The 144179-nt window shown below is 40.0% G+C and overlaps 1 protein-coding gene and 1 pseudogene across 8 annotated transcripts; both read right to left on the reverse strand.

Moving 5' to 3' along the window:
* Positions 1-11110: 11110 nt before the first annotated feature.
* On the reverse strand, positions 11111-55320 carry Slc22a2 (solute carrier family 22 member 2). Of its 8 annotated transcripts, none has more exons than XM_087188155.1 (11): positions 54594-55317; positions 53100-53203; positions 45717-45871; positions 43461-43629; positions 38656-38770; positions 37170-37276; positions 35463-35677; positions 34056-34164; positions 33085-33197; positions 29722-29821; positions 11124-11505 (listed from the first exon to the last, which is right to left on the reverse strand). In XM_087188155.1, exons 1-11 carry the CDS (start codon positions 55002-55004, stop codon positions 11325-11327), a joined length of 1779 nt encoding a protein of 592 aa, XP_087044281.1. In that variant the 5' UTR covers positions 55005-55317; the 3' UTR covers positions 11124-11324. The 8 variants fall into 8 exon arrangements, with proteins under 8 accessions (XP_087044285.1, XP_087044283.1, XP_087044281.1 ...); XM_004869005.4 differs by lacking the exon at positions 11124-11505 and adding an exon at positions 17127-19562 and having other exon boundaries at positions 54594-55312; XM_087188159.1 differs by lacking the exon at positions 53100-53203 and having other exon boundaries at positions 11111-11505; positions 54594-54805.
* A 32545-nt stretch (positions 55321-87865) lies between these two features.
* On the reverse strand, positions 87866-89660 carry LOC101705280 (zinc finger protein 354A-like; annotated as a pseudogene).
* Positions 89661-144179: the final 54519 nt, after the last annotated feature.

The following is a 144179-nucleotide window of genomic DNA, read 5'->3' on the forward strand; positions in this document are numbered from 1 at the left end:
CAAAGATGCCTATATATGGCGGGTTCCCAAAGGACAAGCAGGGACAATTTCTACATCAAAAAAACAGTGATTATGGTCAATTGGAACAGCTTGAACTTATAAAAAGAATCACAAGTCCACAACACTCAAATGGTACAAATAATAGGACATATGCCAAGGAAAAATACTCATGAATTTTCAATAAAGTTTATAAGCCTCTCAGCTAATTCAACAGAACTAATGTGAATTCTCCTTTCTTGAAGGTAAATTAACACCAAAGTTAATAATCCTAAATTTGAAACAGATGAAGAAAAGAAATAACCAAAGCATGCTTAAAATATAATTGTCTTATGGGTTTGTCATTTTATATTAAAATATGTTGGTCACCTAGAATTAGGGACTCAATCTGAATCAAAGATGATGCTTTTAGAGTAGAGCATGTAGACCTGCTTGGTCCACTTGTAAAGATGGGCTGTGGAGTGGGGGTCAGGTACAGACAGAGGGACTCCTGGGGCCCCAGGCATCATTCTAACTGTGACTCAGTGCTCACGTGCAGTGGCACAGAGTTGTGCCTTGAGCAGAAATAGTGATAGAGATGTATACCTCATCTAAAGGTTAAAAAATAAATAAAAATTGTATTTTTAAATGGCACAATTTCTTAGGTCATTTTGAAATGCTTGAAATTACCAGACAGCTTCTTCTACCTTCTCTGTCACACTCTTAACAGTTGGTGCAGTCACCCTGCAATACTCACAGAGGGTTGGATCCAGGACCTCTCTCATCTTGGATACCAGAATCTACCAGGTGCTCAAGTTCCTTATATGAAGTGGCATAGTATTAGCTGGGCATGGTGGTGCATGCCTGTATACCCAGCACTCTGGGAAGCTGAGGCAAGAGGATTGCAAGTTCAAATCCAGCCCAGGCAATTTTGTGATTCTGTCTTAAAACTAAGAAAAAAAAGGACTGGGGATGTAGCTCAGTTTGAAGGCCCTGGGTTCAATCCCCAGTACTGCATTAAATTTTTAAAAAGGCATAGTATTTGCATAGAAACTATGCACATTCTCCTATACACTTTAAATCTCTATTGCTTATAATATCTAATACTATGTAAGTGTTTTGTAAGTAGTTATACTGTGGCAGGGCCCCTCCAAAGGAATGTGGTGAGGGCCTCTTAGAACAAAAAAAAGCATCATGGCACAATTAGTTCCTAGATATGCACATATAGCTCTAGTACAGCTCTGTGACATAGACTGTACCCAATCAGGCTTTAATATGTTAGTGTGCTACCATTTAAGGGAGACAAAGACACAAAAATTGGATAAAAGGCAAAACACCATGAATGGGGCTCAGCCTTTTGGGTATTAGCCCACTGAGCCGGTGCTGGCATGAATACAGTTGCTTCCTGGAAAGATAAGCCTTGGTGTCCCATCTCTCTTCAAGAATCCTGCTACAATACTGTACAGTAATACTGTACAGTAATACTGTACTGTACAATACCGTACTATGACAAGGAAAAAAGTCTACCCATGTTCAGTACAAGGGCAACCAAAAGCCTAACTACATAGCACACAGCAGCAACAATGCAACGTTTCCCACTGGGTGCTGGTTGAATCCACAGACGGAGCAGATACAGAGGGTTGACACTAGAGTCAAGCCTTCAAATAACACTACGACTCCCAAGCTCGAATTGCTGAAACTCTGAAGATTCTGCAGCCACAAGCCCCTTTACCCTGTCTTCTGCTCAGGGAGGGCAGGAGTAGGTGATGGCTCAGGGTGAAAGGACCACAGCCCTGATAGAAAGTCACCATGATAGCAGGCCATTGAGTAAGGTGCAAAGGTTGCCTTAATTATTGAATTGGAAAATAATTATTGGGCATATACATTTAAAACAAAATATATTCATGTTTAAACAAAATTTGAGGGACTCTTTTCATGCTAATCCATTGATTATACTTAGCCAAAAAGGTTAATGGAAGGCACAACCCCCTACCTATCAGTGGCTACTGGTGAAGGGATGGGGAGCCAGCGAAGTGTCTATGAACCACACCAAGAGCACAGAGAAGCACTGCCTGGGGACTTGGGAAATACACCGTCAGACCCACAGTCATGGGAAGCTGGGAGGTACCATGAGACTTTCCTTTTCCAGTGTGGTCTCCATGAACCAGCTGCTCCTGACATGGATGCTGTTGTTCAAAGCTGAAGACAGAATGTACTGAGCTCTGACCATGTGGCCTCTGGCTACTTTCTCTGAATGAAAAACACGTTTCTAGGATAAATTTCTAGGCCTGATACCCCACCCCAGAACCTGATGGGAAACATACAGCCCTTGAAATGTTTTCTCTGCTTAGGTAATATGGACCAGTCCCATTTAGAGGAAAAGACTGGGTAATCCTAACATTTGGAGAAGGAAATCAGCTTAAATTTGGTTCAAGTAGCACCTTTTCAGCCAGTGCCTCTGTGAGAATCAATGCTTCAAGGAAGCAAAGATCCCAATGAACACTAAGTTAGGGAAAATGATGCACTTGGTGATTACAAAAAAAGAGGCAAATACAATCAATGAATTAATGCCTTATTTGAGACTAATGAATGGAGGTTTCTTGATAGCAATAATGGAAATTGCTCTTGTTTGGATATTGTTGGATGTGTGAACAAGAGAATCAAAGAGAATTCTGCCACACAGATGGGTGACAAACTCAATTTGCAATTGGTCTCAAGATATGTGGCAAAGGAAAACTACAACAAATCTAAATTTTTATATTTTCCATGGGTCTGTGCCTAGATTTGAAGGGCCCCACACATGTGTGTGACTGTGGTGGTGACCTCCACTCATATATGTCAAGAAACACACTGTACAAAGTCAATTCATTTTCTAATTCTGAAAAAAATTAATGTAGATTTCACTTGCAAAAAAAGAAAAATGTAGATTTCATCTGCAAAAATTCAAACATCAAAAATATCAGGAATGGAAAGAAGGGACAAGGGAAAAAAAAGGAGAATAGAAGGAAAAATTGGAAAATAATAAAGAAGGGAAGAGGGATTGAAAGGGGGATGGGAAAAAATGAAGAAAGCAAGATATATCATGTACAGATACAAATTCCCTATGATGAATGTTATCATTATGCTTATCTACAATGTACCAATAAAGGTTTTACTTAAAAAAAACCCAAAAGCAAAAAAAAAAAAAAATTCAGAGTTCAAAACAAAGTGACAAACCTGAGATATCATAGCAAATATTTTCTTTCTTTCTTTCTTTCTTTCTTTCTTTCTTTCTTTCTTTCTTTCTTTCTTTCTTTCTTTCTTTCTTTTGTACCAGGGATTGAACTCAGGACCTTGTGCTTTCAAGGAAGGTGGCAGAACCACTCATCTAAATGCCCAGCCAGCAAATATTTCCATATAAAAGTTCCCCCAAGAGAAAGAGGAAAACTTTAGAAAAAAAATCTCTCACTCATGTTTTTCAAGACTCTAGAAGGAAATAAAGTAATGAAATGGGAAGTATTTATTAATAGATACATTGCTTTAAAGGTAAAGATAATCTGGAAAAGCAACAGAGGCACCAAAGAGCAGATTGAATATCACAGAAACCAAATTAGGGAGTAAGAAGATGGGCCTGAGAAATTCTGCTAGAATGCAGAGAAAAAGGTAAAGGTGAATATGATGAAGAAAAGAGAAAAGGTAAGGAATTCTGATATAATAAAACACCATGGGAGGAGCAGACCCCTCCCCCCCCAGTGCTGAAGAGCTGAGCCTTTGAGACCACTGTACTACTACCCCCAGTGCCAAGGAGCAGAGCCCAGCCACCCAGTGCCAAGAAGGTGAGCTGTGAAGGCACCAGCAGCACCCTCCACCCTGACACCCTGTTGAAATGAGAAGACATGTAAACAAGTCTCAAAACCAGACTTCCAGATCACCTAAAGCAACCCCAAAGGGAAATGAGATGGAACAATCTGATACTCAACCACCAGGACTCCCTGAACTGGCAATAAAAGAGGATCTGGGAAAATGAAATCAGAAATAATTTCTCAGATAACAGCAGAGATTGTGCCCATAGTCCAAGACATGATTAATAAGTCTAGAGAGGACACAGATTAAAAAAAAATAGAGGATCTGAGGAACATGATGAAATCCCAACACAGGAAACAAATGGAATCCAAAAACAGATGCAAACAGATTTCCAGGAGATTAAAAACTCCATTGAAAGTTTGCACAGCAGAATGAGCCAATGCGAGGATAGAATTTCAGTTATAGAAGATAAGATTGCAATTAGTGAACAGGAAAATAAAAATTTCTTTAAAATAGTAAGGAACCACAAGAAATCAATCCAGCAGCTGCTAGATGATGCAAAGAAGAATGACATAAGATTGATCAGAGTCAATGAAGACACAGGAGAGAGTGCAGATGACATAAAATCCTGTTCACAGAAGCAATGGCAGAAAACTTCCCAAGGAGGGGAAAACAACTTGACATACAGATAAGTGAGGCATATAGGATTCCTACTAGCCTTGATAAAAAAAATCTACACAAAGTCATATAATAGTTAAGATTCCAGAAACCCAACAGAAGAACAAAATTCTACATGCAGTAAGAGAAAAGAAACAAATCACATACAAAGGAAAGCCCATCAGAATCACAGCAGACTTTTCAACACAAACCCTCAAGGCAAGAAGAGCTTAGAGTGATGTATTTGAAGTCCTAAAGGAAAATAGCCTCTAACCCAAATTGATGTACCCTGCAAAACTATCTTTCAAAATTGATGGAGAAATAAGATACTTTCATGATAAAGAGCACCACAGGAACTTCATGAGTACCAAACCAGCACTCTGAAAAATTTTAGACACTATTCTAGGAAAAGACAACTAGGATCACAACCCCAGGAAGCCTAGCAGAATGAATCCATTGGGCATGACAAGAAATTAAATGCTACGCAGTGCTCTAGTGAGTTTTCTCTTTACATGGCAAAATAGTCTCAAGGAATAGGTAAGTCACATTATTGTGCACACGCCTGGCTTCCATCTAGTTGATTCCCATTCATACACAGAGCTCAGCAGAGACATGAGTTCCTCTAGGAAGTCTGCCTCTGTGACCTCTGCTTCTCCTCTAGGCTGCCATTATTAAGTGCTTCTCTGTGGCAGTCATTGCTCTAGAGGGGAGGGGGACAATTACAGTTTAAAACTGGAACTGTAATTCCTTTGTAAAGTTTTTGTTCTGCTATAACTTGAGTTCTATCATCCAGGAACAGACCTGGTCTCGTTCTGTGCCTTATTAGACACTTCATTATTTTATCAGACAGAGAAACTGTACTGTGAAGGTCAGCAAAATGTCTATTTTTGCTTTTACTTTGTCAGTTTCAATACTGTTTTTTCTTTGTATGTTGTGATTGGCACAGGTTTTTCTACAAGACTGATAATATTGAGGGTAGAAGTTCTAAAACCAGAAGCTCTTGAAGATATTCATGATGAATCCCCTTTAGCCCTTTCTGTAGCTACCAGAATCCCTCAAACACATGGCTAGTAGGTTTTTGTGTTCTTGGTAACTGGACCTGTTGTTTCTTCTGGGCTTGTAGAGAATCTAAATAAATAGGAGTGAGGCACTAGCGTCATTGCAGATGCTTTCTTACAATATCCTTTAATTTTCCAGGAAGGGAAGAGGTTCAAACCTTTGATTGCATGATAGCCACAGGTAGGTCATCTCAAATTAGCCTGATGTTCACCAAGTCTGGGGCTCACTGAAGATCTGTAGATCCAGCAGAATTATGTTTCTTCTTCTTCTGCTTTTTTTTACTCTATCTTACAGTGGTTCCATCTGCTTCCATTCTGATGACACCGTATCCCATAACCACACTAGCATTGTAATACATCAAATATTTAAAGGGTGTTTATCTTACTGTAGCTTTAATCTCAGAATCAGCTGTCAGAGTAGTTCCTAATTTAGTTCATCAAAGCTGGCCATTTAAAATGTTGTTGATGAATGCTTGTTTTTTTTATAGATTCTGAGATTAGCAGAAGTCCTCTTGGTTTCTTTTAAAATCCTATTGATGTAGTAAAATTGCAACATATACAAGTTGGAGTTCCATTCCATTGTAAAGACTGAAATATTTGCTTTTTACAAGTATGTCATAGAAAAAGGATAAGTTATTTTGTGTTTCACTATCAAGTAATTATTATGAGATTTTTATTTTCTTATTTATTTGAATGAATACAAACAAATATTCAATTTTGTCTGCTTCTTTTACAATTTTTAAAGATCATTTGGGTTGTTGGAGCAACGGAATTAGCCTTGTTTTCTAACATATCAGAAGAGCTTGAATCTTCAATAACCAGAGAAACCTCAAGTAAACACCCATGTGTCTTTTCTTTTCCCACATAAGTGTTTATTAAATTATTGTAGTTCATTTGCTCTTATTAAGTGAGAATTTGTAACAACTTCCCTTTGTTACTCACTTGATTAGTAAATTGTACCTTTCTTCTGTTTACTGAGGAATGTTTTGTTTCAACAAGATGGCATAATAACTTGCTGCAATTGCTTGCTGTAATTACTGAGGGAAATATGTTCAAGAAAACCTCAGAATTATATATAAATATAATGGCACAGATGCTACAAAGAATGTAACCTGAAAAATAGAGCTTCTGGGATTTAAATCCCCAAGTGATGAATTATAAGAGAAAGATAAATTTAGTAAATGACAGTGATAGTGAATTAAAAACCAAATCTTTCTCGTGTATTATATTTTTTCTCATCATAGAAATCTGATACATAGGAAGACTTCCACTTCTGCCATCATGGAGTAGATAATTTAAAAAATGAACCACAGAATAACCAAAGTAAAGTGCAGAAAATAATGAAATGCAAAACAAAGAAAAAAAAGTATTAAGAAAACCAAAAGTTGGCTCCTGGAAAAGATGAATGAAATAGACAAATTTCTGATGAGATTAATGAATAGACAGAGGGGTATGAATAAATAATATCACAGTTGACAAAGGGGGATGATTACAGATCTGAGAGAGATTAAAAAGATATGACTCCACACAAGCTCATGCTAATGCATAAGACAACCTAATGGAAGGGAAAAATTCCTAGAAAGTCTATCAAAATTGGTTCAAGAAGAAGTAGAAAACCTATATAATACTATAGCAGTAAAGTACAATAAATGAGTGAATTAATGCTTTAGAAAATACAAGAAGGGCTGGGTGCACATGCCTATAATCCCAGCACTCAGGAGGCTAAGTCAAGAGGATTGCTATGAGTTTGAGGCCAGCCTGGGCTACATAGTGAGTTTAAGATCATCCTGAGCTACATAGTGAGGTCCTGCCTCAAAAAACCAAAACCAACCCAACAAAGAAACCCTCAAAACACCAGTGTAGTGCCAGTGTGATGCTGCCAAGAGGTGGTGCAACCTCGAAGTGGTGGGGTCCATCAGGTCATAGGGGCGCTGCTCTCTGAAGGAATTAATGCTGGTGTTGCAGAGTGAGTTAGTTCTCTCAAGAGCAGTCTGTTATAAAGCAAGGCCATGCCAAGTGTTTGACTCCTCTGCATATGCTTGGTTTCCTTTTTCTTTCTCTACCACATTGTGATGCAGTGAAGGGTCCCTTGCTAGAACTCTAGTGCCATGCACCTTCCAGCCATCAGAATTGTGAGCTAAATAAGTCTCATTACTTTATAAAGTGTCCAGCCTTTCTTTTTTTTTTCCCATTAAGTTTATTGGTACATTTTAGGTATAAAATACAGTTACATTCATCATTGGGATCTTGTACCTTTACATGAGTATCTTGGTTCTTATTTTTTTCCCCTTCCCTTGCCCTCCCTTCACACACTCCACCCTTCCCTATTTGCAAAGAACTTGTTTCCATTTTTTTTCCTCTTTTCATATTTTCTCCTTTCCCTTTTGTCCCTTCCTCTACCTCTCCCAATTCCCCTACTCTTTTAGACCTTTTCTTCTTGTTACACAATATCAGTTATACATTTTTTAAATTACAATATTAAGATCTAGGAGACATTACCACAGATTTTACAGAATTTAAAAGGATATAGAAAGCATATTACAAAAATCTTTTTTGAAATAAATTTGACAACTTCTAAGAAGTACCTTGGAAGACAAATTAATGAAACTAACTCTGGAGGAAATATAAAATTTGAATAGCACCTATTAAAGAAAGTATATTCCTAGCTTGAAAACCTACCTATATGACAACAGCAGGCTCATAAACATTTTAACTGATAAATTACATCAAACAATTAAAGCAGAAAAAAGAAGGAACACTTCTCCCCTCATTTTAGGAACTCAGCATTGTGCTAATCCTATAACTGGATAAAGATAATAGAAAAAAATGTAGGAACATAGAAATTTGTTTAACAAAACCACCTATTGGAAGTCAGATCTGGTCGGACGTAGAAAGTGGTTTTGTTATAGGGATGGCAGTGTTGGTTCAGCATTGGAAGATCCACCCCCAAAAGTCATCATTTAAACAGAGGAAAGGAAAAAGCCATATGATCCTGTCACTAGTTGGAAAAAAAGTATCGGACTAAATTTTACAGCTGTTCATGGTAAAAGCTATCAGAAAGCTAGAAGTAGAACAGAAACTTCTCAACAGATTAAAGACATGTACTCCATACTTCCAGCGAGAATGCCTTATATAAATGGAGAAGATACAATGCTTTCTCCTTAAGGTGGGGAACAAGGGCAGATATGTTTACTCTTCATCTGTCCATTAAACTTTGAAACCTGGTCCCTACCAAAATAGTCTGGCAATAAAATGACACAACTAGGATAGGACTGGCACGGCAGAAGCAAAATCTTTATATGAAGATGAAATGATCATCTACAGAGAAAATACTAAGAAATCTCTAGGAGCCCCTAGAACTTGTACTTGAGTTTAGCAGGATTAGAAAACACAAAGTATATATAAAAATTCAGGTCTGTGTATACTTGCTATAAATGAAGAATTGGGTATTGAAATTTAAAAGTTATGTAGGAGTACAAAGGACCTAGAAAAGTTAAAAACAAAAACAAAAACAGTGTTGGAAGACGTTTAGTACCTAATTTTAAGACTTCTTCTAAAGCTACAGTAATCAAGGCAGTGTTGGTGTAAGGAAAGACATAGAGATCATTTGAAGAAAACAGAGAATCTAGAAGTAGAACCACACATATATGATCCACTGAGTTTTGAAAGATTATATAGCATTAGCATTTTATAGAATATAAACTCAATTCAAGAGCCGAGGAAGAGATAGTGTTTTCAGCAAATGGCACTAGAACACCTGGTATCTGTATATAAAAAATTAACCTCAGCTCTTTTATTCCATACATGAAAATAACTTGAAGGGATCTATGAACCTAAATAAGAAAGCCTAAAAGTATAAAACTTTAAGAAGAAATTATAAGAGAAAATATTTATGAATTCAGGGTAGGCAAGAACTACCTAGGATACAAAAACATGATGTATAAAAGAAAAAAAATTGATAAATGGGATTCCATCAAAATTTAGAACTTTAAATGACATCATTAAAATGAAAAGTAGTCCTTAAACAGACCATATTTACAATACATATAACCTATGACCAGAATATATAAAGAATTCTTCGAACTCATTAATAGACAACTCAATTAAAATGTAGATATAAGAAGATGATAAATAGCCAGTACAGCACAAGGAATGGTGTGCAACTCTAGAATCAGAAAAATACTAATCAGTACAATAATAAGATTGAATTATACACTCATTAGGGAGATGAAGTTCAAAGTTTTAAAAGCCTTGTCATGACTTTTTCTTTGTGTTGGATTCTCCCCCTTTGCATTTAACTTGTCATGCCCAATGGATTCATTCTGCCGGGTTTCCTGGGGTTGTAATCCTCATTGTCTTTTCCTAGGGTATTGTCTAAAATTTTTTGGTGTGCTGGTTTGGTATTCATGAAGTTCCTGAGGTGATCTTTGTCATGAAAGTATCTTATTTCTCCATCAATTTTGAAAGATAGTTTTGCAGGGTACATCAATCTGGGTTAGAGGCTGTTTTCCTTTAGGGCTTGAAATACATCACTCCAAGCTCTTCTTGCCTTGAGGGTTTGCCTTGAGAAGTCTGCTGTGATTCTGATGGGCTTTCCTTTGTATGTGATTTGTTTCTTTTCTCTCACTGCTTATAGAATTTTGTTCTTCTGTTGGATTTCTGGAATTCTAACATATGCCTATGTGTAGATTTTTTTTGATCAAGGCTAGCTGTAGTCCTATATGCCTCACTTATCTGTATGTCAAGTTGTTTTCCCCTCCTTGGGAAGTTTTCTGCCATCACTTCTGTGAACAGTTTTTTAATGTCATCTGCACTCTCTCCTGTTTCTTCATTGACTCCAATCAGTCTTATGTTATTCTTCTTTGCATCATCTAGCAGCTGCTGGATTGATTTCTCGTGTTCCCTTACAATTTTAAAGCAATTTTCCTTTTCCTGGCCACTAACTGCAATCTTATCTTCTATATCTGAAATTCTATCCTCACATTGGTTCATTCTGCTGCGCAGACTTTCGATGGAGTTTTTAATCTCTTGGAAATCTGTTTGTATCTGTTTTATGGATTCCATTTGTTTCCTGTGTTGGGATTTCATCATGTTCCTCAGATCCTCTATTTTTTTTTATCTGTGTCCTCTCTAGATTTATTAGTCATGTCTTGCACCATGAGCAAAATCTTTGCTGTTATCTGAGTAATTATTTCTGATTTCATTTTTCCCAGATCCTCTTTTGTTGCCAGTTCAGAGAGTCCAGGTGGTTGAGTATCAGAGCGTTCCATCTCGTTTCCCTTTGGGGTTGCTGTAAGTGATCCAGAAGTCTGTTTTTGAGACTTATTTACGTGTCTTCTCATTTCCACGGGAGGAGGTGCTTCTGACGCCCACACGGCTCACCTTCTCTTCCCTAGGAGCTTGGGATGGCAGCAGGGGAGCTTCCTTCCTGGTGCTGGGACCGGCTGAGCTTCTTTGCCCTAGGAGCCTGGGATAGAGGCGGGGAGCTTCCTTTTGGGTTCCCAGCCTTTCTTGTAGCAAAATAGACTAAGACAACCAGCTGGATGGTTATGCAGGCAAGGCCAGCAAACATTTACTCAGATGATTTTTCACCCTTTGCTAATATTTTCCTACCAAGCCACAGTGTCTTGGTTTCTTTTTTAAACTGAGTTCTCTGAGAAGCGAATGCCAAGTCAAAATTAAAAGTGTACAAATTTTACTGGGGAGACATCCATGATATAAAATGGGGCAGAGCTGGAAAGCCATTAGGCAGTGATGCTGGGAAGGGAGAGAGGGAGATAAGGTGGGTAGAAGCATCCTGGATTCCCAGGCAGTCTGAGAGGTTTGGCAGGGACTTTGGACAGTCAGCGGTCAGATGAGCTGCTCAGCAATGGAGTGCCTGTGCACCTCTGCAAGCTCAGTCACCGCCTGGAAGCAGGGCTTTGGACATCCACAGCTGTGGGTCTCAGAGTCTGGCCATGGCCTTGACTGGCTCCACTTCCTGTTGCTAGAGACCTGTGAGTCCTCGAGACAGCCACAATTCCAAAAGCAGCTGGGGGCAAGATGAGAAAGTGAGCCTGGAAGTCTGTTCAACCACATAGACTGAAATGTTTTAAACAAATACTAGCAAATCAAACTCTCTCTCTCTCTCCATATATATATTATTTATATATAATATACTATACATATATCATTCAAAAAGTGTCCTATTAATGAACTTAAACCTATTTTATGCTGATTATTGCATGTACAAAAGTTATTCTATCGTGCTGAGAATCTCAAGATGAATAGAACTGCTTCTGGATGTTTGCCTCTTACTAAATGTCACCAGGATGCTGAGTATTTGGGACTAGTTCCTAGTTTGTTTTCTAGAAGATTGTTATGGAATCACTCTCATTGATATACTTGTCTTGAATTCCTCATTTAACCTCTCAACACACATCTAATCAATCATCACTTTTTACCTCCCTAAATCTATCCCTTCTCTCCCCACCTCCCCCCATCCTGTCCCTACCATGACCCACGTTCAGATCTTTTACTTGGCAGATCCTGCTGATGTTTAGCATCATAGCTAAATGTCAGCTCCCAGGGCAGACTTGCCCCAGCTCAGTGGGCAGGACCCACCTTTGACTCTGGGAGCCCCAGGCTTTTTCTCCTCTTCCTAGGGAGCTTTGATCATACAGTTAACATCATTCATTTCCCTTTATCTGTCCCCCTGTGAAAACAAAACTCATTTCCAAATTGTTTATCATGTCCCAGGGCCTAGTGAAATGCTAGCATTATTTATTATTCCACATTATTATGCGTTATAACAGGGTAGAAAAGATCCATACAACACTCATCCTGGCCTGTGCTCAGAGTGTGATGTGACAGCAACATAGCTCTAGTTCAGCCTTTTGGTGTACAGTGTTAGAATTGTGTCCCCTTGGACTGAGCTCTGGGAGCTCAGGGAGTCTGCCTTGCTCTTCCTGGTGTCCCTGGGCCTGATATAAAAATGGTCACTGAACATGCACTTTATGGGTAGCTTGTGATTTTTCTGGGGATGGGAGATGCCTTACAAAACAGGCAAGGAAAATATGAACATGGGCTTTTTCAGACTTCTTCTTATCAATACATCATAATAATCATTTTGTCATTGAAGTACAATTCCATTGACAGATGTGTCCACAAGATCTAAGGATCCAGACTCAGAGCAGGTGCCTAGCACTAAGAACTGTTGCTTTTTAGGAACCTCTAACACACCTGCCCTAAGTCCCTGGAGCCCTGGCTTTTTGATCTGCAACATTCCATCTCTCTACAGAGTCACAATCCTCCAGTTATTGAAGATCAAACAGTTTGAAAGCTCTGAAATAAAAATTTTGCTTTTCTGGAGAACTTCAATTCACATTTATTATGTAACCAGATGAAATATAAATGCAATTGTAATTTAAGTAAACTAAATACTTTCTTAATGTCCAATAAATATGAACCATTCAAAATTATTGAATTAAATGTGAACAGATCAAATATGAAAGTAAAAGTCTGAAGTTTTGGATTTAGATTGTGTTTAAGTGGTTTTTTTGGGGGGTGGTGGTGTTTTTTTTTAAACATTTACTGGTACATTTAATTAATTAATTAATTAATTTATTTATTTATTGGTACCTGGGATCAAACTCAGGACCTTGCGCTTGCCAGGCAGGCACAGCACCACTGAGCTACATCCCCTGCCCCAGGGGGATTACTTTATTGAGATAGGGTCTTGCGGTGTAGTTCAGGTTGGCCTTGAAGTCATTACATAGTCCAGGCTGGCCTCAAACTCATAGTAATCCTCTTGCCTCAGTCTGCCAAGTGCTGGGATTACAGGGATGCGCCACCACATCCAGTGGTTCAAGCTTTTGAGTTCTAGCTTTGCTTTAAAGGAACCATAATTGTAAAACAAAACAAAATGAACAAAACCCAAAATGAACCAAAAAAACCTTTTCAGATTGGCCATTATCACTCAGGATAACATCCTTGAGATCCATTCTGTGTATGTTTTCTATAATTTGCCTCTTTTTCTTTCCAGTAGTATCGTTGGTTTAGATACACCAGTTTCTTTGCCACTCACCTTGTTACAAGGTAAAGCAAGGCACATTAAAATGTTAGAGTCAATTTGAGCAAACAATGATTTACGGATTGGGCAGCTCCAATTTAGGTCTTGGGTTCCATGAACGAAGCATAAGGGACAGGTTTTCGTAGTGTGAATGCAGAAGTAATAAAAAATTTTTTTGGTTAGTCACAGTTACTACAGTGGCCTATGCAGTCTATTCTGTTGAAAGACCCTAGTGACATAGTTACAAATTTGTTGGCTGCTTCTGATTGATTGCACCTAAATTCTGTTTTCATACTTTATAGGCATTTACAAGAAATAGCTCAGTTTAAGTTTGATTTATGCTTCCAAACTGAGCAAGGTTCAGTGAGAAGTGACTTTGCTCAGAAATTCCTCAAGCCTGCTTTATATTTTACTTTACTTTGAAACCTACTGAAGGATATTTTGGTTCTTTTCAGTTTTCAGCTATCACAGATAAGCTGCCACAAACGATTGTTTACAGGATTTTTGTGGACACATTTTTTTCATTTCTGTGGGATAAATGCTGACAAGTAAAATTGCTGGGTTATATGGTAAGAGCTTAGTTTTAAAAGATACTGCAGAACTATTTTCCAGGGTTAATCATTTATTTTCAAAGATAACATGAACATGGGATGTGAACATGCACATGAAAACATAAAAATGCAATGACTACAAAACATTTTTTAAAGTCCCTTCATATCTGCTATCTAGGCCCTGACCTCTTCTCTGTTGGCTATCAGTTAGATAAGCATCACATGGTTCCTGCATTATTATTCTAAAACTCATCTTAAAAGGTTTTTATGATGCATCTATAAATATTTTCCTTCCCTCTAAACTGATGAGTGGATAGACCATGGTTTATGTACGCATTCCTCATATTTGCAGACTTTTGTTATTCCTTATTTTTGCTGTCGTCCATAAGTGATGGAACAAAGACCTCTCAAATGGCTTATGTGTGTATTTCTGTCTTTTAAAGAGAAATACCAGGGATGAAATTACTGGGTTACAGACATGCATATGTGTGATACCGACATTGACAAACTGTCTTCTTAAAAGAATGAGTCAATCCATACTCCTGCCAGAAATGTATGAAAGTTTCTTCACACCCTTGTTCATACTTGTTATTATCAATTTTATTAATCCTATGAGTGAAAATTTTCAGTGTTATTATAATTTGTATTTCCTTGATTAACGAGAATGCACATCTTTTAAATAATATGATTGGCTATTTTTATGTTATCTTTGATAAATAACTATTTGTATTTCTGGACTGTTCCCCTCCCCTCACTTGACTATATTTTCCTTATTGAATTTTAGTAGCTCTTTATTTTTAAAATAAATTTTAAGAAATGTTAATAGTCTTTTGGATTTTATATATGTAGTAAAAATATTTTTCCATATCTGTTGCTCATGTCAAATTTCCACTTGGAGTGTGTGTATGTGTGTGTATGTGTGTGAGAGAGAGACACTGTTAGCTTTATTTAATCTAGTCCTGTTTTGTGTATGTGCTGCCAAAGTGAGCACAATTTATTCTTGTTTTTTTAATTCTTGTTTTGTGTAGTCAAATTGATCAGTCTTTTGCTTTACGTCTCCTGGATTTTATTCTTGCTTAATGTTCCCCTATGTTTTTGAAAGTTGTTGGTTTAACTACAAATTACCAGTGATCCTTGACTAATAATGGTTTAATTAATTTTTCAGCTTTTTGCTGGGTTGAGAGTGATACACATTCAGTAGAGATCATACTTGTAACTCTGAGCAGCAGCAGCAGCAGCAAGCCACAGCTCCCAGTCAGCCCCAAGATCTTCAAAGGAAGAAACCCAGTACTCTACAGTGTGCTGTGCTGGTGAGCTATGGTGTAGTTGACACTTTTTTTTTAATGATAGTTCAATTTACAATGAGTCTATCAGGAGGTAACTTCATGAGTAAGGGGCACCTGCACTGGAGCTGATGCCGGTTGCTTCAGCTACCATATTAAATCTAGATTCTTGGGTCAGGAGGCTTGTCAATAAACCTGACCCTCTGTGGTCTAGCCGTATTATTATTTACCCCCAAATGTTGCCTGCCTGCTTTGTTTGAGGTACTGAGGATTGAAAATCCCCCGCTCTTTTTATTTATTGTTTTGAGATAGGGTCTCTCTGAGCTGCTAAATTGACCAGTGTTATGGCTTGTGTTTAGGTGACCCCCCCAGGTCTCATGCAAATGAGTGGGGCTATTTTGGAGGTGTCTGAATCTAGAGTGTGTGATTGATTCATATTGGGACTAGACCTGAGGGAAGTAGGATTAGAGCTACACATCCTAAGTAGTCTGAATGAGATAAAAAGAGCAGAAAGACACTGTTAAGATTCTTTCTTGCTTGCTTTTGCTGTCTTCCACTGCCATGAACTGTTGCTCCTCTGCCACTCTGCCTTGGAGCCAGCTGATTATGGACTGAAACCTCTATGTACTATAAGCCAAATAAACCTTTCACTCTTTAACTTTGGATGTTTCGTATTTTGTCTCAGCAACAAGAGAAGAGTAACTAACACACCCAGGATGGGCTCAAACTTTCAATCCTTCTGCCTCAGTCTCCCAAAGTGCTAGAAATAGAGGTGTGAGCCACCATGCTCAGGTTCCTCTCTCTTGATTTCTGCTGATATAAGTTACAATATCTTAAAATTCTTTTAATGTGTCAGTAGTATCTTCCCTATCAGATTTTTGACTTTTCCCCTTGAGATAGATGCAGGGACCCACTCCAAACACTGGGAGGCCATACTGAGTGATGTGGCCGAGTAGGAGGTCTTGGGGAGTCCTGGCACCTTCTCTCCAAGTACCTACCTTAGATGAGGTTATTAAAAGTGTTCAAGCCATGAAAGATTTTTATTTTCTCAAACAGAAAAAGAAAAAGGAAGGGAAAAAGAAAAAGAAAGGCTGCATCTTTTGGCAGAGAAGGCTCAGAGCATGTGGAAGTTCAAGATTTGTGTGTTCATTTGAATCCATCCAATGCCTTGATTTCAATTCTCAGGAGTCCTATCCTCCCTATCCATTTAAAAGACCAAATTATTCTATGAATTAAACCTGTGATGAGATTCTATAGCCCAGTGGATCAAATCTAGAGCCAGCTTTTCAACTTTGCCCCCACAAAACTCAGGAATTTCTTTTACTACCATGATAAGGAGCTCTCTTTTTCTCTAACAGTGCCTGACTTGATATTACAAAGTTTTAAAGTTTCCATTTTTTAAAATAAATTCTCCAGTACAATCAGAAGTAACAAGCCTTACTGTATGCTAGTTTTTGTTGTCATAATTCCCACGCTGGTGGTCAAATTTGACATCACTTTGGCCTCCTAACATCTGCTTCTGTATCATTGCTTCATTGCAGGTAATCACAGCTAATAATTTAAATAGTATTTTGCCTGTAATAGATGCCATCAGTATTGGCACTTAATCCAGTGTTGCCTTCTTTTCCCATTCACAATAAGGCTATCAGTATGTTCAGTCCAATCACATCTAACCAGGTTCTCATATTCAGATATCTATTTCCTGGACTACCATGGTACCAAGTAGAGCAATGTGATCAGTAATTAATCATCCGAAGAGCACAATCAATTGGTATTTCAAGTAAAGGTCATTTAATACAGATACTTGTTTACAAAACAATTGTTTGAGAAGAAGAGAGAAAGATGCGCTGGAGAGAGAAAAGGGAAGACCACACAAAGACCAGAGAGTGGCAGTTTTTCCTGGCTGGAGCCCAAGGGCCTGTTCATATTGTGATGTAGGCAGGGACACTTTTGCTGCCACTGGTGCTGCTGCTACAACTGTAGAACTGCCACTGAGGATTGGGGACCTCCATCCCACTAGCTGTGGTGACCAGCAATGGTCACAGCAGCTGCTAAGCTTCCTTCATGGCGTAAAGAAAATGGTGCTATTCCTTGATAGAGCCTTAGAAGAAGCCAAGGGATAAAGAGCCTGGGAAATGTAGTTTAGAGGTTTTAACACCCAGTGTTACAGAAGAGAATACAGAGACAGGTGTGGACTCTTGCTATGATTTGAGTGAATCCCAAACTTTCACATGTTACAATCTTGGTCCCCAGTGTAGTGGTGTTAGAGGGGACCCCACACCTAAAAGTTGGGTGTGGGAGCTTGTAAGAAGTAATTAGGACACTAGGGTTGCTGCCTTCAGAAGAAATTAGGGTAGTTCTCTTGGGACAGTGGTTAGTTCTAATGGGAGCATTGCTATAAAAGAGAAAGACCGCTTTCCCTGCTCTCTCACTGTGTGCTCTGTCCCTCTCACCTATGTATGTGGCATGATGCCATCTACCATGATGTGATGTAATCAGGAGAGTCCTTGCCAGACTGGTGATGTGCTGCTTGGATTTTTAGTCTTCCAAACTGTGAGTAAAATAAACTTTCTTTGTTTATAAAGTATTCAGCTTAACTATTTTCTTATAGCAATGGAAAAATGGACAAAAAGACAGTAGATGTGTTTTTTTAAAATGATGGAGAAAACCAAGAAAGAAGGTGGTTTGGGGTCCAGCAGACAGAGGATTCAACACCAGAAAGAGGCAATCAGCATGCTCAGGAAGAGGGAAAGGAGAACTCAGGCCAGTTGCTGCTCAGGCAGCATGGAGATCCGCCAGGCCAAACTAGTGTGGGCAGACTGGTGGCTCCAGATGTGAGATCTCCAGGGGAAAAGGAAAGAAAATGAGCCAGTGTGTGAGTGTGCTTGAATATACTGAGGGCACATTTATTGTTTTGTCAGAGAGTTTGGGGAGGAATGAATGAAATGAGGACTATATAGAAAGTGAGGCAATAAAAAATAAGATTCTGGAAAAGCAAAATGTCATGACAGAAAGGCAGCATAATCATAAGAATACTATGTGGCTCAGGCTTCATTAACAGTTACATACTATGATGATGCCAGTGTTGATTATTTGATTTAATTAGTATGTTACAAAACAAAGTTCAAAGGGAAGAGAAGAGTTGTGTTTTTGGATTATTCAAGAGGTGAAGAGAGATAAATCTGCATCTTTTGCACTAGAAAGTCAATAAGGAAATATTAAAACTGAAAAATAAAAAACATCAATAGAAAGGGGTTATTTGGGTACTTTATATGGAATAGATTTCAGTTTGAAAATTTCGTAGTTGCAAGCTTTTTCAGAAGGGGTGGTAGAAGTAGAATATGTCAAAGAAATTTTGCTTTTTATACAGGTCTAATAGTTTTTAGCTTTCAGAGCTATATTTACTATATTACTTTGATAAAATATTAATATATTTTTTGAAGTTCAAATATTACTTCAGTGAATATTACTTCAGTGAAAAATTACTGCCTATGCTTTAATAATGCCAACAATGTTCTTTGTTTAACTTTTCTCAAGATCTTTTATAGAAAGCACACATTTGTAGTTATCCATCCAAATATAAAAGGACTTTGCGATTCCTCAAGCTGTACTCTAATGCTTTTGACATTCCCTTCAAGTCTAACTCATGTAATGATCAGTGTATTTAAAATTTATTACCTATCACTGAAAGACCCCATTCAAAGGCCTTGATATACATTCTGGACTTTGGGTCTTTTATTGCATAAAGGAAATAGACTCTTTTCTCCTAACTTTATTTTTTTTTCAGATCTTTTCTATTTGGTTTCCCTCACCCACAGTTCCCCTATGTATTCTGGTTTGATGTCATTGTGGGAAAGGAAACAAATAAAGAAATACAAATATGTGAAAAAATTCAAGCAATCCAATGGCCTTGGAGTTCCAAGGACAGTGTGAACTGGAAGGGCTTGGCAGTATCCAGTCTGTAGAGTGATTTTTACAGAGCAGTGCAAAAAAGTCAATTGGCTATTGCTCTAGGTTGAGAGAGCTCAAGGGTAAGTATGGGTGAATTGCATGGGCTTTGTGATGAGTGAAGAAATCTCTGCTTCTGGTCTTGGCAGCATCAAAGCAAGGTTGTAGCAGGAGTCAAGGTCTTTCTCCTTAGTTTAGTGGAATGTCTGGTTTCTTGACTTGGAGGTAAATCATATTTTCTTTATATTTTCTTGGTCTGCCATAAGAAATGAAATTGAAGAGGAGATAAAGGAATTATGGGGAGGTTGAAAATCAAAGTAAAATGGATATAAATTAAACAAAACATAGTTATAAATTTTTCTCAGGATTAGTTTTGAAAAACATGTTCTGAATGGTGAGTTTCATAAAGAAAATGGACAGAGCTTGGTATAGTACAATGAGGTGTACCTAAAACTCTTCTCTAGAAGTAGAACTGGCATAACTAAGGCCCCTTCTTAGGGTATTTCACTATCTTGTAGCAGATAATGTGGCTAAAGATTAAATTCAATTTTATATTAGTTAGATGATGGTTTCCAAAATCCATTACTATTAGTTGTCAAATAAAATTTGATAACCAACATTCATTTACTTTTTGATAGTTCTATGAGTGAGAATGCAATTAAGATTTTTCTCAGTGTTTTTTTTAACCATTTTACCTCTATACATTTCAGTATTTGCTGATACTCATTGGAAAAATGTTGTTTTCTTCAGTGTATTGTTCTCATCTATGTCCTCTGGATATGCTACTGTTCATAGTAATATTGAATCAGGTGTGGGCCATCCTAGGCACCCAGCTCCCCACAGAATTCCCCCATCTGGACAGGGTCAGTCCTGCCTCAGTGTTTAGACCAGTCCAATCTAAGATGAAGTTAGCAGAAACCCACCAAATCATCCAGAAACACTGCAGTCCTCTCAGACTCCAGGTGGAGGGGCAATCAAATCTGCCAAGCTTTCAGAGTTTCTGTACCCATAATGGTGGCGGCAGCAGCACCAGCAACAACAACAACAGCAGCAGCATCACTGACAAGAACAGCAGCACCAGAAGCAACAATAGCATCACCAAAAGCAGCAGCAACATCAGAAGCAATAACAGCAGCATAATCAGCAATGATAGCAGCAACAAAGGCAGCAGCACCACCAACAGCATTAACGATAGCAGTAACATCAAAAGCATCCACATCAATGGCAGCCATAGCATCAGCAACAGCACCATCACTGAGAGCAGCACCACAGACAACAGGACCATCACCAACAGCAGCAACAATAGCAGAATCAACAACAACAGCAGCAATAACAAGACTACCAACAGCAATAGCATCACTAACAGCACCAGAAACAATAGCAACAGTGGCAACAAGAGCAACAGTAGCACTACCAAGAGTATTATCATCAGCATCATTAGCAGCAACAGTAGCAGCAGCAGGAGGAAAAGTAGGAGCAACAATGGCAGCAGCAGCAAAAGCAGCAACAACAGCAGCAGCAGCAATGATAGCAGCAGCAATAGCAGTAATACTAGCAATACAATAAGGAAAACTAGTAGCAAGAACAACAGCAGTGTAGACAATAGCAGTAACAACAGCATCATCAACAAAAACAGAATCAACAGCAGCAACAGCACCACCAAGAGTTGCACACATGGCAGTCACAATAATGGCAGTAACAGCAGCAACAACAATAGTACCAGTACCACCAACATCAATATCACCACCAGCAGCAGTAATATTTGCAGCAAAAGCAGCAGCCACCATGTTATCATCAGCAATAGCAGTAACAACAGCAGCAATAACAACAGCACCACTAACGACAGCACCACCTCTACCATCAATAACAGCAGCAGCAGCAGCAGCAGCTGCCACAGGAACAACTGTAGCAGTACCACCAACAGTAATACTATCAGCAGCAGTGCCAGTAGTGTCAGCAGCACTACTACCAGCAGCAATAGCAGTAGTAACATGAGCAACATAATCAGCAACATTAGCAGAAGTAACAACAGCAGAAACAACAGCAGCATCAATAACAATGGCAGAAACATCAGCATCGGCAAGAGCACTACCACCCAGAGCACCAATGGCACCACTAACAGTGGCTGCAACAATAGCACCACTAGAAGCAGCAGCACCAGCACCATCAAGAATAGCAGCAACAACAGCAATATTGACAATGACCGCAATGGCAATAACAGCAACACCACTAACAGTAGAAGCAACAGCACCAGCAGCAGCACCACCACCAGTGGCAATAGCAACACGAGCAGCAGCATCAACAGCAGCAACATCACTACCACCACTAACAGCAACAATAGTAGTAGCATCAACAGTAGCAATAACAACAACTGTAGCAGCACTATTACCAGTGGTGACAGCAGCAGAAGCACCACCAATAGAATCAATAACAGCAACACCAGTGTTATAATCAGCAACATGAGCAGCAGCAAAAACAGTAGTACCAACCATAGTGGTAACAACAGCAGTACCACCATCACCACCAACAGCAGGAACAACAGTAGCATTGACAATAGCAGTGACAACAGCAGAAAAAACAATAGCATCATCAGCAACAACAGTGCCACCAATGGTTGTGCCAATGACAGCATCAAGAGTAACAGCAACAACAATACCACCAGCAGCAGTATCAAGAACAATAGCAACAACATCAGCATGAACAACAGCAGCAACAGCAGCAGCAGCAGCAACACCAACAGTAGCAGCAGTGGTGGTGGTGGCAATAACAGCAACAGCAGGTGCAGCAGCAGCAGCAGCAGCAGCAGTAGCACCACCACCAACAATAACAATTGTAACAGCAGCAGCAGCACCATCACCACCACTACCAACAGCAGCACCTCCAACAGTAGCAGCAGCACCACCATCACCAACTACAACATCAGCATCTCCAACAGCAGCAGCAGCAGCACCACCACTAACAACATCAGTACCTCCAACATTAGCAGCACCACCACCAGCAACAACAGCACCTCCAACAACAGCATCAGAAACAACAGCAGCAACAACAGTAGCAGCACCAACAGCTCTGACAAAAGCAAAATCATCAGTAACATTAGTAGCAACAGTATTACCACCAACAGTAGCATCAACAATAGTAGCAACCACAGCGGCAGCAGCACTGCTACCAACAGCAGCAGGAATAGGAACATCCACAGCAGCAACAACAGTGATAGCAGTGTCAGTGGTGGTGGCAACAACAGTAGAATCAACAACAACAACAGCAACAGCAGCAGCAACACCACCAACAACACCAGCTGTAGCAGCAGCAGCACCACAAGCAACAACTACAATAATAACAGCAGCAGCAGCACCACCACCAACTACTACAACAGAACCTCTAACAACAGAACACCAACCAACAATAGCACCAGCAACAGCACCACCAACAGCAGCAGCAATAATAGCAGAACAACACCAACAAAAACAAAAACATCAGCAACATTAGTAGCAACAGCAGCAGCAATACTACTACCACCAATAGTAGCATCAACAATAGCAGCAACAACAGCTGCAGCAGCACTGCTTCCAGCAACATCAGGAATAGAATCACTAGCAACAGTAGCAGCAGCAGTAGCAGTAGCAGTAGCACCTGCAGCACCAACAATAGCACTAATACCAGCAACAACAGTAGCAGTAGCAACAGTAGTACCAACAATAGTAGCAACAATAGCAGCACTGTCATCACCAACAATAACAGGAACAACAATAGCACTGACAATAGCAGTAACAATAGTAGCAGCAACAACAACAGCACTACTAACCATGACATAAATAATAGCATCAACAATGGCAGCAACAACAATACCACCAGCAGCACCAAGAAGAGCAACAACAACAGTAGCATCAACAATAGCAGTTACAGCAACAACTGCAACATCACCAGCAGCAACATCACCATCAACAGTAGTGGCAACAATAGTAAAGTCAACAATAGCAGTAACAACAGTAACATCAACAATAGCGGCATCACCACCACCACCAGCAGCAACAGCAGCAACAATGATATAATCAACAATGGTAACAACAGCAGCAGCACAACTACTACTACCAGCAACAACAACAATTCTAACATAAACAATAGTAGGAACAACAGCAGCATCAATAATGGCAGCAACCACAGCATCAATAGCAACAGCATCAATAATAGCAGCAGCTATAATACCACCAAGAGCCAGAATGGCAGCAGCAACACCAGCAACAGCAACATCACCATCAGCAGCAACAATAATAGCAGCAACACCAAAAGCAGCAGTAGCAACAATAGCAACACCACCAGCATAATCAACAATAGCAGCAACAGCAGAAACAGAAACAGCTTCAGCAGCAGCGGCACCAACAATAGTAATTATAACAGCAATATCAATAATGGCCATAACAGCAGCAGCAACGATAACATCAACAACAATGTCAACAACAGCATCAGCAGCAACAGCAGGAGCAGTCATAGAACCATCAACAGCAGCCAGAACAGCAGCATCACCAACAAAGGCAGCAACAGCAGGAGCAGCAGCAATAGCATCAGCAACAGCAACAGCAGCACCAACAATAGCAATTATAACAGGAGCATCAATAGTGGTCATAAGAGCAAAAGCAATGACAGCATCGAAAACAATGTCAATAACAGCATCAGCAACAACAGCAGCTATAGAACCACCATTCAGAACAGCAGCATCAACAACAATGGCAATAGCAGCAGTAGCAGCAGCAGCAGCTGTAGCACCACCAAAAGCAGCCAGAACAGCAGCAGCAACAACATCAGCAACGGCAGCAGCAGTAACAGCAATGATAACAACAACATAAATAATGACCATAAGAGCAGCAGCAACAACATTAACAACAATGTCAGCAGAATCAGCAACAGCAGCAACTATAGAACCACAAATAGCAGCCAGCATAGAAGGATCATCAATGGCAGTAACAGCAGCAGCAACAGAAATGGCAGCAACAGCAGCAACAGCACCATCAACAACAGCAGTAACGGAAGCGTTGACAACAGCACCAACAATAGTCACAATGGCAACAATAGCAGTAAGGGCATAAATAACAGCAGCTGGAACAGCAGCAGGTGGAACAGAAGCAACAACAATGGCAGCAACAGCAGCAGCAGCAACAGTAACATTAACAGTAGCAGTAACAACAGCATCATCAACAACAATAGTAGCAAAACAGCAGCATCAACTATAACAGTAATGGCAGCATTAACAATGGCCAGAACAGCAGAAGGAAAAGCAGCTTCATCAACAGCATCATCAAAAACAGCAGCAGCAGCAGCAGCAGCAGCTATTGAACTAACACCACCAGACAGAACGGTACTATCAATAGCAATAATAGCAGCAGCATTAACAACTGCAACAACAGCAGCGACAGTAACAGCAACAACAGCAGTATTACCACCACTGCTACCACCACAATTACTGCCATCAGCAATGGTAGCAATAACACCAGGAATAGCAGTAACAACAGCAGCATGAACAATGGCAGCAGCAAGTGTACCACCACCAACAGCAATATCAACAACAAGAGCAGCAGTGACAATAACAGTAACAGTAGCAATGATACCAGTAACAGCAACAGTAGCAGTAGCACCAGGGAAGACAGCAGCAATAATAATGGAGGCAACAACAGCATCAACAGTATCAACAAAAATAGCACTATCACTAATAGCATAAAAAACAAAAGCAGCAGCAACAATAAGCAACAACAATATCAGGAATATCAGCAACAGCAACAACAGCATCAATAATAGTTTCAGGAACAATAGCACCACCAATAGTTGTATTAACAATAGTACACCACCAACAGCATCAACAACTGCAACAGTACCAGCATCACCAACAATAGTAGCAATAACAGCATAGCACCAACCAAAGCAGCATCAACAATAGCAGCACTAGTTACAGCATCAACAATAGCAGCACCAGCAATAGCATCAGCGGCAACAGCAATGAAACAGCAGCAACAGAAACATCAACAACACAACAGTAGCAGTAGCAGTAGCAACAGCTACAGCCTAGAAGCTCCTTGTTATGGCTTGTGTCTAAAGGTCCCCCAAATCCTCATGCAGTTGTAGGTGGGGCTTTTTCAGAGTGGTTGAATCTAGAGTGTGTGACTGATTCATGGTGGAGTGCTAGGCTCAGGGGCAGTAGGATTAAGGGTGTGAGTCCTACCTGCCCTAAGTAGTCTGGATAAGATTAAAGGGGCAGAAAGATACTGTTAAATTCCCTTGTTGTTTTGCTACCCCTGTCAGCTTCCATGAATTGTTGCCCCTCTGTGATGTGCCACTCTGCCCTGGAGGCAGCCGATTATGAGCTGAAACCTCTGCAAACTTCGAGCTAAAAAAACCCTTTCCTCTTTTAACCTTAGATGTCAGGTATTTTGTCTCAGCAATGAGAGAAAAGTAAGTAAGATGCTCTGCACTGTATAAGTACTTGGCTGCTTGCTCCATGTGTGGACCTAGCCTTCACAGTGTGAGGAGGTTGTGTGGGCCATGGAATGTGTCAGGCTGGATTGGATCCTTGGCTTCGTCACTTACTGATGATGTGATTCCAGACAAGTCCCTTAATCTCTCCATGCCTGCATTGGTTGCAGCTGTCAGTAGGGTTACTAATAACACCTATTTCTTAGGGTTGTAGCAAGGACTAAGCAAGGAAATGAGTGTGAGGGGAGAAGGCCTTGGAGAATAGTAGTTGAGTAGAGCTCAGCCATTGTTCTCATTTCACAGAAAAGGGAATAGGGTCAGAGGGGAGACCAGGGCACGTTACTAACCACACAGGGTGTGTTTGTAACTAGACTGGGCCTAGTATTCTCAGGAGCCACACACCCTGGGTGTGCAGGAGAGAGACCCCAGACTGCCCTGTTCTCTGTCCCTGGGGCATTGAACCTGGCGTCTGCTCTCAGTGCCAACCATGGTTTGCCTCTTGCCTGCAATCTGCAGGTGAACCCTCCCACAGCTGTTTTGGCCCATACTTTGCACACTCTTCCTGCAGTCCCCAGGCCTCTCACAGAGCTGTCTCAGTGACCAGCAAATTGGGTTATATGATATAGAAAAAGTAAAGTGAAAATCTTTATAGGCATATTATTTGTAGCTACCTTAGCTAGAAAGCACTCAAAATAACAATAGCTGCAATTCTTGGGAATGTCTCTTCAGCCTGTTTTAAGCCAGCCTGGTGGGAACTGAGAACTCTGACACATGTAGGTGTGTGTGTACATGTCACTGAGCTGCATTGTTTGTCTCAAAACAACACCCTTAAAATTCAATTTTTTTTTTTTTTTTTGGTGCTGGGGATTGAACTCGGGACCTTGTGCTTGCAAGGCAGGCCGCGGCACCACTGAGCTAAAGCCCCGGCCCCTAAAATTCAATTTCTAAGGAATAGTCTCAGTATGTGTTTTGTTATTTTATAGAACAGCTATCAAAACTTCACTGAAGAATAGCAGTGGCTCTTGGACATTTATTAAGTACCAGGAACTGTACATGCATTGTCTCATTTAATGGTTATGAAAATCCAAGGAGTGGTACTCTTGTCCCCATTTACAGTACACATGAAGACTCTGAGGCAGGCCCCACAGATGGAAAATGTGAGCGTGGATGGTTAGACTCTATGGTCGTGCTCCTCCTCGCCAGGTGGGACTGCCTGCCTGACATCAGAGCTGCTGGGGAAAACTCAGAAGGACTTTAATTCTCAATGCCAAGCAAGGCTGCAAGATTCATTCTACAGCTATCTGGGAAGCTTCTGCTCTGGGTGTGACACGACATACACAGGACAGAATCTCTGTCCTCAGAACTAGGTGCTCACATGCACAGGAAGGTACGTTGAGATAAGAGAGAGGAGAGGTAGTCTAGATTAAGGGCTTCAAACTCAGATGTCCTTCTCAGCCAGGCAAGTAATATAGATATACCCGGCCCAGGACAATAAGAGAATGGTAGGGGTTGTAGCCTACCTCAGAGGGCAAGTTCTTCAAAGAGCAGAGCCACTGCTCAGCTCCCACAAATTGTCAGCAAGAGGAAATGCCTGCTCAGTATTCCCAAATCCATTTTCTAACAGATCCTGGAAGTCCCCTTTATGTGGAATTTTCCACTTCAAAAAATATTGTGTTGGCCAAACAAAGCATTTGAGTACTTGGTGTTCTATGGGCTAACTCAGGCTGAGTTAAAAGGCCTCTTTTAATTCAAAGATCAGTTCTAGGAAAAGCCTCAGAGCACTGCAATTCAGCAACATTTTGCTGAAGTACCCAATGTGTTAAATGCGAAGGGTTTGTAGAATGATGAAATTCAGTTTAGCTCATGGCATCAATGGATCCAAAGTGGAGATGACAAAGTTTAAAAAAACAAAGATTTAAGTAGATCATATAAACAAACTCATGGAGAGAGTGTGATATAGGTTTCTATATTTAGATTTTTTAGTTCACTTTTTGAAAAGGTTTCTTGTGTTTCAAAATTCAGAGTATACAAAAATTTATGTCTAGAAAAGTCTTCCTGTTGTCTATATCCTATAGTCACCAAGTTCCAGACAGCCAGTGTTATGGTTCTTGCACATTTTTAAGAGATAGGCACACATGTGAGCGCACAAACACACACACACACACACACACACACACAGAGTAGTTCCCTTAAACCTTGGGGAGACACATTCCATGACCCCAGTGGATGCCTGGTAATATTGCATCCCATAAATGCATGCTATGTTCTCATACACACATTCCTATGTTAAAGTTTAACTTATAAATTAGGTATAGTGGGAGATGCATTCTTACTGAAGCTCTTCACAACTGCGGCATAAATATTTTTTTCCTTTCTTTACTATATTAAGAGCTTTCACCTTTTCACTTAAAAGAAATACTTTGTAGTTTCTTTTTGGCATGTCTCAGTTACCAGCAGTACTACTCTTGTACTTCGTGATCATTTTTAAGTAAAATAAAGATTATTTGGATAAGAGTATGGTGTGACCTTGACAATCCATTTGAGAATTGAGAGTACATTTTTTCAGTGCTGGGGATTGAACCCAGGGCCTCATGTCTGCTACTCAAGTGCTCTACCCCTGAGCTATACCCTCAGCCCTCCGTTTGATAACTGATATGCCTGCTGAGTTACTAACGGGAGGGTAGACTATGTAGCACAGATACTCTAAGGGGTGATTAGCATAATGGTGCAATACTTCATCATGAGAAGTGTGGTACAAGATTTTATAGTGCTACTCAAAACAGTACAATATGAAATTCATAAATTATTTATTTCTGCAATTTTCCATTTAATATTTTCACACTGCAATAGATGAGCCATGGGTAACTGCAACTGTATAAAGCAAAGCTATGGATAAGTGAGGATTACTATATCTATATCAGTTTTATTTTTTTACCATTTTATTTTCAATTATTTTTTATGTTTATGTATTTTAAGTATATTTACAAGTGGTAGAACACATATTTTTTCATGTTTTGCCTTTTTTTCCATTAACAATACATCTTGGAGAACTTTCCTTATCAGTGTACCTAAAACTGACTCATTTTTCAAAATGGCTGTGTAGTATTTCATTGAATGGCATATCATATTTAACTGCTCTCTCAACTGATGGGCACTTGGGTTGTTCCCAATCTTTTGTTACATAATAATGCTTTAATGATCAATTCTCTACACATGTATTTTGCACATGTAAATTCCTAGAAGTGTAGAATTGCTAGGTGAAAGGATATATGCATTTATTATATGACCTTATCATCACATTGAGCATGATGGATGTATCAAGTTTGTTTTCTTACTGGCAATGTAGGAGGCTGCTGGTTTCCCACATTCTTTCCCAACACAGTTTATAGTCCAGGTACTTTGATCTTTGGCAATAAAGTAAATATTAATGCAGTGTTAATTTGTACATCTCTGATTATGGAGGAGGTTGAGCATATTTTCTTATATTTAAGAGTTGTTTTTATTTCCTTTTCACTGAATTAGTTGCTTAAGTCCTTTGTCTACCTTTTCTTTTTTGTGGCTGTCTTCATGGAATGGTTAGGAGTCTTTGTACTTTTAGGAAATTAGCCCTTTATAGAGGCTTAAATACTTTCTGTAAGTTTGTCATTTTAATTTTAACTTGCTCTAGGTTTTCAATGCAGATTTTGAAAAAATTTGTGAATGCAAACTATTGATCCTTCTTTTATGAGTTTGAATTTTTTTAGACATATATACAAAGACCTTTCTCATTATGAAGGTATAAAGGTATCTTCATTATTTTACTGTTTCTTTTTTCCAATTTCATCTTTGATTTAGCTTGAATTTATCTCATTGTATGATACAAGGTTTGAATTCAACCTCATCTTTCTCTCCAACTGGATACAGAGTTCTCCCAAAACATTTACTGAGTGTTTCATTTAGGAATCTCAACTCCCTACCTCTGCATGGTTTCAGCGTCCTCAATGGTCTCAGGCAGAGCCTTCCCTTTGGTCTCTGGGAGCAACAACACTAGTCCACCGGCCACCAAGCCAACCACAGCTGCAAAGACAAACGGATGCAAATCACATTAGAAAGCAAGCTCTATAATCAGAGCTCCCTCCCACCCTCCTATTTTCCTATACTTATTTATAGATTCTTTGGCCATCTCTGCCCTATTTTCCATCATAAATATTATGCCAATTCCAAACACCATTGGATTACAATTCCTTTTAGAGAAATGAAATACTTAACATTTTGAGTCAAGGTTATTCTAGACTAGAGGACATTGCCACAATATTAAGACACTTTGGAGTTAGAAAAGAACTGAAAAAAAACCTAACTGTATGAAAAGGCAGAATATAATCCTGCCAACATAAAGCACTTAGTAATGAAAATATGTCAGAAAACTAGGACCTTTACTAGCAAATTAATGAAAGTATTATTCCATAATAGTATTAAAAACTATAGTGAGGCCATTTAGTTCAAATATAGGTGCTTGCCAAATCCCTGTTGTTCCTTTTTCTTTGTCTCTAGTTATAATTTTTAATAACAACTGTGTTGACATTTTTATTTCTTTATATTCTGATAAATTTTTGGTCTTTTAAAGTTAAATCTTGATATGTTGTTTCCATAATGGAATGCAGGAAGTGGGGCTTGGGATTTCCAAGCACTGCGTGCTGGACTCCGTCTGTGCCCTCAAGAAATGGTGGCAATAACTAGATGACACAAAGCAGGGTGTCTCAGGCACAAGCCCCAGCACTGAACGCCTGAGTCTGACTCTGGCTTCTTCCCTGGCCTGACAGCCTTGGGAGGTTGGGCAGTGGCCTTGCCTCTCTGATTCCCTTCTGCCACATTGGCCAATATACTACCTTACAAGCTTGTGGGGGCTGGAATGAGTATTTGTAAAGCACTTAGGATAATGCCTGGCTCATGATATGAACCACAGACATGGTTACTAAATAATTTGCTGCTATAAGTCTTTCAAACCTTCCAGATTCACTTGGCGATTGCATTGTAATTAAATGATTGTATTGTAATGTAATGAAGCTCTGAAATGAATGAACTTTGATGAATAGACTCATCAAATTATCACCTATTTACCATTTTACATTTGCAAATATAAGCCTAACTACCCGGGATAACCATTAGCCATTTTTCCAGTGTTCTTTGAAGCAGAATTTTCTGATGTGTTGATTTTTAGGCTTCTTAGATCTCTCTCTCTCCTTTTTTTTTTTTTTTGAGGTAGAATCTCACTTTGTAGTCTAGATAGGCCTTGAGCTTACTATGTAGCTCAGGCTAGCCTCAAACTTATGGCAACCCTTTTGTCTCAGCTTCTTGCATGCTGGGATTACAGATGTGCACCACCACGCCCAGCTCCTATAACTATTTCAAGTCCACAGTTCACTGGTCTGAGAACCATGGGAGGTCCTGTTGTTGTCCTGCCCCTCTGAATCCCTTCTGCCACATGGGACAGTATACTAGTACCTCACAAGCTTGTTAGGAGGTACCTCACAAGCTTGTTAGGAGTATTGCATGGAAAAGAGAAAGAAGCTCAAATGCAAAACTATTAGTTGTGCTTCCTACTGCTCCCAGAGTGAAGTTGATAAGGGAAGAAGATAAAACTACTTGCAAAAATAAAGTTGGGATTGTCTTTGAGTTAATGTTGACTGTTGAAATGCTGCTATAATCTCTTAGCTGGGCTTGGCGTTGCTCTGTTAAATAGTGGGCATGAAAACATGAGGTAGCTATTTACTACCCAGAAATACCCTGCTGAGCCCTCAGTAACTGGGTGCCCCTAAGGGTGCAGCCGAGGTTGAGATGTCCCTAACTTCCTCCCACAAGGTTGGAGTTCAGAGCAGCTCCAGGTACTTCCTTAAGAGGAAAGGGCTGGGGACAGGTTCCCCCTGCTGGGGTTGGGGGAGAGTGAACTTTGGGAAACAAGTCCCCATCAGCAGTGCCAGCAACTCTGGGAACAAAACCCTGACAACCTCGGGATAAAAAGTTTGTGTATTACTATTTGACCATCTGTTAGAGTAGGATGTAGAAGAATTCACTGGGTCTGCTTAGAACTTTTGCTGGCAGATCTACGACAGTGGAAAATTTCTACCTCACGAATTCCTCGAGAAGAAGAGGGAAGGAATGAACTGAGCTGGGTGTGGGGCCAACATGCAGCAGGGGTGGCAGAAGTGGGTGCTTCCGGTGTGCACCTGTAGCACAGATCCTCTGATCCTGTCCTCCTCCCAGTGGTGTCAGTGCTGCACACACCAGGAAAAGTGGTGTCTATTCAAATGGAAAGTGGCTCAGAGGGAGTCTTACAGGAGACTAAACTGGGTGCACTGAGGGGTTCAGTTACCTGGAACAGGCAAATATGTGTGCATAAATCTGAACCAGCAGTCACACCTCAGGTGTCTGGGACACCCAGCAGAACACCTGTCCCAGTGGGAAAAGACAAGGGATGGAGTGGAATGGAAGTGCCCAGTGGGTCCCTTCAGACTTCTCGCTCAGTGGTAGAGAGACAGTACCCGTTGCCTCTGTCCTGCAGGTGGGGAAGGGTGGAGTAGACTCAGGGCTTTTACATTGAATCCTGTCCTTGACACTGCTAGCAGTGGCAGAAGAGGAACTGCTGCACCACTCTCCTGGAATCCAATAACCCTGAGTAATTGGGGCTGGGACCACTGCTACATAGTTGCCACAAGTGCCCCATTACACTGATGCATTTTTTCTTTTCTTTCATTCTTTTTTTGGGGGGGGGTGCTGGGACTTCATACTGAGCTACATCCCCAGACCCTTTTTTATTTTGAGACAGGGTCTTGCTAAATGAATAAGTTGCCTGGGCTCAGCTTGAACTTGCAAACCTCCCGCCTCAGCCTCCCAGAGTGCTGGGATTACAGGAAAGTGCCACTGTACCTGGCTTGGTGCATTTTCTTAATTGTGGATTTTGTTTCCTCTGGGTTCTGAAATGGACTTTTGCAAAAATTTAACCACCTTCCTTTGGAGTAATGAAACAAAAAGTTTGTGTATTTTAGTGCCTTTGAGCTGGAGATGGGTCGGGGTGGACATCTAGAAAGAGGGGACTGGAGAGAAACGTCCTTCCCACTCACTCTCCTTGAACTCTGTCCTTGTGAAACATGAGTTCATACTTGGGTATCAATAGAGACTAGTAGTATTAGAAATACTAGTGTTACTAAGTAGTACTATCAATAATATTGCTACCTACTAGTAATTAGTAGTTACCAATGAGCATGCTATCTATTTTGAGGTGGAGAAATGGAGGTTTCAAAAAGATAGTGTTCTGTTCAGAGGCTGTTGATGGGATTTCTCACCGAACACCACAAGTGGGAGCTCCAGCCAGACATCCGTGAGGCGGTAGACCAGGAAAGGCGTGAGGATGCCACCAATGTCACACATTGAGGAACAGACAAGCACGCCAAGATTCCTAAAACGTAGGAACTCAATATGACTTTTGACTTACCACAAGGCAGCAGTTATCTCCCACCTCCAAATAAATATTTCCTCAAGCTGGGCCAGGTGGTTTATGACTGTAACCCCAACACTCTGAGTGGTGGAGACTGGAGGATCACAAGTTTGAGCCCAGCCTGGGCAACTTAGTAAGACCTTATCTCAAAATCCCATCACCTGGCCTCTCAGTGACATTTCTAGGGACCCACTTGTGCTGTTCCAGTCACTGTCTCATGGAGCGCCTGGAGGTCCCTCTCCTGTGATTCCATGTCTTCTGTTCCCACTAAAGCCTCTGGACTTTGCCCCTTCACTGAAAGCATGAGGTGTGAGTCACTGGCCCCAGCTGCTGCCTCTGAGCATCCTCCCTTTTCCTACTGTGCTTGGAAATTGGGGTGCCATTATAGTTTAGATCTAAAATGTCCCCCAAAGTCTCATGCACATGGAAGGTAACTAATCTTGGGGGTGCCGTATTCATCAGTGAATCTACCCCTTGATGAGTTCATAGGTGAGTATGCTGTTAGAAGGTTGGGCCTGTTGGAGGTGGCCCACTGGGGGTGTGACCTGGTGTGTCCCTGGCTCCTCACTTCTCTCTCTGCTTCCTGGGTGTCATGGGCTGAGCACCTTTTCCTCTGCCCTGCCCCTCTTCCATCCTGTTTCTGCCTTGGGGCCTGGCAACCATGGACTGAAACTGTGAGTCCAAACAAATCTGTCTTACTTTAAGTTTCAGGTGAGTATTTTGTCTCAACAACAGGAAAATAGCTAAGACAGGTGCCTCTGCCTGCACTGCAGTGGTTCTAGCCCCAAAACAAGGGTTCCAGCCGCCCCTCATACTCACCTAATGAATGTAGGGTACAATTCAGCACTGACTAGGCAAACCATTTCGAAGGCCATCGTGATTCCCATCCTACCTAAGCACGCGATGGTGACTTTTAGCCACTGCAGATCTGAGGGGGAAAAGCACAGCTCTTCTGTAGGTGGCACGCGATCCCTCATTTTCAAACAGCGTTCCTGAGTGGGCTTTGTTCAGAGAAAATCTGGGTTCCAGGATGAAATGGGAAGCCAGAGCAGTACTGCTACAGATGCAAGGCAACAGCAGCAAATATTCTGTCTGTTTTAGTCTCCCAGGGGATCCTAATATCTTGTCCCTTTTAAAAAATACTTCATTTTAATCTATTTATTTATTTATGTTTTTCTGGTAATGGGGATTGAACTCAGGACCTTGTGCTTAAGAGGCAGGTGCAGTGTGACTGAGCTAAACCCCAGGCCCAAGGCTTCATTTTTAAAAAAGTAGTTTTAGGTTCTTAGCAAAAATAAGATTAAATTATGGTGATTCCTCATTTCCCTCCGGCCCTAACATGTATGCTCCCTCTCCCATTATCAATACACCTCTCATAGTGGCACATTTGTTACAATCGTGATCTGATAATGATACATCCTAGTCACCCACAGTCCACAATTTACATTAGGAGTCACTTTTGGTAGTGACCATTCTATGGTTTGGACCAATGTATGATGAAATGTATCCACCACTGTGATATCACACAGAATTTTTACTGCCTTCAAAATCCTCTGTTCTCCACTTGTTCAACTCCCCACCAATTCCCAGCAACCATTGATTTTTCCCTGCCTCCATAGTTTTGCTTCAAAGACTCCCTTATCTTTAGGCCTCAGTTGTTAACTACACAAAATTATAATATTTCCTAAGCTAGGATAACCTTATAGAGGTCACCCCAGAGGAACACCAAAATATGAGCATACTTTCAGTAATTGCTATGCAATGAAGTGTTTGGACAAAGCTCCACATAGCTGAAAGGATTCTATTTCATAGGCTTTTGCTCCCTGCCATCAGAATCATTTCATACAGAAAGAATAATTGTTTATTGATGGCATATAAGTTTTCTGATTTATTTTGCAGGACGATGCACAGAAGTGAAGAGACTTTCCTGGAAAATTCTACAATGATACTTAAGCTCTACAGTGTTCTCCCCAGAACCCATGCTCTATGCTCTAGGCTGGCTCTATGGCCTGTATTCAGATTTTCACAGCTGCTTTTGTGCTGTCATACTGGGGCACAATTGTGTATATGTAATTGTTGAGGACATGTTTGCTCAGGATGATCCTAGACATTATGCTGTCTTTCCAAATCATCTGGATGAGAAATTGCATGGTTTTTCTATTAAAAGGTTCTGATACTTCCTCTAAAGGCCTTTGGGACAAGACCCCCACTTGGCCAGAAACTTACCATCAGGGATAAAAACTGAAGCTAGGCAGGCCACCCCTGCTGCCATATTTGCCACAGCCCAGGGATAACGGCGACCAATTCGGTCAATGGTGAAGATGATGATGAAGGCTGCTGGGAATTCAACCAAGGCAGAATAGAAGAAATCCAGGTAGATATTGCCCCCTGCGAGGCCCATGTGCATGATAAGGCCCTGGTAAAGAACAGAGCTCGTGAACCTGAGCGGAGAGAGAGCCAAGGTCAAGTGGAGGACCGAACATACACCACCCAAAAAAGAGGCTTCTGACAGAAATGGAGTTGATGGTAGATGACCCTTCCCTGTGACCTCACTGCTGTCCTCTCTGTTCCATCACTTAAACATTAGCTGGTTCACTTCGATGGCTGGCTATGACCCAAGACCCAGGCACACAGAAACAATTAGGACAGCATTCCCTGGATAAACAGAAAGCCAAGAAGAATGTCTTCACAGAGCGATTTACTCAGAAAACTATGTCAAGGTATTAGTGACTGTGAATTGTTTGTAGTCTTCTAAAGCATTGGATCAAATGGATTCATACATAATTCAAATTTCAGGAAACAAGACCAAAGAGGTACCAATTTCCTTCTTGATAATTTTTCTTCTGGCCTGATGCAAACATTCTGACAATGTCTCCCTCCAGTTTTGATTACCTAAGACAGTCATTATATGTAATGGGAAAATATGAGGATGATCAGAAAGAGTCACAGTTATTCCGAAAAGGAAAGAGAGTGAGGCCAGATCTCAAGGCTGCCTTTTCCACGCAGAATTGTGATGAGCTTCGCCTTTGTCAGCAAGATCAGCGGTTTGTGTGGCCTATTCGTGATGCCAGGCTCGCCAAGCTAATGCTACCTCACCAGGAAGGGACGACTTGTGGTGAGTGAGCAGCTCTGGGCTCTGGGCTCTGGGAGTGACCGTGAGCAGCCAGGGTGGCACAGTGAAGCTCACGGTGCTGGGCTGTGCAGCTACTGGAGTACTGGTGTTCATCAGTCTGTTTTTTTCTCCAGGTATAAAATAAAAAGGAAAGGCCCTTTTCTTGTTAGCCCTGTGCCATTCATCATATTAATCCATGATGAATGGAGTTAATGTATCTTTTACTGTAATAAATTTTTAAATTTAAACATTCACCATAGTTTTGACCATATCTCATAAGTTTATTTTTTTCTTCCTTTCCTATCAGACCTGTTATTTATTGCAGAGATTTATGCTTATCTTCAACTAATGTATACCAATAGTTCTCATGTATGTATACCAATAGTGCCTAAATATTAGAATCACCAGAATTCAAAAATTTTTTGGTTACTGAGCCTTACTCTAGACCACTTAAATGAGTTTTATAATCTCCTGTGTTATTCTATGTCTTTTTTTTTTTTGGTACCAGGGATCAAACTTGGGTCTTTGGTCTTACGGGGCAGGTGGTGGAACCATTGAGTTAAATCCTCAGCCCTCCTGTGTGATTCTAAAGGGAAACTGAGGTCAAGACCACTGTGATCTTCATGTAGGGACTGTGAGCTGACTGCCACGTCTGTCTGAGAGAAATGTGATCAAGGAAACCTGCTACCACTGCTGTCCTCTGTCATTGCCAAGTCTGGCATTAGATTGTTTTGAGGCACCCTTGTTCATTCCCTGAATGTGGATGACTGTGAATAAATAAATTCGGAGTGATTTTAAAGCAAAATCAAACAATGACTTACCAGTTGTACATCAAGATCAAAGTGTGTTTCCTTATCTGAGGGGTTCTGACCAAGTCAAGAAATGAAGGATTCAACTTCTCAACAGCTTCTTCATCTGCTCTGAGGCTCTGAGAAAAGACACAGCAAGAGTGGCTTTGTCTATGGAGCAGTGGTACCAGGGTCTTATGGGGTACAGCAAGAACACCTCATACTTACCAAGTGCCCATTGTGTGCCCTGCCTGACACTAACCACATACTTCATTTTTACAAAAATCCCAGAAGTTAGGATCTACTTTTTTCACCTCATTTTACAGAACAGGAGCTTGAATATGGAAAGTTTGGGTAGTTCATGGCACATGTCTAAAGTAGGGTGGCACAGTGTGGTGTCACTGAGGCACAGACACAGGACCTTGGAGGCTAAGGATGAAACAGCTGGTCCCCAACCTCCCACCAGATAGCCCCTTTTGAGGCCCATCAGGCCGGAGGATTAGGCCTGGGCCCTTGATTTCAGACCAGCATGGGCACTGCCCAGAGGTTGTTAGAAATAAAGTATCAGAGACAGACTGATTGGAATTTGCATTTTCACAAAGTCCCCATGTGACATGGGCATGGACAGTAACATCTGAGGAGTCTTGCTCTGGAAGGATGCAGTCACTAGGTGGTGAAGTTGTAACAGGTGATGGTGTTCAAATGAATGGGGCACAAACAAGACTGTGGAAATAGCAGGTTGTTCGCATAGCTGAAACTTCAGGTCCTTTCCTTTGGCAAAATAATGATTCACCTGTAACTGAGGTCCTAGCCATTCACTGCAAGAATCCAAAACCCAAGAGTCAGAGCCATCCTAAGTCTTTATTGACAAAGAAAATATCATTCAGAAGTGTGAAGTGAAGAAAAGGCCTGTGAGTCCAAAGCCCTCATCCTAAGTACTGTGAAAACCTCAAGTTCTTACAGCTAACCTATCTTAGATCCTCATTCACAAGAAATTTACTCTTACCGTCCCATAATTTTCTAATATGCTTCATTTTCTCCTTTCTAGCTCCTGTCAGATGAAAACTTTTGAGTTCAAAGTGATGAGATCTACTAAAGGCAGAACACAAACCCTAGCATAAAAGGATACCTCCGTAGCTCACTTCTGTTTAAGAAGGTAGGTGATCACTTAGAACATTTTGAAACAATTCCTACCCAAAATATTTAAAGTGCTAAGAAATTACTTGTGTTCAATTGTGTTATGGATACAGGATTCTGACCTGAGAGTACATGGGCTGTGAGAAACAGTGGTCAGCAAAATCTCAAGTTGCAGAAGGTTTTTGGTTCTCTCTGAGTTCAATGTTTGACACATGAGGAAAATATTCTCCCAGGAACAACAAATCTTGCATTTATCCCATTTATTAAATCTCCCCACTGGTAGGCGGAGCGGTGGGGAGGTGGCCCCTCTGCTGGCATTACTGGTGTGCCCTACTTTCCCCACAGCTGCTCTCTGATTTGATACCTGAGACCCTGGGCTCACCTGAAGAGAAGCTGGCATTGATTTTCCATTTTTCTTAGCGATGTGCTTAATGATCCTCATGGCTTTCTTGGTTTTGTTTTGGGAGATCAACCACCTTGGAGACTCAGGGATGCACCTAGGTCACAGCATTAGTGAGGTGAAAATCTTCCTGGAAGCCCCCAGCAACCCACACTTTTATGATGGGATTTCTGTAAGGATCATGCACAATGCGGTTTGGTTAGATCAACAAAGGGGAAAAAAGTGACTTGGGGACTCATGGTGCACTCCTTCCTCAAACACTGACTTTAGTCAACCTTGTCCAAGAAGTCCTCAGGCTCCCTCTGCAGAGGTTGCTAGAGGGAGGAAGCTGGAAAGCCGGGTACACCTCACTCTGCGGCTGTGCCACAGGGAGGAGAGGCAGGACTTCAGGCTTTGCAAGGCTTTGCAAGGGCAGAAGGGATCTCAGTGTGGAGGTAGGGGTGTGGAAACCATCAAGGAAGAAAGTCAGTATATAGAAAGTGGGACCAAAATGTATGACCATGAATTTTGTTTTGTTTTGTTTTTTGAGATAGGGTCTCACTATGTAGTTCAGGCTGGCCTTGAACTTAGTATATAGCCCAGGCTGGCCTGGAACTCACTGTAATCCTCCTGCCTCAGCCTCCCAAGTGCTGGGATTACAAGCCTGTGGCACCACGGCCTGCAATGAATGTTTAAAATTTAAAAATTTATTACAGTGAAAGATAAGTGGTCATTAATCTCCCTCAAATATTCTCCCTTGCTTATCTAAATATTCTTGCCACTTTCTGAAGCAGTTCTGGCAGCCCTCTTTCATGACTATAGTTGCACTGTTGTGGCTGTCTTGATGTCCTGAATTGATCAAAATGTTTATCTTTCACGGTCATTTTGACTTTGGGAAAGATTCAGAAGTTGCATGGTGCTTGATGTGGGGAATAAGGTAAATGAAGACACACTGTAATGTTTTTACAAGTCTGCCTAGGGCCAGGGATTTAGCTCAGTGGTGCTGCCTCCTGCCTGGCAAGTGAAAAGTCCTGAGCTTGATCCCCACTAGCAAAAAAACCCACCAAAAAACCGTCAAGTATAAGTCTGCCTTGCTGTTAGATGCCACTCAACATCAACATTCACCATATTTTTGATCACACCTAGTAAAGACACTCAGAAAAGAAGACTTCCAAAACTGCTTCAGAAAGTGGCAAGAAGGATGAGATAAGTGTGTTTAAAGTGAAGGAGTGAAAGGGAGAATATTCTGGAGGATTAGGGACGATGCATCTTTTACTATAATAGATTTTTTGTTATTTTTGTTTTGTTTTGTTTTGTTTTTTTGAGACAAGTTCTTGCTATGCAATTCAGGCTGGCCTTGAACTCACTATGTAGCCTAGGTTGACCTCAAACTCCCAGTGATCCTCCTGCCTCAGCCTCCAGAGTGCTGGGATTACAGGTGTGTACCACCAAACCCAGCAATAAACTTTTAAATTTAAGCATTCACAGTATATTTTGATCACACCTCATAGATATACATATTGCACCAAAAGCTGATTTCTCAAAGAAAGAGGTAAGAATATGAGGCCAAATGGTGGGAGGACATAAAAGCCAGACAGCGTGATTTGAGCTAGAATCTACAGGGATCAGGGAGCCCTTTCAAGGCCTTGACTGGACTCCAAGCATCAGCTCTGGACTGGGCACTTGAAATAGCCAGGTGCGGAGTGGCAGGAGGTGGAGGAGTGGGAAGAAGGAGCTGGCAGGTCAGTCTCACAGCCCTGTGGTATAAGGGGCGGGGCGGGGGGGGAGCCCTGGCTGGGATCCTGGCTTAGGAGAGAAGTTGCTGAAAGGTGGGCTCAGCAGCACCCGCGTGGGTGTTTCTATGGAATAACATGGAGAGATAGCCAGGAAAACGTCTCGGCTAAGACTCAGGCCAGGACCAGGAGCATACTGTGCTCAGCTGCAGCCAATCCATAACATACTGTGACACTAGAGGGCCATTTTTCCAGGTGACATCAGGTGCTCATTAGCAGCTCCATTGCCCATCCTTTAGGAAGCACAGGGTCAGCTTGGCCACTGATGCCTGGGTGGGGGTGGGGCGGCTAAGGAGGTAGGCACTTGGGAAGCAGGTCTGGGTAGGTAAGAACCCAAGTGGCCTACAGATGGGGAGTCAGGGTGGACTCTGAGCTAACACAAATCACTAAAGAAATGTTTGATAGAATAAAAATTAAAATAACTTTTTGGAGAATTAGCAACATTGGGTAAAAATGACAGGGGTGGAAACATAGGCTCAATCCAAAGTATTCTGAATATAAGCTTTGGGTTTGTTCTATAGTAAAGTTGCTTGCTTAGTAAAATAAAAATTATCCTAGTTCAAGCAAAGTCCAGACAGTCATCTACTGGAGCCTGAGATAGAAAGCTGGACCCCAGGGCCCCAGTGGTACCTGACCTCAAAAAGCTGACAGCATACTGTGCCAGTCAGGTAACAAAATGGCAGGCAAACAGTTGGTTACAAGAATTGGTGATGCACGAGGGTTACAGAGATGAATGCACAGCTTAGGCGCATTCCCACCACATCCCGGGCCTGAGCAGGCACTGGAGGAGGCTTTGGGGGTTGCGGATTGGCTGGAGCCTCCATCACCTGTGGCTTCCATTCCCGCCTCTGTATCTGTACATTCTCCTTTCCTCTTTGGATGGTGCCACCTTGCTCTTCTTTGGTCTCAGTTCCTGTTCCTTTGCTCAGCTTTCAAAGCTTGGTGATTTCTTGGATTCTGGTCCTATCCCCTTTCTCTCCCAACTCTATTCATTTCTTCTGAATGAGCTCATCTGTCCCCATAGCAACAGCAAATATATATATATATATATATATATATATATATATATGAAATTTACTGTGATTCCAGATCCTTAAATTTCACTGGCTTCTGGATATCTGCACATGACTTCCTTTCAGCACCTCAAATTTGGTGTGTTCAAAGCTCAGTTCATCAACATTCCTTCCAACTTGCTCCACCTTCTGGACACCCAACCCAATATGCAGGCACTCAGCCCTCTACTGGATACCACCTCCTGTTAGACTTCCATGTGTGGTCTGCCACCAAACTCCACCATTGCCACCTTATTAGAAATATATATATATATATATATATATATATATATATATGTATATATACACATATATATATATCCCCTTTTTCTACACACAGCCTCTTAGTTCAGGCCCTTATCTTCTCTTGCTAAGAAGATTGCAATAGTTTCTAACTGACCTCTTCCTCCCTCCATTCTTTCTTCCAGAAGCCTGTTTCCTGCTCTACATCTCAAATAGCCTTTCAAGAATGCACCCCTGTCATGAAGCTTGCAGTACTGTATATAAAATTTCAACTTGATTTCATTGAGTACAAGTGGTAAAAAGTGCTCGAAGGTGGCCAGAACTTGAATAACAGGCAGGCTTGTCTGGCAGGCTGAAACATTAGGCCTTTATTCACAGGGGAATGAAATTTTGAGACTTTTAAACAGGGTGGTGACATGGAGAAACTGGTTTTTAAAATTTCTATGTGAAGATTGATCAGAGGACAGTAAGCAGATGTCTAGAAGAGCAGCTGGGACTCTACTGGAGCAATTTAGCTGAGAAATAAGAATTCCTAATGGGAATAGGACAAAAGGGTGGATTTAGAGGAGTAAAAATGAGCATAGAGAGACAAGGAAGATGAGAATTTTAATCTCAGAGCACAATGGACATATTCACTGAGGGTTGCAGGAGTTGAAGCCCTAACCTCCAGTGTGGAACATGGAGGTGGGACCTTTGGGAGGTAATTGAGTTTAGATGAAGCTTTGAGATGAGGTGATACTAATGATGAGATTAGTGTCCTTAAAAGAAAAGGAAGTGAGATCAGAGCTTTCCTCACTCAATTTCTGTCATGTGAGGACACAGGAGAAGGAGGCTTTCTGCAAGGGTGAAGTGGGACAGAAATTGGCCATCACCTTGCCCTTTGACTTCCTAACCCTGATAACTGTGGGAAATAAGTGTTCATTGTTTAAGCACCCAGTATGTGGTTTGTTGTAGCATCTTGAGCTAGGACACAATTTTACTGGCTTTGGGACAAGAAACAGGCCTCTTGGGAAGGGTTGAGATGTTTAATTTTTAGGCAAGACAATTACAGGAAAAATAAGCTGATATATCCAGGAGGAAAAAAAATAAGTGGATTTCCTGCACAGGAGAGGGATATGGTCTGGTAACCCAGCATGTTGTCTGCCTTATTTCAGGTAACCTCATGCCATGGTTTTCTAATAGTTTCTGCCATATTCTGTGTGTTTCCCTTGGGAAATATATTTAACTTGTTTTGGTAATGGTGATTGATTGGTATGGTCCTGGAGTGCCGTGTGGGCCTTACTGGAATAATGAATTCTGTGATTGATTTAGAATGTCTGTTTTGGGGATGGGTGTGGAGAAGTGGTGGCATGAGTGCCATGCTGGGCTTTCTCTATCCTAAAGCTTCCACCAAGGAGGAATAGAATAGCAAGAGCAAGATTGCTGATCTCTTAAGGGTTTGCAGTCTAAGTTATACCACAGTTGCTGGAAGCAAATTTAAACACCAAATAAATGATCTGAAATGTAAGATCCAGGCCACAAAAATCTTCTGCCCAAAGTAAAAAGACATTTGATTCCCAATGGGGGAGCATATGATTTTTATCTCTGAAACTTGGAATTAGGGTTCCTGTGAAACAGGCCTGAAATATGAAGGAAACCCTGGAATTTAGAAGCAGAGTGTACAGATTTTAACAAAATAAATGACTTTAATATATTTCCTTTTCATTCCAAATGGACTTACCAGTAATAGAGCAGGAAGCAGAAGTTGGGCAGAGTGACGGCAAGCTGCAGCCACCTCCAGTGAGGAATGGCATATGCCACTCCTGCTAGCACCAGGAGCCCAATGGTAAAAGAGACTTGGTAAAAAATCCCCACTGTTCTCCGATAGCTCAGCCCAACAAATTCTGTAACTGCAGAGAGAATACAAAAGGTCAACACATTTCAGCACCACTATGAGTGGCTGTCCAGCTATATGGAAACCAGAATGCCAGACTCAAAAGTATGGGGCAAGCGCTAGGATTTTCTATACAACTTCATGAAATTTTAAAAATGTTCTTTGAGGCTTATTTTGTTAAAGTTATTGCTGTTGTATTAGTTAATAGAAATCCTGTAACCCCATACTAGATTTAAAATTAAAGACTTGACAAGATGAACAAAAATGTACGATTTATAGAATAAGTTCAGTCAAATGTAATTGTATTTCAGCTAAGTGCAAAATTTTCATCTAGAATAATAAGACAGTAATAACTCAAGATCAAAATAAATGTATCAAACATTAAATTTACACTGTAGACAACTTTTATATAAATGAACATCTTTTTATAACTTGTTCTCTTCCAGGGTAAACATTTCCTTTGCAATCCTGTTTATTTGCATTAAAGGCTGGAAAGTGAAAAGTGGGCTGGAAACAGGAAGTACTGGCTGCAAAAGCACATTTTCAAATTCTCAGGAATTTTGGAAACTGGTTGTTAAACTTGTTATTGTCTTGAAATCAGCCATGGTGGAAGTATTTAAACCTGGGAAGTTGGAAAACACTGCAAATCAGGGCTTTTTACTTTCCAAGAGCCAATTCACCAGCACAACACTCACTCACATGGTATAACTATCAGCTTTTTCCCATCCCATGACTGCACTCTGGCAGATGTATGAGGTCCATGTACATGGAAGGAGGGGATAGTTGTTTTTATAAGACAGACATAGTAGCACTGAAGTTCCAGATGTTCCACAAATCACAATTTTGGCTTTAAATGTTTGGCAAATATGCTAAAGTCTTCAACTATTTATAAACCAAACAGAAATGTACCCTAAAATAGTTCCATAAATAACTGACTTATTTGAAGTATTTAAAAACAGCTTAATAAATTGATAGAAAGGAAGGAAGAAAGAAAGCAAGCCAGTGCTCAATAATACAAATGTCTTTCAAAGTGGTTGCGGTCATGGACAAGTTTTGGAGAAGGTTGGTAGGAGGAGGAGGGGGAATAACAAGGTACACGTCAAAGACTCGAGGACATTCAGGGGGACTAGAGAGGAAATGAATGGGAGGAGGCTGAGATTAACTTTTGCTGAACTATACATGTACACAATTAAATTCTATATACTGCACATTCTAGAAACCAAATTATTGTTTGAATAACTGCATACATGAACTCCTTCATTGACCAAAGTTGTTTTTAGATGCCTGCCCTGGCAGGAATAGTATTAGGAATCATCTCCTTTTCCTGTCACAAAATTTGTAAGCACATACATATTCTAGTTCTTTCATGTCTAAAGAGAGTTTCATTATTGTTATTGTAAGTAGTATAACTTCAAAATGTCCCTTTCCCTATGTGTAGATGCTATTCAAATGTAACCAAAGAGAAAGTAATGATGAGAGTTAATTTCCAAGCCCTAATTATGGCCTTGATTTTTCTGAATATTGCTCAAAAGATGCTTTGTTGTTGGAATTCAGATATGCTCTCACAGTCCATGGATTTTAACCATACTCCGGCTACTAATGAGTAGTATGTAAATTATATTCCTGATTCTACAAATGGCTTGCTGAGGTGCTGGACCTATCTATGTCCATCAGTTATTTGTATGCCATTTCTTTGTACACAAATTGAGGATTATTGTGGTTTACTAGAATGGATGAATGTAGAGCAATAAAGTCCTTTATACACCAAACATATCTCTCATCACTGCATCTTCTATCTGAATGGGCCTGGTGGGCTAGATTTCCTCTCTACATAACACTCCAGGGTACAGGAAACAAAAATTCCAAAAGAGTTATGTAGGAATCTGGGAGGCATGATGTTTACCCTTGTTTCTGCCTTCATTGTTTTCTTTTCATAGGAGGAATGCAGAGTGAGTTGATTAGACAATTTAAAAGAATTCATTGGATACAGAATAAATCTCCCAACATTGTCTTGAAGCTGTGTCCTTGTTTCCACCCCCACCTGACTCTACTTTGGCAGCCAAGTCCCTGTGCTCCCGCAGCTCCAACTGCAAGCATTCTTACTCAGGATGTAGCTGATTAACCAGCCCGCTTTGCTGACCAGTCCTTGGATCAAGCGAAACAGTAACATCCATGTATAGTTTGGAGAAATGGCCATGAGAACCCCAGATGAAGCATTTATGAGAATTGTTATCAAGAAGCAGATTTTACGGCCAAACCTGTGGAGAGATAAACAGCAAAAGCAAATACAATTAAATTTGATTCATAAAAGTTGTAGAAAATTCATAGAAGTTATGGAAAATCTAATCAAAAGCAGAAATTAACTCTAAATTTCAGTCAGCAGTTTTATCCACAAAAAGAGTTCCTGACTTTGGTTTCGTTTAGGAGCTTTTGTTGGTATCCTAAGTATAAAATTGAGTACAATGAGTTTTGTTCTCTCCAGGGCTGAAGATTCTTCTCAGCTCCACACTGTGGCAGTCATTCAAGAAGGGTTTGTTACCCAATGCTAATACCCCAAGGGCCTAGTTAGGTCTTACATCATCCTATGAGCTGGGTTTTTTGGATTAACAGTCTCAACTAACTGCCCACCTTTGCTTTAGGAAAAGCAAAATTTGCTATTCAGTATACATGCCCATTCATTTTCAACAGTACTTTTGAAATTTTGTGCTCTTTGCCTGTCTATGTCTTTGATTTCACATATTGATATTCCAAAGTGCTTTTGTTATGGAGCATCCTGGTATGACAAACTCCATACTTTAGATTTAAGGAAACTTAGCTTTCACTGGTTTAGGGACTTTGGAGAGTTGTCCTAGAGTAGAGCAAGAAATTGGCAACCTGGGTTTAATCATGGTCTTACCACTTACTATGGTGTTGGGCAAGTTATTCAACCATACTTAATTTCTTCATGTGGAAAAGCCTTATCTGACCTGAAAAGGGATTAAGTAAGTTTTTAGGGACAAGGAGCTCAGCATAGTCTTCCTTGCTTTCTTCCTGTTTGCAAAGCTAGTGCTAAGGTTTGGATGTTTTGTCCCCCAAGGATACATGTCTTGGAAACTTAGTCTTCATTGTGGGAGTGTTAGGAGATGGGGAACTGCTTAGAGGTGGAGCCTAGTGGGAGATCCTTAGGTTTTTAGGGGCCCTGCCCTCACAGGGGATTAAGGAGGTTCTCAAGAGATTGAGTTGTATAAGAGCAAGTTGATCCTTGAATCACTCCCTGGCTTCCTGTCTTGTGACGTGATCTCTTCCTTTCATACATGTTCCCAACATTTTTTTTTGAGCTTTAAAAATAATCTTTAGTTTTGAAAAGTTAACATGTACATTATAGGAAACAAAAACACAAGAAGCAAAGAATAAAGTCATTTGCAGTGTTAAACAGCTGTTTTGGATGTGTACTTCTAGGTTCTGTGAGGGCATACATAACATGGCTGAGATTGTACAGCATGGTGTGCTTTTCCACTCACCATAAATATTCATCAAGTCAAAGTCCCAAAGCTATAAGAATATTTTTGATAACCAAGAAACTGCACCAACTCAATCTGTTAGAAAAATTGTAATCCTGTCTTTCTTGGGGACAAAAATTTCACTGAAGACAAAAATGGCAACAGATCTCTAGATTGAAGTACTGTCAGAGTTACAATTAAAATACTGGATTCTCTTAATGCTCAACTTAAAATGTGACATAAAGCAACAAAGTACACTACACATGTTTGTAAGAGTTACTAGAGCTCTATTATTAAATGCTTCCACCATATAATACCATCTACTAGGAGATCCTCACCAGAGCTGAGGTGATGTGGTACCATACAATCAAACCTCCAGAATTATGGGCTAAATAAACTTCTTTTCTTTGTAGAGTTACTCAACATCAGGTATTACATCACAGTAACAGAACATGGACTGAAACAGCTGGCTGTCAGAGAATGCACCTGGGACCCACTTACATTCTCATCATGTCTTCCTAGTTGTGTTCTAAAAGACATCCTAATTTGCTCTCTGGGTATTCTGAAAATATTTCACAGAAAATAACATTATATCTAGTCTTCATTTTACCCACTTCAATTAGAAGAAATATTTATTACTAGTATTGTCTATCTTAATGGTGGATGAGGGTTTTATAATTGCTACTTTTGTGAATAGACAAGAATGTTCTGGTTACTATTTCAAATACTAATTAATCATTTGAATTACCCATAACGTAATTGTTATGGCTTGTTAGATGTCCCCTCAAAGCCTCATGTGGTCATAGGTGAGGCTTTTCAGGGTGGCTGGATCTGGAGTGTGTGATGCTGGGACCAAGGGTATATGATTACTGACTTAGTCCATTGATGAGTTGGGATGATTCTGAGAGTAGATAATGGGAAGGCCCTGCCTGGGTGTGTGCTACCTGCCCTAAGGGTGGGTAGTCTGGACAGAATACAAAGGACAGAAAGAGGGCTGCCGTGGTCACTTGTTACTTGCTGCTTGCTATTTCACTGCTTTGCTGCCTTCCTGCCTTCTGCCTGTCACGAACTGTTTCTCCTCTGCAATGCCCTTCTGCCACGCCACCCTCCCTTGGAGTCAGCTGACTTTGAACTGAAACCTCTACAAACTGTGAACTGAAATAAACCTTTCCTCCTTTAACTAACTTTAGGTGTCAGGCATCTTATCTCAGCAAAGTAATTAAGATAATCATTAATAATTATTTTAGATTGTTAATGTTTTAAGCCTGAAATTTAAAGTTCAAGCAGTCACATTGATAATTAACATAAACTACTAAACTTAAAACTCTTTGGCCATGTCATTTCCTGATTCTCTGTTAATTGCTCTCTGTTGTAAATATATAACCCCTTGGCTTTTAATTCAAAATCTTCCATAGTCACATGTCACTTAATTTAAACCCCCTTAACATTGTCCTGCCTTAAATCCTTCCTTCCTTCCTTCCTTCCTTCCTTCCTTCCTTCCTTTCTTTCTTTCTTTCTTTCTTTCTTTCTTTCTTTCTTTCTTTCTTTCTTTTTCTTTTTTGGTACTGGAGATGGAACTTGGGACCTTGCACTTGTGAGGCAGGTGCCGGAACCACTGAGCTAAATCCCTGGCCCTTAAACCCTTTCTTTTATCCTTAGATTTTATAATCTATAAATATTAGCTCAAGTGGTAATTCTTCAGCATTCATGGCTGATTTAGGCACTCAAGATAGCAGTGATGCTCCTGTAATGAATGAAATTCTTGGATAAGGAAGAAGAAATATTTATCATTGGGGAATTTAAGCAATGAAACACAATCCAGGATGTAGAGCAAATTCACTGGGGAACATGTTTCAATTAAGGATACAATACTATTTAAAACAAAAAACTAAGGCATTACTAGAAGAAATTTTGGTGGTCTAGGATAGTGGTTGGAGACCCCTTCCCTCCAATAGATCAATTTAAATGATTACATGAAAAACAGATAAAACAGGAAAGGAGGGGTGGACACCCAGTACGGCCAATGTTATAATTCCTTTTGGTGCTCGCTACTTGATATGTGGCCCAGAACTCTCAGTGAAGTGGGAGGGCATGGACAAGCATCATTTAGGGGCTGGTTAAAGATGTGCACTATCTGGCCTATCAGAGTAACTGAATCCCACCCTGACTTCTAACAGGGACCCCGGGTGATTTGTAGGCACATTAGTATCTAGGAAGCAGTGCTTTAATTTCACTGTACCTTAGTTTCTTCCTCTGTAAGTGATGGATAATAAAATCTACCTTAAAAGCTGCTGTAATCCTAAATGAAATAGTGACAAGTGAGGATGCTCAATGAAACAACTTGCCCATAGTAGTCAGTGGAAAACTTGGTTTGGAAGATCCTGTGCTGTTGGATATATTGGGATACAAACTACTGGGACTTTGCTTCTGCTTTGATCTGGGTCCAACAAGACATAGAAACAGTGAATATTGGCTCATGGGAGATAATTATTAGACTCAGAAAATTTGCAAGCTACTTGTTAAACACAGCCATTATTGAAAATTAAATTATATATACTTACAACAAAATACGTTACATTAAAAACAAGTGTTACTAAATATGCAAAATGTACTGCTTCCTAATTATTTGACTACATTTGACCATCTGTGCTCTTGATATTTGTGTCTACTGTAGTGGGGTGGTGGAAATGCTGTGTAACAGTGCAAATTTCTAACCACCTCTGTCCAGTGACTTTACTTCAGTAGGTTGCAATGGATCATGGCCCTGCAGAGATCCAGTTGTTAAACATCTATGGACATGCCACTAAATCTAGCACTTATTAGCACTTATCATGAGAATGAAAAACCCAGAAGTGAGGAAGGATTGCTTTTTTGTGTATCAGGTGATATGCAAAAATCCTTTCTTAGGAGGTATAGATGAAGGAATAAGTTAGCTATCTTATGAAAGTTTTATTTTCAAATTCTCTATCATGTGACCTTCCTTTTTTTGCAAAGACAGCCCTTGAGAAGTAGACTTGCTGTTAAGACTCATTTTTAAATCCTTCCTTCCTCCTTCCCTTTCTTCCTTCCTTCCTTCCTTCCTTCCTTCCTTCCTTCCTTCCTTCCTTCCTTCCTTCCTTCCTAGCTTCCCAGTATTCTTATTTACATCCTATTCACTGTCTTCCTGATTTTCTTAAAAAAGACACCATAATTAGCTATTAGAGTATATTTTAAAAGTCCTTCATGGAACACAATATATTTTATGGAATAATTATTTGATGTGTGGATAAAATGGGTTTCCATGAGATTCTTGTACCAAATTCTTAAATAAAACCTGAAACTTACAGGTATTAAGTATGCAAAAGATAAATTCCTTCATATTTTTCGAACCCCATGAAGACTCTTACTTTCCTGGTCCCCTTGTGGCCTCTTACATGCGTGCACAAATAGAACAGAAGGGTCCATGATCAAAAAAAACCTCCAAACAGCTTAAGAAAAAGAAGTTGAGCACGGTGCCACATGCCTGTAATCCTAACACTCTGAGAGGCTGAAGCAGAAAGATTGCAAATTGGATCGCAGACTGGGAAATATAGCCACTTAACCAGACTGTCTTAAAATAAAAATAAAAATGGGATGGGAATATAGCTCACTGCAAAGACTCTGGGTTCAATCTGGGGGGGAGGGAGGGAGGGAGGGAGAGAGAGAGAGAAAGAGAAAATGAAGACAGTGCACTGTGTTTTGGGTAGGAATACTGAATGATCAGTTTTCCAGGGGAGAATTCCCCTGCAAGAGCAGAACAATGAAGTCATTTAAGAAGGAGAATAATTGACTTGGCATTATCACTCAGGAATGTACCCTCAGGAGAGAGTTGAAATCTGCCTCCTACTCTTTGAGTGGGATGAGAATAATTAACTGATGTCTGCAGCCTACCTTCTGAGCTCCTGTGCTTCCCTGGAGTGGGGTAGGTTTGTGAGACTTCAGCTCACAGGGCACAAGAAGCTGCCAGCCAGCTGCCTCAGGGAGCAAGGCTGGACCCTGAGTGTCCTTTGTCAATGAATCTGTCTTGACTTACTGTACCAACTCCAAACAGCTGCCCTTGGTTCTGGGGCAATAACAGTTAAAAAAAATGACCTTTCTGTCCACCTCACAAGCCTCCCACAGCAAGCCCCAGGGAGGGCCCTGTCAGGAAGGCTGAGCAGATGGTTACCAAGCACAGTGATGGTGATGATAGAGTAGCCCTTTAGCCTAGAGTCTCAGCTACAACCCTTCCTCCTGGGCTGCCAGGTGGGCCCAAGCCCTGTAATGGCATTGAGCTCTCCTTGTGGACTGCTAATACATTTGATGCTTTTAGTAGGCCTGAGAATATCATACAAGCAGAGAAAATATTTGCCTACCTTTTTAATTATACTCACAGGTCTGATCATATCATAGTTGCAGTTGAGGAGGGTACAGGAGGGTAATGAGTACAAAGTATATTTACATTTATTTCAAAGTTAAATATGTATTTTATGCATAAATATATAATTAAGTCATATAGTTACATACTATATATAACTAGGTCAAAAATAATGTATGCTGAGATTTTCAAAAATTTATTTCACTAAAAATCACATTGCCATGAATCCCTCTCAAAACATCCCCCCTCACTTTAAACACATTTATCTCATCAGTCTTCTCACTTTCTGAAGCAGCATTGGAAGGAGTCCTTTCTGAAGTAGACATTCTTTCCTGATTGCCGTTACCCAGTCTGATAAAAAGAAATATAGTGACTTCTACTGATGAATGCCATCCAACAGAAAAGCAGTTTTGTGAAGACATCACCATGTGTCCTCATCTACCTTATTCACTGGATCTGTCACTGGTGATGTTTGGCTCTTTCCCAAAGCCAAAATGACCATGAAAGATAAATGTTTTAAATCAATTCAAGATACCCAGGCAGCCATGATGGTGCAACTAAAGACTCTCAGGAGAGAAGACTTCCAGAACTGTTTCAGAATGTGGCAAGAACCATGGGATAAGCATGTTTGAGTGAGGGGGAGTGTTTTGGGGAGGCTTCATGGAAATGATTCTTTTACTGCAATAAATTTATTTTTAATTAAAGTATTCATCATATTGTTTGATCATACTGTCTGTATACTTGCATATATATATTTCTATCTTATCAGGTGGCTGATGATTAAAGAGAATTGTCTGTCCAAAATCTCCATGCAGTGCCCAGCACCTAGCAAACACTCAGTACATACATAGTCAGGGTTATGAATATTAAGTAATTGGCCTGAGTGGCCAAGTTAGCTAAAGTGCTTATCTGGGATAAAGCAAATGATTCTTTTCCTTTCCCTTTTGGGGACTCCCCAAAATATCAAGTTTGTCATCAATAGATCAGAGACTCATGTTCTAGGGAAATATAAGTGAGTGTGGGATTCTAAAATGTTGGGTGACTCAGATACAGGGCTGGCTTGGTTAGTGTGAACACTGAATATGGAGACATGGAGACATGTCCTCTGAAAGGACAATTGGTGTATGGCTTCTTTTCTTCTCTGCAGGGATGCTGGCTTTGTGGAAGAGTCTGCACCTCTCCTGGTGTACACAGGCCAGTTCCACTTTCATTAGACTCATTATATGCAAGATTCTGTACACACAATCCCATGTGGCCCCAGGAACCCAATTCAGGAAGTCTGCAGGCTGATAGGCAATGTGGATATTCTATGCTTGGCCTGGTGTTGAGGGCCCTGGTGCATGAGGGATAGCAGAGGATGGGAAGAAGTTCATAGGCCCTAAAGGCTCATGACCAAGTTGGGGGCAATGAGGGCAAAGAATAAAATGGGAATTACAAAAGGGATTAAATCATCTTTTACTTTCCTTCCTGGCTCTTAACTGTTGGATAGCCTACAGGAAAAAAATTGTTGCTTAGTGCTGAAACATCTCTTTCTGACCCTAGAGCATTTGAAAATAAAGGCATGAGTCATTATTATCAAAGTTGTGGAAGAAATCTAAGACTTCAAAGTTGCCCTACAGGTGTTTCACCTACCTGTCTGCTAGGTAGCCGATGCCCACAGCACCAATAAAAAACCCTACATTCACAGCTGACTGAAACAGGTCCAGCATCCAGGAGTTGGCACACACTAGGTTGAACTGTCCAGATGTGAGACATGTTCCAGCCCAGGAGGGAAAGAAAGCATAATCCTGTTAGACACAACTCAGCCAGGGAGCTCACTAAATATTCTTCAAACTGAACTGGTGTGGCTCAGTGACAACATCCCAACTGTTTCTTGACTATGTTAGTGTTCTTTATGCCACCAGAACACTTGGTCCAAAAATCCATCTAGCATCCCACCTTGCAGCATGTCATTTGGCTAAATTAGAGTGGCCGCCAATCAGCTGAACACACAGAATGATCCCACCTATAAATGAGTCCATTTTTCCTTCCTAATTTTAATAAAAAGAGGTAAATAGCTGTGTGGACATAACACATGTGCAGCCAGGAGGAAACTGGGTTGTTGAGCATTTCTTAGCCAACTTTTTCACAGTAAGGGATTCAGAGTGTTCTGCTCATGGCTGTTGCATTTGTTTTCATCTGGAATAAGATAAGTAGCAGGGTCAGTAGGTGCTGGCTCAGAAATCAGAACATTTAGCTTCTAGAGTTAATCCTGCTGTCACTCAATCTGTGGCTGGCACAAAACTCTGTTCCACTCTGGGGCTCAATTTCCTCTTCTCTGTACAAAGAGATGAGATTAGTCATACTGTAGAGCCTCTTAGACTTATATGGTGTTAAGTCCATGAACCTCTATATTGCACACAACTACTCCAATCTTTCACATGAGACTCCTCTGCCCCAATGTTCATATGCATAGCACATCTTCACATTACACAAGTGGTCCTTTCAATTAACAGGGAGAGCTCACTTTATTTTCAAGATAGTTTTTACTCTTCCATTTTTCTTTGCCTCCAATAAACATGTCCATGAATTCTTTTCTCTTAATGGAATAAAGCTTCACAATTAGATTTTGCTATGATTTTAATTTTTGATAAAAATAATTGTGCCATAGCATAATCCCCAGTCCAAATGGTTTCACTTAGACATCGAGCAAATTAAAGAGGAAAAAACAGTCATCAAGAGAAAAGCACAGTGATTCACACAGTAAAGAACCATTCAAGTGAATGCCACATGCTTTCCAGTGTCACTTGTGTGATGGCAGAATAGAGGGAGAGGTAAGGCTTCCAGAAAAAGAGAAAGCTTGAAAACATTCCCTTTCCTGGCATCAAGTCTTTTGCTTGTTTCTTACTGTTGAGACTTGTACGAACTAGAATCATTGTCAGAATCTGAGGCAGTTTTAACTAATCCACTCATACCCTACACAAATTAGAAGCTGCATATTTTCACTTGGAATCTAACATTTTATAACATACATTAAGTCCAAAGAGCATGTCTAGGCAATTGTAAGAATGAAGGCTTTCCTGGTTTTTTCCTTAAGAAAAGCTCAGTTATTTGTCTTTTTTTGTTCCAAAACCTGAACTCACTTACCTCAGTGACGATGGAGGAGCCAGGTGTGTCATACACCCAGCCGTGCTGACAGGGGACTAGTGGCAGGTGGCTCCTGTTGTCAGGCAGGCTGGACAGAGGGTCCATGCAGCTGAGGGTGCTCTGGTTCCAGTCCACCTCATACTCCATGCACTGCTGAAGGAAGGCTTTGTCCGCAGCCCCCAGGCCCGGCATTGTGTAGTTGAGCTCCTCGGCCAGGCTCCAGCCACATCGCTGGCTCAGCTCAGCCACTCCAGGGCTCCAGCAGCGGTGGTTGGGGATAAAGCCCAGGAAGACAATGCCCACGTAGATGGGGGTGAAGGCTGCTGAGAACAGAGCTAAGAGGAAAAATGTTTGTTTCTGGAAAAAGTGAAATTCCCCTATGTGCTCTAAAATGTCATCCACCGAGGGCATGATTCTGGAGACTGCAGCCCTGGTAAGTCCAGTGCAATGTCCCAAGTGCTGTTGAGAGTGTCTGCAGCCAGCTCAGCACAACTCAGGACCAAGAGTCAAAGGGTGAGAGTTAGTTAACTTTAGAAAGGGACCAACCTATGGGTCAGGCTTCTCCTTGGTTGCGCCAACTTCGAACTGTGCCCCTCTCCAGTGAGGAAATGTCCTGCTGCTGCCCTGAAATACTCAAGCAGGCCCCCGGGGCTCGATGTTGTGTTTATTGTAACATCATTCTCTCTGAGTTTGACTCTACCTCTTACCAGCATGTAAACAAGCCTTCTCTGTACCTCACAGAGAGAAATTTGAGTCCCTTCACATATTGTCGTGTGTTAATCTTTCTCTAGCACACCAGGTGTCCAGGAAATTAATATATTCCTATCTCACCAGCACAGCTGGCCTTGGCGTCAGGTGCAATGCAGAGGGCACATGCTTTGGGCTGTGCTTGCCCAGCGCAATATGCACTAAGGTCTCAGGTCCCACTCCAGTTCTGCCACTGGGCTCCTTCTACAAACAAGTGGGCTCGGAAGGCATGCGGTTGTTGCTTGCTTTGATTTCTCCAGATGTTATCATTCTGCCCTTCCCCTCGTCCATGTCAGCAGAAAGAACAAAATGTTTGCTTCACACATAGGTCAACTGCAAATGCAGATAGGAGTGGTTTGTGCCATTGTCATTTTTTTTTTTTTGTCCTAGACATTTCTGAGGTTAGAGTTGTCTCTTTAGGATGGTGATCAGGGCATCCAAATGCTAAAGAAACAGGCAGGCCATCTTTCCTGCTGGACGGGAGGACCCTCAGGGCATATGACACTGCCAAGCAGAGGTGTTTCTCTGATACATTTGGATGATCCAGCCACAGAAATTTCATCCAGCTTGCTTTCTTCTTGTCCTCCTCCCCCCTCCTTCTCCTCTGTTGAATATTCACTGAGTTTAAAGCATGGTGTGAAGGTAGTGACCTGCTGGCTGCTCCATGATCTTGTCTGGCTCACACAGGGCTTCTGTACATGGTGCTAAGCCACTTCGGTCCACTGGTCATTTGCTAAGTGGTAGATAGGTTTGGAGCAGTTCAGGGGCTGCCTTGGAAGTGGCCAGAGTCCTACTGTATGAGTCAGAAGCTGTGGCTATGTTTCTCTGCTATCAGATCTTCTGTTATTCACTGGAAGGCTGTGGGAGTGGCCAAGTTAAAAAATGACTATGGTTGTCCAAGCTTACTCTGCTTCCAGGGATTCGAGAAATTTATAAACTCTCACCTAGATTTAACTCATTGACACAGTCCATGTCTAAATATCAGATCTTTACACCATGAGCAAGAGGGCTCCAGGTGAGAGGAAGGAGGATATCGTGTGCCAAGAGGAAGTGATGTTGAAACTCATATAAATTGCTTAGAGGAAATGATCAGATAAGGCAAAGGTAAGGTATCAGATCACTTACAGCACTGAGTTTAAGCAGTCATTTGACACTTTTCCACCAAGGCCCTAACCTGGGAGTGGGTCCTATTGCAAGGCTGTGGTAAAATCAATCCTATAAAGTCTCAGGCTCGATTCTACAGCAGAGCCTCCCAGCTGGTGGGCACCTACCACACTTTCCCAGCAAATAAGATCTAGCTAGAAAATAATCAGCCTTGAAAACTGGAGATCAAAAATGATCAATCAGCCTATCCTTGCCGTTCTTGTCCTAAGCATGTCATAGATCTACAACTGAGAGGTGCCTTCCCTGTGCAGGGAGGAAAGGAACGTCCTTGGCTCTGAAGACAAAGGGACACAGAGCAAGCTGAGTTCTCCCAGGTGCTACCATTGTACACCCCTTTATCCAATCATATTTCTCCATGGTTCTCCACATTCCCTCACTTTGAAGAATAAAAATGCATGAATTTCCCTGTATCTTTGGGTATTTATTTCTGAAGACTCTCATATCATGCAGAGCTAATATTAAACGCATTGGCATTCTTTTCTCTTATCAATCTATATTTTGTTATAAGGGCCTCAGCTATGAACTTGGCAGTGGGTGAAGAAATCTCTTCTTGTCCTATATATTAGGTTAGATCTGCAGCTTGGCCATATGGGCAGAACATTGTCACAGAGCTCTTTGGTTGTGCAGAGCTGGACCTCACAGTTTACCTGTACTGGGGATTGAACCCAGGCCTTTGCACTGAGCTACATTCCCAGTCCTCTTTTTATTTTAAGACAGGGCCTCACTAAGTCACTAAAGTTTCCCAAGCTGTACTCAAACGTACAATCTTCCTGCCTGAGCCTTCCAGAGTGCTGGGATTACAGGCATGTGCCACAATGCCTCGCTTTTCTCACAGTTTGGTTCACCAAAGTGAACTCCTAATTAAAATCCAAACAGAATTGGAATTTCTTGGGCATTTGACCTATCTAGAATCCCAGAAGCAAGTCAACTTATTGGCATTTCTTTCTTTAAAGAGAGAGGAACTACAACAGGGATGGAAAGAAGGTTCTATAAATGTGAAATGACATACTATTGGAGAATGACAGGAGAGAGTCTTTTAAAATTTTCATTGCCATAATTATCAGCTTTCATTTGTTAAATGTATAGAGTGGCAACCAATTTCCTCCTTGATCAAGTTATTATTTCCTAAGACTGTTTTTCCACAGAATTGTGGAAAACTGTGCATTTTATCCTGCCATCTGTCTTTTTGGTACTGGGGATCGAACTCGAGTCCTTCCACTTGCGAGGCAGGCGGTGGAACCACTGAGCTAAATCCCCAGCCCTGCCATCTGTTTTTGATAAGGAGACTTCAAAACAGGTGTGGGTTGTGTGTTGGTGTCAAAGGAATATCTTAATTTCAGAGTGCTTTGAAAATACAAAGCACCTGCTTGAAACAGACCTTTAAATTTCCAATAAAGCTGTCAGCCCATCACTGGAAATGTAGTTGTGAGAGTCAAAGAAACCTGGCTAGAAGGAAGGCTCATTCCCTGTTTATTTTGTTAAGACTTCAGCCCAGAGAAGGGGCACAGTTCATGAGAGAGAAAACACCTCCTTGGGAAATGTGCTGATTCTAGATGAGTGGCAGGAGTCAGTATGAGCCAGTGGCATTCTGTGGAGCCAGGAAATTAGAAAGCTGAGACTATTGGTGCTGTCAAGAGGACTGAAGGACCATCTGAAGATGCTCCCATTGGAGCATGGTTCCAAATGGAACAATTTGGACATCAAAAAGAATAACTGCAGCACACTGAGACACATGAGGTATATTTTTAAATGTATGGGTTCATAGTGATTTTTTAAAATCCCATAAAAAATTAATCTTGGTGTCTGTCTTCAATAGATGTGAAATCCAATAAATGATGTGCTAATGAAGAATTTCACAGTGGAGGGCTCAGGCTGACACTATCTGAAGCCATGGACCAATCATAGCATCAAAAAAAGTTGGAAAAAGTTTCAATTAGAAAGATAGAATAAGTTCTAACCTTCCATTACACAGCAGGCTGACTATCTTAATCATAATACATTGTATATTTCAAAATAGCTAACAGTGTTTTGAATGCTCTCACCAGAAAGAAAAGATAAACGTTTGAAGTGATGGATATAGTGATTACCCCAATGTGATTATTGCATAATACATATATTAAAAGAGCACATGTATCCCATAAATATGTACAATTATTGTGTGTGAGGTCCCAGTGCTGAGGAACAAAGCCACCCCCAGTGCCAAGGAGGAGGTGAGCCGTCTGGGGCACTGCACCACTACCCCCCAGCACTGAAGAGCAGAGCCACCCACAGCGATGAGGAGGTGAGCTGCATGGGCACCAGCACCACAGTCCACCTCCCAGTGAAATGACAAGACACATAAACAAGTCTCAAAACTAGATTTCCAGATCACCTAAAGCAACCCCAAAGGGAAATGAGATGGAATATTCTGATACTCAACCACCTGGACCCCCTGAACTGGCAGTGAAAGAGGATCTGGAAAAAATGAAATCAGAAATAATTTCTCAGATAACAGCAGAGATTGTGCCCATAGTGAAAGACATGATTAATAAATCTAGAGAGGAGCTGAGGAACATAATGGAATCCCAACATAGGAAACAAATGGAATCCATAAAACAGATGCAAATAGATTTCCAGGACATGAAAAACTCCACTGAATGTCTACACAGTGGAATGAGCCAATGTGAGAACAGAATTTCAGATATAGAAGATAAGATTGCAATTAGTGCCCAGGAAAAGAAAAATCACTTCAAAATTGTAAGGGAACACGAGAAATCAATCCAGCAGTTGCTAGATGATACAAAGAAGAATAACATAAGACTGATTGGAGTCAATGAAGAAACAGGAGAGAGTGCAGATGACATAAAAAAAAACTCTTCACAGAAGTGATGGCAGAAAACTTCCCAAGGAGGGGAAAAGAACTTGACATACAGATAAGTGAGGCATATAGGACTCCAAATAGCCTTGATCAAAAAAAAATCTACACATAGGCATATAATAGTTAAGATTCCAGAAATGCAACAGAAGAACAAAATTCTACAAGCAATTAGAGAAAAGAAACAAATCACATACAAAGGAAAGCCCATCAGAATAACAGCAGACTTCTCAATGCAAATCTTCAAGGCAAGAAGAGCTTGGAGTGAGGTATTTCAAGTCCTAAAGGAAAACAGCCTCCAACCCAGATTGATGTACCCTGCAAAACTATCTTTCAAAATGGATGGAGAAATAAGATACTTTCATGACAAAGAGCACCTTAGGAACTTCATGAATACGAAACCAGCACTCCAAAAAATTTTAGACAATATCCTAGGAAAAGACAACAAGCATCATAACTCCAGGAAGCCTAGAAGAATGAATCCATCAGGCATGACAAGAAATTAAATGCAAAGGGGGAGAATCCAACAAAAAGAAAAAGTCATGACTAGGATAAGTCAATACGTATCACTTATAACCATCAATGTTAATGGCCTCAATTCACCAATGAAAAGAAATAGACTAGCAGAATGGTTCAAGAAGCAAGATCCAACAATATTCTGCATACAAGAAACACACTTAATTCAAAAAGAAACTCTTAGACTTAAAGTTAAAGGGTGGAAGACAATACTACATGTGACAGGAACCTGAAAAAAAGCAGGAGTAGCTATCCTCTTTGCAGATCAAGTGGATTTCAAACCAATACTGATTAAGAAAGATGAAGAAGGACACTACATCTTGCCAAGAGGAAGAGATGACAGTCATAAACATATATGCACCAAACACTAGTGTGCCCAACTACATAAAATACATACTAATGGACATGAAAAATCAAATAAGCACTAATGTAATAGTAGTGGGGGACCTAAATACCCCACTGTCACAAATAGATAGATCAACTAGACAAAAATAAGCAACAAAATACTAGAACTCAATCAAACTGTTGAACAAATGAACTTAACAGATGTCGACAGAGTATTCCACCCCACAAAATCAGAATACACATTGTTTTCTGCTGCACACAGATCATTCTCCAAAATAGACCACATACTCGCTCATAGAACATATTTAAATATGTGCAAAGGAATTGAAGTTATCCCCTGTATATTATCAGATCTTAGTGCGATGAAATTGGAGATCCATAGCAAAAGAAACTGCAAGAATTTCATAAACACATGGAAATTGAACAACACACTTCTGAATAACCAATGGGCCACAGAGGAAATTAAAGAAGAAATCAGACAGATCCTACAATTAAATGACAAGGCCAAGACAACATATGAGAATCTATAGGACACAGTGAAAGCAGTCTTACGAGGGAAATTCATAGCAGTGAATCCTTATATTAGAAAAACAGAGCAAGCCCAATTAAACAACCTGATGCTGAACCTCAAACTCCTAGAAAAAGAAGAGCAGGACAAACCCAAAGCTCATACAAGGGAGGAAATTATAAAGATCAGAGCAAAAATCAATGCAATGGATACTAAGAGAACAATACAAAAAATCAATGAAGCCAAGAGTTGGTTCCTTGAGAGAATAAACAAAATGGAAAAACCCTTAGTCAACCTTATCAGAAAAAGGAAAGAAAAGGCCCAAATCCATGCAATTCAGAATGAAAAGGATGACATTACAATGGACCCAGCAGAAATCCAGAGGATCATCAATACCTACTTCCAGAACCTATATGCTAATAAGATGGAAAACACAGAAGAAATGGACAGATTCCTAGATAGGTATGAATAATCAAAGTTGAACAAAGAAGACCTAAAAATTCTAAATGTTATTAAAAATTTACCAACTAAGAAAAGCCTGGGTCCTGATGGCTTCTCTGCTGAATTCTACAAGACATTTAGAGAGGAACTACTGCCATTACTGTTTATACTCTTCAATGAAATTGAAAGGGAAGCAATACTCCCAAATTCATTCCTGGAAGCAAGCATCACCTTGATCCCCAAAGCAGAGAAAGACCCAACCAAAAAAGTGAACTATAGGCCAATCTCACTAATAAACATAGATGCAAAAATCCTTAACAAGATACTGGCAAATAGAATGCAGAAAATCATCAAGAAGATCATACACCGTGACAAGCGGGATTCATCCCAGGAATGCAGGGATGGTTCAACATGTGCAAATCAATGAATGTAATACACTATATCAATAGAGCCAAGGACAAAAACCATATGATCATCTCAATAGATACAGAAAAAGCATTTGACAAAATCCAACATGTATTTATGATAAAAGCTCTACAAAAATTTGAATAGACAGTCTCTACCTCAATCTGATAAAAGCCATGTATGAAAAACCAACAGCCAATCTCATATTGAATGGTCAAAAACTGAAATCCTTCACATTAAAACCAGGAGCAAGACAAGGATGTACACTATCACCACTCCCGTTCAATACAGTCTTGGAAACATTAGCCAAGGCAATTAGACAAGAAAAAGAAATAAAAGGAATAAAGATAGGAAATGCAGAAGTCAAATTGTCATTATTTGCAGATGACGTGATACTCTATATAGGAGACCCAAGAACTCCACCAAAAGTCTTCTAAACTTAATAACCAAATTCAGTAGAGTAGCTGGATACAAGGTCAACATGAAAAGATCAATAGCTTTCCTCTACAGGAACAACAGACTCACTGAGAGAGAAATAGGGCAAACAATTCCTTTCACAATAGCATCCAACAAACTGAAATGTCTAGGAATCAACCTAACAAAAGAAATCAAAGACCACTTCTCTGAAAACTAAAGCATTCTGAAAAGAGAGATTGAAGATGATATCAGAAAATGGAAAGATATCCCTTGCTCCTGGATAGGAAGGATCAACACAGTGAAAATGGCCATATTTCCAAAACTGCTATATAGATTCAATGCAATCCCAATTGAAATTCCAGCAGCATACTTCATGGACCTTGAGAAAACAATACAAAAATTCATTTGGAACAAGAAGAGGCCTAGAATAGCAAAAGCAATACTAGGCAATAAAGACAAGGTAGGGGGTATCCCTAGCTCCAACTTGAAACTATACTACAAAGCTACTATGATAAAACCAGCATGGTACTGGCAAAGAAACAGACCTGAGGACCAGTGGAACAGATTAGAAGATGCAGAAACAACTCCAGACACACTTAGCCACCTCATCTTCAACAAAGGAGCCAAACACCCTCACTGGAGGAAAGATAGCCTCTTTAATAAATGGTGCTGGAAAAATTGGGTGTCAACATGCCAAAGATTAAAACTAGACCTAAATCTCTCACCATGTGATAAACTAAAATCAAAATGGATTAAAGGTCTTAATATTAAAACAGAAACGTTGAAGCAGCTGAACAGACATTAGGTGGAACTCTTGAAGACACTGGTGTAGGAAAAGATTTTATGAACAAAACCTCAGTTGCCCATGAACTAGCCCAAACAATCAACAAGTGGGATCTCTTCTTATTGAAAAGCTTCTGTACAGCAAGAGAAACCACCAACAGTGTGTATAGACAACCTATAATGTGGGGAAAAAATCTTCACCTGCACTTCCTCAGACAAAGGTCTACTATCTAAAATCTATAAGGAACTTTAAAAAAATCAGACCTCCCAAATTTAAAGATCCAATCCAAAATTGGTCATCTGAAATGAACAGATATTTCTCAGACAAAGAAAGAGAAACAGCAAAGAAATGTATAAAAAAATGTTCAACATCATTGGTCATTTGAGAGATGCAAATGAAAACAACACTAAGATTTCATGTCACCCCAGAAAGAATGGCTGCTATCATGAAATCAACCAATAACAATTGTTTTTGGGACTGTGGGGGAAGAGGAACACTGTTCCACTGCTGGTGGGAGTGTCGACTGGGGCAATCACTGTGGAAATCTGTATGGAGATACCTCAAAGAACTAGGACTGGAAGTCCTCTTTGACCCAGCTATTCCCCTGCTGAGTATATTCCCCAAAGAATTAAAAGAATCATACCACAGTGATATATGTGCACCCATGTTCATAGCAGCACAGTTTGTAATAGCTAAAACTTGGAAGCAGCTCAATTGCCCTTCAACTGGAGACTGGATAAAGAAAATGTGGGGTCTTAAAAAATAAAATGGAGTAATACTCAGCCATAAAAAATGAGAAATTACAGACATTTAAAGCTAAATTGATTCACATTGAGGCAATACTCTTAAGTTAAATAAATAAAACATGTAAATACCAAACAGTTTCTCTGATGTGAGAAACTGAAAGTGTAAAAAAGGGTTAAAAGTTATAATAGGTAATGTGAAATAGGAAGAAAAGGGGCAAAGGGGAAGGGGAAGTGTGAGGGGTAGGGGAAAGGAAAGGAGGGAATGGACTTAATAGGAGAAAATGAAAAAATGGAAACAAAGTCTTTGTAAATAGGGAGGGGTGGAGGGGTTGAAGGGAGGGCAAGGGAATGGGGAAAAAATAACCACGAGAGATTATGTAAAGGTGCAAATTTCCAATGATGAATGTCATTATACTGTATACCTAAAATGTACCAATAAAATTCATTTAAAAAAAAAGAATACAGTGCAAGATATAAGTGGCCACTTTAGTAATGAAAAAAAAATATTGTGTGTGAGTTAACAATTTAAAAAATTATACAACTTAACTTTATAGGCCACATGTTGTAATATAATAGGTAATACACAGCATACAACCTAAAAGATACCTTTGAATTGAATTAAGTCTCTAAAGCTGTCAGTTTATTGGACATGTTGGGGATAAAGTTAACAAGTGATAGTATATGAACGCAATTAACCAAATCCAGACTCGGGATATTCTCCTGACAACTCAGTTTTTCTATGGAATCAGTAAGTCATCAGGATGTAAAACCAAATGCAATTAAGAGAGCACATTTGGATCCAATTCCCAAAATAATCTTTGAGACAGTTAGGGAAAATTTAATATGGAAAGAAGAGCAAATGGTATTAAAGAGTTATTTTTAATTTCAACGGTGGGATCATAGCATTGTGGCCATGATTGAAAAAAAGGATAATCAATTGAAGCATATCATATTGAAGTAGGTATGAATGAAATGGCAAATAGTCTGTTATTCTCTTTAAAATACTTTTTAAAAAAGAGAATGCAGATAGAGGAAACAAAAACAGCAAAATGAAAGCCACAAAATTGTAGTTGCTGATGTGAAGAACATAACAATGAACTGTCTAGGGCCTCCGGATTCTTATGCCTCAGGCAAATTCCCTGGCAACCTTTCAATGGCTTTTCTGTTTTATTTTCAAAAGACCTTTCTAAGTCTAGCCCCTTTCCTTTATTTTTCTACAACCTGATTTGGTTGGTGAAGTTGGTTTCAGTGGAGTGGGATTTGGTAGAATGGCCTTGGCTCCAGAAACATGTGGTTTGGGAAGAGAAAGGCTGAAAGAACCCTTGCTTCTTGGTGGCCATGTGGTCAGCAATGGTGTGGAGCCACGCTGAGCTGTGCTTAGTTACTAAAGGTGAAAGTTACCAGTAGAGTTTAGAGGTGGATTCAACTCCTGAGGAATTGGCTCTGTAGATGTATATGGGAATACAAATTAATAAGAAAAAATTGAAATATTCAATTCTTTGGTAATTCTTATCTATAAAAGCTAAAGTGAAAAGACAGTGCTGGTCAAATTTTGGAACTAGGCCAAGCTCAGATTTCAGTGAATCTGAACTTTGCTTCCTAGCTTCTATTAAAGAAAAAGAATCATTTATTGACATTTGCTAAAGAAAAGAAAAGAAAAGAATACTTTTTTTCCCAAAACTACCTTCATAGGTACAGTGGACAGGGCAATAAAGTTTTGCAGTGGGGAAAGAGATTGAACTCAACTCTAAATACAACATGGGCAAGTTGGAATTTATAGCCAAGAAGCAGGGCAGGGTCTGTGGACAGAATGTTCCTGAGAAGTAGCATCAAGTGTCAGAAGGATTCTGGCTAAATAGACCTAACAATTCATGCTGAAGACAGGCCTGGGTGATCAGACATTAATATTGAGCAAGGACTTGCTGCCCACCACACATAGCAGCCAATACTGTGGCACCAGGTTTTTGCAAAAAGAAAAGGCTTTGTTGTGTGGTACATGGCAGGGAGGCAAAGGCCTAGTAAACGCTCAAATCTGCCTTCCCCGTCAGTTGATAGTAGGGGAATTTACAGGAAGGAAAAGGGGAGAAGTTGCTTGTTGATTGATTACATGATGACAAGGGAGAGTTTTAGGGTTCTTTTGTACAGATACAGATGGTAATGTCATGATACCTCTTCATAGGTCACATGTTTCTTTTGGGGTAAGTTATTATAATGGGCAGGGGGCATTTTAAGTTTATGATGTCGAAAAGTTACTGATTGCAAGAGCTGGCTTCAGCACATGTCCATTCTTGAGAAGCCAGCTCCAAATCATCCCTGAGTAAATTCTAGAGGCTTTTCTTGAGAAAATTTCATTTAAAGAATTTATCTCCTATCCTTAGCCAATTTCAATACTGCCTTGGGGATGGGGCAGGATGAAGAATCTGACTGTTATTGGACCCACACTTCTGCTCACCACCCAAGAGCCAATACTTGGGAGATGAAAGTTAGTGGGAAGAAACTGGATTTTACTCAAGGTCTCCTGCTTTGTGTTAGCATGCCCAGAACTAAAGAATAAGGGATGGTATTATACATTCTGATGTTATCTTAAAGTTACCAGGTGTTCTGGGTTCTGTAAATCTAAAGAAAAATTATTTAACAGTTAACATCTTAATTATTTAGATGCAGAGCCTCTTTAGAATATAGACTGCTGGCCAGGTGTGATGGTGCACGGCTGTAATCTCAGCTTTTGAGAGGCTGAGGCAGGAGGAGCACCATGAATTCAAAGCCAGCCTGGTCTACATAGTGAATTCAAAGACAACCTGAACTACATACATAGTGAGACCCTGTTTCAAAATTTTTTTTTTAAATTTTCAAAAAGAAAAGAAAATGATATAGGATGTTGACCAAAAGGGAGGGGATATAACATTACAAAGGACAATTCACAAAGGAGTGTCTACTGTTACATGACCAGCTATTGATGATCAGATATTGATGCTGGGGTTCTTGCTAAACTGACTTAGCAGAGTTCTTTGCTATTACTAAATTTTGTAAGGAAATATAAAAATGGTCTAGTAGATCATTCAGAAAGCTAAAGTCTAGCCAAGCAAATAATCTTTGCATCTCAAAGCTACCCCTTAAAAAGAAAACTTCTGCAGAAATACAGAAAGCACCTCTAAGACCTTGATAGCTCATGTAGAGGACAGCAAAACCAAGATACTATTGACACCAGAAAGTATAGGGGAAGGACTGTCCATTTTGTAGATTGGTATCATCAGTTTCCCAAGGTCCCTTTACAAACATGGATTCTGAAGTTAACCAATTTAGGGACACCATCTTTGGTTTTAATACTGCAGAATGGAAGAGCACATGGGATGATGCAGCCCAACTCACTTTGGAACAATCACAAGGGGTATTTATGATCCAGACACTTATGAGGTTATCCTTAAGGCAATGGCTAGCTTGGTAGACTGGATAGGCACCACTGTAAGGTCTGTTTACCCTGAGAAGGGGCTACCTGGCTTCCTCTGTGATGCCAAGCAGAACAGCCCAGAGAAAGCTGCTGATGTGCTTCATAGGCAAGCCAAGGAGAACTGGCTTTACACTGTCTGGGACATTCATCTGCTGACTATGCCCACTACTGGGGTCTTAATACATGCTTTGGTTAAGGAAGCCCCTTTTCCATGGACAATCCACATTGCCACCTTACTGCCACTAAACCCAAGGATAGTTTGGGAAGCCTTGTAGAATTTGCTCTCTCAGCTTCTCATGAGTCCTTTAGATGCTGAAAAAAGTATTAGGTTAATTAAAAAGAGAATGGGGAAAAGCAGAGGGGAAGGTCACAGGATTCTGCTCACCAATGTGGAAAATTTTAAATGTTTATTAAGAAACGAAGTGAACAGAGCAAATATTGATAGGCATGAAACAAAGAGGGAAAAAAAGAGATGAGTCCCAGGACTCAGCCCAGATGGGTGGAAATGTTTAGATGGTTATTAAGAAATGGCAGGAATAAATAGACATCAATAGGATTGAGACAAAGATTTTAATACATTACCAAAGATCAGGTGGGCCAAAGTTACCTCCTTCTGGTCCCCCAACTTTAAAGGGCCCCAAACCTGTCTCCTTTGTTTACCCTAGTTTGGAAAAAATCAGAACAGAGAATTTATGAGAAACTTGGTCAGCAATTTTTGTGGGCAACGGTCAGGCAGGTTAATCAAGGTAAAGATTGACAAAAGGGTCAAGGTCTATTAACATCTTTCTGGGAATCCCAAGCTTTATGTGCCATAGAATAGAGTGGGCAGGGATGGAGAAGAGAAGTTCTAAGACTCTTTGGCATGAGGAACCAACCCATCTACTGTGGTACCCAAACCTATTGGTGAAGCCCTGAATTGTGCTACAATTACAATGAGAGAACATAAAGATGTAAGAGTTGCCAGGTTTACGAAAGGTTTATGAAAGTTGAGATGTTTAAGGAATCTTCATGATGTAAAAAGTTAGGTTTCCTTTACCTAAATATTTATCTAAATACTTTATGGAAATAGGTATACATTTTTCTGGGGAGCATTTCCCCTATCTGGTATTGTAAGCCAAAACCTGTAGATAAAGTCCTAATAGAGCCTGCAGTTAGGAATGTAAGGGTTGATGGAATCAAGGTGCAAGCTTGTAGGGGAATTATGAGGTGTGATAAAAAAATGGTAAATGCTTGAAACCTATAAAATTTTATTACAGCAAAAGACCCATTGCCATTAATTGCCCCCAAAATACTTGCCTTTGCTTTGAACACACTTATCCCATCATTCTTGCCATTTTCGGAAGCAGTTCTGAAAGCCTTCCTTTGTGAGTGTCTTTAGTTACGTTATTATGGATGCATTGATGTTTTGAATCCATTCAAAAAGTGTATTTTTTATGGTCATTTTGATCTTGGGGAAAAGCCAGAAGTCCCATGGTGCCAGATCCAGTGAGTAAAGTAGATGAGGACACACTGTAATGTTTTTATTTGACAAGAACTGCTGCTAATGCTTTGAATCAATTCAAAGACTTCCAGAACTGCTTCACAAGGTGGCAAGAATGATTGGATAAGCGTGTTAAAAGAAAAGAGGAGTATTTTGAAGGGATTAATGGCAGTGTGTCTCATGTAATACTGTAGTTTTTAAAATCACATCTGGTTGGATGTTTGAACAGGCTTTATTTGAAGTGGTTGTGTCTCTTTAGCTGATTGTATATGGGAATGGACATTGTGTCTGACTAGGAATGGTTCTTTCTACCTCGTATTGAGAAACAGAAGGCCTGCAAATCCATCCCTCAAGCAATAATAATTGGATATCCTTAATGGGAACTTCCAGCTGCTAGATAGGTACTTTTAGGAGCAATCATCTATGCTGGCACGGATGGTGGTGGTGGAGGGTGCTGCCCCTCTGAAATGACTATTAATCACTTTCATTTCTGATAAGACCTTTCAGAGAAACTTACAAAACACCAGCCAAAATTTCTAAGTTACACTTTTAAGATGACTTAGAATAAACTTTGATTATTATAATACTAAATTCTCTACCCAGAGGTGGTCCTGTCTGCTAGTGGTTTTTGGACATGTATGGCCTTGAACTTAGCATGCTCAAGAATCTTCACCTCTAAATGTGAGGATGAGTCTTTCCTATGTAAATATGTATAAGTTTCCTCAAGAAAAACCTCCTGCTTTCTTTGATAAGGGAGACACTGCTTTGAGGATTCTCTGCAAGTGGACTTCTTACTTGTTATAAGTAATAAAAACTCTTTTTCACTCTTTAATATCATGGTTTTCCTGATCATATTTTTCACTTACCAAGGGACAAGCTATAGAACCAGTAAAACTGCCTGAGCCCCCACAGTGTAGACTACAAGCTGAAATGCTGGTGTAGACAATTCTCTGAATGGCCCTATGTGGAGTATAGACTGGGGCTTGTGGCCACATCCTGTGAGTGCCTCCCGGCAATTACTGGAAGAATTACTAACTTGCTGTGGGGTATGAATTGAAGCTACCCTTATGACTAAAAGACATGAAATGATTTAAAAACCTGAAATCACATGTCTTAGTGATGTCAAAGAACACACCTGTGTTAGTTACTTCTCTCGTTTGTCTCATTGCTGAGACAAAATACCCAACACCCAAAGTTAGAAGGGAAAGGGTTTACTTGGCTTACAGTTCATAGATGTTTCAGTCCATAATCAGCTGACTCCAAGGCAGGGATGACAAACAGGCATGGCAGAGCAGAAACAACATAGCACACACAGGGTAGCAAAGGCAACAAGAGAGTTTAACAACATCTGTCTGCCCCTTTTATCTTATTCAGGCTACTGGGATTAGGGCAGGGGCAAACCAATCGGCTCACGTGTAGCAATTTAGTAATGACATGCCCTTAACCCCAGCATCACACATTCCAGATTCAACTACCTCTGAAAAAGAAAGTCCCACCTCATCCACATGAGGCTTTGGGGAGACATCTAAACACAAACCATAGCAACACCCAATGGTGAAGGCAGTATCCCTCCTAATAAAATGGAAATGCTTTATGCCCCACCTCCTAAGTGTTCCATCACCTCTAGATAGCATTGCAGGCTGGCTGCCAGGTCTTCAGCACATGGTATTTGGGAGGGATATTTAAGATCTGAACCCTAAGAAAAGGTAAAGACAGATCAGCTCAATGGGTTGCATTCCAAGTTAAAGAATTGAAGGTTGGTTAAAAACTCCTATGTTTGAGTTTTTACTGACTTGTGGGCAGAGACCTGGCCCATTAAAAGGATGGCCATATAAAGCATAGCCTTATGGAAATTTTCTGGGTATATTAAAGTAGGATGTATAAATGCTCACCAGACACCCCTCCTTCCAGATTCAGAAGGTGACTTGAGTCCATGTGCAGATGTCCTTATATGCTTACTTACATGGACGGTTGTGTCCTAGAAGTGAATGGAGCTGCAGCAGTGCAGACAGGGCTGAATTTGAGCCTCTTCTGCTCATGAGGCACAAAATGCTGACAAAATGTTCTGTTTACCAGCAAGAGATGGAAGTTCCAATGGCTGTGTGCATATTCCCTGCAGGGAAGGCACTGAATATAGCTGTCAAGTCAGGCCGATGCTGGCATCACTGGGGACTACAAAGGGGTTTTGCCATGAACAGACAGTGGCTCTGGGATGGCTTTGTGTGCCTAGCAGAAGGCACAAGTGCTCAGAGTACTACAGAAGAACTACAGTGAGGGGCTGGGGATGTAGCTCAGTGGTACTGTGTCTGCCTGGCAAGCTCAAGGTCCTGAGTTCAATCCTCAGTACCGGAAAAAAGAAAAAGAAGGGCCACAGTGGGAGTAAGTAATTCTTAACTTTCTCCAAGTAAGAATTTGATAGAGAGGTGGAACAGGCAATCGAGACATTGGTTGTCTGGAAAAGGGAGGTAAGAGCATGAAGGGCTGGCTTGAAGAGACAAGAGCATGAAGTGTGTGCTTACATGGAGTATGAGTGAGTCCAAAGCAGAGTCCCCTCGAGATATTTCTGTTTCCCTGGGAGATCTGAGGGAGGGATGGGAGGGTGCTGTGTGACTAGGCAGATCTTGCCATGGGAAGAGTATGACGGTATAATAGTTGTAATTGTGTTTTACCCCAATCACTATCTCTATAGTGGTCACAAAACAAGCACTATAATAATGAATGATAGAATCAGGGATGGTTCCTAAGCAGGACACCATCACTCTCTTGAAACCTAAGTCAGAATTTCTAGAGGCTTGGTAGGGCTGGGTTGCAACTTAATCCCATCTAGCAAAATTGGAGGTAGCATTGTACATGGCTGTGTTGCTTGGTGGTGAACAGAATCCACTGGTTCTGCACCAGCAACCCCATCCTACGCGAATGGTGTGGGCTGAGGGGAGGGAGGCACCTGCCAGACCGGTATTGCTACCTGCAGTCCTGACCAGCACAGAGGCTGATCCTAATGTCCCTTTCATGGGTGGAGAAATTTGGGTATAAGTAAAGAGAAGGAAGCATAGCAGCAGAGGGCAAAGAAATGAATAAATGGGCTATATGAGGGAGAGCCAATGCTATAGTAACACCTCAAAAGAGGCTCAGAGCAAACGACATTGTCTCTTAGCTGAACCACACCAGATGCCTGAAAGGGGGAAGCTCCCTGCTTGCTGAAGCCAATCCTGCATTTGTAGCCTGACAAAATGGATTGGGCAGCTACAAACCTGAGAGGCCTCGGCAGACACTGTCGTTTGCAATGATGGGCTGGGCTAATTTTTAATGACAAAATGAGATTCTAATAAAGTGCCAGCAGAGATCAGGGGATGGGCTGTAATATTGTGATAGAATGGGAAATCTCTCTCTCTCTCTCTCTCTCTCTCTCTATATATATATATGTATACATATATATATACATATATATGTATACATATATATGTATATATATGTGTATATATATGTATATATATATATGTATATATATGTATACATATATGTGTATATATATGTGTATATATATATATATCCTAAAACCATTGTAATTTCCTAATTGACAGCTTTATTTTGTATTCTAATATTTGATCTTTAACCCTGGTTTCTGACACAGAGCTCCTAATCCTCTGTAATTTTCTGGGTGACAAAAACATCATTTGTTTCAATGAGGAGACTCACAGTGGGCTCTGGATGGGCTCTGGTCACCAGAAAGACTGAGCCATGATTAGAAGCTTAACTCCTCCAGTCCTAACCCCGTCTTCCAGGAAGGAAAGGTGAGCTAGAGGCTGAGTGAATCATCAGTCATAGTTCCATAAATAACGCTTGAACTCCAGGGTTCCGAGTGCTTCTGGGCAGGTGGACACTCCCAGGTGTAGAGGGAGGTGTGTCTGCACAGGGTGTGGGAGTTATGGACCCTCCTGGCCCTGCCTGCTGTGTCTCTTCACCTGGCTGTTTACTTGTATTCTTTTTACCAGTGAATGTGAGTAAACTGTTTCCCCAAATTTTGTGGGCTGCTCTAGAGAAATCGATCATGGGACTTCTCAATTTATGGTGGCTGTGTCAGAAGTTCCAGAGGCCTAGACTTGTGGTCAGCATTTGAAGAGGAGGCCTCCCCGTGGGATCTGATGCTAACTCCAGGTAGTCAGGGTCGGAACTGCTGTGTGGGAAAACTCCCACATCAGTCTCAGAAGTGTTCTGTGCTGTGGTGAGAGCACTGCAGGAGAAACTGTATTTGCTGCTTTTTTTCTCCTACATGATGCAGCCTCTGCCACCTGCTCAGTCATTTAGGATTCTCCTCTTTCAAGCCTGAAGGGGCAGGAAGTCTCTATTTCCTTAAGTCTTTCCTTCTACATGGGGATCTGAAGGATTTGGAGCATAATCACCATAACAAAGAAGACAGGTCACTATTATCCCCCAAATATATGTTAAACTCCTAGCCTCCAGTACTACAGGATATGACCTCATTTGGAAATGGAATTGGTACAGATGTAATTGTTAAGATGAACTCAGGCTTGAATAGGTGGCCCCTAGTGCCGCATGACTGGGTTCCTTACAGGAAGAGGAGCCAACACAGAGGCCTGTGATGGAGTGATGGAAGGAGAGGCCACAGTCTGTGGCTGCAAACCAAGGAACACCAGGGATCAACTACCACCGCCAGAAGCTGGCTGCACCAAGTCAAGCTTCCCTACAGTTTCAGAGGTGGGGAGGCCCTGTCAACATTTGACTTCAGATTTCCAGCCTCTGAAGCCATGAGAGAAAAATATGTCTGTTGCCTTAAGCTACCCAGTTTGTGTCATTTTGTTACGGCAGCCACAGAAAACTAAGACAACTACTGAAAAGGAGTTATCAAGTCTCAGACTTATTTCATGTAAATGAAGGGTGCTTCCTTTCAACTGGCTTCTCACCAACATTTTCTGGTTCCCTCATATTCTCAGGTCTGTGTTCCTGGTGATGGGAGAGCTGGGTCTGAATATTGGTGTTGCCCCCTAGTTCTTTGTTGGAGTTTACAGATGCTCCTTAACTTATGAAGGGGCTGCATCCAGGGCTGGTTAATTTTGGCTGTTGACTGGGTTGAGGGATGCCTAGAAAGGTGGTAAAGCAGACCTCTGAGTGTGGCTGTGAAGGTGTTCTCAGAGTAGATAGCTGGTGGGTGAGTGAACTGTGTGGGGAAGAGCTGCCCTGAATGCAGGCAGCAGCAGAGAGCCACACAGACAATGAAGCATCATGTATAATGAAACACAAGAAGCACCATGCTACAATGTCATAAGTTCTGGGGCCACCAGGGGAAGTGCGGGTGGGGAGGTCAGCAAAGAAAACGCAGTTTCTTTTAAACAAAGCCTCTATTGGAAAAGATGAATGTGAGGGGGCATTTCTGTGAGGAAAACATTTTCAGCTTTATTTTCTTTTCAAGGGCGGTGTGTAGGCCAAACAGCCGTGATCTCATGCAACACCCTCGCCTCCTGCTTCCCACAGTCTGGGGCTTCTATGAGCTATGTGTTGTCTTTCAGCACCAAAGAAATCATTTGATGAATCATTTATTTGGCAAACATCATTCCAACAATTATTAAAGTAGCTTCCCCCAAAAATTAATTTACTGCTCACAGGTAGGTTATACCCTGGAAAGCCAAATTATTGCCAATTGTCATTGTAAGTATTTTTTAGGAGTCTGTTCTCACTTAGGAAACTTTATTCTATTTGTTGTTTGTTTGGTTTTCTTAAGATGGTGCTTACCATCCACATATTTTTGGTAAAGTGAGAAAATTATTATTTATATTGAGAATAAATAATTTGGGACAATTTAAAAACCAGAGATTTGGAATGGAAGCAACATCGAGCTCTTGGTAGGACTGGACTGTAGAATGTTTGAGCTGGATGTTAGCTTATTGAAAATGTTATGACATAGTTGAAACCAGTCATCTCTCTGTTGCTGGGGGTATTCTGTGCTTTGAAGTACACTGGTCTCCAGCCATAGATACTGGTAGATGAGAATTACTGGTCCAAATCTTTATCTTAGAGATAAAGAATGAAGGTCCAGAGATGGTAGGTGACATGGGTTAAATGGCAGAGGCGCTGGATGAGCCCTTTTCACAAAAATAAACTGTGACAAACACTGCTGGCTAATGTTAGTCAGCCTCTCAATCCTATTTGCACTAGAGCGCTGGGCTCAGGCCTGCAGAATAACATAGCCTCTCTTGGAAAACTCAAATTTGGCCAGCTTGTGCTGTTGACTTGTCTCCTATTCACTCAAGAACCCAGATTTCTGTGAAATATCAATGATGCCATTGAGTCCATTCTACATAACCAGAATGTCCCTCCAAAGTGCATACTTTCTTTTGGGAAAGTGTCTGTTTCTCTTTTCATTTCCTTGTGAAACACACACACACACACACACACACACACACACACAAAACCTTTGGGCTAGTCCCAGAAATCTTTTATTTACCTGATTATTTTCCATGGTACTGGTGCTAATTAAGTGACCAAATACTTGCCAAGCAGTAAATAAACCCAAACACAGCCTTTGATCCTTTGATAATTGAGTGTAGTGTATGCAAAGTTTAAGTTAGCTTCATGAAAACATTTGGTTTTATTTGGGATCTATTTTTCTTGTCAGTACCTTCAGAGGCCTAGGGTAAAAAAAAAATCAATTCATGTATTTGAAACTCCATTTTCCTATCTTTTGCCTCTTAATAACCATGTTGACAGCATAAGAAAGAAAGCAGAGTACACAAGACCAGGCTCCAGAGTGCTTGTCCCCAGAGGTCAGTCTGTTGTGAGTGAGCCCTTTCTGGTCACCAACAGGTTACCTCCCCTACAGGTGGCTCCAGGTCACTTGGCAGACCTGTTTCAGATCATGACGCTTTGCAGGGCTGTTGTCATTGAGGCCAGAGGCTCATGGCTGGGAAAGACCACCGGAGCCAGCAAATACCTCAGGACATTCAAGCTCTGCTCAATTTATGTCAGCATGCCAATGACGAAATTCACAACTCAGGGCTGCGAGTGTCTGTCTGATAGGACAGATCCTCTCCCAGGCCAGTGCCAGGCCACAGCAGGTGCTTCTCCTTGCCTGTTGTTGTGATGATCTGCCACTCCAGGGGATAGCTCAGGAATGCTGCTGACGCCATCAGAAGGCTCAACACCCTTACCCACTTACGCCAGGACTAGCAAAACCAAAATCCTCCACTGCTTCCAGCCAGCAGAGAAACCATGTTTCTGTGTTGTGAATCTCTTCTTTCCTGACCACTGGTAGATTCGCTGCAGTGTTGCCAGAACTAGCTCTAGTCTTGGATTAGGAACAAAAATCAAATTGATGGATTAAACAAATTCTGGTCAAGATGTCTGGAGGTGTTACAGAGTTCTGATCTTGCCTCTGAATTACTACATGTTCTGCTTTCTTCCCAGAACTATGCTCATGACAAAGCAAGGCATTGCCACTGTAACTCCACAGAGGCAGTCTTATCCCTTAGTCCTTCTGACATGCACTACGATGTCCAAGAGAGTTGGAAGACATTTGGCTGCAAGGGTAAACATCTGGATTCCATTCATGGCTTTGATAGTCTTGATGAGTAAACGCAAGCAACTCAGTATGTACAGTCCTTGTTTTCCTCATGATTCCAAGGGATGGGAGACATGGTGCTCTCTACTTGTGCAGGCTGTATCTTCCTAGATTCACATGTGGAAGCTCAAGGAGCTTCTCTTCCTGGGCTGGGATGAGCTCCAGCACAGGTGTATGTTCCCTATGGAAACTCATCTGCTTTATTTATGGCTGAAGGAACTGGATCCCATAAAGCCCCAGCAGCCACACAGAGTTGTGCCACAAATGTCCTTGAGGTCCTTTCTGCCCTGTGGCCCCAGGCCTCCTCATGACCTTTCATTCTCCCTGGGACATGTACAGCCCAACCAAGGACTCAAGATCACAGCAGTGCTATCGAAACAGAAGCAATACTTTGTTCTAACAGGTTCACTGTGACTTCTTGGAATTGAGAAAGGTAAACACTGGGTAAAATGAAGTACTTCCTTGGGGCTCATCTGACCCCAATTTCTGTGAATGTATCCATGAGTGGTGTAGCGGAATGAGGCTTTGCTGATGGTCTGAAATTCGTGTGTCCCACAGTCTTTTTTTTTGAAGCAAGCTTTTGCTAAGTTGCTAACTTTCAAATTGCCATCCTCCTGCCTTAGCCTCCCAGGGTGCTGGGATTACTGATATGTGCCACCATGTGCAGCTCCCATGGTCCATCTTGATGTGCATCTCAAGTAGCCTAGGGGCCGGGGATTTAGCTCAGTGGCGCCTTGGGTTCCCTGCAAGTGCAAGGACCTGTTTTCAATCCCTGGTACCAGAAAAAAAAAAATCAAGTGGTCTAGAGATCAGAGGTGACTGCGGCCACTCAGACTCTTAGGGAGTGGAGCGCTGATCTCTGCCAGGCAGAGCTGGCAGCAGAAGTGCATACAACTGTCCAACAGACTCTTCTGCAGTGATTGATGTGCTCTGTATCTGCACTGCCAAGAGTAGCAGCATGTGGCCACAGGAGGTTATTGACCCTGGAAGTGTGGTCAGTGTCACCCAGGAACTGTATTTTGAAGTTATTTAATTTAATTTAATTTAATTTTTATTTTTTATTTTTTGGTACCAGGGATCGAACCAGGGTCCTTGCACTTGCACAGCCGGCGGTGAAACCACTGAGCTAAATCCCCAGCCCTTGAAGTTTAATTTTAACAAATTGACATTTAAAATTACACAGCCACATATAGATAGTGCAGACCCAATTCTGGGCTCCGCTTGGCTGAAGTATGCTTGTCCCTATACTGAAGAAGTCCTCTCCCTGGTAAAGTCCTGCTTCTTCCTGCACTAGGGCCACTGCTGTCTCCACAGCGCCCTCTCTTGGCAGCCGATGTCAGCACCCACAGCAGGGCCAGCTGGTGCTTCCACAGCTGTTTATAAGGTCAGAAGCCAGTGTGAAAGGATGCTAAATCACACAAGGCAGAGCTTACCAAGAGAATTCTTGCAAAGCACTGTTTTTGCACTAACTGAGTGCAAAATTTAGCTTCAGCTAAAACCTTACTGTCCCTCTCACGTTTCTGTATTTTAATTGCCAGGAAAAAAAAAATCTCAATTTTACATTTTTTCTCTTAAAAAAACCTTTTTTTTGGTAAACATTCTTTGGCTACTACCAATTTTCAGGCATATGACTAGCCACCAAGAACAACAAAAAAAGGGTTGTATTTTTAGGCTTTAATATCTCTAACAACAGTCATTTTAGAAGAAACTGTGCTTTTTGAGTTTCAACTCTTTGAAAGCTGTTTTGAAGCCCACTTGCAAGCTGGCGCAAATAAGTCGGAGTTAATTGCAACTCGAGTCTTCCAAATCTTGGATGTTAACCTTGAATCCTATTTATCTCACATACACATAAAGTCTGCCAGCTCCAACTTCACCAAATATGCAGGGTTGGACACCGGTCCCTGCCTTCACTACCATTGCCTGGTCCAAGGCACTGTGCTTTCTCACTGGGTTAATGCAAGAGATTCTGACCTGGACTCCCCACTTTACTCCTGTGCCTTTACAATCTGCTTCCCACCAGCAACCAAGGGGATCCACTCCTCTTCCATGGCTCTCCCTCTCACTCAAGAATAAGGCCTGAGTGGTTCAGAGCTCCTTCCTCACCACTACTCCTGCAGACTTACTCATCTGCATGCTCCCATTCCTTTTGCAGCTCCAGCCTCATTCCCATTATCCAGAGTACCCTGCAAGACCTCTGCTTTCATAGTTCCCTCTGGCAGAACCCTTTTCCCTGGCATCTTTGTAGCCAGCCCCTCAGTTCCTTCAGAAATGGAGTTGGTACTCACCTTGCCTTAATGTGCTGTTGTGTTAGCATTTCACTTTTTCAAGCATATTATGCAGTTCTGTTTATTTTCAATCTCCCTCCCATTGGAATGTAGGTTCCCAAGTTCGGGGACTTGGGTATCTTTTGTTCTCTGCTGTGTCTTCAGTGCTCAGGGAACACCTACTGCTAAGTAGGCACTTGTGACTATTTAAGTGACTTCATGAAGAAGTCTTCTCCAAGGCATGACCCACATTCTGTATTTTGGTATAAAAGGTGGTTTACTTCAAAATGACTGCATGCTGACATTGATAAGTCCTGCAATTTTGAATCAAATCACACTGCCTAATTAGACCATGGAGATAGGTTCTCAAACCTCATATGACAGTACTTTTTTTAAAAACCAGCCCTTGGATGTATAAATAGTGTAGAATAAATTGCACACATTTCAAGGTGAAATTTGGTAGCTTTGACATATGTGCACTCATGAAAATATTACCACAGTCAAGAACATGAATATACCCAATTCCTCCCCAGATTTCTACATACTCTTTGTGATGTCCTTCTGAGTCCTCCATTTACTCCACATAGGCCTCCATTTGCCCTCTGTCACATTAGTGTGCATGCTCTAGCGCTCACGTAAGGGAAACCATACATTCTGTACTTTCCCCCCTTGCTTTACCCTCTCAGCACAATTATTTTGAGAATCATCTATTTTTATTACATTTGTCCACTCATCTATTGTTAGACATTTGGATGAGTTCCAGTTTGAAAAGGTCACTAAAAAAGCTGCTTAGACACTTGAGTATACAAGCCCTTATATGGATATACACTTTTATTTCTTTTGGGTAGATACCTAGGAGTGGGAATGGTTGGATCATGTGGTAGGTATGTTTAACTTTTTAAGAAACTGCCAAACTGTTTTCAAAGTGGTTGTGTCATTTTGCATTTCTATAAGTAATGAATGAAAGTTCTGATTCCTCCCCATCTTTGCCAATGCTTGGTATGCTCAGTCTCTTTAATTTTAGTCATTCAAATAACTATATGGTAGCATTTCATTATGCATTTTTTTTCTGGTACCAGGAATTGAACTCAGGACCTTGAGCTTGCCAGGCAGGTTCAGTGCTACTGAGCTACATCCCTGGCCCTCATTATGCTTTTAATTTGCATTTCTGTAATTACTAACCTTTCTGAGACAAATTTACACCAAACAAATTTATATGCTCAGATTCTGTGATTTGATCTTACATATCTTTTTTAGTAGCCATCAATATCTTCCTTTTGAAGTTGTCTAATCAAACCATTTGCCTATCATTTATTATTTGTTTTCTTTTGTTGAATTTTGAAGTTCTTGGACTACTCTGGAAGAAAGTTCTTTATTAGCTATGTTATTTGTAAATACTTTCTCCCAGCCTATGATTTATCTTTTCATTCTTCTAAAGGTATCTTTTAAAGGTCACACTTTGTATTCTTAGTAAAGTCCAGTTTATCAACTTGTTCTTCCACAGAGTATGATTTTTATGTCACAGATAAATAAATTATCTACCTCAAGATCACAAAGATTTTTCTCTTATGATTTCTTCCATAAATTTTGTAGTCTTGTGTTTTGGTCTACACATATGCATACACACATCTATATACTGTATAATAATATATACACTGAATCTATGATCCATTTTGAGCTAATTTGTGTAAAAAATCAGTTATTCATATATGTATGTGTGAATTTATTTCTGGAATTTATTAACCTCCATTGATTTTTTGGCTAGCTTTATGCCAATATGATTATGCGTTGATTCCTATAGCTTTATAATAAATCTTGAAAATAAGTAGTATTAGTTCTCCACCTTTGTTCTTTTTCAAAATTACATGCTATTTTAGATCTTTTGCATTTCTTTAAAAATTTTAGAATTGGCTTATAGAATTGAATTCCACAGAGAAGCCTTCTGGGAATTTGTCGGAGAATGTGTTGAATTCATAACTCAATTTATTGAAAGTTAATATTTTAACAATATTAAATCCCCTGATGTATGAAAATAACATCTATTTACTTAGGTCTTCTTTTTTCTTTTTTCTGGTACCAGGGATCAAACTCAGGAGCTTGTGCTTGTGAGGCAGGCACAGCACCACTGAGCTAAATCCCCAGTCTTACTTCAGTCTTCTTAATTTCTCTCATCAAACTTCTATAAATTTCCAATGTAACAAAAATATGTGAGGCTTTGGATATCTTTCATAAGATATTCCTCTAAGTATCTCTTTCTTATATATGCTCTTAAAGTGAAGCTGCTTAATTTCAATTTTTAAAAATTAATTCTATTGGTACATTTTAGGTATACAATATAATGATATTCATCATTGGAAATTTGCACCTTTACATAATCTCTCTTGGTTCTTATTTTTCCCCCTTCCCCTGCCCTCTCTTCAATCCCTCCATCCATCCCTATTTACAAAGACTTTGTTTCCATCTTTTCATTTTCTCATATTAATTCCACTCCCTGCTTTCCTTTCCCCTACCCCTCACACTTCCCCTTCCCTTTTGCCCCTTTTCTTCCTATTTCACATTATCTATTATACCTTTTAGTCCTTATTTACACTTTCAGTTTCTCACATTAGAAAAACCATTCAGTATTTACACGTGCCCTATTTATATCATTTAAGAGTATCACCTCAATGTGCATCAATTTAGCTATAAATGTCTCTAATTTCTTATTTTTTATAGCTGAGTAGTACTCCATTTTATTAAAAAACCCACAGTTTCTTTATCCAGTCTCCAGTTGATGGGCAATTGGGCTGCTTCCAAGTTTTAGCTATTACAAACTGTGCTGCTATGAACATGGGTGCACATCTATTGCTGTGGTATGATTCTTTTAATTCTTTGGGGAAGATAACCAGCAGGGGAACAGCTGGGTCAAATGGGCCTTCCAGTCCTAGTTCTTTGAGGTATCTCCATACTGATTTCCACAGTGGTTGCACCAGTCTACACTCCCACCAGCAGTGGAGCAGGGTTCCTCTTTCCCCACAGCCCCGCCAGCATTTGCTATTGCTTGATTTCATAATAGCAACCATTCTGTCTGGGGAGAGGTGGAATCTCAGAGTTGTGTTCATTTGCATCTCTCCCATGAGCAGTGAGTTGAACATTTTTTAATATGTTTATTTGCTATTTCTACTTCTTTGTTTGAGAAATACCTGTTCATTTCAGATGCCCATTTTTGGATTGGGTCTTTAATTTGGGAGGTCTGATTTTTTTTAAGTTCTTTATAGATTCTAGATAGCAAACCTTTGTCTGAGGAACAGCAGGTGAAAATATTTTCCCACATTGTGGGTTGTTTCTTCACACTGCTGGTGGTTTCTCTTGCTGTACAGAAGCTTTTCAATAAGAAGAGATCCCACTTGTTGATTGTTTGGGCTAGTTCATGGGCAACTGAGGTTTTGTTCATAAAATCTTTTCCTACACTGATGTCTTCAAGAGTTCTACCTAACCTCTGTTCCAAATGCTTCAGCGTTTTTATTTTAATATTTAAATCTTTAATCCATTTTGATTTTAGTTGAGTGCATGGTGAGAGATATAGCTCTAGTTTTAATCTTTGGCAAGTTGAAACCCAATTTTTCCAGCACCATTTATTAAAGAGGCTATCTTTCCTCCAGTGAGGGTGTTTGGCTCCTTTGTTGAAGATGAGATGGCTGAGTGTGTCTGGAGTTGTTTCGGCATCTTCTAATCTGTTCCACTGGTCCTCAGGTCTGTTTCTTTGCCAGTACCATGCTGGTTTTATCATAGTAGCTTTGTAGTATAGTTTCAAGTTGGAGCTAGGGATACCCCCTACCTTGTCTTTATTGCCTAGTATTGCTTTTGCTATTCTAGGCCTCTTCTTGTTCCAAATGAATTTTTGTATTGTTTTCTCAAGGTCCATGAAGTATGCTGCTGGAATTTCAATTGGGATTGCATTGACTCTATATAGCAGTTTTGGAAATATGGCCATTTTCACTGTGTTGATCCTTCCTATCCAGGAGCAAGGGATATCTTTCCATTTTCTGATATCATCTTCAATCTCTCTTTTCAGAATGCTTTAGTTTTCAGAGAAGTGGTCTTTGATTTCTTTTGTTAGGTTGATTCCTAGACATTTCAGTTTGTTGGATGCTATTGTGAAAGGAATTGTTTGCCCTATTTCTCTCTCAGTGAGTCTGTTGTTCCTGTAGAGGAAAGCTATTGATCTTTTCATGTTGACCTTGTATCCAGCTACTCTACCGAATTTGGTTATTAAGTTTAGAAGACTTTTGGTGGAGTTCTTGGGTCTCCTATATAGAGTATCACGTCATCTGCAAATAATGACAATTTGACTTCTGCATTTCCTATCTTTATTCCTTTTATTTCTATTGTCTAATTGCTGTGGCTAATATTTCCAAGACTATATTGAACAGGAGTGGTGATAGCGGAAATTCTTGTCTTGTTCCTGATTTTAGTGTGAAGGATTTAAGTTTTTGACCATTTAGTATGATATTGCCTGTTGGCTTTTCATACATGGATTTTATCAGATTGAGGTAGAGACAATCTATTCCAATTTTTGTAGGATTTTTATCATAAATGAATGTTGAATTTTCTCAAATGCTTTTTCTGTATCTATTGAGATGATCATATAGTTTTTGTCTTGGCTCTATTGATATAGTGTATTACATTTCTTGATTTGCATATGTTGAACCATCCCTGCATCCCTGGGATGAATCCCACTTGGTCATGGTGTATGATCTTCTTGATGATCTTCTGCATTCTATTTGCCAGTATCTTGTTAAGGATTTTGGCATCTGTGTTCATTAGTGAGATTAGTAGCCTATAGTTCTCTTTTTTGGTTGGGTCTCCCTCTGCTTTTCAGATCAAGGTGATGCTTGCTTCCAGGAGTGAATTCAGGAGTACTGCTTCTCTTTCAATTTCACTGAAGTGTTTAAAGAGTTGTGGCAGTAGTTCCTCTCTAAATGTCTTGTAGAATTTAGCAGAGAAGCCATCAGGACCCGGGCTTTTCTTAGTTGGTACATTTTTAATTACATTTTCAATTTCATTGATTGATTTTGGGTTGTTTAGAATTTTTAGTTCTTCTTCGTTCAACTTTGGTAATTCATATGTATCTAGGAATCTGTTCATTTCTTCTGTGTTTTCCAACTTATTGGCATATAGGCAATCAAAGCAGGTATTGATGATCCTCTGTATTTCTGCTGGGTCTGCTGCAATTTCACACTTTTCATTTCTAATTGCATGGGTTTGGGCCTTTTCTTTCCTTTTTCTGATAAGGTTGGCTAAGGGTTTGTCAATTTTGTTTATTCCTTTGAACAACCAACTCTTGGCTTCATAGATTTTTTTTATACCATTCTCTCAGTCTCCATTGCATTGATTTCTCTTCTGATCTTTATAATTTCCTCCCTTGTATGAACTTTGGGTTTGTCCTGCTCTTCTTTTTCTAGGAGCTTGAGGTTCAGCATCAGGTTGTTTAATTGGGCTTGCTCTTTTTTCCCAATATGAATATTCACTGCTATGAATTTCCCTCATAAGACTGCCTTCATTGTGTCCCATAGATTCTGATATGTTGTATTGTCATTGTCACTTAATTGAAGGAACTGTCTGATTTCTTCTTTAATTTCCTCTGTGACCCATTGGTTATTCAGAAGTGTGTTGTTCAATTTCCACATGTTTATGAAATTTTTTGTGGTTTCTTTTGCTGTTGATCTCCAATTTCATCTCACTATGGTCTGATAATATACAGGGGACAACAGCAATTCCTTTGCAGTTACTTAAACATGTTCTATGAGAGAGTATGTGTTCTATTTAGGAGAACGACCCATGTGCAGCTGAGAAGAATGTGTATTCTGATTTGGTCAGGTGGAATACTCTGTAAACATGTTAAGTTCATTTGTTCAAGAGTTTGATTGAGTTCTAGTATTTAATTACTTATTTCTTGTCTAGTTGATCTATCTATTTGTGACAATGGGGTATGGAGGTCCCCCACTATTATTGTCTTAGTGCGTATATGACTTTTCATGTCCATTAGTATTTGTTTCATATAGTTGGGCACACTAGTGTTTGGTTCATAGATATTTATGATTGTCATCTCTTCCTCTTGGATTGCTCCCTTTACAAGGATGTAGTGTCCTTGTTTGTCTCTCTTAATCAGTGTTGGTTTGAAATCCACTTGATCTGCAAAGAGGATAGCTATTCCTGCTTTTTGGGGGGTTCCTGTTGCATGGAGTATTGTTTTCCACCCTTTAACTTTCAGTCTATGAGTTTCCTTCTGAATTGTATTTCTTGTATGCAGCATATTGTTGGATTTTGCTTCTTGACCCATTCTGCCAGTTCTATTTCTTTTGATTGGTGAGTTGAGACCATTAACATTGATGGTTATAAGTGATATATATTGACTTATCACTGTCATGACTTTTTGTTGGATTCTCCCCCTTTGCATTTAATTTCTTGTCACGCCCAATGGATTCATTCTTCTGTGTTTCCTATGGTTGTGATCTTTGTCATCTTTTCCTAGGATATTGTCTAAAGATTTTTGGAGTGCTGATTTGGTATTCATGATGTTCCTAAGGTGCTCTTTGTCATGAAAGTATCTTATTTCTCCATTCAGTTTGAAAGAGGTACATCAATCTGGGTTGGAGGATGTTTTCCTTTAGGGCTTGAAATACATCACTCCAAGCTTTTCTTGCCTTGAGAGTTTGGATTGAGGAGTCTGCTGTGATTCTGATGGGCTTTCCTTTGTATGTGATTTGTTTCTTTTCTCTAACTGCTTGTAGAATTTTGTTCCTCTGTTGGGTTTCTGGAATCTTAACTATTATATGCCTATGTGTAGATTTTTTTTTATCAAGGCTAGTTGGAATCCTATATGCCTCACTCATCTGTATGCCAAGTTCTTTTCCCCTGCCATCAAGTTTTCTCCCATCCCTTCTGTGAACAGTTTTTTTAATGTCATCTGCGCTCTTTCCTCTTTCTTCATTGACTCCAATCAGTCTTATGTTATTCTTCTTTGCATCATCTAGCAGCTGCTGGATTGATTTCTCATGGTCCCTTATAATTTTAAAGCAATTTTTCTTTTCCTGGTCACTAATTGCAATCTTATCTTCTATATCTGAAATTCTGTCCTCACATTGGTTCATTCTGCTGTGTAGACTTTCATTGGAGTTTTTAATCTCTTGGAAATCTGTTTGTATCTGTTTTATGAATTCCATTTGTTTCCTATGTTGGAATTCCATCATGTTCTTCAGGTCCTCTCTAGATTTATTAATCATGTTTTGCAGTATGAGCACAATCTCTGCTGTTATCTGAGAAATTATTTCTGATTTCATTTTTTCCAGATCCTCTTTTGTTACCAATTCAGGGAGTCCAGGTGGTTGAGTATCAGATTGTTCCATCTCGTTTCCCTTTGGGGTTGCTGTAGGTCATCTGGAAGTCTGGAAGTCTGGTTTTGAGACTTGTTTATGTGTCTTCTCATTTTGACGGGGGGGGGGGCTGTGTGTGTGTGTGTGTGTGTGTGCTGGCACCTGCGTGGCTCACCTCCTTTGCACTGGGAGTGGTGCTACAGCAGTCCAGAAGCCTCCTCTGCACTGGGAGCAGTGCTACAGTGGCCCAGAAGTCTCTGTCCTCTCACTTTCATCTGCAAACTCCAGGCCCTGTGGCTCCCACACTCTCAGCTCTCCTTCCCCCAGGGGACCCATTGAGTACTCCTAAATTCGTTTTCCCTCCACATGACCTGGAAACCCTCTCATGGCAATGAACTGACATAATCCCAGAGTGACTTTACTTATTTCCCATCTCCTGACATTACTGTGCTTCACTGTCTGGTGTCCAATGTCTTGGACACTGAGTTTTTGAGGGTTTTTTTGGTTTGGTTTTTATCATTATTTCAGCCAGAAGGTAAATCTGGTCTCTGTTACTCTACCTTGATCAAAAGCAGAAGTTGCAAATGAACTAGTTTTTATGACCCTCTAGTAAATGTGTATGTGTGTGGCTACTGCACATATTTCTGTAAGATTTTATGCTGGAACTGAACAAATGACTAGATTGTGGGTTTAGTTTTCTAGGTAATGCATACCTGTGGTACCACATAGTGAGCAATTTAAGGAATTTCTACCCTCACTTATCTCTCTTTCATGCACATTCAGAGACCTCTTTCCCTATCAAAGGAGTAATATTTCTTGACAGTGGGATTCTGTGTGTGTGTGTGTGTGTGTGTGTGTGTGTGTGTGTGTGTGTGTGTGCATGTGCACATACCTGTGTGTTGTACTTTGGATTGAACACAGGACCTTCACACTGAGCTATGTCTCCAGCCACCACACCCCTAAACATTTATTTCAAATTTTGAGATAGGGTCTTGCTAAATCAATAAGTTGCTCAACCTGGGCTTGCAATCTTCTTGCCTCAGTCACCCACAATACTGGGACTACAGGCATACACTACCATGCCTGGCTCACTGGAGTTCTTTATTGCTGCTATTAAGGATTCACATGAAATTTAGTTGACTTCACTCCTTGAAATTCCATTTCTTGCTCCCCTGAGAATTTTATGAACTAACTTCTTCTGCAGGAACCACATTACATTTCCAGTATTTAAAATCTAATCTTAAAGGACTACAACTTTTAAAAACACACTTAGCATGATACTTCTTTTGGCATTGAAAGATTTCAATATTTTTATAGATGTTCACTGAGGGCTCTAAGTAAGTGGCAGAATTTCTATACAAGGTCTTCTCATGTGTTTAGTGCCTGGGCACCAAAAGTTCAGGAAAACAGGAATAGGCACAAACAGAACCACATAGAAACAGCCTGTTCTCTGCAGACCAGAGAGCACCACAAAGACGGTACATTTTAGGAACCTGGAAATTTGTGCCAATAACTTTTTCCCAGTTTACTTTTGGTCTTTCGGTTATTAAGGAGTTTTGACCTACAAAGGTGCCCAAAATTTAGATTGATTTTTTTTCTTTCTTTCTTTGCTTTTATACTTTGGCACTCTTCTTACGGTGATGAGATACAATTTAAACACCTATTATTGTTTTTAAGGATTTTCTACATATTATTTAATTTACACAGCATTTATCATACGTGAAAGTTTAGAAATTAATGTTATTTCTTTTTTCAGTTCATTTTTATATTTTATTTTTGTCTTTTTCTTCTAAAAATGTATAATTTATGTGATTTATCCTTTCCTATATTATTAAAACATTATAAAAATATTTCCAGTGTAGTTTGGTGGCTTTATAATGAGAAATCCAGAGCACAGCTCCCCATCTACTCAGATATTTTTGATGATCACATATGTCTAGTGTACACTTCTAATGAGGAAAAACAACCATCTTTATTTTACAAATGCCCAAAGTCAATGTCTCCAGTTATGAATTCATCTCAAGTTACTTAAAAAAATGTCCAACAGGTATGAACAATTCCCTATCTAATACATAGTTAAGATTTTATCCATAAGATTTAATATTTGATGGAATCTAAATGATTACAGGAATTTATTTTTGGCCTACCATGACACTATATCCCTTTCAAGTGTGTATTTGATGATGACCTTTGATTTTAGACTTTTACTCATGCAAATTTACTTTCTAGGGGTCCTCTTCCATATGAATTTTATAATGATTAGTAAAGGATGACCTGTGGTTGAAAAGTTTCCCACATGTGTTACACTCATAGGGCTTCGCTCCTGTATGAATTCTCTGATGTGCAATACATGAGCTCTGTCTAAAAGTTTTCCCACATGTATTACATTTAAAGGGTTTCTCTTCTGTATGAATCCTTCGGTGTTGAATAAGAGCTGAACTTTGGCCAAATGACATCCCACATTCCTCACACCAATAAGGTTTCTCTCCAGTATCAATTCTTTGATGATTACTAAGGGATGAGTTACACCTGAATGTTTTCCCACACTCATTACACTTATAGGATTGTTCTCCAGTATGCATTCTTTGATGTTGAATGAGAGCTGAACTTTGTCTGAAGGCTTTCCCACACACTTTACATTTACATGGTTTCTTTCCAGTATGAATTCTCTCATGAATAATAAGGGTTGAATGGGAACTTAAAGCTTTGCCACATTCATTACTATTGTAAAATTTCTCTCCAGTATGAATTATTCTATGTCTATTGAGTGGTGAGATAGAAGTGAAGCCTTTTTCACATTCATTATACCTGTAGGGCTTTTCTCCAGGGTGAATTTGTTCATGCTGAATGAGTGAGGCACTCTGACTGAAGGCTCTCCCACATTCACTACATTTGAAAAGCTTCTCTTCAGTATGAATTCTCTGATGATAATGAAGAGATGAGCTGGACTTAAAGGTGTTACTACATTCATTACATAAGTAAGACATTTTTCTGAAATAAATTCTTTGACCAGGAAGGGCTGTGTTGCAACTAGATGCCTTCCTACTTGAATTATATTTACAAGGGTTTTCTCCAGCATGGATTTTCTGATGTATGAATAGGCCAGACCTTCAGCTGAAGGCTTTACCACATTCCTTACACCTATAGGATTTCTCTACAGTGTGGGTTCTTAAGTGTTTATAAAGGGATGTACTGAGAGTGAAGGCTTTCCCACACTCTTTACTTCCGTAGGGCTTCTCTCCAGTATGAATTATTTGATGTTGAATAAGAGCTGAACTTTGGCTAAAGGCTTTTAAACATTCCTTACATTTAAATATTTTCTCTCCACTATGGTTTTTCTCATGCTTTTGAAGGGATTAAGTGTTAATGAAGGTTTTGTCACACATATTACATTGATAGCATTTCTCTGTTGTGATTTTCAGTTGAGTAGGTAAATTTGAATTCTGTTTGAAAATGTTTCCTTGCTTTTCACATTTTGGTGGCGTTTTCTCTCTGGGAACAACTGACTTTGAGCTGAAGTTTTGTCTGGATTCAGAATTTTTATGGCTTCTTTCTACAGTCACAATATTTTTGTGGGTGATTGAAACCATCTGAGAACTTTCCTTTTTGTCTGGCTTCTTCTTGAATTTGTCTTCATATATACAAAGTTTTTCTGATTTCAAGTCCCAGGGTCCATTCTTTTTGAGGTTTTTCATTATCAGGTCCTGAAACAAAGAGTCTTGTGTTTGAGTTGATTTTATGGTTTTTATAATTGCTTTTCCATCCAAGAGAGTGGCCTCCAGGGTTATCTTTCTCAACCTTCCAGGGATCTTCTCCTTGCTGCAACAGGGAGATTGCCCTTGGTTTGGTAAAGGGGAATCCCAGGGAAGTCAGGTTCTTGTAGTTCTCCAGCATCACATTCCGGTACAAGCTTCTCTGCAGAGCATCCAGCTTCCTCCACTCCTCCCAAGTAAAGAGCACAGCCACATCCTCGAAGGTCACTGCCACCTGAGCCCTTGATTCCTTTTGCTTATTAGCCATGTCCTCTTTCTGGACTCTTCCCCCTGGATGGCTGTGGTCTCCAGAAGGTAGATCCCGAGCCTGTGCTCCCTCTGAGCATGGACTCCCTGATAACCTGAGTCCTGTCCTTGTGCTTTTCTGTGCCCAGTCGAGGACCTCAGCAGTGGGTGCGGTGGGCTGAAGTTCGTCTTTGGGTGCTCCTGGGACCCTCCCAGCTAGGTCCAGGCCTCGCCTCACCCGGATGCACTCCGCAGGGGGAGGAGCTGGCCTTCCCACCCGCAGCAGCCCAGTGTCGGGACCTCACCTGCCCAGCGACCTCTGCCTGGGAGCTGGGCACCATGAGGCCCTGATATTATTTCTTTCAAAATTTCAAATAGTTTTCTCAGATCATTTCTTTAAAACAAGACATCTCTATTAATTTATGATATCACTTTTCTAAAATTTGTACTACCAATGTATAATAAGATCTGTGTATGGGTTCTCAGTTCTGTTTTGTTTTCGATTTCATTTTATACCTCTATAATGCTACTCCAAATAATTTTAACTTCAAAATGTCTTTTCAAATGCAATAGAAGAGATCTTCTGTAGAAAAGATCAATATTTTCCCATTCACTGACTATTCTTATCCATGCAATCTTCCAAATAAACTTTATATTAACTTTCTTAAGTTCAAAAACCCCTACTAAAATTTTCTTTGGGATTCATAATACTTTAGTCTCAATCTTTCCAATTGGAAATATTTTACCTCTTGATTTTTGCAACTCAATTATGTCATTCCATAAATACATGCCTCCAAATGTATACATATGCATATGGTGTATGTGTGTGTATGTGTGTGTGTGTATTCTTTGCATTTTTAAATAAGATCTTTCTCAAGTTATCTATTATGTCATTTGTATTGTGGTTGGGCACTTTAGATTTTGTAACTGATATTTGCTGTTTAATAGAAAAAATATTAATGTCTATACATTTTCCGCCAGATCATCTTAATAGTTTCCTACAGTTTTCAATTGATTTTATATGGTGTTTTGTGCAATCAACAAATGACTTAAAATTGTTGCCTTTCTTTTGAGTTATGACTTGATTTACTGAATATGTGGCAGTCTTATGAAATGCTGAACAGAAAGGGAGAACATTAAACCCAAACTTCTAAGTATCCTTATTATGTGATTATATTTTTTTCTGTAAAAAATCCTAGAATTCCTTAGTCATGAGTAGAACTGTTAGATATACCAGATCTAACTCTCTCATTTTCAGAGAATGAAATAAAATATCTGACATGGACCTATTGTAATGTTAATTATTGAGGAGAGAAGGAAACATTAGTGACCATATTATACTAAACCATCATTGAAATTTCAGTATATTATAGTAACATCTCCTTTCTGTGACCTATAATTTTCTCCCTAAGTGATCTTACCAGAGCCCCCTTTGTCTTAGAAGGATACTTTATCAGAGCAGAGGTAGAAAGGAAGGATCTGCCAGCTCCCCAAGCTGTTTTTCTAAGTTGTTTCCTAAATGCATAGTTGTAGGGATGGGGTGCCACATTGCTGTTGCACTGGTTACCTCAGAGTGTCCATCATTGGCCAACACAAAAACACCACAAGTCTCCAAGTACACACTCTCTGCTCTAAAATCTAGGGGGTGGAGGTGCACTGTGGAGTGGCTGAAGTGCAGAGGACTCCACAGGAATAGACTCTGATGGGAACTTACTTTTCTAAGGCCACCAAAAAGGTTTTAACCAACCCTGCAAACATATACTGTTTATTTGCTACAGAAGATGGAGCTATAGTTCAAGTCCCCTGTAGGAAATCAGCTTTGCAGAGTAGCAGCTATGAGCCCAGAGACCAAAGACCCTCCTCCCCATCTCCACCAATCTGAATTACTTTTGCTTTCCTTGCCCCAGCTTTGTTTCTGGTGTGGCTTGAAAACCCACAGAGAGTAATGTCCTGGATAACAAGTGCAGCTCTGTCCTCCAGGCTCAGGTGCAGCCAATTATTGCAGCATAACCTCCAGAGCTCACATCAAAGGTGACAGGGGATAGAATCTTGATCTTCACAGAAAACATTCTTTAGGCTCATCAGTGAATGTGGAGGGAGCTTGGTATGTCCCCAAGACTTAGAGAATTACAAAGGACATGGAAAACTGGTCTTGAACTTGGGGTGATTTCACAATCAAAGTGTGGGCAGAGAAATTTGGAGAGGCTCCCATGCACAGCCACAGAATCTCTGTCATTTTACTTGTGAATATCAAGCATCAGCTATGTAAGAAATATTCAGAATCATCTGAAAGGCATATGTGGGTTATAATCAGTACAGTGGCATTTGCACATGTTGTGTGTGGACATTATGAAGAAATGGAGACCAATGGGTTGGATCAGAACATTGAGGTTGAATATCTTTAATCTTGAGCCTCCTGAGCTCATCCTCCCATCTATAAAATAGAAATGGCTATATCTATGTCATGTGTTATTGAGACACTTATTCAGAAAACATACGTGTAAGATTTGTGTAATCAGAAAATGCATTACAATATAGGTTTGAGTGATAAGTTCTGGTGGAAATAGTTTAGCTCAGATTCTCTACCTTTTGGTGTCACAGTGCTATGATGCTAACAGACAATTATAATGAGCAATTATTATGTGTTAGAGATTATTTGCCTAACTAAATAATCACATTAAGATTAAATATCTGTTTTTTTTGAGTCCACAAGGCATATAACCTAACTACTTCACTGCCAGGCGATACTCTTAAGTGAAATAAATAGGACACATATGTATAAATACTGAATAGTTTCTCTGGTGTGAGAAGCTGAATGTGTAAATAAGGACTGAAATATATAACAGATAATGATAAATAGGAAGAAAGGGGGCAAAGGGGAAGGGGAAGTGGGAGGGGTAGGGGAAAGGAAAGAAAGGAATGGAATTAATATGAGAAAATGGAAAAATGGAAACAAAATCTTTGTAAATATGGAGGGATGGAGAAGACATTTAAGCAAGGCACAAACTCAGACTTCCACCCCACCAAGGTTAAACCCTGGGGGAAACGAGGTTGAAAAGTCTAATAATCAACCACCTGGACACCATGAACTGATAGCACAGGAAGTAACAAAACAGATGAATGAGGTTCTAGAAAAATTCAAAGCAGAAATAATCTTCCAGATATCTACAGAGATGGTGAGCAGAGTGATAGACATGATTAGAGGCTCTAGAATAGAAACAGATAAAAAATAGATGAGCTCATAAACATACTGGAAGCCATGAATACCCACCATAAGAAAGAAATGGAAACCATGAAACAGATTCAAACAGATATTCAGGAGATTAAAAACTCCATTGAAAGTATCCACAGCAGATTAAGGGAATCTGAAGCTAGAATATCAGATATAGAAGACAGGATTGCAGTTAAGGACCAGGAAAACAGAGATTTCTTAAAAATAGTAAAGGACCATGAGAAATCAATCCAGCAGATGCTAGACGATGCAAAGAAGAATAACATAAGACTGATAGGAGTCCATGAAAAAACAGGGGAAAGCACAATTGACATAAAAAAAACTGTTCACAAAAGTAATAGTGGAAAATTTCCCAGACAGAGGTATACAATTGGACATACAGATAGGTGAGGCATATAGAACTCCAACTAGCCATGATCAAAAAATATCTACACATCAACATATAATAGTCAAGATCCCAGAAACCAAACAGAAGAACAAAATCCTACAAGCAATTAGAGAAAAGAAACAAATCACCTACAAAGGAAAGCCCATCAGAATCACAGCAGACTTCACAACACAAACCCTCAAATCAAGGAGAGCCTGGAGTGAAGTATTTCAAGCCCTAAAAGAAAATAACTTCCAACCTAGACTGTTGTATCCTGCAAAATTATCTTTCAGAATTGATGGGGAAATTAGATACTTCCACGACAAAGAACACCTGAGAGATTTCATGAACACTAAACCAGCACTACAAGCAATTCTAAACAATATCCTAGAAAAAAACAATGAAGGTCACAACTCCATGAGGCCCAACAGAGGGAAGTCACCAGGCAAGGTAAAGCACTAAAGAGAAAGGGGGAAAATTAAATAAAAGAGCCAACAAATGTAAAACATCATGACAAGGATGAATCAATATCTATCAATTATGACCATCAATGTTAATAGCTTCAATTCACCAATCAAAAGAAATAGACTGGCAGAATGGATTAAGCAGCAAAATCCAACAATATATAATATACAAGAAACACACCTAACTCAAAAAGAAATTCATAGACTGAAAGTAAAAGGATAGAAAACAGTTCTCCACACCACAGGAACCCAGAAAAAAGCAGGGGTAGCAATATTATTTGCAGACAAAGTAGATTTCAAACCAAAACTAATTAAGAGAGACAAAGATGGTTGCTACATCCTTGTGAAGGGAAAAATCCAAGAGGAAGAGATGACAATCCTAAATATATGTGCACCAAATATGAATGCCCCCAACTATATAAAACAAATATTAATGGACATGAAAAATCAAATAAGCACTAATACAATTGTAGTGGGAGACTTCAGTACCCCACTATCACAAATAGACAGATCATCTAGACAAAAAATTAACAACAAAATTTTAGAAATGAACCAAGCTATTGAACAAATGGACTTAATTGATGTTCACAGAGTGTTCCACCCCATAAAATCAGAATACAGATTCTTTTTGGCTGCACAGGGGTCATTCTCCAAAATAGATCACATGCTAGCTCATAGGACATGTCTAAGTAAATGTAAAAGAATTGAAGTTACTCCCTGTATTTTATCAGACCATAGTGCAATAAAATTGGAGATCAATAACATAAGAAACCACAAAACACCTAAAAACACATGGAAATTGTATAACACCCTCCTGAACAACCAATGGGTCACAGAGGAAATTAAAGAAGAAATTAGACAATTTCTACAAGTAAATGATAATGCCAGTACAACATACAGAAATCTATGGGACACAATGAAAGCAGTTCTACAAGGGAAATTCATAGCAGTGAATGCCCATATTAGGAAAACAGAGAGAACTCAGATAAATAACCTAATGCAGACCCTCAAGCTCTTAGAAAAAGAAGACAATAACAAACCCAAAGCTCGTACAAGCAAGGAAATTATAAAGATCAGAGCAGAATCAATGCAATGGAGACTAAGACAATGATACAAAAAATTAATGAAGCCTAGCATTGGTTTTTTGAAAGAATAAATGTAATCAACAAACCTTTAGCCAATCTTATCAAAAAAAGGAAAGAAAAGGCCCAAATCTATGCAATTCAGAATGAAAAAGGTGAAGTCACAACAGATGCAGCGGAAATGCAGAGGATCATCAATACCTACTTTAAGAACCTGTACTCTAATAAAATGGAAAACACAGAAGAAAGGGGCAGATTCCTAGATACATACAAATTGCCAAAGAAGAAGATATGATATAAATGAAGAAGATGTAGAAATTCTAAACACCCCAATTACAATGAGTGAAATTGAAAATGTAATAAAAAATTTACCAAGAAAGAAAAGCCCAGGTCCTGATGGCTTCACTGCTGAATTCTACAAGATATTTAAAGAAGAACTATTACCATTACTCTTTAAACTCATCAAGGAAATTGAAAGGGAAGAAAGGCTTCCAAATTCATTCCTGGAAGCAAGTCTTACTTTGATTCCAAAACCAGGGAAAGACGCAACCCAAAATGAGAACCACAAGCCAATCTCCCTAATGAACATAGATGCAAAAATTCTCAACAAGATACTGTTAAACAGAATACAGAGGGTCATCAAGAAGATTATACACTCTGACCAAGTTGGATTTATCCCAGGGATGCAAGGATGGTTCAACACTCATAAATCAATAAATGTAATACACTATATTAACAGAGTCAAGGACAAAAACCATATGATCATCTCAATAGAAGCAGAAAAGGCATTCGACAAAATCCAATGCCCATTCATGATAAAAACGCTACAGAAAATTGGAATAGAAGGTCTTTATCTCAACCTGATTAAGGCTATCTATGAAAAACCAACAAGCAACATCATACTAGATGGTCAAAAGCTGAAAACTTTCACCCTAAAATCAAGAACAAGACAAGGATGTGCACTATCACCACTCCTGTTCAATATAGTTCTGGAAACATTAGCCACATCAATTAGAAAAGAGAAAAAAAAATAAAAGGAATAAAGATAGGAAAGGAAGAAGATAAATTGTCATTATGCTGATGATATGATACTTTACATAGAAGACTCAAAAACTCCATCAAAAGACTTCTAGACTTAATTGACAAATTCAGTAGAGTAGCTGGATACAAGGTCAACACTCAAAAAACAAGAGCCTTCTTGTACACAAATAACAGACTCACTGAGAGAGAAATTAGGGAAACAATTCCTTTTATAATAGCATCCAAAAAAATGAAATATCTAGGAATCAATCTAATAAAGGAAGCAAAAGACTTCTACACTGAAAACTATAGCATTCTGAAAAAAGAGATTGAAGAGGATACAAGAAAATGGAAAGACATCCGTTGCTCCTGGGTAGGAAGAACCAATATATTGAAAATGGTCATACTTCTAAAACTACTATATAGATTTAATGCAATGCCGATTGAAATTCCAAAAATATACTTCAAAGAACTAGAGAAAACAATTTAAAAGTTCATTTGGAACCACAAGAGACCTAGAATAGCAATAGCAATTCTAAGCAACAGAGATATGGCAGGGGGTATCACAACCCCCAACTTGAAACTATACTACAAAGCTACTGTGATAAAAACAGTATGGCACTGGCAAAAGAACAGACCCGAGGATCAGTGGAATAGATTAGAAGATGCAGAAGCAATTCTACACATACTCCATCATCTCATCTTTACAAAGGATCCAACCACCCTCGTTGGAGGAACGATAGCCTATTTAATAAATGGTTGTTGGAAAAACTGGATTTCAACCTGCTAAAGATTAAAACTAGAGCCATACCTATCACCATGTACTAAACTAAGATGGAAGGGGATTAAAGATCTAAATATTAAAACAGAAACACTAAGCTTGCTGGACGATAGGTTAGGTAGAACTCTTGAAGACATTGGCATAGGAAAAGACTTTATGAACAAAACCGTAGCAGCATGGGAACTAGCACAAAGAATCAGCAACTGGGATCTCATCTTCTTAAAAAGCTTCTGCACTGCAAAAGAAACCACCAACAGAGCTAACAGACAACCTACAACGTGGGAAAAAAAATTTAGCAGCTGTACCTCAGACAAAGGACTACTATCTAGAATATAGAAAGAACTGAAAAAAATCAGACCCTCCCAAATTCAAGGACCCAATTCAAAAATGGGCATCTGAAATGAAGAGACATTTATCAGACAAAGAGGTAAAAACAGCAAATAAATATATGAAAAAATGTTCAACATCACTGGTCATTCAAGAGATGCAGATGAAAACAACCCTGAGATTCCACCTTACCCCAGAAAGAATGCCCGCTATCATGAAATCAACAAATAACAAATGCTGGTGGGGGTGTGGGGAGAAAGGAACCCTTTTCCATTGCTGATGGGAGTGCAGGCTGGTGAAACCACTGTGGAAATCAGTATGGAGATACCTCAAAGAACTAGGACTAGAGGTCCCATTTGACCCAGCTATTCCCCTGCTGGGTATCTTCCCCAAAGAATTAAAAGAATCATATCACAGCGATATATGTGCACCCATGTTTATAGCGGCACAGTTTGTAATAGCTAAAGCTTGGAAGCAGCCCAAGTGCCCATCAACTGGAAACTGGATAAAGAAGATGTGGTTTTCTTATAAAATGGAGTACTACTCAGCCATAAAGAACGAGAAACTAGAGTCATTTATAGCTAAATGGATGCATATTGAGGCCATACTCTTAAGTGAAATAAATAGGATACACATGTGTAAATACTGAATAGTTTCTCTAGTGTGAGAAACTGAAAGTGTAAATAAGGTTTAAAATGACTGAAATGAATAACTGATAATTTGAAATAGGAAAATAGGTCCAAAGAGGTAGAGGTGAAGGGAGGGGAAAGGGAAAGGAAAGAAGAGAAAGGAAAAATTATGAGAAAAGAAAAAAAATGGAAATGATGTCTATGTAAATAGGGAAGTGTCGAGGGGGTGAAGGGCTCACAGGTAATGGGGAAAAATAAGAATCAAGACACATCATGTACAGGTACAAACACTCAATGATAAATTAAACATGTTGTATACCTAAAATGTACCAATAAAAGAACTTAAGAAAAGAAGCAGAGTGGTATGGATCAAGCTAGGAGCTCCTTGAGCTACATCTCAGCAGCTAAACTTCAGGATCTATCAATCTCACTGCTTTGTGTCCTTGCAAAATATGTGTGCTCACAACTCTGGCAAATAACAAGAAGAATTATTGAAGAATAAAATATGCAACCAGTACAATTTGATCTACTTTATTGAGCTTTATTTCTGTCTTCTTGATTGATTAAAAAAAGGAGAGGGTGAAGATGTGAAAGTTTATCCAAGGCATTTTTAGAGTAAGTAAAACCCTTCCCACATCTCTGTGGTCCTGGCAAGATGGGCATCTAGATGCGACATGCCAAACCCACAGTGGGCATTCCAAAGAAAGCACAGTTGTTCTTTTCACAAGCAGGCTCTGGAGGTGGTATAGATTCTCTTTATTTAGGTTATGTTGGATTGTTCATTCAGCTAGGTCATGTGGGACTTCACTGTGGGAAAAGACAACGCCAGTTGTGTGGAACAGAGCAGGGGAAAACAAACAGTGTAAGGGGAAAGAAAAATAAGTGTGGGCAGGGGAAGAAACAGACTTGAAGAGGCCTCAGAGCTGTACAGGGTCAAAGAAATGACAGGGGCAAGGTGTGTCTTTCAAGAAAAGTGAACTCTCATTGAACAACCCAGATTATTACTTTGACCAAACCCAAAGGGGAAAAGAGCTCTGTGTTTGGGACAAGGGATGCAGCTCAGTGGGACACCACCTGCCTGGCAAGAGCAAGGCCCTGAGTTCGACTCCCAGTACCAAAAAACAAAAACAACAATAAAAACCCCTCTGTGTTAGTCAGAAAACATCCTGTTATCAGAGAGGACAACCATGACCTGCATCATTCACCAAGACTGAGTTAGCCTAACCAAGGAGCAAGAGTCATTGCTGTTTTTTATTGCAATGAAGAAAACTCAGGAAACATACAACCCTATACAAATATTTTTAAAGAAGAAAAGTCACTTCAAGATGTACAGAACAAGTAGTAATGGCTATAATCTATCCTTACCCAAGGAGGATAACATTCAGAAACCACCAGTGGAAGCCTGAAACCATGGACAGTACCATGTCCTATAATTTAATGCCTGTCTCATCTTAACACTAACTGTGTACTGTAGCGGTAATGTTTGCAATTTGAAGTGTGACAACAAGACTAGACTAAATTTGTTTTTCCTTCACAATTTCATAGGTAGAAGATTTGTTTTTATTGTAGATCTTAATAACTTCAGGTTCAATATTTTTTCTTTCCCTATTAAATAGAGAACTTCCAACTTTTTATTAAAGGAAGCACTTAATTGCTTCGCCATGACATATCCAAATTGACAGAATCACCACTCTTGTGCTTATTAGTAAAAATAAGGGTGATTTCAACAGAAGGCTTTGGATATCATGACAAGCAACCTGATATCTGAGACAGCTTCTAAATGACTAACAGGCTGGTAGCATATACTGCATGGATACACTGGTCAGAGAAGTGATTCACATCCCAGGTGGGTGAGTGAGAGAGTGAGAGATTTCATCATGTTATCCAGAATAGGATACAACTTAAAACTTACGAATTGTTTATTTTTGGAATTTTCTACTTAATATTCTTGGATGGCAGTTGATTGCAGAGGTAAAAATGAAGGTAAGGAGGATGACTGTATGCTAGTACTGGTGATGCCAGCACAGTCAGAGTCAAGGTGTGCACACACACGCGCGCGCGCGCGCACTCACACACACGGTTCTGGCTGGGCTGGCTGAATTGTATCTCCTCCCAAATTCATGTATTGGAGTCCTAACCTCAAGTATCTCAGAATGTGAATATAATTGAGATACAGCCTTTAGAGAGGGGATTAAATTAAAATGTTTGTGAGGGTAGGCCCCAATCCAATCTGACTGGTTTCCCCTAGGAAAGAGATGGAAGAGATGCACATGCACAGGGAGAAGACCAAGACTCAGCGTGAAGGCAGCCATCTATACAGCCAAGGAGAAATTGACTCTGTGGCCTCAAACTCAGACTTCCTGGCCCCAGAGCTACAAGAAAACAAATGCTGTTTTAACCACTCAGCCTGGTCTGTTTTGCTGTGGCAACCCAGGCAAACTCAGACACATGTAAGACTTTACATAAATGTGTGACAGTCATCAGTGGCACTGCAAACTTTTCATTTCTAATGTAGTCTTTTTCTTATTGAGCTTAGATGTGACTCCATTTTCCCCATTTCCTGCTGTCTGCATCCAGGGTAGCTGATGTTATCAACATGTCACATTGAGGTCCTCATTTTTCTATATATACATGTCATCAAGTACAGACATATACATGTGAGGTGTGATCAAATATATGCTTAAATTTAAAAAAAAACTTTATTAAAGTAGAAGTCATATTGCTATGGGTCTCCTTCAAAATAAGGCCACTCGCTTCAAACACACTTACTCCATTGTTCTTGCCACTTTCTGAAGCAGTTCTGTAACTCCTTTTTAATGAGTGTCTTTGTAAGATGTGATAAAAAATATAGTATAAAAAGGAAGAGGCTTAAGAGGTGGATGGAGGAGGGAGAAAGGGAAGGGAAAGGGGATAAAAAAATGAATTCAGATGTATTATGTTCATGCACCAATTCCCCACAAGGAATGTAAATATATACTAAAATATGTATAAATAAATCAATCAATTTTTAAAAATATGGTGACTGCTGCTCCTGAGTGTCATCCAATGGAAAGGCAGGCTCATTAAAACATTAAGGTGTGTCCTCATCCACCTTATTCACCAGACCTAGCACTGTGCTACTTCTGGCTCTCTCTCTCGAAGTCAAAATGATCATGAAAGGTAAATGTTTTGAACTCATTCAGGACATAGAGGCAGCTCAACTGAAAACACTCAGGAAAAAAACTTTTCAGAACTGCTTCAAAAAGTAGCAAGAATGATGAGATGAATGTGTTTGAGGTGAGGGGGAGCATTTTGAGGGGGATTAATGGAAATGTCTTACTGTAATACATTTTTAGATTTAATTGTTCCCTGTATTTTTGATCACACATGTACATGCACACACCTATAGAGATTTGGGGAAATCACTGTTTTTTAAATTAATTTTATTGGTACACTTTAGATATACATAATGATCACATTCATCCTAAGGAATTTGTACTTGTACATGATATATCTTGATTCTTCTTTTCTCCCCCATCCCTTCCTCTTCCTTCAACCCAAGCTCTTTCTCTCCTTATTTACAAAAGCTGTTTCCATTTTTCTTTTCTTCTCTTTTTCTCTTTTCCCTTCCTTTCTTTCATCCATTGTTCCCCTTCCCATTTGAACATTTTCTTCCTACTTCCCAATGTCTATTGTACATTTTGGTCTTAATTTACTCTTTTGGTTTCTCACACCAGAGAAATAATGAAATATTTAAACAAGTGTGATAGATTTATTTCACTTAAAAAAGAATATGGTCTCAAGATGCATCCATTTACTTAAAAATGTCTTAAGTTTATCCTTCTTTGTGGGTCATCAGTGTTTACCTATTTTTAAATATTTTGCTTTATATTATCTTTTACATATTTTTGAAACAACTTCAAACTTAACAAAAGAGTTGCAAATACAATACAAAATACCTGAATGTTTTTAAAAAATAAATCCCTGTTCATTTTGAGTCTAAGCTGCTGAACTGATGCTCCATTATCTCAAAATACTCTCATGTTCATTCCCTACAAATAGGTTGGTGTCCTGAGCAGGAGTGTTACAGAAATGATGCCAAGTTCTTTTCATTGAATTCTGTTGTTAGTGCAAACTTTCCTTCAGTTACTGATGATATTTGCTTTGATTGTTTGACTAAGGAGGCACCTACCAATTTTTTTATAGCACAATTGTTCTTTCATTCTTTGTAAATAATAAATAGTTTGTGGGGAAATTTTTGATGCTATGCAAATATCCTGTTCTTTATCAAAATTTAATTTACTCATTTATTTATATCATTATGAACTGTTCTGTGTTTAATAGGTTACTATCTGTTATTATCATTTAATTTTGATGCTTAAAGTGTCTCGTGTCTGTGTTCTTTTGCTACATTCCTATCATTATTGGAACATTTTTTTGCTTTTTTATTTAATATTTTTGGATGGTAGGAGTTGAACCCAGAACTTCATGAATGCTAAGAACATACTTTTCCACTGAGCTACACCCCTAGCCCAACTTCTTTGCTTTCTGAAACAAGAGTCATTGCTATCATTTGGGTATGGTTTAACTGTTTTATCCAAGGATTTATTATGATTAAAAATTTGATCTCCAAGTTGGTGCAATTGGGAGGTGGTAGAACCTTTTGAGGTAGGGCCAAGTAGGAAGTCATTAGGTCATTGGAAGGTGCTCTCAGGAGGGATTATGGACCCAGTCTCTCTCTCTCTCTCTCTCTCTCTCTCTCTCTCTCTCTCTCTCTCTCTGATTTCCTGCTGTTTGATAACTGAAACTATTCCACACACATGTGACCAGGTATGAAGTGACAGCAGTGGGGGACCTTTGACAGAACTGAGTGATTCCATACCCCTTGAACCTTCAAAACCATGAGCTAAATAACCCTTCTCCCCCTTTCTCTTTATAAAGTTAGCTACTTCAGGTATTTTCTTATAGTGTTACAAAGCTCCCTAATATGCTCATTTGTGCTTTCTGTGCCTCTACCCTGGATCAGCCATTTCTCTGAGGAGCCTGGTTTCCTTTAGTGGAAAATTATATTTACAAGAGAATATCAGGGGACCAGATGCCGGTTATGTTTTAGATGTAGAATGTCCTCCCAAAGTCTCATGTGTTCAGAGGTGGGGCTTTTAGAAAGTGATTGCATTATGGGGAGCTATACTCATCAGTGAATTAACCTCCTGAGGAATCTATAGTTGAAGATGCTCTTAGGAGATGGGGCCTCATTGGAAGGGATGGGTTATCTGGGGCATGACTTGGAAGGGTGTATCTTCATCCCCACCTCCTCTCTTCTCCCTGATTCCTGGCTGCAGTGATATGAGCAGCTTTCATCCACCTAGTTCTTTCCACTATGCAGTTTCTGCCTTGGAGCCAGCCAACCATAGTCTAAAACCTATGAGACAAAATAAATCTCTTTTTTAAGTTGTAGATATTGAGTATTTTGCTCCACTGATGAGGAAAGTGACTAAGACAATGCCCTCACTGCTACTGGTGGGTTGTTACTCTCAGGCTCTCCTAGTGAACAGAGTGAAGGAATATATGCATATAGCAACACATGCACACATGTGCACACACATATACACCTAAAACGTACATGCATTTGGATCTATATTTGTCATGTATATTGAATTCACAGTGAAACATCCACTTCCAGTTTACCACCACAGTGTATTTCCCTGTACTTCCCATCCAGCTATGAACCTGGCCCCCATTATTCTTAACCCATCTGCTCATTTGATGAACTCCTTGTTATACAAGCAATCTCCCTTGCATCCCCACCTCTCTTCTGTGTAGGTGCCTCCTGCCCTTGTCTGTAATCCCATGAGCTGCACCCCTGAATTCCCATCCCTCACGGCCTCGCCTCCCATGAGAGCTCCAGAACCCATGCTGGCTGTCCTCTGAGCTCAGACTTCTTTTTTTTTTTTTTGTATTAAATTATTTTATTGGTACATTGTAGGTATACAACACAATTACATTTCTCATTGGGAATTGTACCTTTATATAATGCATCTTGGCTCTTATTTTTTCCCCATTCCTAGCCTTCCCTTCACACCCTCCACCCTTCCCTATTTACAAAGACTTTATTTCCATTTCTCATCATTTTTTCCTTTCCCTTCTTTCCTTTCCCCTGCCCCTCCCACTACCCCTACCCCTTTGGACCTTTTATTCCTATTTTACATTATAGATTATTCATTCTAATCATTGGTACATTTTAGGTATACAATCTAATGACATTCATCATTGGAAATTTGCACCTTTCCATAGTCTCTCTTGGTTGTTTTTCACCCTTGCCCAGCCCTCCCTTCAACCCCTCCAGTCCTCCCTATTTACAAAGATTTTGGTCCTATTTTTCCATTTTCTCATATTAATCCCATTCCCTTCTATCCTTTCCCTTAGCCCTCCCACTTCCTTCCCCTTTGCCCCTTTTCTTCCTATTTCACATGACCTATTATACATTTAGTCCTTATTTACACTTTCAGTTTCTCACACCAGAGAAACTATTGGATATTTACACATGTGTGTCCTATTTATTTCACTTAAGAGTGTGGCCTCAATGTGCATCCACTTAGCTATAAATGTCTCTAATTTCTCATTTTTTATGGCTGTGAGCTCAGCCTTCTTAAATCCCTCCTCAAGTTTCCTGCCCCACAGGAAAGCCCTCCTAGGGCACCCTCCCAACCCTGCTAGGACCCTGAGACTCTGCCATCTTGCAGGACACCTCTCCTTCAGCTTCAGACACCACATACCATGCACATGTGTAAGCAGGTGCCCTTCAGTACCTCAGGATGTCACCCCAACTAGGTTTTTTGTTATGTTTTCACCCTTTCCATCCTGCTAGGTTCCCCCAAAAGCAGACATTCTCCCAACCCTGTTCAGGCTCCTACCAGGTGCCTTCCTTACCCTGAGGAGGCCTAAGCCCTTCCCCATGTCTTCCCCATGTAGACGCCTACCTGCTCAGCCCCTCCTGTGGCTCTAGGCCTGTTGCTCAGGAAGGGAGGCAAGGAAGAGGAAGAGCCACATCTTGCTACTCTCACTTGACAACACCTCTGGCAAAATTTTCCTAGTCATTTCACAGAGAAGACACCTTTCCCTCAGTGTGGCCGGGTCATAAGGCAGATGTCTAGTTCCTGTTTAGCGGCATTTCCTTTGTTTTCAGTATTTTGCTACAGTAAATGCCTTTGTGTAGGGCCTTATGTACCAGAACATACTTTTATTTTTATGGAACGGATACTCAGGGGTAAGAGTACTAGATCAAAGTTAAAGATTTTAATGATGTCTGGCAATTCAGTGACATCTCTGGAAAACTGAGTGCCTGTTTCTTCACGTGGGAAAACTGAGGTACTGAGTGTCTGATTCCTATAGTAGCCTAGAGTTTGGCAGCTTTCAGTAGGACTCAGAGAATACAGATGTCTAAGACCAAAGATAATGGGATCTTCTTTGGTACCCACTTCAGCCAGCAAAGCCTCCCTCTAATTCCTGTAGTTCTGTATCCTGGAGCACAGTACACACCATCCCAACCTTCAGAATTCACTAGCTCTGCCCTTCTTTCCCTGGCCCCTGACCCCCAGACTGTTATTTGAATACCAACTGTAAACTGGCACCAGCTTGGACCAGGGCTGCAAACCACTGCTAATGTTGCTGCATATGCCTACTGCTCAGGATAGTAGGACAGGGCACCTTGAAGAGGGGTGGAGGTAAAGCCAGGACTTCCCAAATGAGTGACACATGGCCCTGCTCTTGAAGGGCATCTAGGTGCCAGCCTGGCAAGGGAGAGGGCAGGGTGTGTGCCAACAGGAAACGGGAGAAGTGAGGCTCATTCTGGAAACACAAAGTCCATGCCCCTCCCCCAGGTTCCAGGTGCTGGAGATGGAGCCCCACCTCCCTCACCAGCTCCAAGGCTCCCCCACTTAAGTACCATCCTGCCTTTCTTTCCAGGTAAATCTGCTCTTGGAAGCCCTCCTTGGCTACTGCCACTTATCTCTTGCTCTCAGAATATGGAACTCAGTGCCAGGCACCTTGTTGGTGGTCACCGAGTCCTGCTCTGTGCACCATCAGGAACAGCCTCCTCAGTCTGTGATCCTCTGCTATGACGAGTGAGGTTTCACGTTCCCCCTTGGACCATGGCATTTGGTGAGGTGGGTTACTGCACTCACAGAGGCCCTTGCTGAGTACACACCACTGGGGCCCAGTGCTAGGAGATGTGAGCAGCATCTTCAATTGTCTGTAGTTATCCCCGGGCCTCCTCTCCTGAAAATCTTCCTCACCATCCTGTGGCTTCACTAGGAATGCAGATGTACAAAGACAATCATCTCCCATTTTAACTTTTTTCAAAATAATCAAATCTCTAGTTTTCTACCAAAAGGGTGGGAAGAGGTTCAGCATTAACCTAACTGTGAAAAAAGGAGGTATTCTACATGTTTCTCTTCCTTCCAAGGTGGAATGCAGTGCTGGTGAGCTGAACAATCCAGGAACTGTAGAGCTCTCACTCTGGTATTTGGCCTGGAGAGCTGTGGGGTGGGTCTGACGCACTTTAAAGAGGCTTTGGAGAGCTAGCACTGCTCTGGACAAGGAGGGCTCATGCGCAGCCCACTGTTGGCCCTCTGGGTGCGAGAGCCTTCCCCTGCTGTGTGGCCCATGCTTCCTGCATCTCACCTGTGCCTCACCATCGAGAACACAGCTGTCTCAGCAGCTACCACCCTGCCTGTGGCAGACGAGACACAATCATTAGCATTTCTGAGGGCTTTCCTTTTAAAGATGTATTGCTTTACCATTAAAGATGATTTCTAAAGACCATCCTTTTAGTTAGTTTCATGTGGTCAATACAAGAGTTGTATTTTATTTCAAATTGAAACAACAAAAATAAAATTCACTTTTAAGGGAAGTAATACATTAAGGAACAGGATGTTTATCCTAATATGTGCCTGGTGGGAAGGGGAGACTGCACTTTGAAATACATGCACAAGCCTGTTCTAAAATCACATCATTGGAGTCCTATTCTACTCAAGGGGCAGAAGCTGGTCTTCAAAGTGGGATAACTCCTATAGTCTAGCCAAGGACCCACCTTAGAAGAGGTCCAGATGATTTTGATCAATTCTGGGCAGAGGTTATTTCTAGGAAACTCTTACTGAAGGTAGCCAGTCTCTGAGAAGGCCCTCTGTCCAAGAGCTAAGTGTCACTTGGTAAGATTTTGAAACCACACAGCAGGAGTTATGTTGGTGTACCTCAATCAGCAGAAGTTCTCTTGAACTATGACAAGAGGACTGGGCAACCAGTGTCATCACCCCAGCAAGAAGAGACCAATGACAGTGAGCTGGCTCTTGCTCTTCCCTGAACCACTGAACCAGTTTTTTTTTTTTTTTTAGTATTTTTGCAGTACTAGGGATTGAACCCAGGGCCTTTGCACTAGCTCCATTCTCCAGCCTTTTAAAAAATGATTTTTATTTTGAGACAAGATCTTGCTGATTTGCTAAATTGTCCAGGCTGGGTTTGAACATGTATCTTCCTCCCTCAGCCTTCAAGAGAACAGGGATTAAAGGCTTGTACAATCATTTGTAACATCATGCCCGGCTCTGAATCAACTTTTCGACCTTGGGCAAATCACTTATCTTCCGAGGATGCTTTCAGTTCTAAATGTTCTGTTTGGTAACTTTGGGGGGATGGTTAGAGCCTTGTGCAGAGAAATGCACTGTGGATGAGAAAAGGAGAAACACGTATTTAATACAACCCACACTGTCTGATACAAGTTGATCCCATTTTTCTCACTAACGTTATCACATTATAATCATTTAGATTACACTGCCTGGAACAAGGTGGGACAATTTGGAAAGGCTGCAAAGGAGACAAACCTTCACTTGAGCTGGAAACAAGGAGGTGCCTGGTCTGGACAAGGAGAGACGTTCCAGGAAGGAGGGGATCAGCTTATCTGGTGCCTGAGGTCACAGTGCCAGGAATGGAGAGTGGCACTAGAGAAGGGTTGGGAAACTACGGTAATGATAAACATGTTTCCATTGATTGCTGCTGTACACAATGGGCAGGTTTGTTGGGACAAGAGCAGTAGACTCAAATAAGAAGTCCACTGATCAATTGGTTCCAGTTGCTTTGGCTTCATGGGCCAGGAAAATAAATTTTAAAATAGCATAACTGGCACTGAGTTGTCAGCAATATACTAAAAAGCATTAAACAAATCAAAACAATAACAAATCATCTTCTATTGCTTTGATTTTATTTTATTTTCCCCCCATTAACTTTATTGGTACATTTTAGGTGTAAAATACAGTTACATTCATCATTGGGATCTTGTACCATTACATGAGTCTCTTGGTTCTTATTTTTTTCCCCTTCCCTTGCCCTCCCTTCACCCCCTCCACCCTTCCCTATTTCCAAAGACTTTGTTTCCATTTTTTTTCCTCTTCTCATATTTTTTCCTTTCCCTTTTTTCCCTTCCCCTACCCCTCCCAATTCCCCTGCTCTTTTAGACCTTTTCTTCCTGTTACACAATATCAGTTATACATTTTTTAAATTACAATATTAAGATCTAGGAGACATTACCACAGATTTTACAGAATTTAAAAGGATATAGAAAGCATATTACAAAAATCTTTTTTGAAATAAATTTGACAACTTCTAAGAAGTACCTTGGAAGATAAATTAATGAAACTAACTCTGGGGGAAATATAAAATTTAAATAGCACCTATTAAAGAAAGTATATTCCTAGCTTGAAAACCTACCTATATGACAACAGCAGGCTCATAAACATTTTAACTGATAAATTACATCAAACAATTAAAGCAGAAAAAAGAAGGAACACTTCTCCCCTCATTTTAGGAACTCAACATTGTGCTAATCCTACAACTGGATAAAGATAATAGAAAAAAATGTAGGAACATAGAAATTTAACAAAACCACCTATTGGAAGTCAGATCTGGTCGGACGTAGAAAGTGGTTTTGTTATAGGGATGGCAGTGTTGGTTCAGCATTGGAAGATCCACCCCCAAAAGTCATCATTTAAACAGAGGAAAGGAAAAAGCCATATGATCCTGTCACTAGTTGGAGAAAAAGTATTGGACTAAATTTTACAGCTGTTCATGGTAAAAGCTATCAGGAACCTAGAAGTAGAACAGAAACTTCTCAACAGATTAAAGACATGTACTCCATACTTCCAGCGAGAATGCCTTATATAAATGGAGAAGATACAATGCTTTCTCCTTAAGGTGGGGAACAAGGGCAGATATGCTTACTCTTTATCTGTCCATTAAACTTTGAAACCTAGTCCCCACCAAAATAGTCTGGCAATAAAATGACACAACTAGGATAGGACTGGCACGGCAGAAGCAAAATCTTTATATGTAGATGAAACGATCATCTACAGAGAAAATACTAAGAAATCTCTAGGAGCCCCTAGAACTTGTACTTGAATTTAGCAGGATTAGAAAACACAAGGTATATATAAAAATTCAGGTCTGTGTATACTTGCTATAAATGAAGAATTGGGTATTGAAATTTAAAAGTTATGTAGGAGTACAAAGGACCCAGAAAAGCCAAAAACAAAAACAGTGTTGGAAGACGTTTAGCACCCAATTTTAAGACTTCTTCTAAAGCTACAGTAATCAAGGCAGTGTTGGTGTAAGGAAAGACATATAGATCATTGGAATAAAACAGAGAATCTAGAACTAGAACCACACATATATGGTCCACTGAGTTTTGAAAGATTATTTAACATTAGCATTTTATAGAATATAAACTCAATTCAAGAGCCGAGGAAGAGATAGTGTTTGCAGCAAGCGACACTAGAACACCTGGTATCCCTATATAAAAAGTTAACCTCAACTCTTTTTTTCCATACATGAAAATAACTTAAAGGGATCTACGAACCTAAATAAGAAAGGCTAAAAGTATAAAACTTTAAGAGGAAATTATAAGGGAAAGTGTTTATGGATTCAGGGTAGGGAAGAACTACCTAGGATACAAAAAACATGATGTATAAAAGAAAAAAATTGATAAATGGGATTCCATCAAAATTTAGAACTTTAAATGACATCATTAAAATGAAAAGTAGTCCTTAAACAGACCATATTTATAATGCATATAACCTATGACCAGAATATATAAAGAATTCTTAGAGCTCATTAATAGACAACCCAATTAAAATGTAGACATAAGAAGATGATAAATAGCCAGTATAGCAAAAGGAATGGTGTGCAACTCTAGAATCAGAAAAATATTAATCAGTACAATAAGATTGAATTATACACTCATTAGGGAGATGAAGTTAAAAGTTTTAAAAGCCTTGTCATGACTTTTTCTTTTTGTTGGATTCTCCCCCCTTTGCGCTTAATTTGTCACGCTCAATGGATTCATTCTGCTGGGTTTCCTGGGGTTGTGATCCTCATTGTCTTTTCCTAGGGTATTGTCTAAAATTTTTTAGAGCACTGGTTTAGTATTCATTAAGTTCCTGGGGTGCTATTTATCATGAAAGTATCTTATTTCTTCATCAATTTTAAAAGAGAGTTTTGCAGGGTACATCAATCTGGGTTGGAGGCTGTTTTCCTTTAGGGCTTGAAATACATCACTCCAAGCTCTTCTTGCCTTGAGGGTTTCCATTGAGAAGTCTGCTGTGATTCTGATGGGCTTTCTTTTGTATGTGATTTGTTTCTTTTCTCTCACTGCTTGTAGAATCTTATTCTTCTGTTGGGTTTCTATAATCCTAACTATTATATGCCTATGTGTAGATTTTTTTTTTTTATTAAGGCTAGCTGGAGTCCTATATGTCTCACTTATCTGTATGTCAAGCTCTTTTCCCCTCCTTGGGAAGTTTTCTGTCATCACTTCTGTGAACAGTTTTTTTTTGTCATCTGCACTCTCTCCTGTTTCTTCATTGACTCTGATCAGTCTTATGTTATTCTTCTTTGCGTTGTCTAGCAGCTGCTGGATTGATTTCTCATGGTCCCTTACAATTTTAAAGCAATTTTTCTTTTCCTCCTCACTAATTGCAATCTTATCTTCTATATGTGAAATTCTATCCTCACATTGGTTCATTCTGCTGTGCAGACTTTCCATGGAGTTTTTAATCTCTTGGAAATCTGTTTGCATCTGTTTTATGGATTCCATTTGTTTCCTACGTTGAGACTTCATCACATTCCTCAGCTTCTCTGTTTTTTTATCTATGTCCTCTCTATATTTATTAATCATGTCTTGCACCATGAGCAAAATCTTTGCTGTTATCTGAATAATTATTTCTGATTTCATTTTTCCCAGATCCTCTTTTGTTGCCAGTTCAGAGAGTCCAGGTGGTTGAGTATCAGATTGTTTCATCTCATTTCCCTTTGGAGTTGCTGTAGGTGATTTGGAAGTCTGTTTTTGAGGCTTGTTTATGTATCTTCTCATTTCCAAGGGTGGGGAGGGTTGTTTCTGCCTCCCACACAGCTCACCTTCTCTGCCCTAGGAGCTTGTGATGGCAGCAGAGGAGCTTCCTTCTGGATGCTGGGACTGACTCAGCTTCTTTGCCCTAGGAGCCTGAGATGGAGGCAGGGAGCTTCCTTCCGGGTGCTGGGACTGGCTCGCCTTCTCTGTCTGCTTTGATTTTAAAAAAGAGCATATGGGTACCATAAATTAAAGAAATAATCTCGTGGTACATGCCCTACCGAGGTCCTGAGTCACATGGAAGACACCGAATCACCCCGCTGCAGACAGGCAGCCACCTGGTTCCACACTGCAAAGATGCAGAGGACACCAGACCACTGGACCAAGGTACTGAGTCCCACTGTTCCCGGCCCAGAGGAAGGGGCTTCTGAGCCGTCATCCCACTGCTCCTGGTCGAGAGGAAGGGGCTTCTGGGCCACCATCACTCCCACTGCTCCCAGCCTACAGGAAAGGGCTTTTGGGTCACCATCCCTACTGCTGCTCCCGGCCCCTGTCCGACCTCACCCAGCTGAGAGGAGGTAATCCGTGCAGATGCTAACAGCCCCCCACCCCAGTCAAAATGAGAAAACACGTACATAAGTCTCAAAACCAGACTTCCAGATCACCTACAGCAACCCCAAAGGGAAATGAGATGGAATACTCTGATACTCAACCACCTGGACCCACTGAACTGGCAACAAAAGGGGATCTAGAAAAAATGAAATCAGAAATAATTTCTCAGATAACAGGAGAAATTGTGCCCCTAGTGCAAGACATGTTTAATAAATCTAGAGAAGAGCTCAGGAACATGATGGAATCTCAACATAAGAAACAAATGGAATCCATAAAACAGATGCAAATAGATTTCCAGGACATGAAAAACTCCATTGAAAGTCTACACAGCAGAATGAGCCAATGTGAGGACAGAATTTCAGATATAGAAGATAAGATTGCAATTAGTGAGGAGGAAAAGAAAAATTGCTTCAAAATTATAAGGGAACATGAGAAATCAATCCAGCAGCTGCTAGATGATGCAAAGAAGAATAACATAAGACTGACTGGGCTCAATGAAGAAACAGGAGAGAGTGCAGATGACATAAAAAATCTCTTCACATAAATAATGGCAGAAAACTTTCCAAGCAGGGGAAAAGAGCTTGACATACAGATAAGTGAGACATATAGGACTCCAAATAGCCTTGATCAAAAAAAATCTACACACAGTCATATAATTGTTAAGATTCCAGAAACACAACAGAAGAACAAAGTTCTCTAAGCAGTGAGAGAAAAGAAACAAATCACATACAAAGGAAAGCCCATCAGAATCACAGCAGACTTCTCAACACAAACCATCAAGGCAAGAAGAGCTTGGAGTGACATATTCCAAGCCCTAAAGGAAAACAGCCTCCAACCCAGATTGATGTACCCTGCAAAACTATCTTTCAAAATCGATGGAGAAATAAGACACTTTCATGACAAAGAGCACCTTAGGAACTTCGTGAATATCAAATCAGCACTCCAAAGAATTTTACACAATATCCTAGGAACAGACATTGAGGATCACAACCCCAGGAAGCAAAGCAGAATGAACCCATCTGGCATGGCAAGAAATTAAATGTAAAGGAGGAGAACCCAACAAAGAGAAAAAGTCATGACAATGACAAGGCAATATGTTTCAGTTATAACCATCAATGTTAATGGTCTCAATTCACCAATCAAAAGAAATAGACTGGCAGAATGGGTCAAGAAGCAAAATCCAACAATGTGCTGCATACAAGAAACACACTTCATTCAAAAGGAAACTCATAGACTGAAAGTTAAAGGGTGGAAAACAATACTCCATGTGACAGGAACCCAAAAAAAGCAGGAGTAGCTATCCTCTTGGCAGATCAAGTAGATTTCAAACCAACACTGATTAAGAGAGATGAAGAAGGACACTACATTCTTGTAAAGGGAAGAATCCAAGAGGAAGAGATGACAATCATAAATATCTATGCACCAAACACTAGTGCACCCAACTATGTAAAACAAGTACTAACAGACATGAAAAGTTCTATATGCACTAATACAATTATAGTGGGGGACCTCAACACCCCACTGTCCAAATAGATAAATCAACTAGACAAAAAATAAGTAATGAAATACTAGAACTCAATCGAACTCTTGAACAAATGAACTTAATAGATGTTTACAGAGTCTTCCACCCCACAAAATCAGAATACACATTCTTCTCAGCTGCATATGGGTCATTCTCTAAAATAGATCACATACTCACACATAGAACATGTTTAAGTAAGTGCAAAGGAATTGAAGTTATCCCTTGTACATTATCAGACCATAGTGTGATGAAATTGGAGATCCATAGCAAAAGAAACTCAAAAAATTTCATAAACATGTGGAAATTGAACAATACACTTCTGAATAATCAATGGGTCACAGAGGAAATTAAAGAAGAAATCAGACAGTTCCTTCAATTAAATGACAATGACAATACAAAATATGGGAATCTATGGGACACAATGAAAGCAGTCTTATGAAGGAAATTCATAGCAGTGAATATGCATATTAGGAAAACAGAACGAGCCCAATTAAACAACCTGATGCTGAACTTCAAGCTTCTAAAAAAAGAAGAGCAGGACAACCCCAAAGCTCATGCAAGGGAGGAAATTATAAAGATCAGAGGAGAAATCAATGCAATGGAGACTAAGAGAACGATACAAAAAATCAATGAAGCCAAGAGTTGGTTCTTCAAAAGAATCAACAAAATTGACAAACCTTTAGCCAACCTTGTCAGAAAAAGGAAAGAAAGGGCCCAAATCCATGCAATTAGGAATGAAAAGGGTGAAATGACAACAGACCCAGCAGAAATCCAGAGGATCATCAATACCTACTTCCAGAACCTAAACTCCAATAAGATGGACAACACAGAAGAAATGGACAGATTCCTAGATACATAGGAATTACCAAAGTTGAACGAAGAAGACCTAAAAATTCTGAACTACCCAATATCAACCAATGAAATTGAAAATGTAATTAAAAACTTATCAACTAAGAAAAGCCTGGGCCCTGATGGCTTCACTGCTGAATTCTACAAGACATTTAGAGAGGAACTGCTGCCACTCCTGTTTAAACTCCTCAATGAAATTGAAAGGGAAGCAATGCTCCCAAATTCATTCCTGGAAGAAAGCGTCACTTTGATCCCCAAAGCAGAGAAAGACCCAACTGAAAAAGAAAACTATAGGCCAATCTCACTAATGAACATAGATGCAAAAATCCTTAATAAGATACTGGCAAACAGAATGCAGAAGATCATCAAGAAGATCATACACCCTCATCAAGTGGGATCCATCCCAGGGATGCAGGGATGGTCCAATATATGAAAATCAATTAATGTAATACACTTTATCAATAGAGCCAAGGACAAAAACCATATGATTATCTCCATAGAGGCAGAAAAAGCATTTGACAAAATCCAACATGCATTTATGATAAAAACCCTACAAAAAATTGGAATAGATGGTCTCTACCTCAAACTGATAGAAGCCATCTATGAAAAACCAACAGCCAATATCATACCAAATGGTCAAAAACTGAAATCCTTCACACTACAATCAGGAACAAGACAAGGATGTCCACTATCACCACTCTTGTTCAATATAGTTCTGGAAACATTAGCCACAGCAATTAGACAAGAGAAAGAAATAAAAGGAATAAAGATCGGTAATGAAGAAGTCAAATTGTCATTATTTGCAGATGACATGATACTTTATATAGAAGACCCCAAGTACTCCACCAAAAGTCTTCTAGACTTAATAACCAAATTCAGTCAAGTAGCTGGTTACAAGGTCAACACACAAAAATCAATAGCTTTCCTCTACACCAATGACAGAATCACTGAGAGAGAAATAGGACAAATAATTCCTTTCACAATAGCATCCAAAAAACTGAAATACCTAGGAATCATCCTAACGAAAGAAATCAAAGACCTCTTCTCTGAAAACTATGGCACTCTGAAAAGAGAGATTGAAGATGATATCAGAAAATGGACAGAATGCCCTGCTCCTGGGTAGGAAGGATTAATATAGTGAAAATGGTCATACTTCCAAAACTGCTATATAGATTTAATGCAATTCCAATTGAGATCCCAGCAGCATACTTGATGGACCTTGAGAAAACAATCCAAAAATTCATTTGGAACAAGAAGAGACCCAGAATAGCTAAAGCAATTCTAGGTAACAGAGACATGGCTGGGGGTATCACAATCCCCAACCTGCAAATATACTACAAAGCTACTGTGATAAAAACAGCATGGTACTGGCAAAGAAATAGACTTGAGGACCAGTGGAACAGATCAGAAGATGCAGAAACAATGCCAGACACACTCAGCCATCTCATCTTCAATAAGGAAGCCAAACACCCTCACTGGAGGAAAGATAGCCTCTTTAATAAATGGTGCTGGAAAAATTGGGCTTCAACTTGCCAAAGATTAAAACTAGACCTATATCTCTCACCATGCACTAAACTAAAATCAAAATGGATTAAAGATCTAAATATTCAAATAGAAACTCTTAACCAGTTGGAACAGAGGTTAGGTAGAACTCTTGAAGACATTGGTGTAGGAAAAGATTTTATGAACAAAACCTCAGTTCCCCATGACCTAGCACAAACAATCAATAAATGGGATCTCTTCTTATTAAAAGGCTTCTGCATAGCAAGAGAAACCACCAGCAGTGTGAAGAGATAACCCACAATGTGGGAAAAAATCTTCACCTGCTCTTCCTCAGACAAAGGTCTACTATCTTGAATCTATAAAGAACTTAAAAAGATCAGACCTCCCAAATTTAAAGACCCAATTGAAAAATGGGCATCTGAAATGAACAGACATTTCTCAGACAAAGAAGTAGAAATAGCAAATCAATACATGAAAAAATGTTCAACATCACTGGTCATTCAAGAAATGTAAATGAAAACAATGCTGAGATTCCACTTCACTCCAGAAAGAATGGCTGCTATCATGAAATCCACCAATAACAAATGCTGGCGGGGCTGTGGGGAAAGAGGAACCCTGCTCCACTGCTGGTGGGAGTGTAGACTGGTGCAACCACTGTGGAAATCAGTATGGAGATACCTCAAAGAACTAGGACTGGAAGTCCCCTTTGACCCAGCTATTCCCCTGCTGGGGATCTTCCCCAAAGAATTTAAAGAATCATACCCCAGTGATATATGTGTGCCCATGTTCATAGCAGCACAGTTTGTAATAGCTAAAACTTGGAAACAGTCCAAATGCCCATCAACTGGAGACTGGATAAAGAAAATGTGTTTTTTTAATAAAACGGAGTACTACTCAGCCATAAAAAATGAGAAATTAGAGACATTTATAGCTAAGTGGATGCACATTGAGGCAATACTCTTAAGTGAAATAAATAGGACACACATGTGTAAATACCGAATAGTTTCTCTGGTGTGAGAAACTGACAGTGTAAATAAGGACTAAATATATAATAGGTAATGTGAAATAGGAAGAAAAGGGGCAAAGGGGAAGGAAGTGGGAGGGCTAGGGGAAAGGATAGAAGGGAATGGGATTAATATGAGAAAATGGAAAAATAGGAACAAAATCTTTGTAAATAGGGAGGACTGGAGGGGTTGAAGGGAGGGCTGGGCAACGGTGAAAAAATAAGAACCATGAGAGAGTATGTAAAGGTGCAAATTTCCAATGGTGAATGTCATTAGATTGTATACCTAAAATGTACCAATGATTAGAATGAATAATTGATAATGTAAAATAGGAATAAAAGGTCCAAAGGGGTAGGGGTAGTGGGAGGGGCAGGGGAAAGGAAAAAAGGGAAAGGAAAAATGATGAGAAATCAAAAAAATGGAAATAAAGTCTTTGTAAATAGGGAAGGGTGGAGGGGGTGAAGGGAGGGCTAGGAATGGGGAAAAAATAAGAACCAAGATGCATTATGTAAAGGTACAATTCCCAATGAGAAATGTAATTATGTTGTATACCTAAAATGTACCAATAATAGAATTTAATACAAAAAAAAAGAAATCATCTCAAAAATTAAAATAGAAGAACTTAAGTTTTCTAAAAATGTAATGATGCTATTCTTATAGTTCTCTCTAATTTTCACATAAATCAGCAAATGCTATCACACACCAGCACTGTTATCTAAATAACCCATGTTACAGAGAGGGAAACTGAGATCTTGGATAGAAACACAATATTCATGGGTTCTTTAGTTTACCAAGCACTTTAGGGAGGTCTTTGAAAATAAAGGATTTGTCTTGGTTTTAGTTGTGGAGTGTTGGAAAGTGGTCACAGAAATCAGAAAGGTAGTAGCAAGAGGCCTTTATTTTACTTTCTTGTTACCTTTCAATGCTATAAGGCTTAAACTCTTTAGAACTCAAAACTTTAGAACTATGAAACTGTTGAGGGTGAACAAATCTGGTCTGTCTCCTCGTTTAACAGATGAGTGCCCTGAAGCCATGGAGATCCTTCCTGATTTATTCAGTCCTGGTTCCTGGCACAGAACATAACCAGGTGGAACCTTAATAAGTTTGAAAGCTTGTGCTTACCACTAAGGTTGATGAATGAGATCAAAGTGATTAAGATGAATAATGGTAGTACTAAAGATAAGAAGATGCATATCTGATTGGAATGTTTTTATACAAACACTTTCAGTAAAAACGTGTTTAATAGGGGCTATTTTAAAATTGAACAGCACAGTGCTAACTGTGGAAGAAATCTAGTTAACTTCCCCAAGTATTTACGTACCTTGCTGATTTTGTAATGGAAGTTCAGAGGCTGCCTGGTTCACCTGCCTGCCTGCAGTGTAAATTCTGCTGGAGAGGAGGAAAGGGGTCAGGTGGTCATGGTGATTCTACCCAATGCCAGCCTGGATTGGTGCTTGCACATGGGACCAGCCAGCACAGGGTCCCATTCAGCTTTCTCCAGGACAAAATGCAGATGAGTTGTTCTGGGCTCCTCTGAAGACTGGCAATAATCACACCATATGCTGCTCCAGAAAGCCCTATCTTTAAAATAGGAATGCTTTAAAAAAAAAAAAAAAAAAGCAATCATAGTCAGATGTAGTGGTACACACCTATAATCCCAGCTACTCAGGAGACTGAGGCAGGAAGATCAAAATTTGAGGCCAGCTTGGACAGCTTACCAAGACCTTGTCTCAAAATTAAAAAGGGGCTAGAAATGTAGCTCAGTAGTAAAGGGCTCCTGGTTTGAATCCCACTACTGTGAAAACAAACAAAAAAACCACAAAAAAGCAATCATGTCCTGTGCCTGGAAACTTTCCTATCCAGAGCTCTGTCATTTGAGCCTCACAATGATCTCATAAAGTTGAGGGAGTATTAGTCATCTTTCTGTCACTATGATACAATACCTGAGAATGAACTCCGTAAGGAGAAAAGGTTGGTTTTACTCATGGTTTCAGTCCATGGTTAGCTGGCTCCATCACTTTCAGGCCCATGGCAAGACAGAAATATCATGGTGGAAGAGTGTGGGGGAGGAAAGTGGCTCTCTTCATGGCAGCCAGAGGGGGGAGAGAGAGAGAGAGAGAGAGAGAGAGAGAGCGCGAGAGAGACAAAGACTCTGTGGTAATGAGCTTCCTCCTCCTGCTTTTGTTCCATCTGGATCTCAACCTACTGAATAGTGCTGCCCACATTCAGGGTGGATCTCCCCATCAGTTTCCTTTCCCACATGCCAAGAGTCTCTGGAAGCACTCCACAGATACACCCAGAAGTGTGCCTCACTAATTCCCTAGGTGTTTTCCAATCCAATCAAGCTGACGATCAAGACTAACCATTACATGAATTGTGAAAACACTCCACCAGACAGACTAAGTCATTTCCCAGCCACCTTGACAGGCACCTGCTTGTTCAACTAGTGCTTCGATGAAGCAGAGAAAGGGTGAGAATGGGGGAGGGCAAATGGTATTTCTGTTTTACAGAAGAAGAAAGAGGTCCAAGATGAGAGTTTTTGTCCAAAGTGACACAAGAGTGCTAGTGAGAGTCACAGTTTAAGGCTCTTCTTCCCCAGTTTCTCTCTGGTGCCCTCACTTTTAAATTGAGAGACAAATAAAACTGTATACATTTGTCATGTACACATGGTGTTTTGAAATATGTACACATAATGGAATGGCCAAAGCAAGATAACTAACATGTGCATTACCTCACAAACTTCTTTTTTGTGGTAAGAATACTTAAAATCTAGTCTCTTAGCAACCTGTGAGAACACTACATTATTAACTACATTATTAACTATAATCAACACAATACTGACAATAACCTCTGAATTTTTTCTTCCTGTCTAACTGAAATTATGTACCCTTTGACCAACAGCTCTCCTACTCAGTCCTTGGCAACCACCACTCTATTCTCTGCTTCTCTGAGTTCATTTCTTTTAGGTTTCACATATTAAGAACATTCCACAGTATTTATCTTTCTGTGCCTGACTTATTTCACTTAACATGATGCTCTGCAGGTTCATCTGTGTTGTTACAAATGTCAGGAGTTCCTTTTTATTTTTTGAAGGCTAATTAGTAGTCCATTGTTCATATACACCACATTTTCCTTATCCATTCACTCATCAACAGGTACTTAGGTTGTTTCTATATGTGAATAATGCTGCAATGAGCACAAAAGTGTAGCTATCTCTTTGATTGTTGGTATACAAGTTGCTTATAGTAATCTCTTATAATCCTTTGTATTCCTGTAGTATCAATTGGGAAGTCCCTTCTTTTTTGTTTCTAATTTTAATTAATTTTTTCTTAGCTTAGTCTAGCTACAAGTTTGTTGATTTTATTTATTTTTCCAAACTCAACTTTTAGTTTTGTTATCTTTTTTAAGGTTTCCAAGTCTCCAGATGATTTATTTCTGCTCTGACTTTTACTATTTTCTTCCTTCTACCAACTTTGGTCTTAGTTTGTTCTTTTTCTCATTTTCTGAGGGGTGTAATATTAGGTTGTTTACTTGAAAGCTCTCGTTTTTTCTTGATGCATTTATTGCTATAAATGTCCCTCTTACAAACTGCTTTTGGTATATCCCATAAGTTTTAGTTGTAGGTCCATTTTCATGTCTCAGGATAGGTTTTAAGTTTTTCTTCAAAAATTTTTTTGACCCATTGGTTGTTCAAGAGCATTTGTTTAAATTACATGTATATGTAAATTTTCTGACATTCTCTTATTATTCACTTCTAATTCCATATCATTATGTTCCAAGAACCAATTAGTAGTTTTCAGTCTCCTTAAATTTGTTGAGACTTATTTTGTACTGTAATAAATGATTCATCATGGAGAATGTTCCAAGTGCACTTAAGAAAAATGTTTATTCTGCTGGTAAAATTGAGTAAAACATGGATCTGTATATATCTGTTAGGCTCCTTTGGTCTAAAGTATAGCTTAAATCTGATATTTTCTTAATGATTTTTTTTTTTTGGTACTGGGGATCCAACTCGGGACCTTGCGGTTGTGAGGCAGTGGAACCACTGAGCTAAATCTCCAGCCCAGTGATTTATTTTTTTATTTGGAAGATCAGTCCAGTGCTGGGGGTTTTGAAGTCCCTAAGTATTTTTATATTACAATCTATCTCTCCTTTCATATCTATTAATATTTGCTTTATACAGTTATAGGTTTCAATGTTGGATACATGTATATTTATAATTAAATCTAAATTGAAGAACTGACTCCTTTATCATTACATAATGAACTTCTTTGTCTTTTTAAATAGTTTTTTAAAATTTAAAGTCTATTTTTTCTAATGTGGCTGCTCTCATTTGGTTTCCATTTTCATGGAAAATCTTTTCATGTCCCTTTCCTTTCTTTCTATGTGTATCCTTTTAGGTGAATTGAATGTCTTATGAGCAGAATATAGTTGAAATTTATTTTTTCATACATTTAGAAGCTCTGTATCTTCTTATTGGAGAATTTAATGCATTTACATTCAAAATAATTATTGATAGGTAAACTTTTTACTGTCATTTTGTAACTGTTTTGGTTTTTGGTAGATCTTTTGTTCCTTTCTTTCTTTCAACTGTTTTCTTTTATGATTAAGTGATTTTTTTCTAGTGATATACTTTGACTCCTTTTTAATCTCATGTTTATCTGTTATAGGTTTTTTGCTTTGAGGTTACCTGAGGCATATAAAAATATTAATAGCTATAAAAGTCTATTTTAAGCTGATGACTTTTATTGCATAAACTCCATATTTTTGTTCTATGTTCCATGAATTTAAATTTTTTGATATTACAATTTGTATATTTTGTATTATGTATCCTTGACAAATCATTATAGATATTATTTTTTAATAATTTTGTCTTTAACCATCAGACTAAAGATATGTGATTTATACACCACAAGTGCAGTATTAGAGTATTCTTAATTTGACTGGGTACTTACTGTTACCAGTAAGTTTTATACTTTCATATATGTTTGTATTACTCTTTACTGCCCTTTTATCTCATTTTAAATTACTCCTGTTAGTATTTCTTGTTAAGACAGATCTGATAGCAAACTCTCTCAATTCTTGTTTGTCTGGGAAAGTCTTTCTCTCTCTCTCTTTATCTGAAGGACAGAATTAGAAAGTACACTATTCTTTATTAGAAAGGGTTTTTTTAGCATTTAAAACATATTATTCTACTCTTCCCTGGCTTTCAATGCTCCTGCTGATAAATCAGCTGCTAATATTATTGAAACTCTTTTGTATATAATTTGCCTCTTTTCTTTTGCTGATTTCAGGATCCTTTTTTATTTTTGACAGTTTGATTATGTCTTGTTTGGATTGAATCTGACTGAAGACCTTTGATCTTTCTGTACTTTGATATTTATAGTGTTCTCCATATTTCAAAAGTTTTTTGCTATTATTTCTTTAAATTAATCTTCTACCCTTTTCTCTCTTGAACTCTTATAACTTGAATATTTGCTCCTTTAATGGTATCTTATAAATCTTATAAGCTTTATTCATTCCTTTCATTCTTTTTTCTTATAATTTTGTATTTTCAAATAATCTGTTTTCAAGTTCACAGATTCTTTCTCCTACTTGATCAACTCTACTATTCATCCACTTTTTTGAATTTTAAATTTTATGAGTTGTATTTTTCAGCTCCAAAATTTCTGGTTGCTCTTTTTTAAAAATATATTTTCAATATTTCTGTTAAATTTCATACTTTAATCATTTACTATTGTTTTAATTTTATGGTTTCTTGAGCTTCTTTAAAACAATTATTTTGAATTATTTGTTAAGTAGTTCATTTGGTTCTCATTCTTTAGGTCAGCTATTTAGAGTTAATTGGATTCTTTTGAGTGTATATTTCATTGGCTTTTCATATTTCTTATTCCCTTGTATTAATGTCCTTGCATTTTAAGAAGCAGGAACTTATTGTAGCCTTTGAAAACTGGCCTCATCTGGACAAACCTTTTACCAGTTGCCCATCCAGAGACTCTTGGCAGATTGACTAATCTGGGTTGGAGGTGGGCTTGCTGCCTGAATCTGTGTGTTTGATTCTAGATCTTGGATCCACTAGGGTGGACATATTGCTTATGTCCCTAAAGGTAGACCTGGAGCCTAAATCTGCAAGGGAAGGCCTGAATCTTGTACCCACAGAGACTATAGATGAGTCTACGGGCAGACCTGGCACTGGGTAGACCTTGAGCCTGAGTCTACAGGGGTCAACAAGGTTCTGGGATGGGCCTAGGTCCTGGATCCACTGGGCCTGGCCTGGAGCTTGGATGCCTCTGAAGCCTTGGTCCACAAGGTCTTGTCTGGCAACAAGCTAGCTCTCTTTGGGTAGGCCAACACATTGGGTCTGCTTGAGCAGGCTTGAACCCCAATTCTACTGGAACCACAGGGACTAACTTCACATCTGAGGGTCCCCTTGTGCTGAGGCAGGCATGAAGCCTAGACCCATGGGGATTGGCCTGGAGCCTGAGTGTATAAGTACTAAACTAGAGGCTAGATCTGTGAGGGCTAACCTCAGTCCTGATGGGGCCAGACTAGAACCTGAGTTCTCAGGGTGGTCCTGGAGTTTGGAGCCATTAGGGCCAGCCCACCCCTGGGATCTAATGGGCCTGGCATAGATCCTGGATATGTTAGAGTTGGGTCATAGGGGCAGGACTAGAGAATGGGACTGCAGGAACTGGCCTGGTACTGGACATGCCTGAAGCCTATATCCATAGAAACTGGCCTAGAAACTGGATCTGTGGGTTTTAGCCTGATGCTGAGGCGAGTATTTAGCCCAGAGTTGCTGGATCTTCCCTAACCCTGGGGTAGGACTAAAGACTGAGTCTGTGGGTGTTAGGCTGACATAGCAATGGTCTGGCATCTTAGTCTTTCAGGCTTAGTCCATCAGGCAGTTTGAGACTGCAAGATACCACCTAGTTCCAAGGTGGGCCTGGAGGCCTAGTCCACTGTATTAGCCTCTGGCTTGGGGAGGTGGAGGTCTGCTTGTCATTTTATTTTAGTGAGGCAGGCATGGTGTTGGGGTCCGAGGCAAAGTCCAGTGACTACTTTCCTCTTCTTTCCCTTAAAGGACAGCATCTCTTTCCATGCTGGGCTGCTTGAGGTTGGGGTAGGATAAAATGAGTAATGCAAAATTGCTTTTTCTATCTTCCTCAATGTATCTTTTATTTCTGTGCTGCATTCCATTTCTCTCATCTCATCTGGTTCTTTAGCTCTAGAAAAAGTATTTTTAGTTCCAGATAGTTGTTTGAATTGATGTTTCTGTGGGTGGAATAGGCTCTAGAAAGTCCTATTCCACAATCTGGCTGATGGCCTAATCTTTCCATTTCAGTTGATCATTTTAAAGTCCCTGGAGGTCCTGTTCTTGATGGGTTCTCTGTAAAATTTTCAGGAGGAGGACATCAAACTATAGGAAATGACCCTTAAAAGGCAGCTGTGTAAGAGAGCAAAGGATTTCCAGGGAGTATTCATTTCAATACAAGCTCATGGTGTGTGTTTTCAATCCATGGCCTGTTCAGGTCAAATATTTCTCAGGGATAAAACAAGGGTTGTGGTGACCATTATGACCTCTCCTCTCCTCATCATTTGCATATAATGTCCATCTTCAGGGCCATCCAGAATTTTTCCATCTTGCTGGTGCCTGAATCCCCCTCACTCTTCAGGGTATCAGCCTCAGGACAATTGGAGGGGATGTTAATTAAGGAGTGAAGAAGTCAGGAACCTTGAGGACCCCCCCCCAACTATCCTGCTGTGTACCTCTTCTTCATGGCCTGTTTGGCACAGAAGAGATTCGGCACTCAACAGTTATCATGGGTGGTATTGGTCTCCAACAATAAGGAGGTTCAGCATTTTGACTTGTTGGCTTGTGTGAAACTTCATTATTAATAAATACTTCATTTTTATTTCAGACATTATCCTTTCAGAAGTCAGTTATGGTACAGACAATTTTTCTAGGCTCCAAGACATGAAAGGAAGGAAAGATCGAAGAAAGAAGGAGATATGTAAGAACAACCAAGTGCAGAAAACACTTGCCAGCTCCAACTGGGTCATGTGTGGCTGCCTGATTGGTGTAAATCAGATGCACTCATTCAGTAAAATGAACAGTGGTCAGAGCTCTGGATGGGTCCACAGAAAGCAGAGGTGAGCATGGCACAGTGTTCCCCTCATGAATCTATGGTCTAGTGTAGAGATGCATGAGATACACAATAAGTATGCATAAAACTTAACTTCTTTATTTTCTATAATTGATTGAAAATTTCTCCTTTGTCTATTTACTCTTCCTCTTTCTATTGGTAAGGAGACCTTAAATCTGCTAATTCAAAGTGACCTGATTTTTTCTTTTTGGTTCAATGTTTGGGGATTAGCTGAATCCCCTTGAGCAAGTGTACACTCTTGCAGGATTAGCCCCATGTGACACTTTCTGCTTCCAGGCCAGCAGCTGAGTGCAGGAGGACATGCCTTTCCTTCTCCTTTCAGATTCTTGTGCTGTGCTCAGGGTCTTCTCTTTTCTCCACTAAAGGGCAGAAGAATGGTCTAGAGGAATGTATTCTGACCCCAGTGGGGGAATCTGTAGCTTAAATCTATGTTCCTGACATCCATTGCTGATCTGGTGCCAGTCCTAGACTGCTGGCCCACTAGTCACCTTAGAACTTCAGGACCATTACTTAGCTGCATAAAAACACAATCCCATGCACAACAAGTGTGTATCTGGCTAGGAATCTCCCCTCCCACATACTCAGATATACACTCCCCTCTAGTTCTTCTAGTTCTCCATGCAGGTCTGGTATCAGGTGAGAAACTTGCCTTGCATATGTGTTCTTTTGGTCTGGGGCAGAAAGAAATCCCTACAAATGTGTCAGAAATTTCAGTTGGTTCTTGTTCCAATCAAATTGACTCTGTCATGCTTGAGAACCGCCAGAACCCTGGCCCCTCAAGTTTTTTCTCTGTTCTGCATCTCTCTCTACCTCCCTTGTGGAAAATCCATGATATGAATTTTCTGAACATATGGTAGTGTAGACTTAAGTAAAGAGTTATACAGTATTAAAGTTAAAAAGAAAAGTTTACAAATAGCAAGTTAAGCAATGATCTGAAGAAACTAGATTATAAAGGCAAAAATAAACCCAAAGAAAGTACAGGGAAAGAAGTAGTAAAATTTGGAGCAGGTTAGTCAGATAGGACTTTTCTGGTCATGATAAGTAACTGGCACCAGACAAGCTCTTCTACCATGTCTAAACATAAACTGGGAAAATACATGAGCCTACTTACTTTATTTGTGATATTAAAGCAGCTTGGTACTGTTACACCTAAAGGAGGGGTACACATGAGGCACTCCCACCACTGACGCAGCTTTTCAGGCTGGAGACACTTTCTAATGTGGAGAGAAGTTTCCAGTGAGCTGGAAGGCAGATAATAGACTTTGGGCAACTGAGGTGGCTGGTACCAGAAAGAAACATGTTATAGAAATCTGCACTGCTTGTGAAGACTTTGGCTGAACGTCACCTACTTCTGAATGGAGTGAGATTCTAGGAGGCCTGGCAGGGCAGCTGCCAAGGATAAGTGAGCTTATCATTGGTGGTAGGGGTGGGACAGTGCTAAGAAACAGGTCCGGCCACTAGAGTAGTGTGACCCCACAGAACAGATCACGTGGTTGCTGACACAGCAGAAAGAAAGCCCACACCTTGGAGATAAAGCTACTTTAGTCAGGGTGAGGGCTGTTCCTGCTTCATCCTGGTAAAGTTTACAAATAAGCCTCAAAAGAATAAAGCTGATCTACTGATAAATGAACTGTCCAGCAGCATAAAATTACATGGTTTCTAGGAGGAGGACATCAAAATGTGGACTCTTAACAATGTAGTATTCACAATATCCAACATTAGTTCATAAAGTGGTAGACAGGTGATAAAAGGAAAATGTAACCCCTAATCAAGGGGCAGTATCCAGTAGAAACTGACCCTGAAGCAATCCAAATGTAGTTATTAGAAATAGACCAGGAGTTTAAGATAGCCACTCTAAATATACTTGAGAAATGAAAGGGGAAAATGCTTACAATAAGGAAAAGCTGTAATAGTAGTAGTTCAGTTCAGAATAGTAGAAACATGAAGAAAAATAAATAGAAATTTTGAAACAATCCGCCATTAAAAATTAATTGTAAGGCCGGGGATTTAGCTCAGTGGTTCTGCCGTCTGCCTCGCAAGCGCAAGGTCCTGAGTTCAATCCCCAGTACAAAAAAAAAAAAAAATTAATTGTATATAAGCTCATATTCATTAAATGTGTGGCATTTTAAATTTTCTAATTCATGTCATCTTCTTTTAGAAGTCTATCTTGAGCACCATAGTCTAGTTTTTTGATCCAGTCTGAACTGAGTCTGTCTCTAACATGGACATTTAGCCCATTCATTTCAAATAAAGTAAAAACTGTGATGACAGAGTGCAAACAAGGACAGGTTACCTTCGGTTCAAAGAAAAGCAAATATGCCTGACTCCATCATAGTTCCCATTGCCAAGGTCAGTTCTCTTCCAGTCACAGACAGAGGTCCCAGTGCTTCATAAGTGAGAACAAGTAGTTATTTGAGCTCCAGCCTCTTCCCTGAGACAACTCCCTTCCTCAGTCTCTTCCTCCTCACTCCTGCCTCTCAGGGCTTTCCCGTTTCAGCCTTATCATAATGATGTGGTCAGACGTGAATATCATTTCCAAACACTCATTGTACCTGCCTTATCAACTATATTTTTCATGGTATTACAATTGGGCCACAGGGAATAATATGCATAATGTCCCCCAAAGGCCTCATGTGTTTAGAGGTGGGCCTTTTGGAAGATGAGTGGATCCCTGGGAGGCTGCACTCTTCAGTGGATTAATCAGAGGGTGAGTTCAGAGTTTAACGGTGCTATTGGGAGGCAGTCCTGGTGGGAGGAGGCAGGCCACTGGGAAAGTGACCTGGAAAGGCCTCTCCTCCCCAGGTCTTCCTTTCACTCTCCGCTTCCTGACCACCGTGATTCCAGCAGCTTTCTTCCATCAGGCCCTTCCAACTTGCTATTTCTGCCTTGGAGCCTACTGACTATGGGCTGAAACCTCTAAAAACCACGAGCCTTGATAAACCTCTCCTTTAAGTTGTGGGTATTGGGTATTGTGTCTCAGCAACAGAAAAGTGACTAAGATAGGGGTATTGCAGAATAAATACCTTTGTTTCCAAATAAAGAATTTTCAAGACCAAATAGGAGATATTTTGGAAACTAAACTGTAAATACAGCTGGGTATACTGATTTTTTTTTTAACAAAACCCATCTTGAGCATGTTGACACAATTACATATTTTTTTGAATGTAGAATTCCAGGCATCCATATTTTAATACCCCCCAGCAGATATTAATAAGAACCCATTTGACTGATCTCAAGAATGCAAATTCAGTTGTATTTTCCATCAACAAGACACATAGAGTCTGAAGAATGAAGCTATGCTTTAAAGAAGGCTTCATAGCACTGGTTAGCTCATTTGCTTATTACAAAGATACTCTCTCTTCCCAGATCCCTGAGCAAGACTTAGTTACAGAAATTACCAAAGGAAATTTCTCCTTTGTTACTTTTCAACAGAATGAAACACTTGATCTCTCTAATCAATTATTTATTCATAATTGGGGCAGGTTCAGGGCAGAGAGTGAGATATGTAATTCATTTTTGCTGTATACCTCAGCCAAGTTAGTATCTGGACAAAATGTATAGGCATTGTTAGATGATCCAGATTTTTGACAATCTTGAAATTATCAGAAAACAACAAACATTGTTATGTTACTGTTTTATATAACAATAAAATTATCAAAATGGATAACTGTAGAGTCAACAGCTGCAAAACAAAAAAGGAAAACAGAATCTAAGGTGAAGTAGTCCAGTCTATCATTGGAAATTTTTAATGTGCACATGACCTGAACATGCACTAATGGGTTTGTTAAACTACCAAAAAAAAAATCACAAAATAATTGATATCCTTAGCTGATGGTCAGGTTTATTCTCCTTTTGGTAGAGTCTCCATGTGGATTTAGGAATCTCCAGTTGTTGAATCCATAACTTACTTCTGTGTAGGTCAGCAATGCCACAAAAACAAGCTTTCTTAGGGTATTTGAGAATTGTGTTCCTAGTGAGAAATGAGAAACACAGACCTGCATGGAACTGGAAGGATGTGGGTAGAAAATAATTTGCTAAACTTCCTGGGGCTAAAAGGGAAAAAGAGCATGCAATTTCAGGCTTAACGTGTTTCTCAAATGGGGAGACAGGCTCAGGGTAGCCACTCTGGGCACTAGTCAACCCCGAGGGCTGGTGCTGCCCCTGCAGCCATGGCATGGAAGCATGGTGCAATGTTTTCCTATCTCCCACTGTAGCAGGATGTCCTAGCAGTGCCCAGGTTGGGGTTTTATTTGAGGAGTTTAGGGGCTTGAGGTTATGATTCAGAGAGGAGGATTTTGAGAAAGTGAATGTTTCAGTGCCTCCAAAAGAAGTCAGTAGAAACTAGGCATGATGGTACATGCCTGTAAACCTAGCACTCTGGGAGGCTGAGGCAGGAAGACTGCAAGTTAGAGCTTAGCCTGGGCAGTTGAGTGACTTAGTGAGACCTGCCTCAAATAAAAACAAAATAAAATATAATTTTAAAAGGACTGAGGATGTAACATAGTATGAAAGCTGTGGGTGCAATCCCTTGTACCACTGAGAGAGAGAGAGAGAGAGAGAGAGAGAGAGAGAGAGAGAGAGAGAGAGAATAAGGAGAAGAAAAGAAGCCAAAAGAAATGACCAATGATGTTGGGGGTTGGGACAGCAGACCCTTTATGACTGGCAGGAGGCTGGAGTGCCTGTGAGGAGAGATGTGGACCAGAATGGAAGGGTCTCTCCATGGGAGACCCTAAGATTTGGTGCAGAAGCTTTGAGGCAGAGGGATGTGGAGGCCAGCCTTGTCCTGTTGCCCCAGAGCCCAGGACCTGAGGATCAGGGCTTAGATGTCCTTGGAGCCCCTGCAGTATGGATCAAGGCAACAGCTCATGATGCCTTCACTGCAGGGGTGATGGAGAAGCACCCAGGATCCCAGAATACAGCCGCTCATCAGCACATTTCTGAAGGTAAAGAGAGGCCTCAGCACAGCAGGGAAGTCGGCTGGGGAGCTAGAGGCAATGCCTAGAGCCTGACTTAGAGGTAAGAGCTTAAAGGCATCAGAGCCAATAAATGACGAGTGTTTGAGAGTCACAGATGAGAGACACACAAGGAAAAGAGGGAAAGGGAGGCTATGTGGAGACAGAAGCAGAGACTGGAGGGATGCAGCCACAAGCCCAGATGTGTCTGCAGCCATCAAAAGGTGAAAGAAGTTTCCAGCACGCTAGGAGGCTGAGGTAGGAAGACTCCAAGTTCCAGCCCAACCTGGACAACTTAACAATTTAGATAGATTGTGCCTCAAAATAAAAAGGTCTGGGGATGTAGCTCAATGCGAAAGGCCCTGAGTAATGCAGGAGGACGAGGAGGAAGAGGAAGGGGAGAGGGAGGAGGAGGAAACCACAAAAAATGGGTTCTTCCCTAGAGTCTTGGGAGGTGCCCTGCCCTGCTGACAGCTTGATTTTGGACACCTGGCCTCTAGAACCATGAGAGAATAGATATATGTCTGTTGGTTTGAGTACTTCAGCTTGTGGGCCTCTGCTGTAGCAGCCCCAGGTCACTGATGTATTCTCTGGATTGGGCTTTCTTGACATTCTCTTAGTCCACATTTTTAGCCTTCTCTGTACTCAGCCCTGTTGAGTAGATGGCAAAAACTGTTCTGAAGTTTTTATTTATGGCTCTGCTCAAAGCAGAGGAGTGCAAAAGTGAACACTGAAACAACCATAGCTGGGCTGAGGATGTAGCTCAGTGGTACAATGTGTGACTAGCAGGTATGAGGACCTGGATTTGAACCTCAGAACACATGGGAGGAAGGGGGAAGGGAGGAAGGGAGGAAGGAAAAAAACATGACTGAACAAGTGATGTCAAATGAGAAAATTCTTATTTTCAAATGGTGGCACCCCCACCACTACCACAAAGGACTCAGCAGATGATAGACTTGTCTGGAAGTCAGTGAGATTTATTTCTGTGCTCAGGAATTCTCCACTCATTGCTCCCATGAGAAGTCTCATTGCTTTTGACAGAGGGGTATAAAGGGGGGAAGATCATGGATGGAGAAATACTAACATTCCCATCTTACATGGTAAATGGCATGGCTAAGTTTTCTAGAGCAGGAGATAGAGATTTAATAAATTTATTTAAATATAGAAGAACTCAAAATTAAACTGTAGTCATAAAATACTTAGAGGGTTGTGGGAAAGGAACACTTATATATGCAAAATTGTCACTAGATACTATGAAGGGCTGCCAAACCAGAAAGAGAAGCTCATGGCTCTATGTTCTGACAGTGACTGCCAGAAGACCCAAAATGGAAATTAAAAAAATACAATCTTGGGCCGGGGATTTAGTTCAGTGGTTTCTCCAGCTGCCTTGCAAGTGCAAGGTCCTGAGTTTGATGCCCGGTACCAATAAATAAATAAATAAATAAATAAATAAATAATAAAATAAAATCCTTAGCTCTTGGAAGTGGCATGAGAATGGGGAAGGGTTGTCTGGTAGATTGCGATTTTCCATATTTCCTCTGTATCATTTTATTTTTTCATATGCATGTATTACTTTAATTAAGTATTTTGAAATAAAATAACCCAATAGTAAAGGGCATTTTCAAAGTCAAGGTTAAGGGAGAATGGAGACAGAGCAGACCCTACAGCCTTGGAATGAGTCCCTCTGGCGAACTTCCTTCCTTGTCCTGAGTATCATGGCCCACCAGAGAGGACAACTTGTAAAGGCTGAAGGGTTCTTGGAAGGTGTCTGGAGTCTCAGAGCTCTGGTCATCCCTATGCTTGTGGCCCTAAGCATTTCAAAAAGTCACAGTGACAGCACCAGGGAACATTCGTGCCAAGCTAGGCTTAGATCACAAGTCTGTGTCAAAAGGAATGGTGGAGGGCGGAATTAAAGATCAATTTAAATCATCTGGAATGCTTTTTGTCCAGGAATAGATATACTAGTGACATATAGCCAATACAGGATTTGTTTGAGACGGTATCCTCTGCATTAGTATTTGTAGAAAGTAGTGTGACACGTTGCCAGCACTTTTGGTTTTACAAGACAGCCAGAAAATGTTAATTTTCTGGGGTTAATATTGGAGTTGGGAGAGTTTTAAAAAATTGCTAGAAAGGGATAATTATTTCCACCCAGCTTTACCCCATTTCTCTATCTCTCTCCCTCTCTTTCTCACACTTCCTCTTCCCTCTCTTCTCTCTCTGTCTTTTTAAAATTCATTTCAAAGATGAGTCTTGGATCAGCTCTAATTCTTTGGGGACCATGCAGCTGTGCTTATCACAGACAAAAATAAACGAGCCCTTTCACTAGGAAACGGAGAGAACTGTGCTCAGAAATGCATAACACTATCTACCATTCAAAAGCTCTGGGGGTAAAAAATCCCGTTTTTTGTATCCTTGACTATGTTGATTCAAGAATTTAGGCAGCAGTTATTTACCATGTATTGCTCATAGGAATAACAAGGAGGCCTTTTTTAGTAGACTTGGGAGGCAAGGAGAGCAAACAGTGTGGCAGCAATCTCATGGGTGGCCCTGAGTTCTACCTGGGTTCCTCTTAGGTAAATGTAAATTAATTTCCAAACATAGAGCAACTTGGGAAAGCCATCACTGCTGCCAATAAAGGCAAAAAATAACACAAAGAAAAAACCTAGAGCCTTAACTTGGGGGTCTAAACCCCAACTCTGCCTCCCACTGGTGGTTTATTAGTTTTTGTCTGAGTATCAGTTTCAGAAAAAAAAAAAAAAATGCAGCGTGACCAGGTAGAAAGTCCATGGGCTTTAGAATTTAGCAGACTTGAATGAATTCTTGCCTTGCTTCAGTTTGGGTGAGCTTGCAGTCTCTGAAAATGGGCATGATGGACAAAATGAGGAGTGTGAAAACACTTGGTCATTCTAGTGCATGTTCTACCCAAAGGGGAGAGGCGAGGGAGGAAAAGCAAAGTATAATTCCCAATGAAAATGAGATCAGAGAAAAAGGGAAGTAAGATGGGAAAGACTGGGTGAAAGAAAAGTCCAAACTGAGAGGGCTCTGAGTTGCTCTTTGTTTGAGCAAATACACATGTCAGTTGTCTTTGAGCCATTCTACATCTCAGGGTTCTTCTGCTATGGAAGCCATAGATACTCTGTACAACAACAGGAGCTGTGGGTGGTGGAGATTGCGGAGCAGAGGCTGGAGGAGGAGGGAGCAGAGGCTGGAGGAGGAGGGTGCCTTGGACTGTGCCCAGGAATTCTCATATGGGAAGAGTGGGTAGAGGGAGAGAAGCAACCAGGAAGTCTGAGGCATGGGTTTGGGAGCCAAGAGAAGAAATGCTCCAGAGGAAGAGCTCAACACCAGCCAGGGCTGCTCAAGAGTTCAAAAGAATTGAGTCTCAACCCTTGGACTTGGACTGCAGGAGGTCTCAAATGAGCCTGTGCAGGTAGCAGAGTGATGAGTGTGAGCCACCAGGCAGTGGTCTGCAGACAAAAGCAGGCAGCTCTGACTGAGCAGTGGTGGGCTGTGCCCTAAGGAGAAACAGCCACAGGAAGATGTGTTTTCTTCTTCCTCCTTTCTTTTACTTCTAGTTCTCCTGCCATTAATTCCTCTTCTCCTCCCTCCTCTTTTACTTTTTTGAGTAAAGAGCCAAACTTGCTTACATTCTAATGAAAAAAAGAAATTACAGATGCATTTTCCAAAACTTTCATCTACTGCCCAATTAATTGCCAACTAAATGGTTCTATTTACATTTCCCTCAAGTAATTAATGTTTAACATGCCTAAAACAACGTTTCCTGCCTTTCCTCCCAATCTCTTGCTTTTCATGTCTTCTTGCCTGGAAACACCCTCCAAGATCCCAGCATCCAAGTGGGACACCTATAAGCCAAGTAGCTCTCACCTCCTACCCTTCCTACCTTTCAGCCAGTCTCGTCTCCACTTGTCATCCTGGTAGACATCCTCACTTTCTTCTGACACTGAGAGGGTTCCTCTGAATAGTCAATTTGCCTCTAGTCTCCTATCATTTGTTATGAGACACTTCTCAAGTAAGCAACCTCAGCTTCTGAAAGAAGTCTCATTCTGCATCCAGGATGTAGGAACAGATTGGCAGCCTTCCAAATGTGCTATATGAATTTATTGTCTCTTCCTTTATTCATCCACCTTCCATAGTTTGGAATGCCTCTCATCCCTATGTTTCAGATCCATCTCAAGGGTTACTCAATTAGTTCCCAGGCAGAACTATGGCCACCTACTTTTTATCCCCAGTGTTTCTGATTGGCATCTTTCTTCTGCTTTCAAATGCCCCTCAACTCTTTCTTTAGTAGACACTAAGCTCTTTATGGGCAGGGACAGTATTTTATTCATCTCAACCTCCCATTCTGGCCTAATCACAGGAACTCAATGAATAATCTAAAAAATGAATGAAAGAATATGAACAAGACAAGAATGAATGCAGTTTTGTGACACAGATTCCTCATCTACTTTTGGAGTTCAGTTCTTTAGCCAGAAAGCCATCAAATCATCTCACCTCTATCTGGGTCACAATCCTCCATCACCCCTAGGATATGGTCATAGAAATCCTAAAACTACTTGCTATAGTGCCAATGGGGCCTCAAGTTTGCCTCCAAGAACCACTAGCCTTTTAAGACATTCTGTGAGGACTCTGGTGAGGGAGACACCTTGAGGATGACACCTGAGTCTCACAAGGAACCACATGAAGTCAAGGAAGAGAAGGCAGCTGTGCAGAGGCAGCCATGAGCCCATTTGCACATGCACAGTGGATGTCTCCTCTCTAGTCCTGCTCATTTTCAGCTATGCACCGGCTGAAATTTCTGAGCCACAGCCTGACCTTCAAGATGAACATGTCCCTGGCAGTGAGCACTGCCCTGTGGCCTGTCCCACACTCCACTGAGAAAAAAAATTTCCTGGATAGAAGGTACCTGAGGTCAAAATAAGTTTTGAAAGTGTACCACATTCTTCTCAAAGAGACATACAGTACATCTTGAAGGCTCAGAAAAGTTTTATAGCAAAAATGTTTAAGTTGCCCAAGGCTTCCCAAACTTATTGGAAGTGGAACCTTTTTTTTTTCCCTTCCAGTTATACTTTGAAGTTTCAATACTTCTTAAAGCTAGCAAACAGTGATTTATGATACTTTTCAGTTTACTTATCTAGTTCTCATATTCTATTTGAGTCCAATGTAGGGACAGTGCAGTCCTTGGAAAACAAATTGAAGAGCAGGACACAGTGGTGCATGCCTGGAATCCCAGAACTCAGAGGCTGAGGCAGAAGCTTCACAAGTTCTAGGCCAGTCTGGGGAACTTAATGAGACCTGGTCCCAAAAAAGGGTGGAGGGCTAAAGGGGTAGGAATGGTAGCTCAGTTGAGAAGGCCCTGGCCTCAATCCCCAGTACAGAAAAACAAACAAATAAGCAAAAAGGCATATAATGTTTTTTACAATATCTGACTTGCAAATGAGCAATGGATTTAAGTTTGAACTATTTTATTAATTAAGAACTTTTTTCTCAATTAAGAAAATCTATGCCTATCAAATATTCCCTTTTCTATGTTTATATTTTGTGGCTAATTTTAGTTCCATCCTAACTGTTTGAGGATTAAATGAAATAAGATAAAGAGTTGTTATTTTGGTTTATGAATTGAAATGTAAGTGAATTAAAGTCAGGTTTTGCTTCCTCTCTGGGCTTTGCTCCACTAATTATAAGGAGAAGCAAGTGACATTATTTTCTCACATGCTCTGGATGATGAATTTCAAACCTGATGATTTCATGTTTTAAAATTTGAGATTCCAGAGCATGAATTTTAAGGTCATTCCTAGACCTAGACACTTTGTCATGCAAGAAAGTTGATTTCTACAGGCAAGCTTGAATAATGTTAGTATTATAACACTGAATGATTTGTGACAAGAAGCCTTCAAAGAACCTGCAGTGTGAATCACAGCTGATTCTACCTGCATCTAAGACCAGTCCCACCATGACTCAAGCTTTAGTACTGCCTTTCCTGAAAGGATAATAACAATCTCAAATCTCAGGTTCACAGTTTTTCCAGATCAAATTTTCTAACTCTGTGGATTGAATCATGCTACAAACAATCCTACTTTCTGCCACTTGAGCCATCATTCCTCAGCTGTGACTCTCGAGGTCTTTGCATTGATTCACACATACAGTGAGGATTATGCTCATAGCCTCAGACATCACGTCTCTAGAAGGATGTGGAGAATATGCACTCATAAACTATCTAAGTGGAAAGATTTCTTTAGCTAGTCTGCCTGTCCCCATATCTGGGGTGCAAAATGCATTCCATTGAACGAATACCTGCCAACAACAAAAAATAAGGACCTTTGAAACAGTGCCTACCTAATACCTGCAGGGGACAATATGGGACAAACAGAGGCTGACCTGCCAAGTTTCCTTTGCGAACTGTTGTGTTGGCATCACCAGCTTATGATGGCCTGGTCAGCGGCACATCAGAAAACGTCAGAGGGGCAATAATTAGCAACTGCGTCAGACATCTGGGCCCATTTTGATGAGGTGAGATCATGGCTTTCTTGTTCTTGAACAGGAAGGAGTGATTACTGGGAACCATAGAAAACCTAATTTATTTTTTCTACTTGTGTATGGGGAAGGTATTATTAGAATAAAGCATTAAAAAGTTTATAAAATATGAATATTCTAAACTGATACACAAATCATAATCAAGTCATTGGGTTTTCCTAGAAGTGACCCAGAGAGTGAATAAATTATTTGTAGTATAGCTAGTGATATGTTCTTCACCTTGCACTTTGCATATGAGAGAAATGCATAACACGGTTCCTGTCATCAATAGAAAGATACCGAAGTCAGTAACAACTTGTGTGACATACGAGGTTAAAGAAAGTCCAGCTAAGGGGTATGATCCTGACTGCTCAGTGGTGTGACAGGGACATAAATATTTAGGAGTAAGAGAAATAAACAGAGTTTAGGAAAAAAGTGTAAGGAAGGTGGGACTATATACAATTTGGAAATGGACAGAATTTTGAAAAAGTAGTTAATATTAATTGAATGGTTTTTTGTCTGATACCACTTAAATAACTAATTTAGAGTGTTTCATTTATTTCTCTCTATAATCTTATGGAGTTGATCCTGCTATTCATCATTTTACAAAAGAGGAAACTAAGACTCCAAGAGGGTAAGTGATGTGTCTAAGACATAGAGCAAATAAGTTACAGAGGAGGAGGAATTCCAAAACAGTGTCTAGAGGGTGACTATTTAGCCACCTTGCCACAAGAGCTAGTTATGTTGATAACAAAGGTGTGAGGTGGGTGTGAATATGGATGTAAGTGCATATATATATTATATATTAGATTTAGTATAGGTAGAAAATAGTGATGAGACATTTCATATTTGACAGAAGGATTAAACATAAATATAGAAGTGGGAATGGCATAAGCTTGGGGGGTGGTGGTGATGAAGACACTTGACTGATAAAGAGAACTTATCTGGACAGGGTTTGATGGGATTATGATTATGGGATTATGGGATTATGGGATTATTATGATTATGGGATTATGTGAAACCTCAGTGCACAGGTTAGTGTTATATGTGAAAGTTGTAACTAGTCTGAAGGTGAGAGATGTGTATTAGCTAATCAAATAGGTGACCACTAGAATTCATATTTAGGGACATGAGTAGATGTCCAGGGATATTCCCTGATTTAATTGGTAGAAAAAGTTTGAACTCTGTGGGAAGAACTGAGACTCTGACTATACTTGGGTTCAGATATATATGCAGACTCAAGGGATAAGCTGGAGATGGAGGATAATGGAAGTCCTTGGGCTAAACTGAAAGGGAAGCTGTGTCCAGTCCTTCCCAACTCCCAGCCAGTGGACTGGGGCATCCAGGAAGTATGACCATTAGACAAGAATCTGCTGTTCCATCATTCCCAATCCACTCTCACAGGCTTGCAATAAGATGATCCCTCAGGTTGAGCCAATCACTGCATCTTGTCCCAACCCGGAGAATCCAAGATCCGTTCTCACTCTGAACTGTTGAAAAGACTTCCATGTATAATAATTGACCAAGTACTATTTCCTCCTTACATTCTGACTTGAAGACCTAGAAATAAGATGCAATTCCACAGTATACATGACTATCCACCATTGACTGAGAGTCCTGGGAAAGTACAAGGAAAAATTGCCAAAGTGGTAGTGGGGGGTACAAATAAAAGATAGAGCCAGGGATTTAGCTCGGTGGTTAAACTGCCTGTCTTGAAAGTGCAAGGACCTGAGTTTGATCCCTGGAACACACACACAAAAAAGATAGAAGTGCTTGGGCATGAAAACACTACAAGGGACATGTCTTCCTGCAGGTGAAGGCTGGGCTGAAAGTGATAGAGATTCACACAGGACTGTTGAAGGGGCTGTATTTGTGATATGGGCTGGTAATGCCCAGGAAAGCCAGGTTAGTAAATATAAACTGTTCTGATGCTTGCTGTGGGATATGGACAGACAAACCCTGTCTACTATGTGTGGTTGTATTCATTAAGAAAAGACAGCGAGCCTTTTGCAGTACAATCACTAATTAACACCAATGACTAAAACAGTAAAGGCAAAGAAGAAACAAATGTTTTTTGGGTTTTTTTCATCATAGCTTTCTTATAAGACTTAGGTTGGAGAACTATAATCGATCAACATATTAGTAAACCTGTTCCTTTCCCCACTGAAAGATGAATACTTATTCAAAACAGAAAAATCCATAGCTTGTGTTTCTGGTCTCACTTGCCCTAAACACAGGGTCATGTTTGTGGCAGCAAGCACACAGCCAACTTCAACCTACAAATAGGCTGGGCTCCAAGAGCACACTTAGAAATTGGTTCTCTGGAACACAGAAGCATTTCCCATAGAAACAATGCTCATGAGATTTCAACTCTCAGGCCAGTGTGTAAAACTTGCTAACACCCTGAACTCTGAAGTGCACCAAGGGCCAACCTGAGACTGCAAGGCTGAGGATGGAGAGAGACCAGGGATGTGGGCTACATTTGGACTTCTTTGGGGATCACTGTATCCTTCAAAGGAAGAGCTCAATGGTACAGTCATATTTTTCAGGGCTGGTTGTTCTAGCAATATATCATTACTTTAAAAACACACCTTTTTATTTTGAAATAGTTTAAGACATACAAAAAGTTGTAAAAATAGTACAGAGTTTTTGTGAACCCTTCACCCAGCTTTCCCAGTGATCATCTCTTATATAACCTAGCATACTTGCAAGGCCAGTGTTTTGAGGCAGTATGTCATTAGTGTGGATCTATGGATGTACAGGGATACAGTATCTAGGACCCATGGCAAAGTCGCCGGCATAGAGCCTCACACTGTGAATGTTGAGAGAGAACCACATGTTAGTGCTGTTCTTGGCTCTAGAATGGCACCCAAAGACCCGTGTGTTAAAAGCCTGGTCCTCAGCACTATTGGAAGATAGTGGAAACTTTAAAGAGATGGAGCCTACTGGAAGGTTTTAGGTTTTAGGACTGTAGGACACTAGTCTGTTCTTCTCTTTCAAGTCCTGGTCATGAAGTGAGCAGCTTCCTCCACCACATGCTCTTGCCATGACATGCCACCTCCCTACAGGCTCAGAATCAATGGGACCAAGAAACCATGGATGGAAACCTCTGAAACTGTGAGCCAAAATAAACCTTTCCTCTTTTAAGTTGATCATCTCTGGTATTTTGATATAGTAACAGAAAACTGACTAGCACAATTAGGTTTGAAGAGGAAGTGAAATAAAAGTGGAGAAGAGATTGCAGTTGGACGATTGGAAGTCATCCTGCCTTTAGCTTAGGTGGGAAGCCCCTGGTTTCCAAGGAAAGCTGTTGAAGAGAACATGATACAGCCTCAGATTTGGCCAGGAACCTGGGCACTGACTGATGTCCCTGCTGATTTGAGACAGGTGGCTGGACTTTCTCCCAAAGACAAGTGTCTCTGTCCCAAGACACTTGGGTCTCAGGCTCTAAATTGGCAGAGGGGCAAAAATGACTAAAATAAGGCTAATTTGCTTGTAGTAAAAGTAAATGTGTCCTACATACTTTTAGTCCCACTGTAAATTTGAGATCAGAATTTTGACTGTGGATTCCAGGGAGAGCCTTCCTATGACATCTTAATATGAAAACAAGACAATAACTTATTACCATCTTCTAATTTTGTTGTTCCTCCTAGTTTTTAACACACAAATGTCTTTTCTCCTGGCCTTTCTCTAAGTGTTTATTGTCCTGTCTTCACTTAGATATAGCCTCCCACTTGCTGTCACTCAAGATCATTGGATATTTAATATGCCAGCATTCTATATTCTGCTTTAGACACCTGCCTTAATAAATATGCACAAACTTCCCTAAAAATGACTCAGACTACCATAATTCATACATTTTGTCTTTGTATTTAAAGAACAAGAGAACTTGAACCTATTGCAATTTTTCAACCAGGAAATGGTCTAATGATTTTAATTTTATTGTATTTTGAGGAAAAAATTGTTTTTTGGTTTATAGCCAGAAGTAAAAATTTTGCTTTGACTCCAATATACAGTAAATGGGGAAAGAAATCACCTACAACTTTAGAAATACAAATAAAAATTAATTCTTTGGGGAAGATACCCAGCAGGGGAATAGCTGGGTCAAATGTGACTTCCAGTCCTAGTTCTTTGAGGTATCTCCATACTGATTTCCACAGTGGTTGCACCAGTCTACACTCCCACCAACAGTGGAGAAGGGTTCCTTTTTCCCCCCAACCCTGCCATTTGTTGTTGGTTGAGTTCTTGATAGCAGCCATTCTCTCTGGAGTGAGATGGAATCTTAGTGTTGCTTTCATTTGCATCTCTCCAATGACCAGTGGTGTTGAACATTTTTCCGTATGTTTATTTGCTCTTTCTACTTCTTCATCTGAGAAATGTCTGTTCATTTCAAATGCCTATTTTTGGATTGGATCTTTAAATTTGGGAGCAATATATGTGCACCTGTGTTTATAGTGGCACAGTTTGCAATAGCTAAAACTTGGAAACAGGCCAATTGCTCATCAGTTGGATACTGGATAAAAAAGAGAACAGACTGGATAAAGAAGATGTGGGGTTTGTTTTTATATAAAATGGAGTACTACCCAATTATAAAGAATGAGAAACTAGAGACATTTGTAGCTAAATGAATGAACATTGAGGCCATACTCTTTCTGGTTTTTTTAACTTAAATTCTTTTATTGGTACATTGTAGGTATACAACACATTTACATTTCTCATTGGGAGCTTGTACCTTTACATGATGCATCTTGGTTCTTATTTTTTCCCCATTCCTAGCCCTCCCTTCACCCCCTCCACCCTTCCCTATTTACAAAGACTTTATTTCCATTTTTTCCATTTCTCATCATTTTTCCTTTCCCTTCTTTCCTTTCCCCTGCCCCTCCCAATACCCCTACCCCTTTGGACCTTTTCTTCCTATTTTGCATTATCGATTATTCATTCTAATCATTGGTACATTTTAGGTATACAATATAATGACATTCATCATTGGAAATTTGCACCATTACCTAACCTCTCTTGGTTCTTATTTTTCACACTTTCCCTGCTCTCCCTTCAACCCCTCCATCCCTCCCTATTTACAAAGATTTTGTTTCCATTTTTCCATTTTCTCATATTAATTCCATTCCCTTCTTTCCTTTCCCCTACTCCTACCACTTCCCCTTCCCCTTTGCCCCATTTCTTCCTATTTCACATTCTCTATTATACATTTTAGTCCTTATTTACACTTTCAGTTTCTCACACTAGAGAAACTATTCGGTAGTTATACATGTGTGTCCTATTTATTTCAATTAAGAGGATCACCTCAAAGTGCATCCATTTAGCTATAAATGTCTCTAATTTTCATTTTTTATGGCCCAGTACTACTCCATTTTATGAAAAAAAAACACATTTTCTTTATCCAGTCTCCAGTTGATGGACATTTGGACTGTTTCCAAGTTTTAGCTATTACAAATTGTGCGGCTATGAACATGGGTGCACATATATCACTGTGGTATGATTCTTTTAATTCTTTGGGGAAGATACCCAACAGGGGAATAGCTGGGTCAAAGGGGACTTCCAGTCCTAGTTCTTTGAGGTATCTCCACACTGATTTCCACAGTGGTTGCACCAGTCTACACTCCCACCAGCAGTGGAGCAGGGTTCCTCTTTCCCCACAGCCCCACCAGCATTTGGTATTGGTGGATTTCATGATAGCAGCCATTCTTTCTGGAGTGAGATGGAATCTCATCATTGTTTTCATTTGCATCTCTCGAATGACTAGGGATGTTGAACATTTTTTCATGTATTTATTTGCTATTTCTACTGCTTTGTGTGAGAAATGTCTGTTCATTTCAGATGTCCATTTTCAGATTGGGTCTTTAAATTTGGGAGGTCTGATCTTTTTAAGTTCTTTATAGATTCGAGATAGTAGATCTTTGTCTGAGGAAGAGCAGGTGAAAATATTTTCCCACATTGTGGGTTATCTCTTCACACTGCTGGTGGTTTCTCTTGCTGTGCAGAAGCTTTTTAATAAGAAGAGATCCCACTTGTTGATTGTTAGTGCTAGTTCACGGGCAACTGAGGTTTTGTTCATAAAATCTTTTCCTACGCCAATGTCTTCAAGAGTTCTACCTAACCTCTCTTCTAGCCGGTTCAGCATTTCTATTTTAATATTTAGATCTTTAATCCATTTCAATTTTAGTTGAGTGCATGGTGAGAGATGTAGGTCTAGTTTTAATCTTTGGCAAGTTGAAACCCAACTTTTCCAGCACCATTTATTAAAGAGGCTATCTTTCCTCCAGTGAGGGTGTTTGGCTCCTTTATCAAAGATGAGATGGCTGAGTGTGTCTGGCATTGCCTCTGCATCTTCTAATCTGTTCCACTGGTCCTCAGGTCTGCTTCTTTGCCAGTACCATGCTGTTTTTATCACAGTAGCTTTGTAGTATAGTTGCAAGTTGGGGGTGGTAATACCCCTGCCATGTCTCTGTTATGTAGAATTGCTTTTGATATTCTGGGTCTCCTCTTGTTCCAAATGAATTTTTGGATTGTTTTCTCAAGGTCCTTGAAGTATGCTGCTGGGATCTCAATTGAAATTGCATTGAATCTATATAGCAGTTTTGGAAGTATGGCCACTTTCATATATTGATCCTTCCTACCCAGGAGCAGGGGATGTCTGTCCATTTTCTGATATCATCTTCAATCTCTCTTTTCAGAGGGCTATAGTTTTCAGAGAAGACGTTTTTGATTTCTTTTGTTAGGTTGATTCCTAGGTATTTCAGTTTTTTGGATACTCTTGTGAAAGGAATTATTTGCCCTATTTCTCTCTCAGTGAGTCTGTTATTCGTGTAGAGGAAAGCTATTAATTTTTGTGGGTTGACCTTGTATCCAGCTACTTATTGAATTTGGTTATTAAGTCTAGAAGACTTTTGGTGGAGTTCTTGGGGTCTTCTATATAGAGTATCATGTCATCTGCAAATAATGACAATTTGACTTCTTCATTTCCTATCTTACTTCCTTTTATTACTTTCTCTTGTCTAATTGCTGTGGCTAGAGTTTCCAAAACTATATTGAACAAGAGTGGTGATAGTGGACATCCTTGTCTTGTTCCGAATTTTAGTGTGAAGAATTTCAGTTTTTGACCATTTGGTATGATATTGGCTGTTGGTTTTTCATAGATGGCTTCTATCAGTTTGAGGTAGAGACCATCTATTCCAATTTTTTGTAGGGTTTTTTTTATCATAAATTTGTGTTGGATTTTGTCAAGTGCTTTTTCTGCATCTATGGAGATAATCATATGGTTTTTGTCCTTGGCTCTATTGATATAGTGTATTACATTGATTGATTTGCATATGTTGAACCATCCCTGCATCCCTGGGATGAGTCCCACTTGATAAGGGTGTATGATCTTCTTGATGATCTCCCGCATTCTATTTGCCAGTATCTTATTAAGGATTTTTGCATCTATGTTCATTAGTGATATTGGTTTATAGTTCTCCTTTTCGGTTGAGTCTTTCTCTGCTTTGGGGATCAAGGTGATGCTTGTTTCCAGGAATGAATTTGGGAGTATTGCTTCCCTTTCAATTTCATTGAGGAGTTTAAAGAGTTGTGGCAGTAGTTCCTCTCTAAATGTCTCGTGGAATTCAGCAGTGAAACCATCAGAGCCCGGGCTTTTCTTCATTGACAAGTTTTTAATTACATTTTCATTTTGTTGGTTGACATTCGGTTGTTTAGAATTTTTAGGTCTTCTTCATTCAACTTTGGTAATTCATATGTATCTAGGTATCTGTCCATTTCTTCTGTGTTTTCCATCTTATTGACGTTTAGGTTCTGGAAGTAGGTATTGGTGATCCTCTGGATTTGTGTTGGGTCTGTTGTCATTTCACCCTTTTCATACCTAATTGCATGGATTTGGGCCTTTTCTTTCCTTTTTCTGATAAGATTGGCTAAGGGTTTGTCAATTTTGTTGATTCTTTTGAAGAACCAACTCTTGGCTGCATTGATTTTTTTGTATCATGCTCTTAGTCTCCATTGCATTGATTTCTCCTCTGATCTTTATAATTTCCTCCCTTGCATGAGCTTTGCATTTGTCCAGCTCTTTTTTTTCTAGAATCTTGAGGTTCAGCATCAGGTTGTTTAATTGAGCTCAT

The sequence above is a fragment of the Heterocephalus glaber genome, unplaced genomic scaffold, assembly GCF_053883595.1.
Source record: "Heterocephalus glaber isolate CG9 unplaced genomic scaffold, H.glaber_assembly_v1.0 deba00001523, whole genome shotgun sequence".
NCBI classification, from domain to species: domain Eukaryota; kingdom Metazoa; phylum Chordata; class Mammalia; order Rodentia; family Bathyergidae; genus Heterocephalus; species Heterocephalus glaber.

Bases quoted from the DNA above. Each gene is read 5' to 3' on its own strand.
- Slc22a2 (XM_087188155.1), bottom strand. From the start codon at position 55,004: ATGCCCTCGGTGGATGACATTTTAGAGCACATAGGGGAATTTCACTTT. The intron at 35,678-37,169 runs GTAAGTCATTGT...CTCTCCGCTCAG, and splicing joins TTGATCTTGATGTACAACTG to GTTCACGAGCTCTGTTCTTT. The intron at 34,165-35,462 runs GTAAGTTTCTGG...TTTCCCCCTCAG, and splicing joins TTCAGTTTTTATCCCTGATG to ATCTGCAGTGGCTAAAAGTC.